General features: G+C 37.5%; 1 protein-coding gene and 1 pseudogene across 2 annotated transcripts; both read right to left on the reverse strand.

The window, feature by feature from the left end:
* Positions 1–564: 564 nt before the first annotated feature.
* PPA2 (inorganic pyrophosphatase 2) lies at positions 565–92,390 on the reverse strand. Of its 2 annotated transcripts, XM_065877617.1 has the most exons (12): positions 92,188–92,371; positions 76,542–76,606; positions 72,605–72,649; positions 68,044–68,097; positions 66,475–66,594; positions 58,962–59,048; positions 51,653–51,779; positions 31,567–31,694; positions 29,843–29,928; positions 21,767–21,836; positions 1,837–1,873; positions 565–772 (listed from the first exon to the last, which is right to left on the reverse strand). In XM_065877617.1, the coding sequence occupies exons 1-12, from the start codon at positions 92,369–92,371 to the stop codon at positions 744–746; spliced, it is 1,032 nt and encodes a 343-aa protein (XP_065733689.1). In that variant the 3' UTR covers positions 565–743. The 2 variants fall into 2 exon arrangements, with proteins under 2 accessions (XP_065733689.1, XP_065733690.1); XM_065877618.1 differs by lacking the exon at positions 72,605–72,649 and having other exon boundaries at positions 92,188–92,390.
* Positions 85,841–87,023, reverse strand: LOC136123683 (26S proteasome regulatory subunit 8 pseudogene; annotated as a pseudogene).
* Positions 92,391–144,179: the final 51,789 nt, after the last annotated feature.

Raw genomic sequence — 144,179 nt, forward strand, 5'->3', positions numbered from 1 at the left:
GGAGTTTAGGACCTACAAAATAAATGGTAGGAAAGAGCCTGAATAAATGTAAACACATTTACACAGGACTATTAAGAGGACAAAGGTTGGCTAAATGAAGTCTCCACCAGCAATGGACTCAAAAAACATAATATGGTACGAAAATGAGAGCAATAATATCTATAAAAATCTTATTAACTTACTAAATTTATCATTTTTATATTAACTCACAGAAATAAAAGTTAATAGGGCTTCCCTGGTGGCACAGTGGTTGAGAGTCCGCCTGCCAGTGCAGGGGACACGGGTTCACGCCCTGGTCCAGGAAGATCTCACATGCCGCGGAGCGGCTGGGCCCGTGAGCCATGGCCGCTGAGCCTGCGCGTCCGGAGCCTGTGCTCCGCAACGGGAGAGGCCACAACAGTGAGAGGCCCACGTACCAAAAAAAAAAAAAAAAAAAAAAGGTAATAAAATCATTGGGTTCCTTTAGGCATGCAAATTGGAACTGGTGAAACTCAATGCTTCTAAATTTTTGCTATGAAATTCAACAACATCTTTTCACATCAATAAATATCCAAAGGAGACTAATTCAAAAATTTAAATGTTTATTTACACTGTGCATATCCCAGAAAGTTTGAAAAAAAAAAAAGTTTCAAAAGGAAGTTAGCAAATTCTCATAGATCTGCTTGTTTCTAGCACTTGGGGGAGATGGAGTCTTGGAGTTTTTAGAGACTGGAATCCTGATGGCAGAACTTCAAATGTTCTCATCACTTGCCAAGGAAGTGCCATACTTGATCTGTGTTTAAAAATGGGGGAAGCAGGGTGTTAGGGAAGGGGTGGAGAGGGAGGGGGGGAGGAAAGGAGGATAAGACAAATTTAATTTAGACCTTTCGGAAAGATTTAGGCAGATAAAAACAATCAGAACTTAGTATGACACATTTCTATATTTAAAGCCACTCACCTTTAAACTCCCATCCTAAGTTCTCTCATTTGGCTAAGGCCTTATATTCTAGAGCCTTCCCACTTTATTTCCTACCTTACTGGGTCACTTTAGTCTTTATTGAATAGTACTGAAGCTAGTGTCCTAGCTACGGCATGAAAGGTCTAGGAAAACCCTGTACTGTAAAATCTGACTGCCTGTCAAATACCCAAAATGGGATAGTATTGCAAAGAAACAATGTGTTAGTTTCCCATATAAGGAATATAGTTTGCTTTCCCACGAAATCATGTCTATACATTTGCTCCTTTCTAAACATCTTACAACTCGATTCATAGTAAATAGTTCTCATTTTTCCTCCAAACTTGCAAGTTGAATATTCTTCTAAAGTTTCATATTAAAACAAAAAGGCAAAAAAGCCTTGCAATATTTTAAAAGGCAAATGATACATGCACATGCTTGTATTTTGAAATTTTTACTACAGAACATTTTTACTTGTTTCTCAAAACAGCTTCAAATAATGGTAATTTAAAAAATGCTATTTTTAATCCTACTATAAATTTTGATTTTAAGATCTTTAGTTAAAATGAGTGATTCATTAAAATGATGATAGATAATTAATAAAGTCTCCTAAATGCAGACATTTGGAGGCTTAAAATTTATCAGAACTAGCTGGAACCTCAGTACTTCACCAACCATCACTGCACAATCAAACTACTTTCTAGCCTAAAAGTAATAAACATGTTCCTTATTTTCTGAAATTAGGAAATAATTGATTTCATCTGAAAATTATAATGACTAAAAAAGTACTTTACTTAGTTTATATAATTTTTAAATTAATCTATTGTATTTTTTGGGGTCTCCACTACTGTAAATGAATAAATTTACATATCTAGCTCCTCAAGAACCAGCATATACCATACCTTCTTCATTACTTCCTTTATTCAGAGAAAATGACACCTGAAAGATAAGAATAGAGTCTCTGTTATAATGAACGTTTAGATGTGGAAACTATATCCAGAATGGTTTTCTTTTAACATGAAATTATAGAACAGAGGGAATACTCCTCTTTGCCTTTTATTGTTATTGCCTGTTCTTTCAGATAAACAAACCACAGACTTAAGAGTCAAATAAGAAAAAAAAACATTCTTGAAAAAATTTTCTGTCATTAACCCATGCGAACTACTGAGAATGTGAAGAGAGGAGAGGGGTTTTCTTTCAGTTTCTTCTTTGGCTGAGGCCTTGAGAACAAAAATCCAAAACACATATTCATAGATACATGCACACACATGTACGTAGGTACACACAGAGAGAGACATTATATAATGTATTTAGCTGTCTTCTAAAGTGTTTAAATTAATTTTTCTCCTTTGATGACTGGGCCAAGATTCCTAGAACAGACATAACCTGTGGAAGACAAGATTGAAAAGTTTTTATGAGATATAAGATTTTTTCCTAATTAAGCATAATACATTTTTAAAGGTTTAAAAAGACATTTAAAGAGAGATCCATTCTCCACAGAGAATGCACAAAGCCCAAGATAACCAGAATAAGCATCTATGTAACCAACACCCAAGTCGAGAAATGGAACATGCCAGGCACTTCCCCAATCATAACCTCTTCTCCCTGAGGTATAACCACCACCCTGATTTTATAACACACTTTTCAGATTTCAAATTTAATAATCAACTTCTAATTCTCTGAATTTGCTCAGCCTTAGTGGGAAAGATCTGCCTCTGATATCTGAGGTCTGGGGCAAATGTACAAATGGAGACCCATATATCATACACCTGAGTAGTTAAAGGTTATAAATCAAGCTAATAAAGTGACTATAAAAACTGTTGCCTCCTACTATCTTGATAAATATACCTTTGCACTGGCTTGGAAGCTCTCGTTTAGCATTCTGGACACCTTAGAGACTGCCTGAACATGGCAGAGTACGGAAAAGAGGCACATGGCCTTCAGCCCACCCCGCTTCTGCTACCCCAGGCTCCATTCTGTGTTGAGGGCCTCACCTGCACAAGGGTAGCTCACACATCTAGGCATCCCCTGCCTCCTAACAGCCACCCACAGGCCCCTGTAGAAGTAATGGTGAGCAGAGTCCACACAGTCACGAATGTACACTTTGGGGGAGATGCCCACGTAGGCCCTGGAAACAGGCTTGCAGCTATCTGGGTAAGGAATTCCAGGGACTTGAGTAACTAAAAGGTGGTCTAGAATGGGGGCTTGGGCTCCTGGTGAATGCACAACTTTGGTCCCTCGGTCTTGCCCTGTGAGGAGGGACGTGATTGGATGAGGGCCAAAGCAGGACCTTCGAAAAGGAAGGACCCAAAGCAGGGCCCTCCTTAGGTCTAAGGACAGTCCTGAAGAACAACTCAGCAGGAAAATATAAATTTCAGCAATATTAAAAGATTCTCTATGATAGTTAATGTGCCAACTTGGAGGTTGGTTTTGGCTGAGATTAACTTTTAAACTGATGAACTCTGGGTAAAGTAGATTGCCCTCCATAATGTGAGTGGGCCCCATTCAATCAGCTGAAGGCCTGAACAGAACAAAAAGACCAGCCTCCCCAGCAGACTGCCTTTGGACTTCATCTGAATCCCTGGCTTTCCTGGGTCTCCAGCCGGCCATCCCCTTCTGCAGATTTTGGAATCACCAAGCCTTAACAATCTCTTCATATGTATCTCCTATTGATTGTTTCTCTGAAAAAAACACTGGCTAATACATTCCCCTGAATCATAAATGGGTTAAAGTTAGTTTTCCTTCTACTCTTTGAGAAAAAGGTTAATCAAATATGCTTTGTTTTATTTTCTATCATACAAAATGATGATATAACAATGTAAATAAAGAAGACCTCTGTACAAATTTTATGCAAAACATCCTTGAGATTTTTCCAAGCACTTCCAAAAAAAAAAAAACCGAAAGAAAATTCTATTCAGCTTCCTAGCACAGAGAAAATGCTTAACCATGGCTGGTTTTGAGGATGGCAGAACTTAAATCATTCTGGGTGTGAAAGTAACACTACAACATAAAAACTGAGATTAGGCCTTTGGGATTTGATGGCTCTGTTTTTCTAAATAGACTATAAAACAGAATAACTTGCTTATTCTTTGAAATTCTTACGCTCTTTAAATTGTGCAGGACGCCTATTACAGAGTTTGTTGGAAAGGTAGCTGTTTAGATTTCCTGCTTAAAATTAGCAGCTGCTTCTTGCTGGAGCTGTCAAACATTTCAGGGGAAGAAAATGTGTGATATATGAAATAGAATAATCGAGCAGCTTCTCATTAACCTAAAAAGCATTACAGAAAAGAAATGGACAAACTACTCTAGCTAAAACATTTATCATTACATTTTATTTTAAAAATAATTCCCAGAATGCTTTATTTCTTTATTCCTAAGATATATTTCTTGGTTGGTAGAATATATTCAGACTGTACAAAGCCTCATATAAAAGAAAACAAACATCACAGGTAAATCTAACAGAGATAAAATAACTATGAAAGTCTGGAAGGTTTTTTTTGTTTTTTACACTTTTCCATATTAACATATGTCAAAAGATACCAACATTTAAATTTGAAAACAACAATGGGTTCATGATACACATCAGCTATTTAACTCATCACCTACTGTCAATGACTTCCTGATTCTTAAACATTACACTTGCTTACAGAAAATGGAAGAACAAAGAAATGCACAGAGCAGCATTTTAAAGTGACCTAATCCCAACCCTCACTCTCAGAAGTCACCATCATTACATTTTCCTTGTAAGAAACAGAAGGATTTTCAGTTACTTACTTCTCCTAATTTCTCAGTAGGGGATGAATGTGGGCACCCTCTACTCATCTAAGATAAATTCTCCAGGAAATTGTATTACTTTATACTCACATTCTAAAAATGCTATCTCCTTTCCTCTCCCACTCCAAAAATACTTCTCATGAATATTCATATCTTTAATTTCTTTCAAACAAATTTAGTGTTCTTATTACCAAAGTATTCCTCTTTTATCAACCAAAGAAGGCTTACTCTTTTCTATCCCTACTCATGTATAAACTGTATTTTAAATGAATATGAACTATTTTTTTTTTTTTTTTGTAGTTGGAAAAGCCAGGAGTATTTTAATTTTTTTTTTAATTTTTTTATTTTTTAAACATCTTTATTGGGGTATAATTGCTTTACAATGGCGTGTTAGTTTCTGCTTTATAACAAAGTGAATCAGCTATACATATACATATGTTCCCATATGTCTTCCCTCTTGCGTCTCCCTTCCTCCTACTCTCCCCATCCCACCCTTCCAGGCTGTCACAAAGCACCGAGCTAATATCCCTGTGCCTTGCGGCTGCTTCCCCCCAGCTATCTTCCTTACTACGTTTGTTAGTGTGTATATGTCCATGACTCTCTCTCGCCCTGTCAAAACTCACCCTTCCCCCTCCCCATATCCTTAAGTCCGTTCTCCAGTAGGTCTGCGTCTTTATTCCTGTCTTACCCCTAGGTTCTTCATGACATTTTTTCCCCTTAAATTCCATATATATGTGTTAGCATACGGTATTTGTCTTTTTCTTTCTGACTTACTTCACTCTGTATGACAGACTCTAGGTCTATCCATCTCATTACAAATAGCTCAATTTCATTTCTTTTTAAGGCTGAGTAATATTCCATTGTGTATATGTGCCACATCTTCTTTATCCATTTGTCCGATGATGGGCGCTTAGGTTGTTTCCATCTCCGGGCTATTGTAAATAGAGCTGCAATGAACATTTTGGTACATGACTCTTTTTGAATTTTGGTTTTCTCAGGGTATATATGCCCAGTAGTGGGATTGCTGGGTCATATGGTAATTCTATTTGTAGCTTTTTAAGGAACCTCCATACTGTTCTCCATATTGGCTGAACCATTTCACATTCCCACCAGCAGTGCAAGAGTGTCCCCTTTTCTCCACACCCTCTCCAGCATTTATTGTTTCTAGATTTTTTGATGATGGCCATTCTGACTGGTGTGAGATGATATCTCATTGTAGTTTTGATTTGCATTTCTCTAATGATTAATGATGTTGAGCATTCTTTCATGTGTTTGTTGGCATTCTGTATATCTTCTTTGGAGAAATGTCTATTTAGGTCTTCTGCCCATTTTTGGATGGGGTTGTTTGTTTTTTTGTTATTGAGCTGCATGAGCTGCTTGTAAATTTTGGAGATTAATCCTTTGTCAGTTGCTTCATTTGCAAATGTTTTCTCCCATTCTGAGGGTTGTCTTTTGGTCTTGGTTATGGTTTCCTTTGCTGTGCAAAAGCTTTGAAGTTTCATTAGGTCCCATTTGTTTATTTTTGTTTTTATTTCCATTACTCTAGGAGGTGGGTCAGAAAGGATCTTGCTGTGATTTATGTCATAGAGTGTTCTTCCTATGTTTTCTTCTAAGAGTTTGATAGTTTCTGGCCTTACATTTAGGTCTTTAATCCATTTTGAGCTTATTTTTGTGTATGGTGTTAGGGAGTGATCTAATCTCATACTTTTACATGTACCTGTCCAGTTTTCCCAGCACCATTTATTGAAGAGGCTGTCCTTTCTCCACTGTACATTCCTGCCTCCTTTATCAAAGATAAGGTGTCCATATGTGCGTGGGTTTATCTCTGGGCTTTCTGTCCTGTTCCACTGATCTATCTTTCTGTTTTTGTGCCAGTACCACACTGTCTTGATTACTGTTGCTTTGTAATATAGTCTGAAGTCAGGGAGCCTGATTCCTCCAGCTCCTTTTTTCGTTCTAAAGATTGCTTTGGCTATTCGGGGTCTTTTGTGTTTCCATACAAATTGCGAAATTTTTTGTTCTAGTTCTGTGAAAAATGCCAGTGGTAGTTTGATAGGGATTGCATTGAATCTGTAGATTGCTTTGGGTAGTAGAGTCATTTTCACAATGTTGATTCTTCCCATCCAAGAACATGGTATATCTCTCCATCTATTTGTATCATCTTTAATTTCTTTCATCAGTGTCTTATAATTTTCTGCATACAGGTCTTTCGTATCCTTAGGTAGGTTTATTCCTAGATATTTTATTCTTTTTGTTGCAATGGTAAATGGGAGTGTTTTCTTGATTTCACTTTCAGATTTTTCATCATTAGTATATAGGAATGCCAGAGATTTCTGTGCATTAATTTTGTATCCTGCTACTTTACCAAATTCATTGATTAGCTCTAGTAGTTTTCTGGTAGCATCTTTAGGATTTTCTATGTATAGTATCATGTCATCTGCAAACAGTGACAGCTTTACTTCTTCTTGTCCAATTTGGATTCCTTTTATTTCCTTTTCTTCTCTGATTGCTGTGGCTAAAACTTCCAAAACTATGTTGAATAAGAGTGGTGAGAGTGGGCAACCTTGTCTTGTTCCTGATCTTAGTGGAAATGCTTTCAGTTTTTCACCATTGAGGATGATGTTTGCTGTGGGCTTGTCATATATGGCCTTTATTATGTTGAGGAAAGTTCCCTCTATGCCTACTTTCTGGAGGGTTTTTATCAGAAATCGGTGTTGAATTTTGTCGAAAGCTTTCTCTGCATCTATTGAGATGATCATATGGTTTTTCTCCTTCAATTTGTTAATATGGTTTATCACATTGATAGATTTGCGTATATTGAAGAATCCTTGCATTCCTGGAATAAACCCCACTTGATCATGGTGTATGATCCTTTTAATGTGCTGTTGGATTCTGTTTGCTAGTATTTTGTTGAGGATTTTTGCATCTATGTTCATCAGTGATATTGGCCTGTAGTTTTCTTTCTTTGTGACATCCTTGTCTGGTTTTGGTATCAAGGTGATGGTGGCCTCGTAGAAGGAATTTGGGAGCGTTCCTCCCTCTGCTATATTTTGGAAGAGTTCGAGAAGGATAGGTGTTAGCTCTTCTCTAAACGTTTGATAGAATTCACCTGTGAAGCCATCTGGTCCTGGGCTTTTGTTTGTTGGAAGGTTTTTAATCACAGTTTCAATTTCAGTGCTTGTGATTGGTCTGTTCATATTTTCTATTTCTTCCTGACTCAGTCTTGGCAGGTTGTGCATTTCTAAGAATTTGTCCATTTCTTCCAGATTGTCCATTTTATTGGCATAGAGTTGCTTGTAGTAATCTCTCATGATTTTTTTTATTTCTGCAGTGTCAGTTGTTACTTCTCCTTTTTCATTTCTAATTCTATTGATTTGAGTCTTCTCCCTTTTTTTCTTGATGAGTCTGGCTAGCGGTTTATCTATTTTGCTTATCTTCTCAAAGAACCAGCTTTTAGTTTTATTGATCTTTGCTATCGTCTCCTTCATTTCTTTTTCATTTATTTCTGATCTGATTTTTATGATTTCTTCCCTTCTGCTAGCTTTGGGGTTTTTTTGTTCTTCTTTCTCTAATTGCTTGAGGTGCAAGGTTACGTTGTTTATTCGAGATGTTTCCTGCTTCTTAAGTTGGGCTTGTATTGCTATAAACTTCCCCCTTAGAACTGCTTTTGCTGCATCCCATAGGTTTTGGGTCGTTGTGTCTCCATTGTCATTTGTTTCTAGGTATTTTTTTATTTCCTCTTTGATTTCTTCAGTGATCACTTCATTATTAAGTAGTGTATTGTTTAGCCTCCATGTGTTTGTATTTTTTACAGATCTTTTCCTGTAATTGATATCTAGTCTCATGGCGTTGTGGTCAGAAAAGATACTTGATACAATTTCAGTTTTCTTAAATTTACCAAGGCTTGATTTGTGACCCAAGATATGATCTATCCTGGAGAATGTTCCATGAGCACTTGAGAAAAATGTGTATTCTGTTGTTTTTGGATGGAGTGTCCTATAAATATCAATTAAGTCCATCTTGTTTAATGTATCATTTAAAGCTTGTGTTTCCTTATTTATTTTCATTTTGGATGATCTGTCCATGGGTGAAAGTGGGGTGTTAAAGTCCCCTACTATGAATGTGTTACTGTCGATCTCCCCTTTTATGGCTGTTAATATTTGCCTTATGTATTGAGGTGCTCCTATGTTGGGTGCATAAATATTTACAATTGTTATATCTTCTTCTTGGATCGATCCCTTGATCATTATGTAGTGTCCTTCTTTGTCCCTTTTAATAGTCCTTATTTTAAAGTCTATTTTGTCTGATATGAGAATTGCTACTCCAGCTTTCTTTTGGTTTCCATTTGCATGGAATATCTTTTTCCATCCCCTTACTTTCAGTCTGTATGTGTCTCTAGGTCTGAAGTGGGTCTCTTGTAGACAGCATATATAAGGGTCTTGTTTTTGTATCCATTCAGCCAATCTGTGTCTTTTGGTGGGAGCATTTAGTCCATTTACATTTAAGGTAATTATCGATATGTATGTTCCTATTTCCATTTTCTATATTGTTTTGGGTTCGCTACTATAGGTCGTTTCCTTCTCTTGTGTTTCGTGTCTAGAGAAGTTCCTTTAGCATTTGTTGTAAAGCTGGTTTGGTGGTGCTGAACTCTCTCAGCTTTTGCTTGTCTGTAAAGGTTTTAATTTCTCCATCAAATGTGAATGAGATCCTTGCTGGGTAGAGTAGTCTTGGTTGCAGGCTTTTCTCCTTCATCACTTTCAGTATGTCCTGCCACTCCCTTCTGGCTTGTAGGGTTTCTGCTGAGAGATCAGCTGTTAACCTTATGGGGATTCCCTTGTGTGTTATTTGTTGTTTTTCCCTTGCTGCTTTTAATATGCTTTCTTTGTATTTAATTTTTGACAGTTTGATTAATATGTGTCTTGGCGTGTTTCTCCTTGTATTTATCCTGTATGGGACTCTCTGTGCTTCCTGGACTTGATTAACTATTTCCTTTCCCATATTAGGGAAGTTTTCAACTATAATCTCTTCAAATATTTTCTCAGTCCCTTTCTTTCTTTCTTCTTCTTCTGGAACCCCTATAATTCGAATGTTGGTGTGTTTCATGTTGTCCCAGAGGTCTCTGAGACTGTCCTCAGTTCTTTTCATTCTTTTTTCTTTATTCTGCTCTGCAGTAGTTATTTCCACTACTTTATCTTCCAGGTCACTTATCCGTTCTTCTGCCTCAGTTATTCTGCTATTGATCCTATCTAGAGTGGTTTTAATTTCATTTATTGCATTGTTCATCGTTGCTTGTTTCATCTTTAGTTCTTGTAGGTCCTTGTTAACTGTTTCTTGCATTTTGTCCATTCTACTTCCAAGATTTCGGATCATCCTTACTATCATTATTCTGAATTCTTTTTCAGGTAGATTGCCTATTTCCTCTTCATTTGTTAGGTCTGGTGGGTTTTTATCTTTATCCTTCATCTGCTGTGTGTTTTTCTGTCTTCTCATTTTGCTTATCTTACTGTGTTTGGGGTCTCCTTTTTGAAGGCTGCACTTTCGTAGTTCCCGTTGTTTTTGATGTCTGTCTCCAGTGGCTAAGGTTGTTTCAGTGGGTTGTGTAGGCTTCCTGGTGGAGGGGACTAGTGCCTGTGTTGTGCTGGATGAGGCTGGATCTTGTCTCTCTAGTGGGCAGGTTCACGTCTGGTGGTGTGTTTTGGGGTGTCTGTGGCCTTATTATGATTTTAGGCAGCCTCTCTGCTAATGGGTGGGCTTGTGTTCCTGTTTTGCTAGTTGTTTGGCATGGGTTGTCCAGCACTGAGGCTTGCTGGTCGTTGAGTGAAGCTGGGTGCTGGTGTTAAGATGGAGGTCTCTGGGAGATTTCCACCGTTTAATATTATGTGGAGCTGGGAGGTCTCTTGTTGACCAGTGTCCTGAAGTTGTCTCTCCTACCTCAGAGGCAGAGCCCTGACTCCTGGCTGGAGCACCAAGAGCCTTTCATCCACACGGCTCAGAATAAAAGGGAGAAAAAGTAGAGAGAATTAGTAGAAGTATGAGTAAAGAAAGAAGGAAAGGAGGAAAGGAAGGAAGGAAGAAAGAAGCAAAGAAGGAAAGAAAGGAGGGAGGGAGGGAGGGAGGGAGGAATGAAGGAAGGAGGGAAAGACGGAAAAAAGACAGAAAGATGATACAGTAAAAATAAAATAAAGTATAATATAGTTATTGAACTAAAAAATATTTAGAAAAAAAAAAAGGGACGGATAGAACCTTAGGACAAATGTTGGAAGCAAAGCTATACAGAGAAAATCTTACACAGAAGCATACACATACACCTTCACAAAAAGAGGTAAAGGGGGAAAAATCATAAATCCTGCTCCCAGAGACCACCTCCTCAATTTGGGGTGATTCGTTGTCTAAAGGAGGGAAGGAAGGAAGGAAAGAAAGAAAGAACGAAGGTAAAGTATAATAAAGTTATTACAATTAAACTTAATTATTAAGAAAAAGAATTTAAAAAAAAAAATCATGGACGGATAGAGCCCTAGGACAAATGGTGGAAGCAAGAGTATACAGACAAGATCTCACACAGAAGCATACACATACACATTCACAAAAAGAGGAAAAGGGAAAAAAAATCATAGATCTCGCTCCTAAATTCCCCCTCTTCAATTTGGGATCATTCCTTGTCTCTTCAGGTATTCCACAGATGCAGGGTATATCAAGTTGATTGTGGAGCTTTAATCCGCTACTTCTGTGGCTGCTGGGAGAGATTTCCCTTTCTCTTCTTTGTTCTCACAGCTCACAGGAGCTCAGCTTTGGATTTGGCCCTGTCTCTGCGTGTAGGTCGCTGGGGGGCGTCTGTTTTTTCGCTCAGACAGGACGGGGTTAAAGGAGCCGCTGATTGGGGCCTCCTGGTCACTCAGGCCGGGGGTTGGGGGATGGGGGAAGGAGGGGCACTGCGTGCGGGGCAGGCCTGCGGCGGCAGAGGCAGCGTGACGTTGCGGCAGAGGCCGGCGTGACGTTGCACCAGCCTGAGGCCCGCCGTGCGTTGTCCCGGGGAAGTTGTCCCTGGATCCCGGGAACCTGGCAGTGGCGGGCTGCACAGGCTCCGCGGAAGAGGGGTGTGGAGAGTGACCTGTGCTCGCACACAGGCCCCTTGGTGGCGGCAGCAGCAGCCTTAGCGTCTCCCGCCCGTCTCTGGGGTCCGCGGTTTTAGCCGCGGCTCGCGCCCGTCTCTGGGGTTTGCGCTTTCAGCCGCGGCTCGCGCCCGTCTCTGGAGATCCTTTAAGCAGCGCTCTTAAACCCCTCTCCTCGCGCACCAGGAAACAAAGAGGGAAGAAAAAGTCTCTTGCCTCTTCGGCCGGTGCAGGCTTTTCCCCGAACTCCCTCCCGGCTAGTCGTGGTGCACTAACCCCTTCAGGCTATGTTCAAGCCGCCAACCCCAGTCCTCTCCCTGAGCTCCGTCCAAAACCAAAACCCGAGCCTCAGCTCGCAGCCCCGCCCGCCCCGGCGGGTGAGCAGACAAGCCTCTCGGGTTGGTGAGTGCTGGTCGGCACCGATCGTCTGTGCAGGAATCTCCCCGCTTTGCCCTCCGCACCCGTCGCTGTGCACTACTCCGCGGTCCCGAATCTCCCCCCTCCGTCTCCCGCAGTCTCCGCCCGCGGAGGGGCTTCCTAGTGTGTGGAAACTTTTCCTCCTTCACAGCTCCCTCCCACTGGTGCAGGTGCCGTCCTTATTCTTTTGTCTCTGTTTTTTCTTTTGCCCTACCCAGGTATGTGGGGAGTTTCTTGCCTTTTGGGAGGTCTGAGGTCTTCTGCCAGCCTTCAGTAGGAGTTCTGTAGGAGTTGTTCCACGTGTGGATGTATTTCTGGTGTATCCGTGGGGAGGAAGGCGATCTCCGCGTCTTACTCTTCCGCCATCTTCAAGGTCCCCCCGAATATGAACTATTAAACAACTGTTTTGTACTCCTTCAGATAACCCCACCAGGTCCCTATAAGCATTTTCACCTGCAGGTTACATTTGTTCAAATTAATTAACAAACATGACACACTCAACCAACATAAAAGCTTGCTTTACTACATGATATGAAGACTGATGTTCTTTTACTTTATTATAAGGATTCAAAATTAAAGAGAAAAAAGTTCCTGATTTTTCATTCAGGTGCAGTAGGGTTTTAGTTGAATTAAATTACCTTGGGTATTCTCTCCCTACATTATGTTTCCATGGTTCATAACGCAGTTACTCTATATTCATTTTTCTTCTTCTTCCAGTTTTACTGAGAATAATTGACATACAGCACTGTGTAAGTTTAGGGTGTACAACATAATGATTTAACTTACATCATGAAATGATGACCTCAATATGTTTAGTGAACAGCCATCATCTCATATAGATACAAAATTAAAGAAACAGAAAACACATTTTTCCTCGTGATGAGCACTCAGGCTTTACTCTCTTAACAACTCTCACATGTAACATACAGTGGCATGAATGCTATTTAGCCTACTCTACCGCTTATCTCTAGTAGTTACTTATCTTATGACTGGGAGTTTGCACCTTTTGACTGCCTTCATTCGATTCTTCCTCCCCCCACCCACCGCTCTGGTAACAGCAAATCTGATCTCTTTTTCTGAGTGTGTTTGTTTGTTGCAGTATAAATGACCTACCACACTAGGTTAGTTCCTGGTGCACAATATAGTGATTCGGTATTTCTATGCATTACAAAATAATCTTACCATCTGTCACCATACAAAGATTTTACAGTATTATTGACTACATTCCCCTTGCTGTACACTTCATCCCCATGATTCATCTATTTTGTAACGAAGTTTGTACCTCAATCTCCCTCATCTATATTCATTTTATTTTCACATTTCTTTTCTGATTTCTGCTTTATAAATCAACAAAACGTGACCAATTCTTAGTTATCCATTAACAAAATGTAAGAGTTTTTTTGTTTTTTTTTTAACATATTTTGTTTATTTATTTGGCTGCACCGGGTCTTCATTGTGGCACGCGGGATCTAGTTCCCCGACCAGGGATTGAACCCCAGCCCCCTGCTCTGGGAGTGCGAAGTCTTAACCACTGGACCACCAGGGAAGTCCCTGTAAGAGTATTTTAGGTTTATGTTAGTTTAATCTACTTCCTCTTCCTTTCAAGAATGTATACAATTGGCTAGTAGCTGAAAAAAATAATTTTACTTTCATCTCCTTTGTTCATCTTTGAGTGGTAATGCAGTGAAGCTTTTAGGAGGAAAGAAACGGAAAGGAAGAGGGAGATATACTAGAATCAGATCCTGATTTACCAAGAAAATACATCATTTAAATTTTTTAATAGTAAACTGCCACAAAGATGTTCATTTTCAGAGTCACAAATAAAACAAATCTGTATGGCATAAATATTGTAGCATGACCTCATTAGAAAAATCACATCCACAGAAAGGTTCCACTCTAAAGGGAAACACAGTCCTCTTTGATGGAGATGTAAAGTGAGTGCCCACAGAGGGAAGGGTCTCTTTCCTAGGCAGTCCAAGAGGTCCAAGCAACCCTGGTAATAAGACGGCATCCCAGACAGAGTGATTTCAGAACTTAGTTTTGAGTCGGCTTGATTTAAAAAACCAGAAGCCAAGGATTGTCATCTTGTTCTGAGATGTGCAAGGAAACTATTCTTGATGTCATCAATAGCTTTAAGCAGAGATGAAGTACATGCCCAAAGGAAACGATCTGAGAAGCATGCTGTTAAAAGTCCTATCCAACAACTATAATGAGCTGTAACATTATTCTTCTGGTCATTACTTTTCATATTTGAAACTATTTAAAAATATTCATTAGTTGGTAGTTTCCCATTAGAGCACAGAACCCCAAAGTTGCTGCTTTATTGATTATCTTTGTTGTGGGCCTCTAAAAAAATGTTAATATGGCTTTGGTGTGAATTTTTTTAAGTGCTATTGCTTTTAAGCGATAACAATGCCTCAGACTCACATCAGACACTTTTGATGATGGATTCACCTAAAGTCCTTCGCCTGGTTATGTAAACTCCAACATGCGTTTATGAGATTGCTGGTAAAGTTTAGGGATGAAAGAGGTGGCCACGGTATATACTGATGTTAACTGCCCCCGTACGGAATAACCAACTGTTCAGGTGCTATTTGTTGAAAACTTATTACTTGGAAAATCAGTTGTCCACATATATGTAGGTCTATTTCTGGATTTGTTTTAACTGATCGTTCTCTAGTTTTATACCATTACTAAACTATTTTGATTACTGTAGCTGTATAAAACGTCTGTAAAGAACAAAGCTGGTATTCTAACTTTGTTTTTTACACAGTTGTTGAGTCTAATCTAGGTCCTTAGTATTCACATACATGAGTTTGTTAATTTCCACAAAAAAGTGTATTACAATCTGATTGATACTGCATTAAATCTATAGATCAATTTGAGAACTGACATCATAACAATATTGAGTCTTCCAACCCACGAACATGATACATCTTCCCATTTATTTAGTTCTCTGATATCTATGGGCAATGTTTTACAGTTTTCAGGGTACAGGTTCTTCACTTTTTTTTTTCCAGATTTATTCCTAAGTGTTTCATATTTTTGAAGCAATTATAAATAATGTATTTATTTTTCATTAATTTTTGTTCCTAATATATAAAAATACAATTGCTAATTGTATATTGAGCTTATATCTTGCAACCTTGCTAAAATCACTTATTCTAGTATCTTTAGATTTTATGGAATATTTAATATAGACATTCATGCCATCTTCCTTTATAACCTGGATGCCTTTTCCTTCTTTTTAATGCCTTCCTGCACGGCTAGAAGCTTCACTACAATGCTTAATAAAAGCAGTGGGGTCCGAGGTCTAGAGTTGTAGAGTTGTATTTACAGAAAGGTTTTTAAGTGCAAATTTAAGTTGCTTATGCCTATTTCTTCTTCAGTGAGTTTTGGTAGTTTATGTATTTCAAGGAATCTGCCCATTTCATCCAGCTTGTGAAATTAACTGGTATACAGTTTTTTCACAATATTTCTCTATTGTTCTCCTAATAGCTCCTAAATCAGTAGTGATGCCACTTGTCTCATTCCTGACATTAAAGATTTGTCTTCTCTCTTTTCTTTCCTGAACATTCTGGCTAAAGGGTTTATCAGTTTTGCTGGTCTCAAAGAGTCAATTTTTGGTTTCATTAATTTTCTGTGTTGTTTTTCTGGGCATACAAATTCTCTTAATTATGAAATATCAATACTTCAAACACACAGAAAATGAAGAGACCATTATAACACATATCTACTCTCTAGATTTTTTTAGAGTTAACATTGTTATTTCAGAAAAGTTACAAGTGAAGTCTCTTTTTCTCCCAACTCATCAAAAATAAAGACCTTATTTATTTTTATTCCCTCTCAGAAATAACTTCTCCTAACCACTATGCTGAAACTGGTGTTTATTGTTCTTATTTATGTTTCTAAAATGCGAGCAATGTATCTGTTTGTATTCATTAAAAATATATGGTGCTGCTTTGGGTGTTTTAAAATTTACTTCAACAATGCATACTATATCCTGCTGCAAATGCTTTTTTCACCCAATACTGCACTTTCAGGTTTTATCCATGTAGAGTCATATAGTTCTAATTCACATATTTTACCTGTGGTATCGTATTCCACTGTACAAATATACTACAGTTTATTTACCCAGTTTTCTATTGACAGACATTTGTCCAGTTTCCAACTTTCCCATGTCTGATCATAAAAACGTATGTATTAGTGTCTCTGTAGGATGTACGTCTAGAAAGGTAACTTCAGAGTAGTGGGTTATAAGCATCTTCAACTATACTAGAAATCACGTAATTGCTCTTCAAGGTAGCTGTACTAATTTACACTCCTATAAAGCATATCAACAAGTACGAATGGTCTCCCTTCTCCACTTGCTTAAAAACACTTGTAAACGTTTGCCTATCTGATAACTATGAAATTGCACTATGTCTTAATTTGATTTCATTGATCACTGGGGAAATACAGCAGATTTTCACATATTTACTGGTAATTTAAATATTCTCTCTTGTGAGTTGCCCATTCATACTTTTGCCCATTTTTTTTCCTACTGGTTATTTTTTTCTTGTTGATTTGAATAAGTTGTTAATCCTTTTGTCACTTATATGCAAGTACCTTCTCCCAATCAATGGCTTATCTTTTGACTTATTTTGTGGTATCTTTAATTGTTTACAGCTTGAAAAAAAACTTTAAATTTGTCAGTCTTTTCTAGGTTATTCCTGGCCCTTTAATATTCCATATACATTTTAGGATTATCTTACCAAGTTCAGTGAAAACCCTATTGAAATTCTGATTAAAAACAGATTGACTTCATTAATTAATATGGGATAAATTGTCATTTTCATAATAAGTATTCCTTTTAACTGTTGATAAGTCTATTTGGGTTTTCTGTTTATTCTTGATTTGACATTGTAATTTATATTTTTTAAAAATTGTCAATTCATCTGTGTTTAGAAAGGTATTGCCAAAAGCAATTTAGAATGTTCCTTTCTTTCTTTCTTTTTTTTTTGGCCACACCGCGTGGCACATGGGATCTTAGTTCCTGAAAAGGGATCGAACCCATGCCCCCTGTCTCCCCTGTAGTGGAAGCATGGAGTCTACCAGGGAAGTCCTGAGTATTCCTTTCTGACTACTTACATATCTCCTGTGTCTGTAATAATGTCTTAATTTTAATTTTTGATATTTTTATTTATGGCTTCTCTATTTCACTGTCTTTCCTGTAATAAGCTTGTCTATATTATTAGCCTTAAAAGAAGAAAACCCAGCTTTTATTTAAATTGATCCTTTTCATCATCTCCTTGTTTTCCATTTCATTAAATATTTGCTCTACTCTTTATAATTTTCTCTCTTATAATGCAAAAAGATAGAAAAAAACAGAGTGCTTGTTGAGTTGAATGTTCAGCCTCTCAATTTTCTTTCTTCATTTCTGCTGTACAGTTAATTTCTCTGAAAAATTATTTTTGCTGCATCATGCAAGTTTTGACATAGAGTGATTTAGTTGTCATTCAATTTAAAATATTTTATAATTTTTCATAATTCATTTTTTTGCGGCATGACTTGAGATGTATTTTTAGTTTCCAAACAACACAGATTTGGGGTTTTTTTCTTTTAATATTTTTACAGCTGATTAGCAACCTTGTTATACTGTTGACAAAGAAAGTGGTCTGCATTACCTCAACTCTTTGGTATTTTTTTTCCAACTCTTTGTGGCCTAACATATACTTAATTTTTGGAAGTGTCCACATGTACTAGAAAAAACAATCTATTCTCTAATTATATATATTGATAAAGCTTGTAAATTTTGCTCCCATCTTCTCAATATATTTTCCAAATAACACTTTATATACAGTAAAGGATCCTAAAACTAGCATCTTAAATCCCAGAATCAACTGTCATTAAATATCAACTGATATTAGATCTGAAAGGAAAACTACATGTGTGCACACACGCACACTCATGTGTGCACACACACACACAAACATACATTCCTTGTTCCCTATAAAGGCTCTGAACCTTGTTCCCTGAAATAAATCTCCAACTTCTGGTCATACAGTCTTCAAAAACTGGGAAAGAGTCCTACCTTTTGGGCTATAAAAAAGACACACTATCCAAAAAAATGTAATTGGGTGGTCCTGTGGTTGAACTACCACTGAGAGTTACTCCTGTTGCTGGTGGCCACACACTGTAGCCCAGAGTAACCAACTGCCTCTGTGGATCCCTAGTGTGTTCATATCTAAGTAGCAAACCTTGTTTTTGACACAGCCATGCCTTTCATGGTTGTATATAATTCAAACATCTGTATTTATAAACAAAATCCAATAACCTTTCTGACCATTTCAGTTCTCCTTATCCTCCTCAGATCAGCTATCCTTCTTAAGATCTCTAACCTACGTCTGATAAATTACTTCTGTAGATATTTTCTCTTTTGTTTCTAAAATGCATCCAAATAATAGTCATCAGGGTGTTGGCTTTTATTTTATTTTTCTTGGTTATGGTGACACTATTTTTCCTAATTTAATTGATCTGTACATATTGTTGGGTGACCACTTAATGATTTTGGGGGGAGGCCTCAATGCTACTACACTTAATTGTATTTTGATCAATATATGTTCACCAGTATATGCTTCCTGCAACAGTTCTCCTAATCCCTCAAGAGTTTAGTCCATTTCTTTTCTTTGTATACTTTAAACGTATATGTTCACCAAAACCGATTACTTGATCCTAAAATCTCACCTAATTAACGATCATTCTGAATATTCTGTGAATATACATCTAGAAAGTGAAAACTTGTATTACTATCTGGCCCTGTTTTAAGCATAACTTCGGGCTCATTTATTTATCTATTTTTTTATTTTTTAAAGATTTTTTTGATGTGGACCATTTTTAAAGTCTTTATTGAATTTGATACAATATTGCTTCTGTTTTATTTACTTTTTTGGTTTTTTTGGCCACGAGGCATGTGGGATCTTAGCTCCCCGATCAGGGATCGAACCCACACCCACTGCACTGGAAGGCAAAGTCTTAACCACTGGACCACCAGGGAAGTCCCCAGACTCATTTACCATCTACACATCTGTCTTAAGATAATATTACCTAAGTTGATTAACTTGTTAGAATGAGTTCACTTATTCTAAGTCCACTAATAAACCTTGGGGTTATAATTTGTTTCCATACAGGCCCAGGATTGATGTGGTCTGAATATGATCAAGTTTGATAGATGACTTTAATGTCTTAAGTTATTCTGAGCAAGCAAAGGACAAACAAAAGCTGACAGTACTTTGAAGTCAGTGCAACATTCAATATATAGCAAAATAGAGAGATCTGGGAATATGTACCTAAGTAATGCTGATTCAAACATCTCAATGTGGTTGTGAAGAGATAAAATGCCAAGTCAAAATGCTCTGATTACAAAGAATTTCATCATTACAAGTTGATAAAATTTGCAGGAGAAATTGTTACCTAATCTGAGCTTCTGAATCACCAATGAGGCTGCTAATAGAGCAATTCTTTGATTTACAAATTTTTAATGGTGAAATCCCATATACAGTAAATTCCACTAGAGCTGATGACGAGGGACTGCTTTCTCCGCATTTTGATTTTCTACCATAGTTTCCTCAGTGAAAAATCAGTATAGCACCTTCTTCATTATTATGAAACACAACAAAGCTACCAAACCATGTAATTAAAGCTGGATGTTAATGCTTCTGAATTCTAATCTTGTTTCCCAAATCAAACTATCCAGATCATATCCATGTTCTCCAATTATTATTTTTTTCCAAGAGGACTTTTCCTACTAATATGCTAGGAAAAAACTTTTTAAAAAAGATGTAATATTGAAACTTTATTCTTACAGCTAATTTTAAGACAAGTATCTATTATATCTATCATTTATAAAACCCAAACTAAAATGAATGAAACAGTCTTAATCTGAGATTAGTGGGAGACTACGTGAATAAAGTTTTTAATTTGTTTTCCTTAATTTTTTTCTTAAAGAATTAATAATAAATATTGATGAGAACTAAGTTCAGAATGTAATGACACAGATATAAAACTGAAAACTTGAAGAAAATACACCGATATTGTAGCCTGCACTACTGTCATGGCTCCCCTGCATCTTCCCTTGCTTCCCCAGCCCGTTCTCACCAACGCAGCCAGAATGATCTTGTTAAAAAATCTAAGTCAGATCATATCACTCCCTCAATGGTTCTTTCTTATTCAGAATAAGAAATGAAATTCTTAAAATAGTCTCTAAGGGTATTTTACAGTGTCTTTCATAATAATTTGCCTCCATTTTCACCCCCAGATCCATGCATTTCTGATCTCATCTCCTCCTTTCTCCCTTAGACTCTTTCTACTCCACCAGCCACTGTGGCTCCTCGGTTATTTCTTGAACATGTCAGGTACCCACTTGCCTCATGGCCTTTGGGCTGCAGCATGGAATTCTCTTCCTTCACATAGTCACTTGGCTCAGTCCCTTACCTTCTACAAATCTTGACTCAGGTCCGTTCTCCCCTCAGTGGGGCTGTTCCCTACTACTTTTCAATCACTACAACTCCCATCCCACTCCTGACACTTTATCCCCTCTTCCCTCATTCATTTTTCATCATAGCATTTATCGCATTCACAAACACTATATATTTCACTTGTGTATTTATTATCCATCACCCCAACTAGAATGTTAGCTATACGAGGAAAGAGGTTTTTGTGTCTTTTAATACTGCATCCCCAGCACCTAGATTCTAACCACACGTAGCAGGCAATAATTAAATAACTGATTAATTAATGGAAAAAAAATTCAAAGCAGCCATTGTAAGCAAACATTTTTGTTGTTCCTTAAGATCTAAATTCACTAGTTTCTATCCGATAATTAAGAGAAAAAATACCCCAAACCCCTCAATTTATAAATGGGATTTCTAGCCTAAGATCACTCCTGAACACACTTTACACAGCAACATTACTTGATTATCTGAATTTGAATTTCCTTATTTAGTGGTTTCCAAATCAAGCATTACTTTGCTAATAAATTCAGTTGCCTCCAGGCAGTATTATCACTAAGACATGTAAAAATCCAAGGGTATCTTCTTAGTTAAGAGAAGGAAAGCTTGTGAGGTAACCAAACTAAATGGGAAAAAAAAAAAAAAAAAGGAAAAGAGATGTATTTATTTCATTTTTTTTGAGCCGAAATGCACCTGTGCCAGCAGCCAGTCACAATTTAGACACTGGATTGTGGATAACTCATGGGAACAGGTCAGTACAGAGGAGGGCAAATGCATTCACACAACAATAAACTGGTGAAAAATAGTATCATATGAAATCAAGTTAAGTGGTTAATGTACTTTAGAAAACAGAAATACAACTAAAAGGTTTTAAGGTTTTTAATCTAAATTCCCTGCATGAAAAAATAATTTTAATGTTATTTTAAAATTTTATGCTCCCCAAAAGTCTTGATACATTTCACTGCTAGATTTTTCAGAATTTCTGCTAGACTTCCCCATGACATTTATAAGAATAAAGGATGCCTTGGACATTTGTTCCTTACCGATTCAACTAATGATCTTGCTTCCTCTTGAGAGCAATGGAAAGGGCTATCACATACCTGCACATTTGTGCTGGAGAGGAAAAGAGAATATTATTATTAAACAGGATAAAAAAGGAGCAATTACCAAAAAGAAAACCAGCTCTCAAGTGCTTTACATTTGAGTGTATGATCCCAGCCAATAGTTGTTGAGTCTTTGGATCTCAGTGGATAATAACATACACACACACACACACTCTCTCTCTGTCTCTCACTCACTCACTCAAAAGGAGACAAGAGACCTTCTAATGCAGAATGCTAGAGCACTGCAGAAATGTGATTAAGATACCCTGAAAAAGGACCTGGATGAATATAAATTAGGACAACTGGGGTCTTGTACATTCTTTCAGGCAAAGTTATAAATATAAAGTGCTCCATAGCATTGCACCCTCCAGAATTAAAAAAAAAAAATCAAATGATAGTATACAAATTTAAATAATCTCCTGGTACATAAAAGGCTATTCCACTACTCTTCACCTTTACTGAAGAAAAAGGAAAAAACAAATTTGACCCATAGGACGACGACCACGAGGAAGAATTTTCCTCTAAGTGAGGTGATAAACACTGTAATTGGCTGCTGACAGATGCTGTAGAATCTCTTTCTCAGACAGGTATGGAACACTAAGCTAACAGTGGTGAGAGGAAACCACAGGAACATGAAAGCTCAGTTTTTGTACAAGTAAGGAAGTTTAGCAAGGCATAGACAGCAGCTCCTCCCATGACCAGTAAAGGCTCTATAAAGTCCAAAGTCTTCCCACACAGTGGGGACTAGCATGCTATCTCCACAAACATGCTGCCCACCACCTATTTCTTACCTCCTAGATGAAAGCAAATGCATCATTCCCCTCAAATGTATTAAGTCTGATTTTTGAAAATTTCATCAAAGAAATCAGATTAAAATGGATATAGAAAAAGGTAGTAGAGAAGGGCATTAAAGCCAAATTAATTTTTCAGAATTGAAGAAATAATTGATTAGCAGATCCCTAAAGGAGATAATTAATAGATGAAACACACACATGCACACACACACCCACACACACGCATGTGTGCTCTCCAAGTGGATCTAAGGGATGTACATTATCAAATTTATTTTGGCAATGGCTTTGTGAAATATGCTGGGATATATATGATAAAAAGATCTGTAGTTATTTATTTATCTTTTCAGCTACATCTGCCCATAATCAGACACTGGGTACATAGCAATTATGAAAGTGGTCATTTTGCTCTCTATCCAGACTCAAAATGTGGAATTTGTTTTCATTCTTGGCATAAGTGATGATGTTTGATGAAAGGTGGCATTATCATCTTTAAGACTAAACTATGTTATACTCTCTTCTTCATAACCCACGTTTAAGTAAGCTAAAAACTGAAAACGGTAAGGCTTTATAAGTTAGATGTTTCTCTAAAGAAAGTCAAAACTAAATTTAAAAGGAACAAGGCAAAAAACCAGATACTGAAAAATCTTAAGTGCTACTCTTCTGAAGAAAACATGGTGTATAGTACTAAATATGCTATACACCAGTGGTCCCCAACCTTGCTTGGCACCAGGGACCAGTTTTGTGGAAGACAATCTTTCCATGGACTGGAGTTGGGGGGTGGGGGTGGATGGTTTGGGGATGATTCAAGCGCATTACATTTATTGTGCACTTTATTTCTATTATTATTACTTTGTAATACATAATGAAATAATTATACAACTCACCATCATGCTGACAGGAGGCGGAGCTCAGACAGTAATGCGAGCGATGGGGAGCGGCTGTGAATACAGATGCAGCTTCGCTCACTCGCCCACCGCTCACCTCCTGCTGTGCGGCCCAGTTCCTAACTGGCCACGGACAGGTACTGGTCCGTGGCCTGGGGGTTGGGGGCCCCTGCTACACACAATGTTTTTAACATTAAAACTACACCAAAGTGAAACATTCCTTGGGAATTCTAGGAAAATGGTAATGAGAGAACAGGGAGTCCTGTAAATAGGGTTGTCAGATAAAACATAGAACACCCAGTTAAATTTGAACTTCAGATAAACAGCAAATTATTTTTTAGTATAAGTATGTCCCAAGCAAACTATTTTTTTAGTATAAGTACGTGCCACGAGACATTTACATTAAAATCTGAAATTTAGATTTAAGGCGGTGTTCTCTATTTTTACCTGTTAAATCTAATAAACTATCTCTAAAGTAATCCTCTATTTCCACAACAAAGCAAAACCATCAACAGAAATATTAGAAAAGAAAGAAAATATTAAAGCCAGCACTGTAAATTTCAAAAACTGAGTAACTTTTAAAATATTCTGTGAATTTAAAAAAACTGAGTAACTTTTAAAATATCCCCAATAAAATATCTTGACAAGTAACCAGCTAGAATCTAGGAAGCCAACAAGCTCTACCAGTTTTCACCTTGGACCAATTATTAGTATGGCTGTTTCAAGAATTAAATGAAAGGTATATACAAATGGACTTAGGAGATTCTTGAATGATATATAAAATATAAAAGAGGAGAGATTACAAAACCCCTTGTTACTATTTCTCCAATAGCCCCCCCTTTTCTTTATAGCATTTTATTTCTACAAACAGTGCCATCCTCCTAATATTCTTTTAGTTAATAAAGAATGCAGTCTGGGTTGCAATATACTTTCCTCAGGATTTAAGGAAGTGATTTTTACTTTGAATGTTTGAAGGTGTAATAAAAGGCATGTTATCAAGAAACATTTTAATTTTATCTGAATTGTCCCTTATACAAAAATAGTTAACACTGACTCATATTATTTATTGATTCAAAAAATTATTCTTATGCCATGTGTTAGGGACATTTCTAGATGCTGGGGATACAATGTTGAACCATGGAGCCCCCATGAACATTGTAATATTTAGGGTTCTTTCTAGCTTTCAAACTATGACTATAGCATACAAAAGGAGAAGCAGTATAACCACTTAAAGATGATGGTGCCTACTATAAATGAGATTAAAAATACTGACTGGGAAGAATGTGCTGCTTTCCTTTTTATAATAAGATATGAAATATTTTGTTCTAAATTTATAAACATTGTGTACCCTACACACAATCTTGATGATCAAAATAAGCAGATACAACATTAGAACAAAAGATCAACAATACCAAAATTTCTATGCACAACAAACCAAATTTCATTTACAAATAATAAAGATATATTAATAGCTATATAAAGGGCAAAATAAGTGATTAAATAAAAAGAAACAGGGGCTTCCCTGGTGGCGCAGTGGCTGAGAGTCCACCTGCCGATGCAGGGGACACGGGTTTGTGCCCCGGTCCGGGAAGATCCCACATGCCGCGGAGCGGCTGGGCCCGTGAGCCATGGCCTCTGAGCCTGTGCGTCCGGAGGCTGTGCTCCGCAACGGGAGAGGCCACAACAGTGAGAGGCCCGCGTACAGCAAAAAAAAAAAAAAAAAAAAAAAGAAACAGAAATAGAAAATTACCTGCAAATAATAAACATATACCTAAAAGATGAAATTTACAGGGCCAGCAATATGAAATTTTAGTAAAGAGAAGATTATTTTCTTCAAGACAATTTCAAATCAGACAAAGGCCCACACTCATGAGAATCCTCAAAGACAGTGCTCAGGATTCAGATTGCTCAAGGCTTTTCATTCTAAAGCGAAGTACTCAAGAAAAAAGGAGAGAGAAAATTTAAAGAGATAAGAATGATGATTTGGGTCCATAACCTCCAGAGTTTGTCAAAGAAAACTGACTTTGAAGTAAATCTATACAAAGCTAAAAGAACTGGAGCTATCCATATATGGATCAGATACACCTTCCTCTAGAAAGGTAAAAGAAACAACTTCAAGACATAAACAATTTGGAAGAATATATATATACGAAAAAATATATATATATTTGAAATAAACCATGAAGAAAGGGTGAGAGGAGTTGAAGAGTAAACCCAAATGGCAAAAAGTATTTCTCCTACAAAGAATTTAAAGTTGTTTTTGGTAAAAACAGAAACAACAAAATTATCCCTGCTAAAAAAAATACGTAGCTTCCAGAGTAAACATTAAGCAGTGGGGAAAAGGAATAAAAATAACAATGACAAAACTTACTGTGATAAAGAGGATTATCAATTAAATAATTTAATAAATGCAGGGCTCCTGGAAACAGTAGAGTCACTACTGGATTTAAAAAACAACATCTAGGGACTTGCCAGGTGGCACAGTAGGGGATAAGAATCCGCCTGCCAATGAAGGGGACATGGGTTCGAGCCCTGGTCCAGGAAGATCCCACGTACCGCAGAGCAACTAAGCCTGTGCACCACAACTACCGAGCCCGTGTGCCACAACTACTGAAACCTGTGCGCCTAGAGCCCGTGCTCCGCAACAAGAGAAGCCACTGCAATGAAAAGCCCGCGCACTGCAACAAAGAGTAGCCCCCACTCGTCACAACTAGAGAAAGCCCGCGCGCGGCAACAAAGACCCAAGGCAGTCAAAAAATAAATAAATAAATTTATTTAAAAAGAAACATCTATTTGTTGGCTTTAAAATATTATTCAGCAATTACTCCAACAAGTATTTATTGAGTGACTACTACATGTCAAGGATAAGGAATATAAAGATGAATACAACATCTTTATTCATCTACTTTTTTTTTTTTTTTTTTTTTGCGGTACACTGGCCTCTCACTGTTCTGGCCTCTCCCGTTGCGAGCACAGGCTCTGGACGCGCAGGCTCAGCGGCCATGGCTCACGGGCCCAGCCACTCCGTGGCATGTGGGATCTTCCCGGACCGGGGCACGAACCCGTGTCCCCTGCATCGGCAGGCGGACTCTCAACCACTGCACCATCAGGGAAGCCCTATTCGTCTACTTTTGAGGAACTTATACTCTAGAGGAGAAGACAAACTCATAAAACAAGCAGTTAATTAATAAATGCAGTGATAGGACTACACAGGGGGGCAAGGAATAGAGTGTAATGGCACCTTAGCAAGCACAAGGCTAGGATGAGGGAAAGTTTCCTAGAGAAAGCAAAGTCAAAACCAAGTCTTAAAAGATAAGTAAGTCAGCCATTTCAAGAAGTGAAAAGAAAATCATGGCAAAGGGAAACAAAATGAGTATGGCCCAGAGGTCAATAAGAAAACATGGTGTTTGTGAGGAGTGACAAGTGGTTCTAAGTTGTTGGAACACGAAAAAAGAGGCAAGAAGTGACAGAAAATGAGGCTGGACGGGTAGCAAGTGCCAAATCCTGGAAGGCCCTGTTTGTTCTTCTAAGAGAAGTTTGGATTTAATGGTTCTAAGCAGAGAAGCTCATCAGAAGCCAGGGAGCTTTTAAAACATACAGATGCTTAGACCCTACTCCTCAGAGATCCTAATTCGCCAGGTTTAAAGAAAAGGACAACACATTTGAATTTTCTAATGGTTTCCCTGGGTAATTGTGCTGTACTATACGTTGTTTGAGGGAACTGCTGTGATAATGTCTTCAGTTCAGACCTAAACTGATTTGCGTGGGGAGAACAGGTTAAGAAGGAAGGGGGGATGGTTTGGTAATCAATAACAGAGTACACTGTAAGGAACTGAGAGAGAGAAGCAATTCATTAGGTAAAGACAAAGGAAAGAAAAATTTTATTAATATAAATATATTTTAAAACTTAAGTAGTGACAAAAACTAAAGAAAATATGGACAAAAATGAGTTAAAATCCTTAATATTTTGACTTGAAATTATCTAGATGTGTAAAATTTATAACCAGAAACTTATATTCTAAAAATTTTCAAGCTAAAAACATTAATTTCGTTGTATTCTTTGAAAACACAGAGGAAGAGTAAAGCTGTTGAGAGAGTAGGTTTGAAGTCTGGCTTAAATCCATCACACAGTGAGACCTTCGATAGGTCACAATCTCTACGTGGCCTCAATTCCCTCATATGTAAAATGGATATAATAATGATACACATCTTATAGGGTTCTGGTGAATATTAATTAGATAATACATATAAAACTCTTAGAACCTGAAAACTACTAGAGTTCAATAGATGTCAATTCTTATTGCTCATGTCATCCTTATCATTACCTAGGAGGCTACAGCAAAATGACTCCACAGAGCATAGAAATAAAGCTACCTTCACAGTAAAGGTAATTAGAATCAGCACAGAAGGAATGCTATCAAGCTATAGAAAATCTAACCAGAGACGCTCTCTAGCTGTGCAGGTCAGGAAACCTGCGAACCATACAAGTCCCGTTAAAGACGGCAAAAGCTTTTCTGAAAGTATCATTAGGAAGGAGAGGAAAGCAAACAGCAAGCAAATACCTCTTTGGACAGCCAGAGGCCCCTCTTTTTAGAGAAGCCCATCACATTAATATCTGACTTAGAATATCTGACCATAAAGAAGAATTCAGTCTATTAGTTACGAGGATAGTGAGGGCTAGATGACATTTCATTACACCCAGTTTTCTTGTTAGTAAGTTGTACTATTTATGTTAGAAACAATTACCTAAATTTTAAGACTATGCTGAAAAAAAAGAGTATTCTATCAATACATAAAAGGTAAGAAAAATGGGAGGAGAAGATGGAGTCCACAGTGTTACTCTAGACTCAGGAGAAACAGAATCGGAAGCTATAATGCCCAAGCATTTCCAAGATGAGCCTCTGATGACGGATAAAATATTCCTTGAGACTGCCTAATTCTTTACTCCATATTACTTTATTCTAATGATTTCTTTAATGTCTCTCTTGATGCCCAGACTTTATGCCCCAGAAGGACAGGGACTCTATTTATTGTATTCACGGCAGCAACCCTCCCATCAGCACAGTACTTGGCAGTAGACCCTCAATCAGTATTTGCTGAAGAGTAAATGGCTTCCCACTTTCTCCTGATTCAAAGAGGACAATGAAGATGGGTAGGACTCTGCTCTCCAGAAAGACTGTGTACTTTTGCTTCCTGGTTAGGCTTACCAAGAGTCAGTTGTTTTTGTTTCCAAACTTTTTTTATGTCAGAGGTCTTTGGTATTACAATTTCATAATTAAAGCTGTAATTACGCCCATCGATGAAGGGAGTATGGAAAGAGAACTGTCTCTATGAACACCAAGTAGGCTCTAAAACCACTCAGGCTGTACACACTATCGAGGCTCTAAAAAGCCTCCATAAAGGTGAATCACTATAAAAACTTGGTATCAAATTAGGTGTGGTAAGACAACTGTAAAAGGTTAGAGAGGGCTTCCCTGGTGGCGCAGTGGTTGAGAGTCCGCCTGCCGATGCAGGGGACGCGGGTTCGTGCCCCGGTCCGGGAGGATCCCACATGCCGCGGAGCGGCTGGGCCCGTGAGCCATGGCTGCTGGGCCTGCGTGGCCGGAGCCTGTGCTCCGTGGCGGGAGAGGCCACAGCAGCGAGAGGCCCGTGTACCACAAAAAAAAAAAAAAAAAAAAGGTTAGAGAAAAAGAACCCTAAAAATTTATAAGGGTTTTTAAGTGTAAGGAGTTTAAAGATTACAGGATTTGATCTTTACTTTCTATTATATATTACGTTAGGCTATATATAATCTATATGTAATCTATACAGAAAAGGTCTTAGCCCTATATCCACAGATTGATAAATGAATGTACATTTAAATGTTTTAAAGTAAAATAAAACGCTTGAGTTATATATGTTACTATTGTTTGATTCCCCTTAATCAGTTAGCTGGTGACCCAGATCACGTTGGATAAGAAGGCTTTTAACTGTTCTTACCAAGAAATGATGTGGTACTTATTACATAAATTAATCATATGTCTGCATGCTGAAAAGTCGCTGAAAAGCCACCTTTGCATATATTCACAGTGCATTATAATGAAATGCCTCTTTACTTGACAGTATACCGCACTAAATTATAAATTCCTTGGGAAAAGGGGTCATGTCAATTCCTAATTTCATAGTGCCCAGCACTTGGTAATGCCTTTCAAATAGGTGCTCTGTAAACATTTTTTAAATGAAAAAACATTTCAATTCTCTTAAAAAAAAAAAATCAGATCTGAGCAGTATCATATGGCTCTTTAGTACCAGTTAGTAATAAAATAAAATAACTCTACATAGAAAAGACAAGTCCTTACCAATTTATAGCCCCTCCAGCACACTTCTCCATAAGCAATGCTTTCCAACATTCATGAGTAGATTTAATAACTTCAAGAGCAAAAGCCTAGTTAAAAACCAAAAACAGACACAGAAATCACATCATTATACTAACATGGAACTAGTCATAGTATGACAGTTAATTATTAAGAACATGAGCTCTGTAGTCAGGCAAACCTGAGTATAAATTCTCACACCCTTATTTACCAGCTGTGTGACTTTATGCAGATTACTTCATCTCATTGTATTAATTTATTCATCTATAATATGCAACGTAATGAAGATCATCTAAATCAAGGGTTGGCAAACTTGGGCCTGTGGGCCAAATCCAGCTCACCATGTGTTTTTGTAAATAAAGTTTTTATTGAGCACAGTCATGCCCATTCATCTGTGCATGGCCTCTGACTGCGTTAGTGCTACAATGGAAGAGTTGAGTAGTTGTGACAGAGACCATATGGCCTACAAAGTCTGTAATATTTACTTTCTGGTCCTTTACACAAAAAAGTTTGCCAACCCCTGATTTAAATCATAGAGTTGTTGAAAGAATAAATAAGATGTTGAATGTAAAGTGGTTAGCCTACTATCAATATCTTGCTTGTAAATAAGCATATACCTATTAATTTCACCTCATCAAAGATGTAAGTAGTCCAATTGCATAGCCGTTTTAGATTATCCACTGTCTGAAGGTAGTAAACCCCAACGTCTTCTAATTTTTTTTCTTAGTATGAATTCATATAGTTTCTAAAAATGCAAAATCAACAATAGATATAGATCTAGTGATACCATCTAAGGAAAACTTGCTTTATTTTTCCAAAGCAGAAAATTCTTTATATTTTTCCCCCCAAATGTTCCTAATTTTCCTTGTGAGAGATTACAGTCTAAAATAAGTTTTATATTTATATTTAAAAATCCTAGACAAAGCCCTCAAGATCTTAAGTGTTCTTTTAATGAACCTTTAAAAAATACTGGGTCCAGCAATAAACTCTTGTATAACAAAATACTTATTATAATTTTGAAGTTTTCACGACCATGGCTTACTTTACCTGCAAAACATACTTTTATTTATGAGTACCACTTACAGGTTGGTTTATAATGTGAAGTTTATATAGTGGCAGTAAGTTTAAAAGACACAGTCCATGTTTTTGACTTTAACTCTTTGGTCTGTTTCCTCCGTATGTGTCATATTAGAGCCACTTTCTGGTAACTTTGTGGTTTTCTAATAGAAAAATCCTCTGACAGTAAAAATCCTCTGACAGTAAGATAATTCAAGCGCTGTCTTAATCGTTAAGCAGCTTTACTCAGCCGTGGTAGGATGAACACTTAGGAGGGAAGCCCCTTTGGATCTGCATTAATGGTAAGTAACTTTCCCTTCTCTGGAGTAAGTAAATGGAAGGCTTTTCTTCATATACAATTTGCAGACTTAGACTGATCATGGAAATCCTTCATTTTCTGAGACGAAGGATTTATTGACAGATAAACAGATGCATATAGGTATTTATCAGCCTTACTGCTTTACTTAGAGAGATCTCCTAAAACTTTTTTAAAAATAAAAATGATAAAATAATGTCCTTAAATATGAAAGTCAGTAAAAAGCAATTTTGCTATCATACTATATACAAATGTTCACATATGAAATCCCCCAAAGTGAAAGAAATATTGTACAGGTATCACAGGCACATTTTAAAATAAAGATTATGAACTTCACCTTGTTCTTGAATTCTCCATTAAAAGCAAACTGGTTTTCTGGTTTTCCCTCTGGTATCTTATAAAATCTAAACCAATTAAGCGTAGCTTCTAAGTAACCAGGTTTGTACTTCTTAACATCTTCAATATCTGTAAGTGAAGAAACAAAAATACTTTTTGTTAAAAATCAAAATCTACTCCTATTAGTGGTAGAGCACTGGCCTGAGGGAGTCAGTCCAACCCTGCTGCTCACTAGCTGCATACTCATCAGCGGGTATCGTATCACCTCCGGACTTGCCTTTTCTTCCCCATGTAAAGTGTTACTCCTTCATTCCACAAACATTTCTTGAGCACCTTCAGATACCATGTAAGGAGTAGGGGATAAGTCAATGAAGACAACAAAGTTCTTTTCCTCAAGGAGCTCAAAGGTTTAATTAAAAAAACAAACATACAAAGCAACAGGCAGATAGACAACAAATTGTATTAAAGTGAGAAGATTAAGTGAGATATACTTAAGGACTGATGTCATTCTGAGGACAATGGGGGGCTTCGAGTAGGGAGAGTTACAACATCAGGATCCGTGTTTTATACGTACTAAGCCAAAGGATGCTGACAGTAGAATGGAGAGGGCAGCACCCAGAAGAGAACATACTACAGGTGGATGAGAAGGGTTTCATGCACTCCTAGACCAAATATTTAGTAAGTTTCTCATTATGTATCCGACACTGTTGTAAGCAGTGAAATAGAACAGGAATCAGAAACAAGTCCCTGCTCACATGCTTACATAGTAGGAAGAGACAGACAACAAATAAAGACACAAATACACAATTTAAGCGGTGAAAAGTCTGATGAAGAAAAATAAATCAGAGTAAGGAAGACAGAGAATGTGGTCAGGGCAATTTTAAACAGTGTTAACTGGATGGTTCAGAGTTTTTCATTTCAAATTAGTAATGATTTATAGGATTTACTTTTAAGTTCTATTACCATGTAAACACCTTAACCATTACATTTTGAAGACATTCATTTAAATATAATTGGAAATACTACTGTATTAGTAATAGGCCCCTCCCCCAAAAGAGGTCCCCAACGAATGTATCATTTCCAAAAATATCATTTCCAAAAGTATGAGAAATAACTAGATAAAACTAGAAGTCTTTACTCTCCACTAGACTGTGGCTTAAGGGAAATTTAGCATAGTCCTTTATTCACAGTATATTATGGCAAATGACAAACAGACTTAGCACCACTTGGAGCATTAGAAAGCTATAACTAAAACCAGGAGATGACACCAAGCATAGGGATAATTTAAAGATCACTTGGTTTCAGACATGCTCATGCAAGCCTTGTGGGAATCCTCACTCACTAGGCATGACAGGAAAAGGTAAGAACTTTGCAGGCATGGGTTGAACAGACAGGAATTATCCTTTTCCTTTTTATCCTTGCCTTGTGCCTGTTAGGTAAAGGTTTAGCAAGAGTGACAGGTGTCTCCAAAGGCCAGGTGTTTCACATAAGTGAAATAAGTGTGGTAAGGCAGAGACCATAGAAATGGCAGAGACTATGGCAAATAAAAGACTGGGTATGCGGCCTAAAGGCACGCAAATCTAAAATTTTAAAATATGTCAATGGGCCACACATCTATCTAAAGTAATTCTGGAGCAAACTGCAGAAATGTTACAACTAACTAAGGGAAAAAAGAATCACTTGAAACTGAACACAGGTTAAGTAAGTGATGGAAGATGTTTAAAACAGTGAATTCTAAAGATTAAGATCACATCTTTTTAATATTATACACTGTATCCTCGGTACAGAGTTCTTTGTTATGCCCCAAATGGAACATTCAATAAAGATTTCAGCTAATTAAATTCTGATTATTTTTCCTCTTTACCTTACAAAAAGAGCTTCCTTCTAAAGTGAGCTTTCTATTGACCATCTTCCGACATCCTATCTCATTTTTACAAAAATAAATCTCTGAAATTAACTGAGTTCCTCCAATTCACTGTTTTCTTACTCAGAGGAAAAAAATATCTCTTAGTCCACTGAAGGTGAGCAACCAGAAATGCACTTTAATCAATGTCCAAAATAAATAATTTTCTATTACTTAAATCTGATTTATGACATCATTATATTTGCCCAGTCTACCATTTCCTGTTCCACTGCATAAACCTTTTTTTTTTTTTTTTTTGATAATTGCTTTTTAACACACTGATTTCAAATAAGAAAGGAAAAACGAAGTTATCCAGTATCTACCTCAGCTGGCAAGGTTTTCCCTTCAGAAGTTATGAAGGGAACCTGTTAAGAAAAGACATCAATAATAAAAAACCTGAACATTTAATAATGCCAATAAGAAGTGTAACTCTACAAATATAAGCTAAACTTTTCCATTCTCAATTAATTAAACCCTGGGGAATAAACAGCTGCACTTTCACAAAAAAATAAAACATTTTAAATACGCAATTTAAATATTTTTAAAACCTCAACAGCAAATGCCTCAAGCCAAAACCTTATATGCAATACCAACAGTCAGTTCAATGAATTACCAAAAATATGAAAAATTCCACCTGAAGTCTATAAACTGACTTACACAGTTCATAAAAGATTTTTATATAAATAACCTCATTTCTTCCTCATAAAACTCCTGAGAGTTGTGAGGAGTAAGTAAATTCACATTAAACTTAAGAAAACTACAGCTAAGGAAAGGTAAAAGGGACTTCCCTGGTGGCACAGTGGTTAAGAATCCGCCTACCAATGCAGGTGACATGGGTTCAAGCCCTGGTCCAGGAAGATCCCACAAGCCACGGAGCAACTAAGCCGGTGAGTCACAACTACTGACCTGCGCTCTAGAGCCTGTGAGCCACAACTATTGAGCCTGCGTGCCACAATTGAAGCCCGCGCGCCTAGAGCTCACGCTTCACAACAAGAGAAGCCACTGCAATGAGAAGCCCGCACACCACAACGAAGAGTAGCCCCTGCTCGCCGCAACTTGAGAAAGCCCGTGCGCAGCAACAAAGACCCAATGCAGCCAAAAATTAATTAATTAATTAATTTTTAAAAAAAGAAAATGTAAAAGATTTGTCAAAATGTTGCCAACTCATTCATGGTAGAACTAGTATTATATAAATACAAGTCCTCTAATTCCATGAATTCTGACTTTTCTTCTATATTGCACATAAATAATTTGCCACAGGTTTATTTATATTAGTTTTTATGTGTAGATGTATTTTTATTTTGAGTTTATTGTGGGAAAATATACGTAACATAAAATTTACCATTTTTAAGTGTTTGATTCAAGGGCATTAAGTACCTCCACAATGTTGCACAACCATCATTATTATCTAACTCCAGAATTTTTTCATTAGATATATTTTTTATAATATATGTTATTTTAAGAAAAGCAGCGATTCTCTAGTAGTCATTTATTTCCACTCTTGGAATTAATTTTATTGAAAGTTTCTACTAGAGATAATTATATAATTTATTTTCAAGATGAACTAATCCAACAATAAAAGAATAATCTAGAAGAGCTCTTTTATATAATCAAGCTAAGCTTATTTCAGTTTCAGTTTTTAACTACAATTAAACTCTCTTAATCGAGATCTACTTGATCAATTAGCCAGACGATTAACAAAGACTCTCCACTTCTGTAAATATTCTGCCTGATGTCCACAGTGGTCTGTCTGCTGAGTCTGACAGACAGCTCTAGAATGAAGCCCACACTTGGCTCCCACCAGTTAAGTTTTAGCCTTAGCAAGCAGGTATGTTTATTCCCAAAACATTCATGCCAACTGCATCTGTTGTTATAATTATGAGATTTAATAAAAATTATATAAGGCAGTGACTTTATCAGTACAAAAAAAATGAGATTTTGTTTCTATGAAAGTAACTTGAATGTTTTTAAAAGAATTCAATAAAAGAGACTGCTAAAAATATCTGCTGTCGGGGCTTCCCTGGTTGCGCAGTGGTTAAGAGTCCGCCTGCCGATGCAGGGGACACGGGTTCGTGCCCCGGTCAGGGAAGATCCCACATGCCATGGAGCGGCTGGGCCCGTGAGCCATGGCCGCTGAGCCTGCGCGTCCGGAGCCTGTGCTCCGCAACGGGAGAGGCCAGAACAGTGAGAGGCCCGCGTACCGCAAAAAAAAAAAAAAAAAAATCTTCTGTCAAAGTAGGCCTGGGTCAGTTAAAGATGAGATAAAGATGTAAACATTTACAATTAAACATGTCGATTGATCTGCAAATGAGGTGGGGAAGAGGATTTTAGATATGAGAGATCAGGGACAGCCTCTGACAAAAAGTATTTTAGTAAATTCTTAGATGAAGTGTGGGAGCAGCTCATTCACATAGGCAGAAGAGGAGTTCTGGGAGGAAGACTGTGCCAATCAATACTCTGAGGTACGAGTGTGCATCAAACGTTTAAGGAAGACAAGAAAACCCTGCGTTTAGAGCAGGGTGAAGTAAGAGTATTAGGAGATGAGATTATAGAAGCAGTCACATAGGAGTCTAAGGGCCAGACTAGGGACTTGGCTTTGCGATGAGAAGCCACTACAGGATTCTGGGCAGAGTATGTGTTGCATGAAGAATTCTAGCTGCCGTGTAGGGAAAAGACCGTGGAGAGGAAGAAGTGGAAGCAGGAAATCCAATATGAGGCGAAATGTGATGAGGGCTTTGATTATTGTAGTTGTATGGAGGTGGTGACAAATGGTCAGTTTTGGATATTATTAGAAAGCAGAACTGAGAAGAATTACCAGTTAAAGAAAAAATTAAAAACAACAAAACCCAGTAAAGATCAGACTTACGTAAAATTTAAAGTATCAAAGAGCTAAAAAGGACTAGTCTGTAACATTAAGTAGCAGTTTAAATTATAATACAACTAAATGCAGTCACCTAAATATATATTACCTATTTTTTTAGTTTCATAAAAGGTGTCATAACTTCTGACAAACAGTGTACAGCCATGATTTACTTTATAAAAGAGCTGTTTCCAAATTTGAAAGTTTAATTAACAAAGACTATATATAGTCTCCTTAAGGGAATTTTTATATTAAAACTAAAAATACATGATTTATAAATAACCATAGTTCTATATAAAACCACTGGAAATTTTGTAAATTTCTTTATTAAATGCTAGGTAAAAAGCAAAACAGAAAATAATGATGTAATATAACAAAATTTAAAGTTCAATTTGGCTTTTCAAAATCCAGAGTTCTCCATTTTAATTTAGTTTGTCTTAACTAATTTTGATTTAGAAATTTATAAAAGCAGAGAAATTAAGCTAAAATATCTTAGTCAAAACCTACCACTTTATCTCTGTAGATGTGAGAGGATCATAACACTTTTCACTTTTTAAAAGCAATCTTTATGACTTATCTTTTTCTTTCGAGATACTGTATACCTTTCAACATGTAATCAAGTTTCTTTTCAGTATAAACCAATTCACTTGTTTCTAAAACGTAACTGAATATCACAAACTGTAATCTATTAAGAAAAAAAAAGGTTTGATAATTGACTTTCTTTCTAATATTTACTATAAAAAAATACATTCTCTTATGCCAGGAGTAGCTTCTAATCACAGGTGTTTGTCAAGACTTCCATTTTACCCAGATTTCAGACTTAAACACACTTTAATACTCTATTTTTGCCAAATAAGCAAACAGTAATGATGTAAATGAGGTAAAAAATTCAGTTGATAAGGCTCATTTTATACATACAGCCCATGAACAATATGAGAGAGAAAGAGAGAGAGAGAGAGAGAGAGAGAGACAAATCTAACCTATGTCATATTTTTACTCTGGAGACTTATCAAAGACACAATGAACTTTAAAAGTAATTATTTACCAAAAACAAAAAAAAGTAAGAAATTTTAATCATGAGAAAATCTTAACACATTCTATAATAAATACCTTTAAGATATTTATTGATATTATTATATTATGTAATATTAATAATATATATTAATATTCTAATTAATTAATATTAAATATTTTAAATAATTTAAATTACTCTCTTGCCTACCCAGAAAGAACCATGCCAAGTCCCCCCAACTTTTGATATAATTAAATATTGGATATTAAAAACAAACAATAAAGGAAAAACACACTCTTACTTACTAATAAATAACTTCTTGGTACAAAAGAAAATCAAAAGAAATCAATCCTGAGAGGACCCCTACAAACAAGGATTTTAAAGTAGTTATTATGAATATGTTCAAGGACGTTCAGGAAAATATGGTCACAATGCATGAACATGTGGAGATCTCAGTTGAGGAATAAAAACTATGAAACTATCAAAAACAACAACAAAAAACAAATGAGGGAGTATCTGAAATGAAAAATCATGAATTTAATAGCAGAACTTGGATATGGCAGAAATAAATCAGGTAAGTAGAAGTCAGATTAATAGAAATCATGGAGTCTAAAGAACAGTAAGGAAGAAAGACTGAAAAGACATGAGAGTTTCAGTGACCTGTGAGACAATTAAGAGTGGTCTAAATACAGCATACACAAAAATTAACTCGAAATGGATTAAATACTTGAATATAACATCTGAAATTTTAAACTTCCTAGAGGAAAACATAGGCTGTAACCTCACTGACATCAGCCTTAATGATGTTTTTGTGGATTTAACTCCAAAGGCAAGGGAAACAAAAGCAAAAATAAATAAATGGGACTACATCAAACTAAAAAGCTTTTTTGTTCAGCAAAGGAAACCATCATCAAAATGAAAAGGCAACCTAATGAATGGAAGAAGATATTTGCTAGTCATATATCTGATAATGGGCTAATATCCAAAATATATCAAGAACTCATAAAACTCAACAACAAACCCAATTCAAAACTGGACAGAGGATCTGAATAGACATTTTCCCAAAGAAGACATACAGATGGTCAACAGGCACATGAAAACATGTTCAACATCACTAATTATCAGGGAAATGCAAATCAAAGCCACAATGAGATATCACCTCACACCTGTTAGAATGGCTATTCTCAAAAAGACAAGAAATAACAAATGTTGGAGAGAATGTAGAGAAAAGGGAGCCCTTGTGCACTGTTGGTAGGACTGTAATTTGGTGTAGGCACTATGGAAAACAGTATGGAGATTTCTGAAAAAATTAAGAATAGAAAAGCCATATGATCTAGCTAATCCACTTATGGGTATTTACCCAAAAAATATGAAAACACTAATTTGAAGAGACATATACACCCCTACGTTCACTGCAGCATTATTTACAATAGCCAAGATATGGAAACAACTCAAGTGTCCATCAACAGATGAATGGATAAAGAAGATGTCTTATATAAACATAAACATAATACTACTTGGAAATAAAAATGAATGAAATCCTGCCATTTGCAACAACATGGATGGACCTCAAAGGTATTATGCTAAGTAAATAAGTCAGAGGGAGAAAGACAAATACTGTATAATTTCACTGACATGTGGAATCTAAACAAAACAAAACAAACAAATAAAACAAAAACAAACTCATAGATACAGAGATTAGGTTAACGGTTACCAGAGGGGAAGGGGTTGAGGGGTGACTGAAGTGGGTGAAGAGGGTCAATGGTTTGGTGGTGGATGGCAACTGGACTTGTCATGGTGATCACTTTGTAGTGAATACAGATGTCAAATTATAATGATGTACACCTGAAATTTATATAATAATAATTTTTAAAGTGGTCTAAAATATGTTATGAGTCTCAGAATGAAGGTAGAAAATATGGCCTGAAAACAATGTGAAAATATAACAGTAAATAATTTCCCAAATGTGGCAAAAACATGAACTTACAGATCTGCAAAGTTCAGGATATCCTAAGGAGGACAAATAAATATAAAGGAAAGACCACCTTAGCATATCACAGAAAAATTGCTGAAATCCAAAAATGAGGAGAAAACCTTTAAAACAGTCTAATAAAAACAATATATTATACACTAAGTTAACAACACACTGTTGACTTATCAAAAACAATGCAGGCCAAAAGAAAATGGAAAATCTTTACAAAAAAACCCTGTAACTCAAAATTCTACATCCAGTGAAAGTATACTTCCAAAACAAAGGCAAGAAAAGACAGATCAATGAAAATGGAGAGAATTCATCGCCAAAAGAACTGCACTACAAAAAATGCTAAAGTTGAAGGGAAATAACACCAGATGGAAACTACAGATTTTCAGGAAGTAATAAAATATATGGGTAAAAAAATGGCAAAACATGGGTTAAATATAATAGAATACATATGTGTGTCTGTGTTTTTCCTCTTAATTTTTTTAAAAGGCATTTTATTGTTTAAGACAATATGAAACCAAAGCACAATGGATGGAGGTTCTGGGACCAACTGGATCTCTCATACAACTTGCTGGCAGAAATGCAAAATGGTATATAAAGTCACTTTAGTAAAGTTTGACAGTTTCTTACAATGTTAAGAATATAATTACCCACTGACCTATAACCCTATTCTCAGGTATTTCCTCAAGAGAAATGAAAACATAGGTTCACACAAAGACCTATATCTTTGAATGTTCATAGCAGCTTTATTTGTATTAGCCCCAAACTCAAAACCCAAATTTCTGTCAACAGGTGGATGGATAAACTGCAGTGTATCTACACAATGGAAACTATTCAGCGACAAAATAGAACAAACTACACTGATCACACACAATATGTATGAATCCCTACAGCACTGCAAATACCAAAAAATACTTGTCCTTAGCAATGTACAGGTAACTCCAAAGAAACATAACTACAATTGTTAAAAATGCCAAAAATTTAAGTACAAATGTTTTCTCACTTTAAAATAAGTGAAAATGGACTATTTTGAAGGTATTTTCAAACTGTGCTCAAAACATTCAGTTTTTATCAATATATATATGCATACATTCATTTATTCATCAATTAAAAAAAAATTACCAAGCACCTATAACATGCCAGACACTAAACAAAGCTTTTGTAGTGGAAAAATTAAATACCTAGAAACAAACCGAACATAAAATGTAAGACCTTCATTAGTAAATCTACATCAATTTTCTAAAAGATAAACAAGAAAACCTGAATAACTAGAGAAATATATAAACATATCACGCTCATTACTACAAAATTTAATATTTTAAAGAGAGCAGAAATCCCTGACAATTAATTCCAAAAATTTGCCCAGAAGAATATATGCATTAGAAAAAAACCAAACAACTTGGAAAATGTAGAACAAAAGGAGGATTTGCCTTCTATATGTTTTATTAAGAGGCTGTTGTAATTAAAATAATGTGGCACTAGCACAGAAATAGATCACTGACACCAAAGGGAATCCAGAAGCAGACTATCTGTATAAATAAGAATGCAATATACAATAAAGGAGACATTTCAAAAAAGGGGGAAGAGAAAAGATTTTTCTGTTAAGAGGTGATGAAAAAATTATTTATATGGAAAAAATAAATTCCACATGGATTAAAGATCCAAGTGTAAAAAAATTAAAACATAAAAGAATAAAAAAAAATAAGGAAAAACAACTTTGTGACTATGGGGTAAGAAATCCTTACATAAGAATCAAAATGCTAAAGTCACATATAAAAATGATTGACAAAATGCAATACGTCAGAATTTAAAATGCCTGTAAGACAAAAGGCAACACAGCTTCTCTGAAGATAGGGAGAAAATATTTGCAACCTAAATAATAAAGAATATCCAAAATATCTAAGCAACTCCCAAATATCAAAAGAATATGTCAACTCAATAGAAAAATGGAGGGCACCATGCATAGGCAATTCACAGAAGGGAAGATACAACTAGCCAATAAATATATGAAAAAGATGCTCCATCCAAGCATTAAGCAGAAAAATGTAAAATTAAAACAAAATACCATTTTCATCTATTAGATTGGCAAAAAAAAAAACCTTTTAAAGGCTCAGTAATAGTATGTCATTGAAGCTTCAAAACCTGTAAATTAGGCATTATTTATTTCCTTTATGTAAATTAGGAAACTGGGACTCCATGAGGTTAAGTAATTGGCTCAAGATCTTAAAGGGAATAGAGTAACCTCAATATAGAGTTGACCCTTGAACAACATGGGTTTGAACTGTGCAGGTCCACTTATACATGGGTTCGTTTCAATGTGTGTACCACAGTACTAGTGATCCATGGATGGCTGAATCTGAGGATGCCTGCACTGCAGATACGGAGGGCCAACTGTAAAGTTACATGTGGATTTCTGACTGTGCCAGGTTGGTGCCCCCAACCACCGCGTTGTTCAAGGGTCACCTGCGCTACCTTTAAATATGGGGTGGCAGGGGTATGTGTGGGGAGAAGAACATCATCAAATTTGATTAGGTGATTACATCTCCTAACTGAACATATATCAAAATTGTTATCAATTATTCTAGTTCCAAGACTGGATTATCCAACCAGCAAAGAAGAATAGATTAACAGAATGGTTCTCAACTTGGAGGAACCCATCAGGGTCACCCAGGGATATTTATCAAACTATATATACAGTCACATCATTAACTTCCTATCCACATCCCCATATAGAGAACCACCTGTACTTCCATGAAAATGATCCAGAGGGGGAAAAAAAAATGAAAATGCTGTTTTCACTGGCATTATCTCCACCAGACCACAACAGGAAGTAAGGAAAGCATATAATCAGCTGAGGATTTTTGTTTTTATTTTTAGATAAAAAACAGTAACACAAATGTAGTGCCATATCTCCTTGCCCATATTATTTAAAAGAAAAAAAAAGATACTAGAAAATGTGCTCATGTTTGAAATTCTGTCCAAAGAGAGTAAAAACAAAGTAAAAAAGGAGTTTCCAATTCTAAGGGATGCCACCAAAGGAAGTGACATAAATGCACAAAGCTCTCGTTCCAATGCTGTAGATGCTGCTCTCACAGAGCTAAATGTGTGCAAGACCGGCCTCCAAACAAAGTCTGTGGGAAGTGAGAACATACGTTTTTAATGACATTTTATAAACATTCACAAGAAGTAACAGTTCTGTTCCATAATATTTACTGTATCATCACAAATAGAGGTTCCAGCTCAGAGAAATGTTTTAATAGCTACACTTACATGGGATCCCTAAAAGGTTCTCATGTTTCCCACGCTGTTCTGCATATCTATGCTTAATAGCACACAGACTAATGAATAGTATCCTTCATTTTAGTTGCCTTTTCTTTCTCTATTCTCCTTTTCCACAAATTCTACTCTTATCAACATCTATACTAAAAATATATGTTAACATCATGAAAAATGGAAATATACTTCAAAATAAGTTAAAACCAAACAAAGATAGAAGCCTATTTGTATTGTATCAGAAAAACTTCTTGGAAAAGACTTGGTAGATTTCTTTCCCAAAATATAAATATTTTTTACCATTTCACAAGAAATTTTACATGACCAGTAAAATGAAAACCATCCAGGTGCCTTGTAACACAGAAATCCAAATGGTTTTCTAATCTAATTTTAACTAGAACCACATAACCAAGTAGCTAAAAGCTAAGGCTTTGGGTCAGCCAGACTTTCACTGAAGTTTCAGCTCCACCACTTAACAGCTTCCCTAAAGTACCTAAAAATGTGCCAATGTCCCCAAGAAATCTATCTCATGATCTTTAACTTAAACTGCGTTTCATTCAGCACTAACTCTGAAGATAATTTAGGTCTTTCTATTTTAGAAGAAGACAGGCTTTAGCCTGTCTAAATAATGGATTGAAATATTCCTAAAACAACCAAAAGTTAGAGAAGAAAAGCTCTAGGGGTCACTTACTGATTAGAAGATCAATCCCACAACTTTAGAAATGAAGAAAGCTTCAAGAGGTTATGTGAGGGACTTCCCTGGTGGCGCAGTGGTTAAGAATCCGCCTGCCAGTGCAGGGGACACAGGTTCAACCCCTGGTCCGGGAAGATCCCACATGCCGCGGAGCAATTAAGCCCGTGAGCCACAACTACTAAGCCTGCACTCTACAGCCTGCGAGCCACAACTACTGAGCCCACGAGCCACAACTACTGAAGCCCGCACGCCCTAGAGCCTGTGCTCTGCAACAAGAGAAGCCACCCCAATGAGAAGCCCGTGCGCAGCAACTAGAGACAGCCCGCGTTGCAGTAACAAAGACCCAACTCAGCCGAAAATAAATAAATAAATAATAAAAAAATAAATACATTTGTAAAAAAAAAAAAGAAAAAGCTTATTCGTGTATTGGGAACATGTGCTGGAGGGAAAAAGGAAATTAAAAAAAAAAAAAAGGAGATTACATGACTTTCCCAAGGTCAGATAACTAATACATACAAGAGAGGATTTTAGAATTTAGGCCTCCCCTACTCTTCACATCGTAGGAATATGACTGAAGCCTGAAAAAACACTGGAAGAGGTCAAGGTTCAAAAAAGAGGCAAATGGGGCTTCCCTGGTGGCGCGGTGATTGAAAGCTTGCCTGCCAATGCAGGGGACACGGGTTCGAGCCCTGGTCCGGGAGGATCCCACATGATGCGGAGCAACTGGGCCCGTGAGCCACAATTACTGAGCCTGCGCGTCTGGAGCCTGTGCTCCGCAACAACAGAGGCTGCGATAGTGAGAGGCCCACGCACTGTGATGAAGAGTGGCCCGCGCTTGCCACAACTAGAGAAAGCCCACGCACAGAAACGAAGACCCAACACAGCCATAAATAAATAAATTAATTTTTTTAAATAAAGAGGCAAATGATTCCCAGTAATTTAATTCTATTCTTAATTATAGTACATTTTACTTGATTTGTCCCCGTTCCTCAACTGCCTCCTCCCACATCCCATCCCTACCCACCCATGCCTATTAAGCCATACCTATTAATGAAATCAAAGGAATGAAGATCAAAAGAGCCATCTTTTACTGGGACTTCTAATCATAATTATCCCACTGATACCTCAACTATTGAAGAGCAAGTGGTCAGCGCTCCCAGAAAGCAAGATAGTCCAAGGCCACAAATACTTTTCCGAGCATCAATGCGATGCAGTGGCTCCCACAGCCTTTAGGGAAGTCACTGACCAATGCCCACCCCCAACCACCAGTGCCCTCAGGTTCCCAATCTGAAACAAAAAAGGGAACACTAGCACATCTTGCTTGAACTTAGGTAAACATTCAACAGATATTCCAAAAGAAGCACTCAGCATAGTTCCTCGACATACAGTAATTGTTCCAGAAATTTTACAGCTTTTAGGACGACAATGGTGACATGCCGGCCCCTTTCTGTGCCAAAGAATACACGCAAAGGAAAGCAAAGAGAACACCATTCTTTCCGGTTACAAAGGTTAATGTGAATATTTTCTCTTAAGATTAATATGCTGTGCCCTATTTTTTCCCTAAATGATAAGGTTAACTTGTGTTTTAGGAAGTAAGGAAATTAAATACCTTATTAATTTGGCTTATTTTTAAAATAATAATTGCAGGGGCACTAGAATTGTTTATTTAGCACATGAAAATGTAAGTCAAATAGATTTGGTTTCCATGTGTTTGTTCCTGCCTTGAAAGAAAATAAAAGAAACTACATAGTTTTATTTGACTTTCAAATTTCTTTAAATGTAAGTTGAAATTCTACAAATATGAAATACATATAAATTCTGATAATTTCAGGACAAGTGCAATGCTGGCCTTTGAAAAAGTCCCAACTGCCTCATTTAAAATAATTCCCTTATTACTCATGTAATTTATTCATCCCAGAATGTATCTACATCAATATAATTGTTCTAATTTTCAATTTTTGAAAACTTTAACATCACTGCACAGGCAATATTTATTACAGGACATCAGACAATAGTTTTCATTTATTTAATACCAATCAAAAGAAATCTTTATTGCTCTGCAAGTTGACATAGCTTCTAGGCTTAAATTACCTCATGATATTACTTCTCCTGACATAAGGGCCTTAGGCATCATTGGTGGTCCTGAAGAGGCTCAAACATCTGTTTGGTGAGTATCTGAAGCTCGATATTATAGAAGGTGGTTAGTTTAACCAAGAGAGAAATTACATATGCCCTAGCATTTCCATCTTCTTAAAAAGCTCTGAACTTGGTTATTTCAGAACCAAGCACTATTATCCCTAACAGCCAAGGCATTCTCTAGGAACAATTTAGGTGCCCTGGGAGTCTTATTAACTCTTTCAGGTCATTAAGGTACCATTAAGAGCATTAGGGGCTGGAACCTAATTACAGTACATTAAATGGTCTTAGTGCTCACCAAGTGATAATGAGCCAGCCAAAGTGACCAATTTTCTATCAGGGTGTATGAGGAATTTGTTTTCAAATGCTGTTTAGAAATTTTTTAGATTTTCAAAGTTGCTACTCAACTTTCAGAAGGCAAAACTTGAATATTTAAATAACAATGTTAAAATTACAGAAATATAGCCAGCAACCACAGTTTCCTTCCAACTGAAATGTATTCTCTGATGCAATGGCTAGTTTTAGTTCAGTCAAGTCAAAGTTTAAAAAACTATAAACATTAAAATAGGATATTACAGTCTACCAAAGTCTGTACATGTTCATTAGGATCAAAGAAGTTATTTCCTAACAAATAAAACAACCACAGGGCTTCCCTGGTGGCACAGTGGTTAAGAGTCCAACCGCCAATGCAGGGGACACTGGTTCGAGCCCTGGTGCAGGAAGATCCCACATGCCGCGGAGCAACTAAGCCCGTGCACCACAACTAGTGAGCCTGCGCTCTAGAGCCCGCGAGCCACAACTACTGAGCCCGTGTACCCTACAGCCCGCGTACCACAACTGCTGAGCCCGCGTGCCTAGAGCCTGTGCTCTGCAACAAGAGAAGCCACCGCAATGAGAAGCTCGCTCACAGCAAGGAAGAGTAGCCCCCGCTCACCGCAACTAGAGAAAGCCTGCACACAGCAACAAAGACCCAACACAACCAAAAATAAATAAATAAATTTTAAAATATTGGTATCACACTTCAAGCATGATACATCTAGAACTACATGTATAAAAATTAAAGAGTAATAAAAATTGCTTAAAAAAACCCCACAACCCCAGAACTTCCTTACAGAAATACAAATGTGTCTGAATACACCAAAAAATATATAGATAGATAGATAAAACATACTGTCTATAAATTAAAACACACTTTTTTGTTTTCAGAAAAGAAGAAACAGGTACTGACCATGTCAAAGACAGCTCCTTTTTCTTAAGGTAGTAGAAATTAATAGGAGGGACTTATTTTTTAAATGTCTAAATAACAATTATATATAGGAAATAATAAAAAAATTTCTCTATAAATTTCTGTATTACACACATCCTCAGAAAACTACAGAATTTTAAAGAATGTCCAGATAGTTACCCTTCCCTACATGTTTTTAATTCTTCTTCCCATTGAATAAAAATGTCAAGTATAGATGACAAATGTTTAAACTGTTAAAAAATCACTCCGTTGTGATAGAAATTTCAACTGATATACAGTCATTTATATTTAAAGTTACTGCATCCGATATTTTAAAGTTATTTAAGGAGAAGTTGACCACCAAAACAAACCATTTCTGACATGTATGGACTCTGACACGTATGAAATCAATCTCCCATGCATTTTCTGTAAAAATTTTTGGAAAATGTACACCAGCCAACAATGAAAAAGGAAAGTAAAGTAGAGGGCATCAAAGAATCTAAGAAAGAATAGAACTAATAACCCAGAAAGGCAATGAACTAATAACCCAGAAAGGCAACGAAAAGAAACCCCATGATAATAGCTATGCAGCAGGCTCAAGGGTACAGCCCGTCTAAAACCAGTCATTCGATAAACAGTATGATAAATGAAGTGAATGACAGTCACATAAATACTGTAAATGTTATTTATTAGTTTTCAACTTTCAGATTCAAGAGACAAAACATGAAAAACAGTTATGGTTAAAGAACAGAACCTATGCATTACAAATGTTTACACTGTAGAACTCCTAGTGTAGCTGAGGGAAGCTGGGTTGTAAGGGGCAGAGAAGGAAAGAAGTACAGAAACCTGAATGCCCTGGTTTTACACTGGGCAGCCACGAGTTACCGTTCAAAATTAATGAAGCAATAAATACAGCTCAAAGTGTAATACCTAGAGTTATTAAGATAACAGAAGAAGAAATATGATAACAAAATTGAGAGATGTATAAGATGGTAAATTCCTAATCTTTGAAAGCAGCAACTTAAGTTAACAGGGAAAAGAAAGAGAGATGTGAGCACACTGATTACAGAACAGAAGCAACCACTTGAGAACTAAAAACATATGGGGAAGAAGATATGAGAAGTAAGTCTAGGGGGGTGGGGATGAAAAAGTAGGAAGGAGAACATTACTTTTCATTTTATATACGCTTTTTTTTTTTTTTTTCATTTTATATACGCTTTTTATACTTCTGAGTTTTTATTTCCAAATATATGACTATTTTTTATAATTAAAAAAAATGCCATCCAAAGTCTTCTGTTTGTGATTTCAGAAGGTACACGTGGGAGGGACACAATAAAATGTTTAAAAGTTGCTTGGTTTCAGATTAAATACTGTTGATTAATTTTTAAAGATTTATAGTAGATAGAGAATAGCACCAAACTTTTCATAGAAACTAATTTTGTAAAAATTCCTTCACAAATTTAGGAAGCTTTCAACCCCTGTGATTAGTGAGCATCTTTCAGTTCTCATCCCCTCCAATTCCCCCCTTTACAGGTGCTAATGAAAACACAAACAACACACCAGGCTAAGTAGTGAAGAAAAAAAGTAAGGTTAGGAATGATTTCTGTCCATTAATATTTGCTTGAGCAGCAGGACAACAGAAACTCTGTCTTTTGTCTGAAATCGTTGCAGAGGAGAGCTGGATGATGTTAGAGAGATATGGTAAATATAAACCAAATTTCAGTTTCAATGAAAAATAAAAGCTGCTACATAGGGTTACCTAGTATTCCATGATTTAGGATTAAAAAAAAAATTTATACTGCAGACTCTTCACCCTTTCAATTTGCGCCTACATCTATTCTTTTTCTTGGGTCTCTATCGAATAAAAGAGGAGAGAAGAAACGTGGAATATGTGGAGTATGTACAGTAACGTGGAGGTAAAAGAAATGAGAAGTCACAAAAGAAAACACTTATAACTCTTAAAACTACAGAACTTATCTTACAAAATCTAGATATATAAGAGTACTTAAGTATTGGAACTACTCAGTGTAAATAATATGCAAATATCCTTAAATAATCCATTTTCCCCTGTATACCTTATTCATTCTGGAAATAAACACAAAGCACAATGTCAGCTACCATTTCAGAGCAAAATATGTCAATAGTTACTCATCTAGTCTTTTAAGATTTAAAAAAGTTATTATAAAGAAGCACTGCTGTATTTCTTAAGATGAAGATAATGTATGTGTTCCCTTTTAGTGTAATGGAAAAAAAAGTACTTTTTGCCTTTCAAAACAATAATTTTAATTATTCTAGTCTGATAATTTCATCTCAACCAAAATAAGCTTCAATATTTCTGCATGTCACGGTTTCAGTATTTCTGCATGTCTCTCTGTATAAGCATACACAGCAAGAATTTAGAAGAGGATGCCCAAAGTGCAAGCCGTCTCCATTTGGGGTATAAACAGAAAAAAAGTGAAAATACAGTTATATTTTTTCATTCTAACCCTTGGGAAACTGTAGCAGTAAGGTACTTTATACTGTGTAATCTGGTTTCAATGCTGCTAGCTACAAATACTGTAAATTACACAAATATGAATTGTGCAGAATAGCATGGTAGATGGGACAATGGACTTTCTCATCAGACTGAAATGAGTTCAAATCATGGTTCCACTATTTACTAAATGTGCAAACTTAGACAAGTTATTTATTTATTTATTTTAAAATTTATTTATTTTTGGCTGCGTTGGGTCTTCGTTGCTGCACAGGCTTTCTCTGGTTGCAGTGAGCGGGGGCTACTCTTCTTCGCAGTGCGCGGGCTTCTCATGGTGGTGGCTTCTCTTCTTGCGGAGCACAGGCTCTGGGCGCGCGGGCTTCAGTAGTCGTGGCTCGTGGGCTCTAGAGCGCAGGCTCAGTTAGTTGTGGCGCACGGGCTTAGCTGCTCCGCGGCACAAGGGATCTTCCCGGACCAGGGATTGAACCCGTGTCCCCTGCACTGGCAGGTGGATTCTTAACCACTGTGCCACCAGGGAAGTCCCTAGGCAATTTATTTAAATCCTTTGAGATTCTTCTAAATTAAGACTAATAATATGTACTAGGACAGGCACCAGTGTTTGACATATGTTAGGGAATTTGAGGTGTTAAATCACATCTCCAACAGTACTGAGCTAAAGACTAGTTTCCTTAGACTCTCAGCCTCTCCAGTTTAAAGGGACATCCCTCAGTAGAGTTTCGTGACTTTAGTGTGCCACGTCACAAATGAATTAGTTGAACAGTTTGCTTTTGCTGGCTGTTGCATCATTATATTATCAGTTCTCATCTGAGGAGCAGCTTATGTATTAAAAATCTTTTAAATTGGGTATTGATTTACTCTTGTTACATATGTATACATATATACATGCATACATATATATGTGAGAAATACAATAATAAAGAAATCCAGTGCAAAATAATGAAATAGATAAGAAAAACATATGGTTTATGGGCTTGAGTCTCATATTTTAATTGTAGTTGTCATGTTTTAGTTTTGACCTTGAGGTTATATGTACTTCACCCGATCAGACCCCTCCCTTTCTCAATTACAAGCAAGAATGGCATAAAATCTCTCTTGTTGTTCCATGCGCAAGAAGTTTTTTGTTTTTTTTAAGAAAACACTTCCTTTATTAGATGCAGCTATGCTTACATGTTGGTGCATTTCAAAAAGCAATGTTGATCAGTGGCAATGCTTACGTTAAATTGAGCATGCACAATTATAATGGCAAAAAATCCCTAAGAACAGCTTTTACACATCCCTCTTGCTAGTGCAGCTCTGTGTAAAACCAGAAAGTCTGCAAAGTGTGCTTTCTGCATCAGGAGTTTCCCTCTCTGTACTTCTCCCTCCTGCTCCATGGTGAAGAAAAGGTTTTAAATGCACATAAATTAAGACAGTTTAAAATGTAAGTGTTAATGAGTTTCAGTCAACTGAGAAATGGTATATTTTCAAATTGAGATAAGAATTGAGGTCTAGAAAAGACCAGGATCCCAAATAAGGATGAAACTGAAAGGAAAAAGGTTAGAAAACTAGGGGAAAAAAATTGGTAAGAGAATAATAATAGTGGCCATACACCCAACACTTCATATGACAGCCAGATGCTTTAAGTAAATCATCTCTTATACTGCCAACAAGCTCACAAGTAGGAATAATTACCTACATTATTAGATGAGCAAACTGAAATTCAGAAAGGTTAAATGATCTATCCAAAGTCACTCAAGTAGAAAGTAGCACAGCCAGAACGCAAACTGAAGTCTGTCCGACACCAAAGAAAGTTAACTCTTTATCATACCAAACTTCTGGAACTTAAATTTCTGGGACATCAAAATTTTGTTAGAGGGCCGTTATCTTTCCCTTCACCTGTACAAGACAGAACAAAAACTAGGTATAAAACCAGCTTATGGGGCTTCCCTGGTGGTGCAGTGGTTGAGAGTCTGCCTGCCGATGCAGGGGACACGGGTTCGTGCCCCGGTCTGGGAGGATCCCACGTGCCGCGGAGCAGCTGGGCCCGTGAGCCATGGCCACTGAACCTGCACATCCAGAGCCTGTGCTCCGCAACGGGAGAGGCCACAACAGTGAGAGGCCCGCGTAACGCAAAGACAGCTTATGTCTTTGATGAACACTCCCCTTTTTGTTTTTTTATTTTTCCTGTTACTCAAATGAATGAAAGAGAGACTTAAGAAAGAAAAGAATGAAGGGCGGGAGGGAAGGAGGTGAGGGGGAAGGGAACCCATAGATTGTACTTTCTTAATCTGAAGTATCGTCTGTCTGTCTGCACTCCTTTTCGTTCTCTTGCTCCTCCCAGCAGTACGACATAACTCAGACACAATCATATTGAATTGCCCTTTATAGTCCATGGAGAGAGAATTAGAAAACAAAACGTGTAAGTTTAACTCCCAAAATATACACTGTGTTCTACATGAGCCTCTTTTAAATTCTAAGAATTCCAATGACACACTGATTTACTTCTGTTTCTGTAAAGTTACAGACTTACCATGAAACTTCGAGGCTTCAGGATCATTCACATTGATAGCAATTAATTTCCAATCTGTTTCACCCTGATCAATAAGAGCCAAAATTCCAAGGATCTTCACATGAACAACATCTCCACGAGAAAGAACCTTTAAAGAGAAAAGAAATTCAGCATTTGCCAGGCTTTGGAGAAATTTACTCATATATCATAAAAATCTATATGAAAGATTAAAAGCACTATAGACTGAAACTTAATAATTAAAATTATTGTAAACACAGTCCTAAAGCCTTTTATGATATCCTTCTTACAAAAGATGTCTTGATCCCTTTCTGGAAAATGAAATTATTTATAGATCTTAAAATTTAATGTACTAGGCCTAGAAAACTCATACTAATAAGCAGAAAATAAAGTCATGTATATCATGTGATAATATAAATCTGGCTTCTGCTGCTTGGGGGTAAAAAGACATGAGAATCCTTTGAAACTTGGGGGTAAAAAGACATGAGAATCCTTTGAAACTGCTTTATAGTACCTTTTTTGCAAATAATATTTATCAGTTACTAGTGAAAAGTAAATTTTTATCATATCTGAATACAGCCTTAAGATAATGAATGACAATGAAAGAATTATTAAAATGTTAAAGACAGAGACAAAGCAGGTTTCATAAAATGCTTTAAAAAGATTTTAAGTGAAACCAAGAAACAGCACGATGTTGAAGCAGATGTTCCTTGTACTAAAGAAAGTTATTTCAGTGGTTCCCTCAAGTTGCCAATGCCAAGCTTATATGCGTGCATTCTTTCTATAGCCTTTTATTTTTAAAGGTTTAGTCGGCTATAGAATTTCACTGTAAGCTGAAATCTGAACACATGCTTCAGAATAATTCCTTCATGATTCAAAATTCAGCTTTACATCTGGAAATCAAGGTATGCAAAGGAAAGTCACTGTTGTGTCTTGAAATTATTTGAGAGAAAAGAACAGATCTTAAACCATAAAGTCAAATAAATCCTTTCAGAACATTTGCAAAATGAATCTGAAATCTTAATATAAATCTGCATGAAAGTGCAATTAGTTTATCCAACAGATTAATGTGACTGTATAAACTAAACTGAAATACCACTTTTAGGAGAATATGCACAATTATATTAGCCAGACTCTCACATGTCTGGGCTCTATTTAGTGCCCAGCACCATATTAGACACTATGTATACAGAAAGAAAGCATCCCATTTCTTAAAGGTTTACAATCTTGTTGGGGAGACTTACACACCTCATGCCAGGAGGTCCTTTATAAAACAAAAATGTTCAAAGTTATCACATAATCATCAATGAAAGGTGGTTCCATTGGTTAACTCAGTGATGAACTGCATCCCTGCTTCTCAGCCAGAGGCAATTTTGCCCTCTAGAGGACATGTGGCAATGCTGGGGACATTTTGGGTTGTCACAACTGGGGGGGGGGTATTATTAGCATATTAGCGGGGAAGAGGCCAGGGATGCTGCACAGGACAGTCTCCTATTACAGTATCATCCACCCAAAATGTCAATAGTGCCAAAGCTGAGGAGCCTGCAGCAGACTTTGGTGACAGGGGTGTCTATCAGAATTACTGGGAATCATATATAGTTTTTAAAGGCACCTTCTAAATTGTTTTATTTTTATTCACAAGAATTAACTTACTTTGAAATTTCATACAACATAAGAGCAGATTTGAGACTTTTATGGTTAAAAGGGCAAGCAGGAAGCATGTCTGGGAATTACCAAGTTTCATCAGAATGATAAATGCCCTCTGATCTCATAAGCAACAGAAAGGGATTAGACAAACCACTGCCTTGCAATAACACTTTAAAAACTGGAAAGGAAATTCTCTCAATCAAACCAAAAACTCAGGATAAGATGCTTAAAAACAAATGGTAAAATTCTTCTGAATACCCCACAATTCAATTCAGTCTAAAGCAATTCAACAAATTTTGCAGAACACATAATGTTAGATACCAAATGAATAACACTTCTCAAAGAACTTAACTTAAAAATTTCTGTATCTGTGATTCTAAGTCTATTAACAACTTCCAGGACTCTGCTCCTTTTCCTTTGCTCATTTACATATGTGGTGTTAAAAGAGGCTTTCTTCTATGATGTTCCTTATAGATGATTTAAGGACTAGCCAGGCATAGCCCGAAGCAAGATAAAGGAGCTGTAGTCCCAACAAAGGCCTATTGTTTAGATGGCAATTAAGTACTTACTTCATGTTTACTAAATATTTTTTCGGGCCTCATTAACTAAAAGAATAAATTGCTTTGGATATAAGATAAATCCTATTGCCTCAGTTCCATTATAAAACCCTCAGTCTACCCTGCGAGGAAATTAATGTACACAGAAGATTCTGTTACTAATTCCTTGGGAATCATACAGTTGACCATGTTTCAAAAATGAGTCGACACTATGAAACAAGAATGTAGGTATGCCTCAAAGATTTCAGGCAGAATCAGACTAGGGTTATTACAGACTTTTCTAGCTATTATAAAAATACTTCAAAAGACAGGATTTTTAAGTCACAAATATATGGGGTCAAATTCTTCCTCCACCATTCCTAGAGGTGACTGAGGGCAACTACTTCACACAATATTTTAGGACTTGGTTTCTCCACAGTAAAATGGAGATCACATGACTTACTCCTTGATGTAAAGATAAAGAGCAAAGGAAACAACAGATGCATGAACTAGAACACAAGAGGTCTTCCACAGATATTAGTATTTTTTCTCTCTGGGCTCTACCTGTACTTATCTGCTCACACTTGTCAACTGCTAACTCCTGGGAACCTGGAATGGGCAGAATGTAATAGTGGTCTACAACAAAACTTCTGTGCTGATTTAGAATTTGAAGAATGAGGGGTAAAACTTCAACCGGACCCAATCAATATAAAACTATGGAAAGTAAAACTGCGTAAAGCCTGTTATCCTGTGTATTAGGTTTTTACTGTAGTGTAACAAGTTATTATAAATCAAAAGGCTTAAAATAGTGTATATTATCTCACAGTTTCCATGGGTCAGGAGTTTAGGCACAACACAGCTAGATCCTCTGCTCATGGCCTGACAAGGCCAAAATCAAGGTGTTGGCCAGGCTAGGCTCTGATCTGAAGGTTCTAAGAAAGAACCCATTTAAATGCAATTCTTTGCAATTGTAGGACTGAGGTTCCCCCTAAATTTGCTGGCTGTCAACCAGGGACTGCTCTCTGCATACAAAAGTATGCTTTCAAGATTAATGATGTATACCTTGTTACAAATCACTTACATTTAAAACCTTTAATTTTATTCCACATATTTAGTGACTTTGATACGTTTATTTAAAAGCCTGTATATCAAGTTTTCTTAGATTTCCTTGTTTTGTCAATAATGACTTAGTGTTACTAAGTCAAATCAGTTTATCAGGTTCCGAGATTTTCATGATTTCCAGTTACCAGTCTCATTAATTACGTGCTCACTGACAAATTTTTACATCAGTGAAAATAAGATACTTTCATTTAATCTTTTTGCTTACGTTTAATATCTGGCACAAGGATTTAAATTAACTTAATAATCTGCACTTAATATAAACTGAGTGGCCCCAAGGATTATACCTTCAGAGTAAGAGTTTTCTAAGGAACCTTCCTACATTGTTGGTGGGAATGTTCGTTGATGCAGCTACTACAGAAAACAGTACACAGGTTCCTCAAAAAGCTAAAAATAGAGTTGCCATATGATCCAGCAATCCCACTCCTGGGCATATACCCAGACGAAACTGTAATTTCCAAAAGATACATGCACCCTTATGTTCATGGCAGCACTATTTACAATAGCCAAGACATGGAAGCAACCAAAATGTCTACTGACAGATGAATGGATAAAGAAGATGTGGCACATATATACAATGCAATATTACTCAGCCATAAAAAAAGAACAAAATAATGCCATTTGCAACAACATGGATGGACTTAGAGATTAACATACTAAATGAAGTAAGTCAGAAAGAGAAAGACAAATACCATATGATCTGTTATATGTGGGATCTAAAATATGACACAAACGAACTTACCTACGAAACAGAAACAGACTCACAGACACAGAGAACATACTTGTGGTTGCCAAGGAGTAGGGGTGGTAGGGAGGGATGGATAGGGATTTGGGGATTAGCAGATGTAAGCTATTATATATAGAATGGATAAACAACAAGGTCCTACTGCATAGCATTGGGAACTATATTCAATATATGTGATAAACCATAATGGAAAAGAATATGAAAAAGAATGTATATATATGTATAGCTGAATCACTTTGCTGTACAGCAGAAATTAACACAAAATATTGTAAATCAACTATACTTCAATAAAATAAAAAGAATTAGGGTTTTCTACTATATAACCTTTCCATCGATGCAATGTTATTTAATTTAGTGACTCTTCTTATCATAAAATAAGACACAGGAAACTGACCCAATGTATATAGCATAGCATCTGGAACAAAGGAGGTACTCATTGAAATATTTATATTCTTCCTTCTAATCTATTCATTTTATACACACTTCACTACCCCCTCTGGAGAAAAAAGGCCAAAAACTAAATTTGTAAACGATAGCTTAAATTTGAAATAAAGCGAACAATCTGGCCATATTTCTGCTGGAGAGATAAAGGAATTATAGAGTAACACAAGCATGAACTCTAGCCCCTATTTGTCCTTATCTGGGTGTAAACTAGAAATCTAAGTTGGATGGGAAGCTCCCCTGCAGGAAAGGAGTAAGAGACAGAGGGAAGGAAAAGAATCCGGGGGAGGGGTGGGGGAAGGGCGGGGTGGTGGAAGAGAATAAAAGTACAAGGAAGAAAAAAAGAAGGAAGTAGAAGAATAGGAGGAGAAAAAGCAAAAAGAGAAGGAATAGAAAGTTAAAGAAGAGGATGAAGAGGAGGAAAGGAGGAGGAATAAGAAAGGAGAATGAGGAAGAAGACGAGAAAGAAAAGAGAAGAGTAACAGAAGAACACAGTAAATAAACAAAGTGACAAAGAATCAGAGGACACTATTCACTGAATAACATTCTGGAAGCCTAAAAGTGCTAATATGAGTTTCCAGAGAAAACCGATTTAACCTCAGCTAGAAGAATATGACTCAAGTAATTATTGCATTTGGAACGTCTTACATTAAGCATACGCCCTGTGCCAGGCACTGAGTTACACACTGTAACGGTGAGTCCCATCCTCACAGAGCTCACTGCCATCTCGGAGGAGACAATTAGACCAAAAACACAGCACTATTGGTACTGAGGAAGCACAGATCAGAGAGCAAGTATGTTAGTGTACAGAGGGCAAAGGGAGACTTCTGAGAGGAAGTGATATTACAGCTGAGATCCGAAGGATGAGCAGGGGGAGGTAAGGTGAAAAGAAGGGGAAAGTCAAATAAAGTGAAGGAAGAGAATATTCCATTCTACATAAAGGGAACAGCTTGTGTGAAGGCCTGTACATGAGTGACGGCAGATACATTATAGGAATTGGAAGTTCGGTACAGCTGCAGACGAACAGTGGCAGGAGAGGAAGTCAGAAAAGGAGGGGACAGGGACTCAAAAAGAGTAGAGCTGGAAAAGAATCTGGAATCGGGAGGGAAAATAAGACTCGGCAAGGAAACTGGTCAGTAGTAGGAATAATTCAAGTGCAATATAATTGAGGACTAGACAAAGCTGGCTGCAGTGATAATGGAAAGAAAGAGATTTAAAGGCCATTTAGAACAATAGAATCAGTATTTCATGACTAACAGGATAAAGAGAAGCAAAGGACGATCAAGGATGTCCTGTCAGTTTCTGGCTCAAGAACCTGGAGGTCAGGAGGGAAGGAGGAGAGACGTCCTTCATGTGGACAGGAGGAAACAATGAATTCAGTTTCGGACACAATGAGTTTGAGGCGCCTGGGAGACACTCAAGTGTAGGTGTAGTAGTTGAGAACGTAGGTCTGAGCTGGACATTAATTTGAGAGCAAAACCATGAATGCTTGGGACTGGATCACCAAGGGAGTCGCGACACGAAGTGAAGAAGAGGTGAACCAGGGCACAACCCTCAAGGGAAGCAATACTCAAGGAGCAGGCAGAAGAAAGGAGCTTGCAAAAGAAACCCAGGAGGAATGAGAATTAGAGGATATCCAAGATATTATGATATAATCAAAGCCAAGCAAAGAGACTGTTTGAAGAAGGAAGATGAGGTTAAAGGTATAAAATACTAAGGTAAATTCAAGTTAGACAAAACCTGTGAAACAGGCCAGTTGGATTTGGCTAAAAGAAAGCTACCAGTAACCTTAGTAAGAGCAGTTTCACTGAAATGATGGGGGGACGGAAACAATTTTGAAATAGGTTGAAGATTAAGTGGGAAGGAGGAGATAGAGGTCAGTGTTGACTCTTTTTACAAGTCTTCCTATGAAAAGGAAAAAGAGAGGAGGCATATGGGAGGAAGCCAATAAAGAAAGAGAAATTGTAAATACAGGACAGAGAAGAGCTAAGAAAATAGTGTCACTCAAGAGGCAAGAAGGGACATGATCTAGAGCACAGGGGGAAGCCCTGGTCTCAGAGTAACAGAAGGAAGGGAAGAAGGAGTGTCTGCAGGCACAGGTGTCTGGTACTCTAACGGGGAAAGTTAGGGGGTTCCTACATGCTGGTTTCTATGAGCTCTACAAAATTAAAGACAACATGTTCTGCTGGGAGTGAGAACAAAGTACAAGGAGTTTAATGTCTGCAGAGAACAATAAGTATTGGCAATAAGTGCAGTAGAAAATAGGAGAAAGGAAGAATGTGAGCAAAGACACACAGTATTCTATGGGTAGCAGTAACCTATGAAAGCTCAGGTTTTGTTTGTCCCCAGTGGGACCCTGCACCCTGGAAACAGGCACACAAAAAAAAGAGTACCAGCTGGCTTTCATCAGTGTTGAACTTCCTGTCTGGATAATGGGCAAGGACGATGAAGACAGGACTCAGCAAACTTATTCTGTAGAAGGTCAGATAGCAAATATTCAGACATCGCAGACTGTACGGTCTCTGCTACACTCCTCAACTGCTGCTGTGGTGCAAAAGCAGCCGTAGACCATATGTAAATGAACGGCTGGAGCTGTGTCATTTATAAAAACAGGTGGCGAGCTGCATTTGACCGGCCACCAGCTGTAGTTTACCAACCCCTAGTTTAAGAGAAGGAAGTAAAGATACAAAAAGAACTGATATCAGAGGGATGAATAGGCTAGAACTTTGAAGAGTTGAAGAATCGGTGCCTTCCAAAGAGAACTGAAGTTTTACGGCATGCATAAAGTTGAACATATGTTAGAATAACAGTCTATGCAACAAACCTTTGAGCCTATTTCACAAACATCAATAGGATCATTATCTCCACAGCAGTCTGTGCTCTTATCTTTTCGACGGGGATCTTCCCAAGTCTAAAAAACAGAAGGGCGGGGGTGGAATATGGGTTAATACTCTCTACAACGTACCTTAATCTTTCCACATGTCCATGAAGTTTTACAGATAGCCATAATCTGAGGGGAAAATTCTTAGAAATTAAACAGGCTCAATGCCAACATGCCAGTACATCCCTAAGCATCATAATAATTAAAACAGATTCATACTATTTCCTCCCTTCTGTCTTTCATTTGTCTGTATAATCACATCTGAAAGTGGGTGGTATTTACAAATACACTCTTCCTCCAAGTTTAGTCAGTGTCTAAAATCATGCTCACTTTTATTTAGAGCTTCAGTTCAGATGTTCCCGTTGTCTGTGCCCTTGTTTCCACTAACTGTCTGGACTGCTGCTTCCACTACTCACTGCTTCCTTTGACATGGAACAGCATTGGGTCTGGCTTTCCAGGTTTGAAAATAAACTTCCTATACTCTAAGTAACTTCTACTAGAACAAACCCAGTTTTCCCTTCATAAACCAAAGAACAAGTATCTACGAAAGAAAAACCCATTTTTGTCCCACTTCATTCCATTTTAAACATCCTCGACCTTTGTCATCAAATCTCGAAAATTTGACAAAACCATGAAAAGGTGTCAACTCTTTAGTTTACTGAAAAGATTATACCCTGTTGGCTATAAACTATATACATTGAGTATTTTTATAAATGAACAGCATAACGGAAATTTGTTATCAAGCTTCAATATCCCTTAGGCACTATCCTTCCCCAAAAGCTCCATAATTAGCTGATTCTAAATGAAACTGTAGAAGTTCCCTGAAATTATTTCTCTCAGATTTATAAGATGTGCAGAGACTGTGTCATCTCAAGAATGTTACCTAGAATTTCAGATTATCCAAGATTGGCTCCTCTAATTTTATATAGATAATTTAAAATGAACCCTATTTACAGCTAAACCCTAGATAAACTCTAGTATTTCCCTTCTGATCATAATTATAGCATATTCAGGAATAAACTGACCCATCCTTACCAGAAAGCAAAATCAGTAAACCACGACTAACATTTCACTACCCCCAATACTAGCACTACTAATAAAATATAAGGATAATAAAAATAACTGTTAACCTTACATATTGGTTATAGGTGAGAGATACCTTCCCAGTGATATACACACACATATACATACATGTATCCCATGAAGAATGTACCACGATTAACCCCATTGTACAGATAAGTAAACTGCAGCACAGAATTTAAACTTGCCAAGCTCAGATTCTAAATGGTGGCAATGAGATTAGAACACATGCTATTAAAAATTATGTTATGATGCCCAGATTTTGATAACAAATATTTGGTAATTGAATGGCAATTACTTTCAGATACAACCTTATTCATGTTTCTCTTCTTTTAAGTTCTCTTACTCTCAGAATCTCCTAAGTATATTTTCCTACGGTTGACCTTACTGCTTCTTGTTTTCTATTACCAGGCATCCATTCACTGAGTTAATATTTATTGATTACCTACCCTTGACCAGGAGTTAGGAACAGAAACCAACAGGACAGTCAACACCCTGAAGAACACCATGCTGATAAATGGTGTAGCATTTGTCACAAATGCTACAAAATTAATCTTAATGTGCTGGAGAAGCCAAGATGGAAGTGAAGTATAAGTGGAATTAGAAAACCCAGAGGCAGAATCAGAAAATATCTGAGAGGTTCTTCCTTCCTAATGCAGGAATCCTTTCTTGAACCTTCCTTAACCTCACTCCCACTCTCAGAAGGGAACAAATGTGATAAGCTAGAAGTCACTCCGGCCTGAAGGAAGATACCTAGATTCTAGTCCTACTTTAGCCACAAACTACCTTGGCCAAAACATCCAGACCTCAGTTTCCTCACCTATAAAAAGAATGGCTTAAATAAGACAATTGCTAGATACATCCCAGCCCTGAATTCTATGGTTGTTAGTGGTCATTCATAATCTACATAAATACTACCAGAGAACAGGAAGCTCACAAATTCATGAGATAACTTAGTCCATTTTGGTCGGATTTAATATTTACAAAAGTCCTTTCTGGTACTGACACAAAAACTGTCTTCATATAAATGGTATTCCATTTGGTTTTTGTGAGTGTTTCTGTTTGTTGATTGGTTCATTGGTCTACATTCCCTTCAGAAACTCCACTTTCAACATTACTTATCAATTTAGTTCCTTCTCTTGAGAAAATAAGTACATACAGGCAAAATTCTTAAGCTATAACAATGCTGTCAGTTTTAGGGCGAGTGAGTGGTTCATGATTTCCCTCACCAGAAAAAAAGACTATACGAGTTCTTTCTATCTCTACTCCTGCCTTTAACACTCCATACCTTCAGGGCTCAGTTTTTTACTACAAAAAGAGAGTCATACTAAATGACTTCTAACTTAACTTGAAAATACAGTATAATTTCAAACAATCACTAGGAGAGGAAATCTTGACAAATTTAAAACTTTATGCCCTCGAGTGTAGCTTTAAGTATCTAACTAGGCAGAGAAACAACTAGAAAAGCACAGTCAGGCTAGAAAAGAAATACCCAGAAGAGGAAATTCCAAATCTTAATATTTGCTTCACAAAAGTGACAAAAGATTAGATCCAGAATTTAGAAATAACTTCTACAGTTAAATAAGAAAAAGAGCAATGCAATACAAAATGGGTCAAAGACAGGAACAGGTAATTCAAAGAGGAAACGTGAATGACTTACAAATATATGAAAAGATACCCAGTCTGATCAGAGAAATACAAATTAAAACCAAAATGAGATGCGATTTCAAAAACTTAAAAATCTGATAATGCTAAATACTGGTAATGATGTAAGAAACCTGGAACCCTACTACTACTGGTAGGAGTATATATTATTACAACTTCTTTTGTAAACAATTTGTGAATACCTAGTAAAGTAAATAGGTATGTAACTCAGAACTTAGCAATCTGACTCATAGGCATATACTTAGTAGTATATACGTATATATGTTAAGTATATAGAAAAATTTTAGCAGGGACCCACGAAAAGCTTTAAAAAGAGTTGAAAAACCTATCAAGAGGAATACAAATAATGCTAAACTCATATAAAGGATGGCTATAAAGCTATGAAAAAAAATCAGAATACATAGATTATTGATCTAGCCTAAAACAAACCTTACTCACCCTCATGAAGGTTTTGAGATCATTACCTTACAATCTTATAAATATTAACCAATACATCTGTAATCACCATGATCTTGTACTTCAGTCTCTTCAAAAAAATCACTGAATGGTACAGAGCTGGGTATACAGATGCTTCTTGAGAACTACTTCCTGATCAATCAGAATTCCTATCATCAAGTCAAAGGAAGTAAGATCTACTCAACCGCTACCTGAAGTTCACCAGCTTCAATGTGGAGCAAAAGCTATTTACTATTAGCCGCTGATATCAATCAGTGGCAACAGTGTCATCATCGAGATAATACTATTGAACACTCACTACGGGGCTAAACTTGCTTTGATCATCTCATTCAATATCCACAATAACCTTGTGGGGTAGGTGGCAGGATGATACAGATAAACAAATAGGCCTAGAGACATTTAGTCACTGGTCCCAGGTTATAAAGCTAAGAAGCGGTACTAAATGAAACTTGGGGTCACTGAACCAAATTTATAATGAAGTTCAAAGTAATAAATACAATGAGATTACATTAAGACTGAAGAAATCTTGAAGTTAGTGATTCTAGTCCTTTAACATTATTCAGACAGGTCCTCTAAATATTTACATAGAAAGTTATTACACTTGAATAATATGTGGGAGATATGCACAATCAGGGGGAAGACAAAGATGATTCTTGCCCAGTCCAAACTCAAACTCTGAGGACGGCATTATTGCTGTTGCAAGGGAAGTTATTAGGGTTAAACAGTCTAGGCAGATGAAGGTCTGAAATGAGGGCACACAGATGGATTACAAGCTAAATGGAGAGGCTGCTACTTAAACAGTATTCTGCTGCTTAAATGTTCTTCCAAGCGTGGTTGGCTTGGTAACCGCTGTGGACAAACTTCCTGCTGTTACAAGACAAATCGTAAGAGAACAGCAAAATCCAATTACCCACACATGCCTACGAAGCAAATGCAACATACACCGCAAGTATTTACTGATCATTCATCCCCAAGTATTTACTGATCACCTACTTGGTGCCAGACACTAAGCTGGGCAGTTGGAAGACATCAGTGAACAAAACAGACAGAATCCCTGCCCTTATGGAGACTGCATTCTAGCTAAAAGATATTAAAAATAAACATAATAAATAACTAAATTATGTAGCATGTCAGAAGCTGGTAGGTGTAATGGAAAAGGGAAAAAAAAACAAGTATGGAAGGAGGAATGGGAGTACATGGGTTAAAGCTGTAAAGGATGTTCTGGGCAGACACCGTGAAGGAGGTAACTGACCAGCAAACATTTAAGAAGGCAGGACGTGTGACCACTAGGAGAGAGTGTCCCGGGCTGGAGGACACAGTAAGTGTGATGGCCTGAGGCAGGAGTGTGCCTGGAGCGTAGAGCAGTCGTGAGAAGGCCAGTGTGGAGGTGAGAGAGCAGGAAGACAAGCTAGACACGAGACCAAAAACATAAATGGAACCGGGGCCTAGCTTGCATTTTAACAGGCTCACTCTGTCTTAACATCAACCTGAACCAAAGAGATACTGGGTACGGTACCTTGCCCATCAACAACTGGCCTAATTTCAACTTTTTATGAACATGAATCTATGTAGCTATTTTTGTTTGGTGTTTCACCTCTACGCAGTCTATAGTACATTCTTCTGCTGAAGACTCAAACACACATACACACACACGCTACAATGTCAGTTTGGGTGTAAAAAGACAGTAAAGATCTCTGGTTGAAAACAGCAGAGAGAATACAGGTCGATTTCCTCTTCCTCACTTCCATTCCAGCCACACTGGCCTCCTTTCTGTTACTCAGGCACTAGAAGCCTCCTTCTACCTCGGGACCTTTATACTTGTTTCTTGATGAATTCCCCTAGACGGCCCTGGATGGCCCTCACTTCCTCAGGTCTTTACTAAGATAACCACCTTCCCATTTTCTTCAGGTCTCCCCCCAGATAATACCACCTCACTGAGGCCTTCTCCCTGTGTAAACCGCAACAATCCCAACATACCCCAGCCCCATTCCCTGATTTAGTTTTCTCTAACACGCTTACCACTATCTGATGTACTGTACATTTTTACTTTTTTTTTTGTCTGTCTCTCTGCCCAGAATACAAGTCCCAGAAGAATTTTTGTCCCTTTTATCACTGCTTTACCTCTAGTACTTAGAACATGGCCTGGCAAACGTTAGATACTCAAAAAATGTGTATAGAATGAATAAGCAGCTCTGTGAAGGAAGGGCTGGTGTGGAAACGCCAAGGGACACTCGAAACACTGAAGAAGCTGCTGTGGTGGGATGGAAGTGAGGAAAGACAAAGGCTGCAAAACGAGGCTGGAGAAGCAGGGCCACATCATGAAGGGTTGGGGAGCCATGTTAGGAACTTTTTTATTTTATCCTTTTAGCAACAGGAGACCATTAAAAGGTTCTCTTATGGGCAAAACGGTATTTTGGATACTAGGTGGAGTATGAAATTTCGGTAGGCAGTGGTGAAGGCAGGGGGCAGAGCCAGTTGCAGTCGAGCTCTGCTCTAATGTAAGAACCACTGCACCTAACAGACCAATATAACAGCAGCAAGAGCATCTTGCACATTCAAACACATGCAGAGGAGTACAAAAGTTTGTCAGGACTTTAAATAGATAAACTACAAAAGATGAGTTAGTAGCATCTATTATGCCCCACTGTAACCACTGGTTTAGTTGATGATCACCCCACCCCCAAAAGTCTATATAAAGACCATATAATAATAAAAGTACCAACAGTAATAATGGGATCACTATCTATTAGGCGCTATTCTAACATAAACGCGCAATAACTCATTTAACCTCAACAGGACCATGTGCAGTAGGTACTTTATCATCTCTATTTTACATATAAAGAGGGTGCGGTACCGAAAGACAAAGGAACTTGCCCAAGGTCACATTACTAGGAAGTGGCAAGCTGGCTCCAAAATCAACATTCTTAGTCACTGATTATGCTACCTTGACCTTATACGAATCTCTCATTTATCTTTGTTTCCCCAACACCTAATACACAGCCTAGCACATAAATCCTTAATAAATGTTTAATGAAATAAACAAATACATACTTTTTATGGCTCTGTTTTTGTCTTTCTCTAATTCAACGGCTTCTTTGGCCTTCCCCTCATCTGTCTTCTCGTACAGACCTATGCCCCAAGCTTAGCAAAAATATTCTTGCTCTTTCACTGCTAGGTCAAACAGGGTCTCTACTTAGGCACCTGGGGAGTCAGAAAACCTGCCTTCTTGGTTTCAACAGACATCCTCATTCTTAGCACACCATGTTAGAAATGCCTGTTTTAACCAAGAATGTATCTACTTGGGTGGTCTAACTGCATCAAAGACAGCCTGACTCTTCAGAAAACATTTTTCTTTTTTCTTTTCCTGTGAATGTTTATTCTACGTGGGCAGCTGTTTTTCTGAGTTGGATAAAGCAAGACCTCCTTTTCTCAGATAATTTCCAAAAAGCATCTTGGAATTTCATGCAAAATATTAAAATTAATAAATAAAATTTAAATAATCAAAATTAAATATTCAGATAGACAGATGCCCTAATGGCTTTTATAAACATAAAGGCAGATGCTTCTCTATGTCCCCAAACCTAGACTTCTGAATCTGCATATTCTGAGTTTTACTCACTAAATTATCTGGAAGGAGTTACCACTTCCCAGGAGTGAGGAAACATGAGAAGAAAACAAAAAGGGAGAAGAAAGGAAGAAAAGCAAATAGTGTTACTCTCTAATAGGAATGCTGCTTTACCATTACTTAGTCATTGTTTCCACTGCTTCCCACTTAAAAATTATAAATTCATAATAGTATATAATTAAGTTGCTTTATTCAATTCACAATGAGTTCTGAAAGAGGTAACAATTTAAAAGGTTCATCTGTTAAAATTTAAAAAACAAAATTCATGCTGTCATATATGAATGTATATAAAAGCATAACTTGTCATATCCAAAGAAATGACTGCAGATAAAGGAGATAAAACATTTTTCACGACTCTTAATAGCCAAGCCCAGAAAAAGAAAGAACATTCAAAATGCCAAATGTGATTGTTCTATATACCTAACTCTAAGAACTTGAGTACAGACATATATATACTTTGAAAAAAAAATTTACTGATACAACAAAACTCCACATTAAAAAAATTTATATTCACAAATCTTTCATACCGACATGTCCTCAGAACCAATTTAAATTCAAGTATTTCACAGGATTTACAAGGCAATTTTTTCAGAAGACAGAGAAGTTTTACCATTATAACAAAAATGTTACCTGAGGGAGGGCACCGTAATTCCATATATAACCCTTGTGAGGAAAGATATTTGCCACGTAGCGAAGCTTGCCATCCTTTACATCTTGTTTAATGGGATTCAATGGCTCCTCCGTGGCAATCTAAGCAGGTCATGGAAAAAAGAGGGGTGGGGAATAAGAAACGATTAATTCTATATTCAAATAGTATTTTTTAAATCTGCCATTATCAGACTAAGTATTCATAATCCAACTTACTGATCAAAGACACTTTAAAATAAATTAAGCCAGTTCTTGTTTCTAATTTACTGTTCTGTATTAAAAAAAAACTGTCTGGAAAAGAAACATCAGACTATATTTTTAGGCACTCTATTACTTATGAACTCATTATTTCTAACACAAATAAGAAAGCTTATTGAAACGGCAAGAGGATAAGGATTAATCAACTTCCTCTTTGTTACTAACCTCGGACTTTCTACCATCAATCTTATAATAAAGTTAACTTAAAGATTTTCACCAAGTGACTTCATTTCAAAGTTACCTTTCAATCAAACATATCCAAATTGCCATGCAAAAAGAAAAAAAAAAACTATCCTATAAAGTAAATAAGAAATAACTGAAGCCATGTTTGAATGAATAAACACTGCTTAAATTAGGCAGAATCTCACAGAATCTTGATCCTATACCCAAGTGAGGTAGAGAGTAGCCAGAATAATAAAACACTGTATTTAAAGCAAGAACAAAAGAAGAATCTAATATCTTTACTTTTTCCTATTAAAATATTAACAACAACAAAAAAATACACCAGGACTTGGTGAAGTTACTGACAATCCTCCAAATATAAAATCTCAGAAATATATACTGACATAACAATCCTTAAACACTTGAAATAATACTTGCCATCATACCCAAAGTTGTAGGAGAAGGCTTAAATAACTAAACAAACTAAGTACCATAAATTAAATTTCATTCGGAACTATAAGGGATCTTACCTAACTGAAGATGAAATCATAAAATTCTGAAAAGCAAAAGGGAAGTTCTTGATAGGTTCATGTCTCATGGAAAAACTTAAAAAAAAAAAAAAAAAAAAGCTAACCAGGGGAACAGCAGATGCTCTTAGAAAGTGCTCAGAAACCAAGTTGGCCAGCAAAATGCTTTCATTCCTAGTAGACTAAAATAAAATCTAAAGGAAAATTAAGTCCTTAGAAACCAAAATTATCATCAGCCCCAAATAATACGTTTCAGTTGTGTCTATAAACAAAATACATCTCAGAATCTATTTAAGAAAATCTTGAAAATATTTGTCATTTTCAAAGACAGAGGAGTCAAGGAAAATTAAATAAATACGTGTATAACAAACTAGGGAGGCAAAAATGGAAAACATTTTCTTTAAAGTGTAAATTCAGCTTTGAATAATATTTTCCTTTTTGAAATTAGATTCAAAATAAGTTCACAAGAATGTTTTCCATTGCTTTAATTATAAAGAAGTTTGTCAACCATCCCAATTTCAAAATATTATGGCAAACAACTTGAAACCAAGTTTTTATATCATTATTATCATTTCCATTTGATATTAATAGGATATATCCATACCTCCATTTTAGCATTTGTCCACCGAGGTACTTCTACAACCATATTAAACAAATTCTGCAATTTAAAAAAACAACAAAGAAAAGAAATTTAAAAGTTTGCCTTCCTTTATCTTTTCACTTATCTCCTGCATGAGAATGCTTTAGTCTTTTTCCCACAAAAAATGTCAAGCATCTGCATCATATGTCTGCCTATGCCTCAAATTCCTTCTAAAAAATTATCGAAGTTGTTTAAAACACAACAGAATTTAAACCTGATCGTGTCACTTGCCCACTACTGTACAGTGTTAGGAGTTGCTACATTTCTGGAAATACCTTTGCAGGGTAGTGAAAGAACCAGAATGAAGCCAGGAAACTTGTTTCAATTTTTATTTTCCAGCTAAAATAGGAGTGAGAGCTGAATGTGTCACTTTTCCAGTCTACAAAGTAAGTGTGATAACCTCCTTCCTCACCCCACACAAGGTTGTTGTGAAGATGAATTACATATTTTAAATGAAAATACAGACAATTATGAAGTATTTTTAAAATTATAAAACAATATTTAAATCCAAGTTATTATGATATAATATAAAATTAAGGCTATTGGTATAGGTAGTTATAAAGCTTACAAAGAGTTTTAAAGCTTAGCTTGCATATCTAGTGATCTCTGGTTCCCTAAAGTTATAAAAGGACCACTGCTTCTTTTTAGCATTTCTGAACTTTGCAGAGTACTTAAAACAAAGGAGACTCTACATCAGTGATGGGTAAAAATAATTTCCTACAGTAATGGCCTCACAAAGAGAAAGTCTTACAGGTAAAGTTGACTTGTATGCCATTCTGATATCAGTAACCAACAACTTATCAAAGCAATGGTTTAAAACAGTCCTACTCCAAGTGTGGTCATGGACCAGGGCTAATCTGTAATCTGTTACTGGTTCATTTAGAAACATTTATAACAATCTGACAGAGTACTTTTTATGACTGTTGAACCTAATAATAAAAATTTGGCACTTGAATTACACTTTTCTAATAATTCATTTTGATTGTATTTTTTAAAGTATCAGTTCACAACAGATTAGAAATAAACAAAAAAACTGTCCTTCACCACAGATCATTTGAGAAGCAGTGGTTAAATATACTTATTCTCAACTGTGTCACACAGCAAAATCACCTGGAGAGCTGTAACCGAGTAAAAAAAAAGAAAAAGATTTTTAGAGCCCCATCTCCTACATATTTTTTTTTTTTTTTTTTTTGCGGTACGCAGGCCTCTCACTGTTGTGGCCTCTCCCGTTGCAGAGCACAGGCTCCGGACGCGCAGGCTCAGCGGCCATGGCTCACGGGCCCAGCCGCTCCGCGGCATGTGGGATCTTCCCGGACCGGGGCACAAACCCGTGTCCCCTGCATCGGCAGGCGAACTCTCAACCACTGCGCCACCAAGGAAGCCCTCTCCTACATATTTGAATTCAATGGTTCTCAGGTGGAGCCAGGGCACTGCTTATTTTTAAAAGCATTCCAAGCAATTTTCATATGCAGCCAGAGTTGAGAACCTCTGGTTTAAAGCACTGGTAAACAATATCTGGGGCTTTCTTAGTGAAACATGAATGCTATTAATTCAAAGAATGCCATTTATACAATTAAATATAAATCAAGCCACAAAAATAATGATGGTTTTTAAGTTCTTCTAGATAAGACTAAAGTTTACAAGTGACAAAACTGCATACTCATAACGAGATAAGGAACAAAGCTGAGAATGAATTCTCAACAATTGCTCCTTAGAAGTATGTCTCATACCTATCTTAGCAACCTTATACACAGGCCTGCTGTTATGTTTCATTTTCTATGCTCTTTCATGAGGTACCCCAGCACCTGTTTAAATATGTCTGAAGTAGCTGTTAAAAAGAAAAACCTAAGGAAATGACAGATGTTCACATAATTTATTCATCCCTGAAAGTCTGGCTATAAGAGAACAAATGCATGCAGATGAATACTCAGAGGTGACAGAGAAGACAAAGCTAGTGACAATCCTTTTACACAAGGACACCTACCAAAAGCACTCAGAGAGACTTGAATTACACCAAAAGAACAATGGATCAGGTTTGAATTTTAAGCCTGCAAACTACACTCTCCCTCATCACTTGTTTCTGATCACTAGGAGTGTATTTCCAGCCTGTTTTTCTTCTCTCTGCCTAAAATGCATACGACCTGTAATTTTTTAAAGGCAATGTTAGTCTGGTTATCCTAGGATTAGTGTAAATTACAAACCAAAAATGGCCTGCTGCAATTTATTAGAAAATCACAAAGATACAAGGGGACACATTTCAAATTCAGAAAGTTGAATATGGGTCAGGGGCATTTACTTCCTCCTTCAGTTCTTTTCTTTCTATTATTCCCTTCTATTTTTATTGCAGGGGAAAAAAAAAGATGAAAAAGCAGTCAGTAGATTTTATATACTTGGGGAAAAAAATGAGAGGAAATCACCCTTCTATCCTCTTTCTCTTAAAATATCAAATAAACTTTGGATTTGACACTAAAAGCAAAGGTAACAAAAGCAAAAATAAATAAATGGGAATACATTAAACTAAAAATCCTGCACAGCAAAGAAAACCATCAACAAAATGAAAAGGCAACCAATGGAATGGAAGAAAATAAGTCATAAATCTGTTAAGGGGTTAATATACAAAATACATAAAGAAATCATGTAACTCAACAGCAAAAAACCAATCCGATTAAAAAATGGGCACAGGTCTTGAATAGACACTTTTCCAAAGAAGACATACAGATGGCCAGCATCACTAACCATCAGGGAAATGCAAATCAAAACCACTATGAGATAGATGCTCATTGCCTGTTAGAATGACTATCATCAAAAAGACAAGAAATAACAAGTATTGGCAAGGATGTGGAGAAAAGGGAACCCTTGTGCACTGTTGGTGGGAATGTAAATTGGTGCAGCCTCAATGGAAAACAGTATGGAGGTTCCTCAAAAAATTGAAAATAGAACTAACATATAACCCAGAAATCCCACTTTGGGATATATATCCAAAAAAAAAATGAAAACAGGATACTGAGCAGCTATTTACACTCCTGTGCCCATTACAGCATTATTCACAATAGTCAAGACACGGAAACAACCTAAGTGCCTGTCAACAAGTGAATGGACAAAGATGTTGTATACATACAAGGGAATATTATTCAACCATGAGAAGGAAATCTCGCCCTTTGTGACAGGATGGATGAACCTGGAAGGTATTACGTTCACTGAAATAAGCCAGAAGGAGAAAGACAAATACTGCATGGCATCACTTATATGAGGGATCTTAAAAATTTTTTAAAGCCGAATTCATATAAAGAGAGTAGAAAAGTGGTTGCCAGGGCCTAGGGGGTGGGGGAAATAGGAGAGAATTTAAAAAAACAAAATACAAAAAAACCCTCAAATCAGGTAGTCTCTGACACACAAACTATGTAACTAAGAATTAAATGTTAAGTTGGCTGTGTGTACTCAGAATACATTTCTCCCACTGACACAACTATTTCCAGTTTAACATCTGAAGTCTCTAGGAACCTATAAAGACTTGAGCCCCTGAATGTCTATTCACCCAACATCTAGAGCAATGGTTCTCAAACTTCAGGTGTATAGGATGCCCTGGAACACTTGTTAAACATGTAGACTAGCCAGTCCCCAGCAAGCAGAGATTCTCATTTAGTAGATATGGAATGCACCAGGAATCAGAAATTTTAACAAGGGCCCTAAGCAGTTCCAATGCAGATGGCTTAGGACCATTTTGACAAACGCCAGTTTAGGAGAATACAAGATGGGGGGCAGGCAAAGGTGACAGGAATTAAACAGCCCCACAGCTATGTTTGGAAGTGGATTCAAAGGCTGGGGTCATAAGTTTCAGCCAGATGAGAGACTAGATAGCAGTAAGGTTGGAAAGGGAAAAGAAGGCTAAGGAAGTGGCAGGAAAAGCTGCCTGGAAACAGGAAGATAAAAAGGTATCAACAGCAAGAAATGTTCTGATCCTAAGCCAAGAAATATTAAAAGTTTGACAGTCACATACTTGAAAGATTGATTTAGAATGTATTTATTTTAGCATATAGTTGGTATAACTTTTTTTTTTTCTTCTCTACCCACAAAAGAGTTGTTCCTGGATCCTAGAATAGTCAGATTCATAAACAGAAAGTAGAATAGTGGTTAGGGGCTGCATGGAAGCGGGAATGGAGAGCTTTTGCGTAATGGGTACAGAGTTTCAGTCTGGGAAGATGAAAAAGTTCTGGAGATGGATGGTGGTGATGGTTGCACAACATGCTAAAGTACTTAATGTCACTTAAAGTATAGTTAAAAAGTGTACAATAAATAAAATGCTAAGTGTTATGTTATGTATATTTTACCACAAGGGAAAAAAAGTAAAATGGTAATATTGTCCCTAGCTGCCTTAAAGAGTTACTAGAAGCAGAAAAACATCAGAATGCACACAAAAGTTTTGCAAGGGAGAATAATTCAGAATCATTTTACAAATGCAAACTATCATCAAGGTCTTTAAAAGACAATGTAAGTGAGACACACAAATAAAAACCTTTAGATATACCTCATATTCATCATTTCGTGCTCTCTTTGTAGGAATGCCATTTTCCTATAAAAGAAAAGATGGTTATCAGAGAAATTCAATTCAAAAATACAATGAGGTACCACATCACACTGGTCAGAATGGCCATCATCATAAAGCCTACAAATAATAAATGCTAGAGAGAGTGTGGAAAAATGGGAACCCTCCTACACTGTTGGTGGGAATGTAAATTGATACAGCCAATATGGAGGACAGTATGGAGGTGCCTTAAAAAACTAAAAATAGAGCTACCATATGATCCAGCAATCCTATTCCTGGGCATATATACGGAAAAGACAAAAACTCTAATTCGAGAAGATACATGCACCCCAATGTTCATAGCGGCACTATTTACAATAGCCAAGACATGGAAGCAACCTAAATGTTCATCAACAGATGAATGGATAAAGAAGATGTGGTATATACATATAATGGAATGTTACTGAGCCATAAAAAAGAATGAAATAATACCATTTGCAGCAACATGGATGGAACTAGAGATCATGATACTAAGTGAAGACAGACAGAGAGAGACAAATACCATATGGTATCACTTACATGTGGCATCTAAAAAAATGATACAAAAGAACTTACTTACAAAACAGAAGTAGAGTCACAGTGATAGAAAACAAACTTATGGTTACCAAAAGGGAAAGAGCAGGAGGGATAAATTGGGAATTTGGGATTAACAGATACACACTACTATACATAAAATAGATAAACAACAAGGACCTACTCTATAGCACAGGGAACTATATTCAATATCTTGTAATAACCTATAATGGAACAGAATCTGAAAAAGAATATATATATATTGTGTGTTTGCGTGTGTGTATACATATAAAACTGAATCACTTTGCTGTACACCTGAATCACTGTAAATCAACTATACTTCAATTTAAAAAAGAAAGTATTTATGACTGTGATATTTCATGAAAGAATACAGCTGCATCGACTGCAGAGCAATGAAAATATGCCTATTGAATAAACACTCCACTACAGAGGCTTCCAGGAACCTGATTCAACAGAGAATCCACCAAATGCCCGCTTCATTTTTCTCTCAGCATTTGCATCCCCAGTGCATGAGCATGAAAGTGTTTCACAAAACAAATTATCAGAAAAGCTACATCTCTTTCAAGTATATTTTCCTAGTTTTTATAAAACAAGCAAAGGCTCTGTTCAGTCTTTAAGGAAAGACTGGCAGTTTCCAGTGACTATGCTTAAAACAGTCATTTCATTATTGAAATGAAACTTCAGGGAGTGTGACTAACAAGCCACGAAAGTACTCGGCTGCGCCTCCTGCCTGTCATTTCCACCAGGTGTGATTACTGTGCCTCCGTCAAGCACTTTTAAATTAAGAGTGTATGGTGGGTTGAGAAGAAAAGTTATGCCATTCTCAAATGCTCACACATTATATGTAACTTTTACACACCAAAACAACTAGTGGAGGAAACAAAAACTAACAAAAAAACAATTATTCCAAGCCGGCCCGGAAACATTATTCCTGTTCCTAAAATACCACCACCCAAAGTATAAGGTGCAACCATTCTACCCATTAGGACTGGGAACCAGGGAAACCTATTTACATAACCACTGTGTGTACCAGTCTCCAAAAGGCCCAGAATTCACCAGTATAGCCTGTTATACTTCGTCCTGCCCTATCCTCAATTTTTCATAAGCCCAAATCTCATGTTCCCCAAAACCCATCCTCCTTAGGCAGAATATTATGCCCACTGGGATGTTTAAAGCCTACTCTTTGTTCCACCTCCACCCCTACCTACTACATGATTCCTCCAAATATTATTATCATCATTGTTATTGTGATCAGGTATAAAGATTTTGTCACAGTACACCTGAAGCAGCACCCACCAGTCACTCCTACCCTCCTTACCCTATTCTAGTTTTCGAGCACGTAACATTATCGGATTGACTTGTTTATTTTCAGGTTGTTAGTGTCCTCCGGCTGAGTGGGAACTATATTCACTTTATTTACCACTGCAACTCTAGTGCTTGGAATACTGTCAGCCTCCTAATAAGCATGCAATAACTGTTTACTGAATGAGTAAGTCTATGAATAAATAAATAGATGAATGCACGCACTTTTGGCCAAAATCAAAGAGAATTTTTGGGAGACGTGAGATATCTAGGTTGGATAGCTCACTGGCCACAACAAAACACAAAACACATGGACACACACACATACACATACACACATTCACACACACACACAGTACTGTGGAGTTCTTTCTGCCCTCTCATTGGTTTCTTTCTCTCTCCAGATTACATGACTCCTTGTCCTGTAGCTGAATACTCCTCGGAAGTAATGAGCTAGAAGAATTACACAAGAGCAGTTAAGATACAGGCTTTGTAGAAAAGGGTACCCCTGTTGCCGAGCATCCTTTTCCTCGCTCTTTCTGGGAAAATTATTTATAGAAAATTCTACAAACATTATAGGAAATGACTATGGTTTTAAATGTGTTTGTAAATAATAGTTTAGAATAAAATACCTTTCCCTTTGCTTTTTTTTTTTTTTACTATATCAAGTCACCATCACCTATTGTCTTCTTGACCTCAAACCTGCTATCATTTAAAATAAAGCCTGAAGAAATGTTTAAAAAAAAAAAAAAAAGATACAGTCTGTGGAGTTAGAGCACCTAAGTTCAAATCTCACCTCCACAGCAAACTAGATTTGTGACCATGAGCAAGGTACTTAACCTCATTAACAAAATAAGGATGATAATAGTAGCCCGGCACATTTTGAAATAATGCAAGTCAAGCTCTGGGCACAGTGCTTGCCTAAGCACTACAAACACTCAATAAATCTTTGCTATTATTCTCCCCGCTGCCACTGTTATGGACAGTCCAGCCCTGAGAAGGGCTGCAAGGCAGCATAAGTCCTACTCCAGAGTTCCAGAACCTTTGGATGATGCCTGACATTCAGCCCCTGATCAAACCAGCCTTGCATCTGAAGCAGCTTCCCACTTCTTCACTGGCCTCTGCCCTCACACTGATCTCCCCACAGTTCTAGAAAACCCCACCCCGCTAACTAGCCCCATAGAATCTCAACCAGGAACATAGTCCTGGTTACTTACTTAACAGATGAAGTCAGCCAATTATTGTAACTACTCAGATTTCAAGAAAAGAACTTCCAGCGTCATGGTGACTACTAACATCCACTGCCAATTATGCCATCTCGCCAGCTACTCAGGAGAGTCCTCGGAAGGCTCCAATATTCCGAGCCCCTCTTAGTTCCACCTTCAGCAGCAGATCTCCCTCTGACCTGACTTACATCCTTTCCACCCTCACATCTGTCAAGTAATTTTAGGTTCTAAAAGAATAACTATTCAAAGACTACGATCTTCCCAACTTTATCTTTCTAGCATCTGTCTCGTAGAGTAGGTAAAGAGCATGAACTCTGTGGTCAGAAATGCTAGTTCAAAACCTGGTTCTGGCACTTACCAGCTGCGTGACCTTAGACAAGTCAATAACATGCCTTCGGCTCCGGTGTCCTTAGAGATGATAATAGCAACTCGTAAGGATTAAATAAAATGGCATATGTTCACATGGTGGCTAGCGAACAAAATAATTCACAAATGTTATTACTTCTACTACTATTGTTACTACTACTTAAAATAAGCCTCTCGCTAATCTCTTAAATTCTATGCCTTAAATCTTTATTTCTGACCAAATTCTAAGCTTTATCGACTACTAACATCTCTTTCTCCCCAAGTCCTCCTGGAAGAATCCTATTCTTATCCAAATTCTAATTCACGAAGGAGGCTTATAATCCTGTTATGATAACTCTGTTGCCCTTCTCAGCTTCCGACCACATTCTTTCCTTTCAAGATGCTTCCAAAAAGTATTTTATGGTGATACGAGAAGTACATATTTTCATGCCCCAAACAAGTTAAAACAATACCTCTTCAGAGTCCGCCTTCAGAGGAATATCATGAAAGGGGGAAATGTAGTGACCAGCTACATTCTCTGCAAAGGAAAATAAACAAAAACACAGAATTAAAGCAATGGACTATCTTGTTCTTTAGAGCAATTATACTCTTACCCACTTTTAAATTTTAAACAAGTTTTTAATGTTTTTTTTCAAAATTAACTTTAACTCCAAATTTAAAGTTTAATTCAACTTTTAAAACTTGTTCCAATCTGATGACCAAAGAGAAAAACAGGAGTCCCCCCTTATCTTCAGGGGATACATTCCAAGACCCCAATGGATGCCTGAAGCTGTGGATAGTAACCCTACATATGTTTTTTTTTTTCCTATACACACATACCTATGATAAAGTTTAATTTATAAATTAGGCACAGTAAGAGAATATCCGAATTGCCAGCATCACTACTCTTGCGCTTTGGAGCCATTATTAAGGAAAATAAGGATTACCTGAACACAAGCTCTGTGATGCCTGGTCAGTGGGTCTGACAACTGAGATATCTACTAAGGCTGGACAAAGGTATGACTCATGCCCAGGACAGGGACGAGGCAGGACAAAACAGGACAGCACCAGATTTCATCACACTACTCAGAATAGTGTGGCACACAATTTAAAACTTATGAAATATTTACTTCTGGAATTTTCCATTTAATATTTTCAGACCACATATGACCAAGGGTAACTGAAACTGTGAAAAGCAAAACCACAGACAAGTGGGACTGCTGTACACAACAAATCAACCATATTTGGGTTGCTGAAACCATTTACTTATTCCTGTGGCTTAAACATCCAAAGAAAAATATGTCTAAATTAGACTAAAACCCCAAATATGAAAAATCTTACTTTCGAAAAGAGACTGATGAAAATAAGTGAAATGGACTAAAACTGATGTCAATTTTCCCGAGAAACCTAGCAATAGAATTCCTAATTTCCACCTACAATTCACATGAACAAAGGATTAAAGGTCCTACCAAGTTAAAAGAAACGAATCATTTGTTCCACTCAAAGTGATAAGGATGCTAATATTAAGGTAAGCTTAAAACAAAAATTTCAATAACAGAAAATATTTTATCCTCATTGCATACTGAAATGTATATATAAAATACCTTTAAAAGTATATATTATTTAAATAAAATACAATAAGCCAATGCATACTTTTGTTGGAATGCATGTTTCCAAAAGCTGGGCTTAATACAGCCATAAAAAATTTTCACTTTGCAATTTCTTAAGTCAGGGTATGTTCTACTTCTGGCCTGCTACTTCTTTGGTATAATTTTCAAATTCAGACTTTAAAAATATCTTAATAAATAAAATGAGGACTGGCTGACACTCCAGTAGCAATGAGTATACCTAGCACCCAAATCTTGGCTTCTAAATACCATTCTCCAATGAAAAGAACTAGGGCTTCTTGAAGAATGGGCTGATTCTAAGGCTGGGGCAAAGAATATACAAGATGAGCCTGGAATATCCTGCACTACCAGAAACCAACCAAGTGCTCAAAACGAAAGGCTGGAGGTATGTCAAAGGGAAATGGAGCCAACCTGAAAGAGTTCCCAAAGGCCAAAGCTGGAACAAGTTGAGTGACAAAATAAATAATGGGTATGGGCAAACCTTGGAGATACTGTGGGCTTGGTTTCACAATGCATATAAAAGTTATGTTTACATTACACTGTAGTCTTCTAAGTGTGCAACAATATTATATCTTAAGAAACAATATATATACCTTAATTAAAAAATACTTTATTGCTAAAAAATCACCAACCATCATCTGAGCCTTCAGTGAGTCATACTGGTAAAACCAAAGATCATTGATCACATATCACCATAACAAATATTGCAAGAACTATGAAAATGTGACACAGAGACACCGAATGAGCAAATGCCACTGGGAACTGGCACCAACAGACTTGTACAACACAGTGTTGCCACAAAACTATTTGTAAATAACACAATATCTTCGAAGTACAACAAAGTGCAATAAAATAAGGTATGCCTGTATTGAATCATAACCCAAAGTATACAATAAATATACGTGAGTCCACAGTAATACAAATAAATGATTGTATAAATAAATAAATGAGGGGTAAGAGACACATCCTACTTTCAGAAAAATTCTAAACAATATACATAGATGTTCTCCCCTCCAAGAAGTAAAGCTTACCCTGTCCCCCCAATTGTGGACTGGACTTAGTGGCTCACTCCAAAGAATAGAGTATGGAAGGGGAAAAACATTTCAGTGGAGAACGCTTGACAAGCAGTACCCTTAACCAAGTGATCAAGGTTAATATCACCAGTCATGTTCATAGCATGTACCTCCTAATATGCCATGATGAGAAGGGTACTTCACTTCTGTCACACTCTTCCCCCAAACCCAGAACTCCAGTCTCATCGTGAGAAAGACATCAGACACGCCCAAACTGAGGGACATTCTACAAAATACCTAACCAATACTGTTCATAAATTTCAAGGTCATTAGAAAACAAAAAACAAGGAACGACTGAGAAGTTGTCAGATTAGAGGAAACTAAGGAAATATAATGACTAAATGCAATGCGGTACCCTGAACTGGATCATGGGACAGAAAAATGACATTAGTGGAAAAACCAGTGACACCCAAATAAAACGTGGAGTTGAGTTAATAGTATGTACCAATGTTGGTTTCTTAGCTTTGACAAATGTACAGTGGTAATGAAAGATGTTAACGTTAGGGAAAACGTGGTAAGAGATATACTGGAATTCTGTACTACTGTTGCAACCTTGCCAGATCTAAAACTATTCCAAAATAAAGTTTATTTAAATAAACAAACGAAAAACAAGCCATGGCTTCAGTCCAATAAAATTAGAAGTATGTAACTTAATAATGGCCTCCACTCCACCAAAATTTTATTTCCTCTTCTCATGCTGTGTGAGTTTTCCTTAGCACTTATCAATAGACTAAAGTTCTTGAAGATTTTTGTTGTTGTTGTTTGTTGCTGTTTGCTCTGTTATGCTCTCTACTGGATCCCCAGCATCCAGAAAAGTTTCCAGCACTTAATAGGCATTCAGTAAATATTTGCTGAGCAAATACCTCTATTACTATTTCATTTTTCTGTACAAGCTGTTAATGTAATTTTTCTCTTCCCACCCTAGCAACAAGGTAACTCACGAAGGACCCCAGTGCACAAAGTAGGATAAAGATGAGAAAAAACACACAAGTGGCAAAGGGTATAAAACTCACTATGATCTGTAAAGCTCTTTTCCATCAGTTAAAAAGGATGCATCTCGAAAAAAAAAAGTCTTCTCTTTTGCATACCACATCAAATTTCAAATTCTGTGCCTGATTTTAAAGTCTTCTATGAGCAACACAAGAACAGAAAGAACAAAATTATCAGTCTGTTGCTTGATTATTTACTTTTCTATAAATAACAAGGATACTTAAGTGGGTCACATTTACATATTTTTTATTAAAATAAAATGTAGTGGTAGGAAATGAAAATGGTACAGCAACTTTGGAAAAGATTTTGGCAGTTTCTTATAAAGTTAAACATATGACCCAGAAATCCTACTATTAAGTACTTAACCAGGAAAAAATGAAAACTTATGTTTGCACAAAATCTTCTAAGTGTATGTTTATAGTGGCTTTACTCAATAACCACAAAAACTGCAAGTAACCCCAATGTCCAACTGGTAAATGGATAAACAAACTGTTACACCCACACAACGGCACTTTACAGAATAGTATATTAGTCCTAATAAAAAGGAGTGAACTACTGACACACACAAGAAAATGAAAAAATCTAAAATCTAATGTGCTAAGTGAAAGAAGCTAGACTCAAACAATTCCATTTAGATGACATCTGGAAAAGGCAAAACTATAGGGATAAAGACCAGACCAGTGGTTGCCAGAGGATGAGGGTAGAGGGTGGAGTTGACTTGAAAGAGGGGCCACAGGAAATTTTGGGGAGTGATAGACTGTTCTGTATCATGATTGTGATGATATTTAAATGAATCTATATTTCTACTAAAACTCAGAACTGTTCACCAAAAAGAAGAGTGAATTTTATCCTATGTAATTTTTAAAATAAGTATATATGGAGCAAATAAAAAAAAGATGGCAATTAAGAAAAATATAGTATATTAACATATAAATAGAAACACTTATTCCAAATAACAATCAACCATCTGTGATCCTTTTCTCCACTTTAAGTCACAAAGATAAGGTAGAATTTTGAAGAGAAGAAAGATGTAATCCTTTAGCATATTACTTCAGTTGTTACATTTGGAACCTATCATTGTGATGGAAATTAACAATAATCTCAGCTCTAAGAATTCAGGAAGTTGTACAAACCAGGAAAGTTTGTTATTAAAATTAATGAAGTACAGGAAACTTGACAGAATAGCTAGGCTGCCTTTGTAATTAAGGGTAAATGATACCTTTGGCACACTGATTTTGTGTTAAGTTTCCCTAAAGCTCTCGTTAACTGGGGACAAGCCCCAACAAACTTATTAAGATGTTAAGAGGAGCACATGCTACTCAAGTATGAGGAAAAACAGGACTAGACTAGGCTGTGATCACTAAAATCTAAAGATCTGTGAGAAGCGTGCTTAGATATCTCTTTCTTTAAATTGGGATCTAAATATATTGAAACACTAAGGTAATGCCAATATATATGTTAAAATTGTTTTCTAATTGCCATTTTGGAAGGTAAAAAATATATAAATGTAAGTGAATGGTCTGACTCAGATAACCAAACCTACTAGAAGCCATTTGGATCATGAAATAGTTTAAATAAAGACATAATAATAAAGAAAAAAAGAAGAATTTCTGGGAAAATAAAATAGGGCCTTAGATATCTGATAATCGTAATGCCTTGATGAGCAACATACCAATAAATTTGCACAGGAGCAATGAATACAGAGGCCAAGAATCTGCCATGTTATTTGCTGAGCTTGATTAAGTCACTCGATTTCTCTGAAACTTAATTTTCTCAATTTTCTTCAATTAAGCAAGATACAATTTAGTACTATGTAAAAGGCAACGTACTAGATGCCAGAATACAAAAGTGCTAAAATGTGAGCAATGCCCACAGGTAAGACAGGGCGAGTACTACATGTTATCAGGATCAGCATCATCCTGTAAATTTAAAAATAAAGGAGTCCTCTTGGCACAATGAGAGAGCTAACCACTGACCTAGCACACAAAGGAAGGCTGAGAATCCATTAAAAGTTTTCTAGAGTCAGTGATATAAGTATGCTATTAGGCTCCACTTAAAGGGTATTAAGATTCTCTAAAGGTGGATTTAAAGATAGGTACAGGTATTCCCTGCTTTTTGAAAAGTTTGCTCTACGCCACTTCACTTTTACAAAAGACCTACATTAGTACCTGTTTTTGCTAACAGAAAGAAATCCTAAGAGGATTTTCACTTTTACAAAAAAAGGCAAAAATCGAAAACAGCATTCGGTGTGTTTTTCAGCAGCTCTTAGAGAGGCAGCAAGCACCCCTGAGCAGTGAGAGTGGCCAGCCAAGCTCCTTCCCTGGGAACTATATACTCATCATCTCAGCAGCAAGCTGCCATAGCTTTGAACTGTGTCTGTGAGCACCTGTGCTTTCTCTCCATTTATTTTGTGCATTCATTAGCAAGATGTATCCTAAGGTATTGCTTCTTTGCTTTATGCCATTTCGGCTTACGAATGGTTTCATAGGACTGCTCCCTTTCTGGATAGTGGAGAAACCTGTACTACCTATCCTGATCAACTATAAAATGAACAGGGTAATCCATATTATACCTATGAGGCATAGACAGAGAGACACGGTACATGCAGCAAGCACTGTGGTAATCACCTTGTAAAGATACAACTGAAGCACAGATTAGAAAGAGCCCTTTCTTAGAGCCTCAGAGAAAACTAGCAATAAATCTTAAGTTTGAACTTCATTATCTATAGCTCAGACTGGTTGCTTCTTTACATTTGAAACCAAGTCGTTGCCAATTTATTTTTATAAATATCTATTTTGTTGTTGTTTAAACAAAGCAATGCATGTGCATGGTTAAAAAAAGTCCCCACCTCCCTCCAATCCAGCTCCACTCTAGAGCAACCCACCTAGGCCTCCTTAACTTACTTTAGATCTAGATGTTATCTTCATCTCCCTAAATAATATATTTATATGGTTAGTTTTTAATTTACAATTTTAGAATATTGTCTACTGATTTCAGCTCTGAGAGGTAAGTTTAGTTTATTTGACCCCAACCTTTCCCTTTAAATTCTCTATTGGCCAATCTTAATACTTCACAGCTTTATTCCTTGCTCCACCAAACATATACAGTATTTCTTGACTCAGCTAACTGGTTTTTTACCTCTCTTCATCCTTCTCTCTTCTAATTTTATCTTCTGCACTTTTATTTTTTCAAGGCTCATAAAATGTTCTATAATCACACTGAGTTTTCTATGCTTTTCCTGTTAGTATATTTCCTAAGATTAAGAAAAATCTGAATTACTTGTTAAACAGATCGCTGGACCCCCATATCTAATCAGAATCTTAAGGAGAGAAATCTGGATATCTGTATTATTAGCAAGCACCTCCAAATAATTCACATAGTCAGGCAAGTTTAAGAAACACTGTCTGTGTGTTGATTTTTGGCCAGGTAGAATGTCATAAATAAATTTCCTTTCTTGTTCAGCTTCTATGACTTGTGCTTCTAATTTTCTTCCTTCCATTGTCAGTCATAATCATATTTATCAATTATTCAAATGTCTCACAGCTTCCATAAAAACTATGGAATTCTCTGTCTACCCAAGCGGCTCCCTTTGGAAATCTCATTCTTCCTGTTGCAATCTGGATTGGAAGCTTTCTTGGCACCCTTAGACTCTGCTTTGTTGGTTTCCAGCTTAGATCTGTTTTCTGGATCCCATGCATTCACCTTTTTTGGTTTACTTACATGTTTTGCAGAAGCATATCCCTAACTTGTGTTGTGTAAGAAAGGATTCGTGGGAGGTAAATTTCCCAAGTCCTTAAATGTCTGAAACGTCTTGATTCAGTCTTTACCCTAGATTAATGGTTGCCTGGGTAAATTCTAGAAGGAAAATCATTTTCTCAGAACTTCAAAGGCATTACTCCAGTTGCTGAGCTTTCAGCGCTGCTGGGTCAGTCAGATACCAGTTTGATAGTCAGTCCTCTGCAGGTGACCTGTTCTCCCTCCCCACCCCCTACCCCAACCCCAGGGACTTTTAGGTTCTTCTTTATAAAAGCTTCAGTTTTCAGAGATTTCACAAGAAAGTCTCTGGGACTCAGAATACTTGGGTACTTAAATTCTTAGATCTCTTCCACTATTCCTTGGAAAATTCTTCTTCGTTTTGTCTGTTCTTTTTCTTCTGGAACTCATATTAGCCAAATGTTAGGATTCCTAGATTAAATCTCTATATCTCTTCTTTCTTCCTCATTTTTTTGCTGTCTCAGACATTTTGTTTACTTTCTGGTAGATTTATTTACCTTATGTTCTAACTTCTCTGTATCAGCCTTCTAGGACTGCTATACCAAATTAGCACACACTTGGTGGCTTAAAACAACAGAACACCATTCAACCCACTACACCGTCCACTGACTTCTTTGTCTTAACAATCACAATTTTAATTTCCAAGAGTTCTTGTTCTTTGATTGCCTTTTCTTCACAGCCTCCTCTTCCTTCTTAATGGGTGCCATCGCTTCTGAAATCTCAGAGGACACCCATGCGACTTTGAAAAATTCAAGTTCTCTTTCTACTTTCTTTTTTTCCCATTTAGCTTATGAGGTTTTCTTAAAATCATTCATTCAGTAAATATTTACTGAACACATACAGTATCCCAAGCACTGTTTTAGGTACTAGGTATACAAATTCCTTGCTTTTACGGAACTTATACTCTGGTGGGGGAGGCAATGCATAGGAGCAATGAAGATGTTTTCAACTCTAGCAGGTACAGGGCAAGAAAAGAGGGAAAAAGAGAAATATGGAAATGCCAGGGAAGATCTCTCTGATAGGTAACACTTCAGCACAGAGCTGAAAGAAGTGAGGACGTGAGTCAAGCAGACATCTAGACAGGAACACTGCATGCAGAGCAAGCTCAGAGGCAAGAATATGCACGGCGTGTCTGGGAAACGGCCAGGAGGCCAGGATGGCTGGAGCACAGTGATCAAAAGGAAGAGTGGTTAGCAATGAATTCAGAGGGGAAGCCCAGTATCAGGCCACACAGGAACTTGTATACGAGGAGCAGAACCCGGCATGATCAGACGTACATCTTAAAGAATCAAGATGACTTCTGGTGGAAAGCAGACTTCAGGGGACAATGGTGGAGACAAGGTGAAGAATCAGGAGGCTACTGCAATTGGTCAAGTGAAAGACAATGGTGACATGGATATAGTGGCAAGGGTGGGAGTGGAGAGAATTGTCTTCTGCATACATTTCAAAAGCTGGACTGAAGGGAGAAACTAATGAACTAGATATGGGCTAAGAGTAGTGGTGGCCACAACAGTGATTCCTAAGTTACTGCTTATAGGTGAGAAGACAGAAAGAAATAGTTGGGTGGGGGTATGGGATCAGGAGCTCTGTTTTGTATACGTTAACCTTGAGATGCTTCTTAGACGTTTCAGTGGAAATACAGAGTACATTCACTGCATCTGTAAATCTTGAGCTCAAGAAGAGACTAGGGCTAATGTTACACATCTGGGAGGCACAGATGGTATCTCAAGCTACAGGACTGGATGGGATCATCTACAGCAAAAGCAACAACAGAAACTCCAGACCATGGGCCAAAGCCAGCACATGGCCTGTTGTTATTTTTATAAATAACCTTTTGTTGGAACAAAAGCCATACCCATACTTTTACTCTCTGGTTGCTTTTGCCCTGCAACGCAGAGATAAGTAGTTTTAAGAAACCACAGGTTTTGCAAAGCCTAAACTATTTACTATCTGGCCCTTTCCAGAAAGGGCTTGCCAACCCCTGCTCTAGAGAGAGAACAGATAGATAAGTGGGCTAAGAACTGAGTCCTGAGCCGTTTCAAAGGTTAGAGTTCAGATCAGAGGATCCACCAAGGGAGGCTGCTGAAGGAGAAGCCATCAAAAGAAGATAAAAGCACCGTCTCAGAAGGAAAAAGAAAACATTTCAAGGAAGAAAGAGGGCTTCATTGTGAAAATACTGTTGAGAATTCACATGAGATGAGAATTTTAAATTGATCATTAAATTTGCCACATGGAGGTCACCTTTTTTTTTTTCTTTTCCTGTCCTACAGAGCTTTATTTGAGGGATCCACACAAAGGATATCCGCCTCACTTCCATAGCTTCTTGATGGACAGGCTTTGCTCACTCTCCTTCTGCATGACCTTGGCTACTGCCACCTCAAAGTCCTCCTGGGTGACATGGACTCACCGCTCCCATAGTGAGTACAAGCTGGCTTCAGTGCACACACCCTTCACTTCAGCCCCTGACGCTCCTGGCATGAGCTCAGCAATTTTTCTCAGGTTGATCCCCTGGGTCAAGTTCATTTTCCAAGAATGGATCTTCAAAATATCCAGCCAGGCCTCCTCGCTGGGGGTGGGAATTCACGCCGAGCCCAGGATATCAATCCTATTAGTCACCATGATGACCCTGATATTCTTGGTGGCCTCGGAGCCGTCCAGCTGGTTGAGCAGCTCCAGCTTCATGCGCTGGACTTCACTGTCCCCTCTGGAGCCTCTCTCCAGCTGTGAGGAGCCGATGGAGTCAATTTCATCCATGAAGGTGATAGACGGAGCGTGTTCTCGGGCCATAACAAACAGCTCCCTCACCATTCTTGCTCCTTCCACAATGAATTTCTGTACCAGTTCACAGCCAGAGACATGAATGAAGGTATAGTCTGTTTGATGAGTCACAGCCCGGGCCAACAGTGTCTTCCCAGTGCCTGCGGGTCCCTACGGCAGCACTCCCTTGGGCTGCGCAATGCCCGGCATTTCAAAGAGTTCAGGATGCTTAACGGGCAGCTTGATCACTTCTTTGATCTCCTTGATCTGCTTGTCCACCAATCATCTCTTAAGTTGAATCTGGCACCTCTTCCAGCATCATCAGTGACACCAGTGGGTCTACCTTGTTGGGTAGGATCTTGTGCAGAGTGTAGCTGTCATTTCTGAGAGCCACCCAGCAACTGGGTGTCACATCACTGATGTCGATGTTCTTGTCCATGTAGACAACAAAATTGCCCTCAGGACGTACCTTAACCAACACTTCTTCTCATCCATGGTCCCAACTACTTCCCCCACATAGGAGCCCTTTTCCTGCAGCAGCTGTAGCTCTTCCCGCAACAGGCGAACTTTTGCATTAATCTCATTCCTCTCTGCCTGCAGCCTCCAGAGATTTTGGCTCTTTATCTTTCACAATCAGCTGGAGTCCTTCAATCTTGGACAGATAATATTGGCGGAGTCCACTGCCTGCCTTCCCCTCTTCCAGCTCCATCTGTTCTGGTCCATCAAGCGCCATCTTCCCTCTTCCGCGGAGACCGCGGGCATCAGAGCCGCCATGGCACCAGGCCGAGGACACCTTTTGGCAAAGCAGTTTGGCAGACAGAGGATGAAACCCTGGCTGAAAGTGATCCCTGACAATTTGGCTAATATTTAATAAGAGGCTAGAAAAGACTGATGTGCACGCAGCGAGCCTTGTTGAACGGCCAGCTTCCCTCGGAGGTGTGTGGGTAAGAAGCTGGCTGTGACACTGGGGCATTCCCTAAATGTCACAGAGCCCAGAGCTCCGCTGAGCAGCGACACCATCAGGTTGGGCTACTGACCTCCGAACACCTTCAATTTCTGTAGAAGGAACCAGCACATCGCCTAAGCCCCAGGCCTGCATGGTAAACATCTGTGTGCTATTCCATGATAAAACTTAAACTGCTCCCCCTTGTGTCAGGCTCCACATGTCTCTTACTCTCTCCAATCTGACATCAACATGTCCACAAACCCTCTAAGGTTCTGCAAAGCAGTTCAGCTTCTTCCGAAACTACAGCCCCCTCAGCACATAGACTTCGGCTGGGACTGTCTCCGTGCTGCTTCATCAATAACCACATCTCCATCTGCTTTTCTTCCTTTATAAATATCTTGAAATCACCGGCTCTGATGGCTCCTTCTTATTTGTTGTTTCAGGGTTATCCTTTTTTATCCACCTACTATCACTTTAATAGGATATTTATGAGGAGGGAGATAAGACAAACAACTGTAGTCACCCTACCATCTTGTTTCAGTATTTCACTTTGTCAAAAATCAGACTACACACCGACTGGGCATAAGCTAATGAATTCTATCAGGCCCGTCAATATACATTAGACATTGCCAAACAGTGTCAAAACTTTCCCTTTGACTGGACTGAAATGAGATTTTATTCTATCATTTTGTAAGTAATCTATATGTTTTTCTCTTATAACAGCAGGTTGTATCAGGATGAAAGTTTATTACTTGTATTAGCAAGTGAGGAAACTGAATGGACTGCAAAACTTATACCTGATTATATATGTTATACACATCAAATAGTTACATGTATGCTAAGTACCAACATACTATTACGTATCATTACTAAAAGCATTTATAGAGATTCTTATTGGAAGCTGTAGCAATGACAAAAACCAAGTAAATATAACTAACATTTCTATATCCACACAATAACCATTATCATCTACTGTGTCAATTCAAGTTTTATGATATGGGCCAAATTTTAAAAAAAAAGTTACAGGAACTCATATTTAAGACTCAAACACACATTTCATGTAATTCAGTAAATTTTATTAAGTCCAAATGTGTGGTACATTCAATGGCAGATTCCTCCTACTATTCAAATGACATACTTAAAAAACAAAACATATAGTAATTTCAACATAAGCATAGTCTTACTAAAATGATAAATTCATTGTTAAAGAACTGCATGATTCGTTCTCACACTAAATAAAAGCAATCTGAATTACCTGCAGCACTATTTCTCTAAGTGAACCAGTCACCTATCCCATAGTAAGAAAAAAAAATCCGAACTATGAAAAGTGTAGCTTCTCCTCATCCTTTAGGAAAAGTTAAAAAATCTAAAATAATGAATTTTCAAGTTATTAACAAAACAAAAACATGTAGACTACCAAAGAATATTGGCATGCAGTGCTATATGTCTTTGGTCCCATATGAACAAGTCTTACTTCGTTATGATTTCACAACTAATTCAAAAGACTGCAAGTTGGTATCCATGAAAACTGTAAGACTTGGAATTAATAAATCAGGACTTACTCAAAAGTATGCAATTCTATCCATATCCCATTGTTCTCATCCTTCACAAAACGTAACAAGAATTTTGGTCTTAAAGTCAAAAGGGAAAAAGAAATAATTCATATTAAACATTAACCATGTGCCATGTGTGAGACAGTGATAGTCTTTACAAACATGGTCTCATTTAACTGCCACAGCAATTCTATAAAATCATCAGTGCTATCCCCGTTTTACAGATGGAGAAACAGAGCTAAGGGATGTCAAGCGATGCCTAAAATAGTCAAGCCAGGGCTACAACCTAAGTGTTTTGACTATTACTGTAGAACCCAATGCTTCTCAAATAGAATTCCATCAAACTCTAGAGTTACTTAGATGTCAACAAATGTTCTGAGAAACTGGGGCTCTTGGATTCAAAAGTTTGGGACAAGTTACTTTACATAAGAATTTCCAACAACTTTAATATGCACATTGTGACTCCCCAAGGTGATAAAATGAGAAGTGTTTTGCTAATTTATTAAACCATGAAGCTCTTCCTTTAAAGAAAGCCTAGTAACATACCACGGGATGTTTGTGCTCAACCTAGCAGTTTGGAAACGATCAAGTCCAATCTCCTCTTTCCATGGTTTAATAAAATGAGGTACAGAGAGGTTCAATTACTCATGCAACGCCACACAAAACGTTCATTACAGGGCCAGAAGGCCTCATGATTCCCACCAGGATGTTTTTTCCCCTCTGTCACCCTGTCTCACTTCAATACTGTTCCCACAAAGTTCAACACCAATTAAAAGGAAAAGAAAAGTACTGCATCTATCATTTATTCTAATTCTTCTGAATGATGGTAAAGAGAACCATTTACAGAAATGAAATGCCAAAAAGTCTACCTCCCAACTGCACTCGTATTTCAGAGGCTTGGGATACATTTGGAAACGTGGGACATGATTTCCCTGTAATAATGCTAAATAATACTTTTCAGCCAAGTAGGGCTATATTCATGTTCTTCTTTGAAGGGAGTGAACTACACCACACTACTGCACATAGATACTGCCGGAGTATAAAACATACAATTTGTGACCACCTTTATAAAGAGCAAATTGTTCACTGTTACCCCTTACCCCTTAATCCTAAAGGGGCTTCCTTTCACTTTGTCCTACCCCTTCCAGCAGGCAGTAAACAGTCTTGGGCCAAGGATGCCATCTGGCGTTTAGTTCAGGAATTGTTCAACCCAACAATACCTTCCAATGACTATCACACCACCTGGCCCCTCCCCCAAACTACATTCTCCTTTCTTCCAATTTTTGCCCATTTACCTCAGTAAAACCTTTTTTCTTCTTTTCTGTCATTTGTTCCAACTGAGTGAAAAAAATATATATGTATTTTATTTGTGGCATTCCAGTTAAAGAAAATCGTGAGTCTGAAATACACTTGCAGCTAAAGAAACAAACCACAGCGAGAGGCCAATATAGCCTCAAAAATACCTAATAGAGGCCCGGCCCCAATAGATAATGTTAAGACTATCTATTATTCATCCAATGTCTCCAAGGACTATCAGCACTAAGAAGGACCTTTAAGATCACTGGTAGGTCAACTGCTTCATTTTACAGCTAAAGAAACTGAACATGTAAGAAATGAAGCCATCACCTGGCCAATCAGCACACAGTGAGTTACAGCAGAGCGAGAACCAAGGCCTAGGACTCCCCATGCCAAAGTCAGTGCTCAGTGGGTTACACCATATGCTCTAAGATCCTCAAGACTATTTTTTCTCAGCCAACATTCAAATAATTTTATTTGTATTTTTTAGTGTTTTTATACTTTCCTTAATTAATTATATTGATATTACCAATCTCTTGAGGTCAGGGCCCATAACTAAAATTTCCTCAGTGCCACGTCTAACAGTGTCCAGCACATTTTATAAATATTTATTGACTTTTTGGTCAATCATTTATTACTGTATTACTTTCACCATTTTATGAGTTAGACAGCTTTCATCTACTTAAAAACCTAACTGCCATTTTGTAACACTGTTTCTATGGAAAGCTGTTCCTCAAACCATTGCTTTGTAACCTTTTGGAACAATCCGTTCAGAAATTTGGGTCTTCTTGTTAATGGTTCCTTTCTACCTGATCAGTCTTGACCAAATTAGGATGGAAAAGAATATGGAGTCAATTCTGAAGAAAATGGGAATTTTAGTATCAACTGCATTATAAGCACAAAACTATTCAAATTCAGCTTTCTCTTCCATAAAATACTCCTCGACCCTAAGCTCAGATAGCATACGTATAAACATTTTATAAATTACAGGTATCAATAATGATCACAAGTATTATTAACAACAGAATTTATATTCTAGACCTGGTGACTAATCATTTGCATACACTATGCCATGTAAGTCTTACCGCCCTATTTTACAGAAGAGAAGAACTAAGGCTCAGCAAGTTAGGAAACTCGTCCAGCGTCCCAGAGCTAAGAGCTAAAGAATCCAGCATTCGAGCTGAGATCTGAAATTCTCTAGAGCTGGTGTTCCTAATAGGTGGGCGATAAGGCAAGGTCGACTTTACAGAAAAAAAGGTACTACTCCCCTCGGGGCTCTGAAATCAGTGAGGCATGAAAGCAACTCAACCAACCTGGCTATTTCACATCATAGCTAACCTACACAGTGAAATATCGGGATGCAAAGAAAAATGAGAATAATGGAGACCTGGGTGTTTTCCCAGCTTAGTCGGCCAGGTCAGTGCCCCAAGTCGCTTCGCCCTCTGGGTTTGCTCAATTTGCGGAGGAGAATGAGCTACTTTGCAACCAGCGAGTCTCTTGATCGTGGATCGCATTCAAGGTGCAAACTCGTGAGTATAAATTCACGTTGCTGGCAGACCCTTCATCAGAGTCCCTGCCCTGAAAAAGAACCACTGGACCTGTCATCTCCGAAGTCCCGCCTCATGGGCGGCCCTCAGCAGGAGTTTTGTTACATCCACTGGGAGGGGAAGGGGGGGAGGGGAAGGGAGGGTAAGCGGGGGAGGGTAAGGGAGGTCGGCTAACCAGTGGACTCTGCTCCTCGCGTTCGGAGTTAACGCGAACCCGGAACAGTGACGCGGTCTGGGCTAACGGCTGCCGGCCCGGCCAGGTGACCGGGCGCACTCCCACGCGCGCTCCGCCCGCGGCTCGTGGAGGGCGGTTGGCCGCGCCCAGGGTGACCCGGGCGCGGCCCAGCCGGCCGCCCTGCGTCTCCGCGCTCCGGGACTTAGTTCGCCGCCCCCATCTCTGGCAGCTCCCATGGCTCGGCGCTGGCCCCCGCGTGCGGGAAAGTGACCAGAACCGCGCGGCGATCGCGGCGGGCCCGAAAGAGGGAGCGATGGAGGCCGCGCTCCCATCCCGAGCCACCGGCGGGGCGCGCGATGGGACCCCCTCGAGCTACTTACTGAAAAAGAGGCGGTAACCGAGAGAGTGGGGCTGGCCGCGCTCCTCTGTGCGGTAAAAAGCCATGGCGCGGCGCGGCCCGGGCCCTGCGCTCGCTCCCCGCGGCAGGCGGGCGGCGGCAGCGGCAGCCGGGGCGCCCAAGCGCCAGGCCCAGCTGGTGCGCAGCAGTGGTAGCCGCACGCGCATGGCGTAGACCCGGGTCCGGTTTCGCGCGGGTGGTGCCGGGGGACTGGCCCAGTCGCACGCCGGCGCCCCCTACCGCCCGGAGTCGTCGCTCCCGGCCCGGGGCTTGGAACCCGCCCCCGCCAGGCTGGCCCTTGAGACTGCTCTTTGAAATTAGAGCGCCCGGTGAGCTGCCAGTAATACACACGGTACACGCAGCGAGATCGGGGTTCAGAGATAATCAAAACAAGGTCCACCGCCCCTGAGGAGCTCACTGCCACTTATTAATGCATACATGCATTCACTCCTTTACTCATCCAGACAGTATTTACTATCATAATATTGTTTTTATTAGAGTGATTTAATATTGAATGGTTACACTGTCCCAAGCACTGCTCTACATCCTGTCCAATGTAAGAGAAAAGCATGCACGCACGTAAAAACATCACTTTGAGACATAATGATCAGGCCTCCTTGTGAGGACTTGACCTTGACGTGACTTATAGAGCCAAAAAACGGTAACTTCCTCAAATGCCTTCTCCTCCATGAAGCCTTTTTCTGTTTAACCCAAGTAGAGGTGATTTATCCTTCCTTTTTCTTACATTTTCATTCCTACAATGGCACTGGGTACTGTGCTTATATGTTTGTGAGCTTATCTTATTCCCCATTTCACCCTGACCGGCCCACTGGATTGTCTACGTGCCAAGCACTTGAGATTTAGCATTTTTGAAGAATGGAACATCCATCATGTCTTGCATAGATAATTGCTCCTTTGTGTTGAGTTAAATTGTTCCTGGAACTCCTTCTCTACCAGATCTTTCTCATGAGCATATGAAATCCTACTTATTGGCTTTTCCGAAACACTTCTGAAAACATCTTCGACAGGCACTATCTCCACTTTTTCATATTCTTCCCTCATCTCAGTCCAAACGGCTTCCTCCACCTTCAGAGGGTTATCAATGACCTCCTTGTCAAATATGAAGGTCAATTCTCGTAACAAATCAGAATGAGAGAATCCAGAAGAGAGCATTAAAGAAGACACTTTTTAATTAGAAATTAAAACTTTTAAGGAAAATCAAATCTTTCAGTTGTTTCATCTGTAAAAGTTCAAGCAAGAAGAATAGTAATTTTATGCTGTACACCTGAAACAATACCTCAATACATGTTTTAATTAAAAATAGATTGAAAAATAAAAAGAGAAGAGTAGCAATTTTACAAGAAATGGCAAAAAAGTTCACTTATGATCTTTGCAAAAACTAAGTGAAAGAGTTTTAATTAAAAGAGAAGCCATTTTGAAAATAATAAACTACGGTAATAAAAATTAACTAATAACTGAAATGTTAATAAGCACAATGAATACACAAATTCATGAAAAATATAATTCTAACTTAAAATTCTGGCTCTTGCAAGAGAAGACAAACATCTTTATGTAAATTATGTCAATTAATTTATAGTAATTAAGTCACAGTTACAAGAGCCGATCCAATTCAAACTAGTTAACCTCTCTCTGTTCCATGGCTACAAACAACATCCTCTGGTTATTAATGTTAACAGGATAGACAAGATTTTTAACAATTGGTGGAAACAAGCTTTTACTCACAAAAATCTGAAAGCAGAAATCTTACCAAGATGACTCTATAGTCATCATGTAACTTTATATAGAGAGGATAGTACTTACATCTACCTAGGCAGTGGTCAGGATTTTGATCAACACCAATGTCTGGAGGTAAGTGATACAGGGCTTTCCTATATGAGGGAGCCACCTTATTTCTATCCTGTTGCTCTGATGTATTCGATCTCCATTGCTGAGGTAACCTTCACAGTTCAAAGTGACTGCTACAGCTCCAAGCATGGCATCTTCAATCTACCTAGCAAGAAAGAAGAAATAAAAGAAGGCTGTATCCTTCTCTTAACAACACATCCCAGAAATTGCATACACCACATATACTTGCATCCCATTGAGCAGCACTTAGTTGACTGTCCATAACTAGCTATAAACTAGCAGTCTTTTTTTCAGGGTGGTCATAAGCCCAGATGAAAATTAGGAGCCATACTACTACAGAAAAAATGGAAACTGAATATTGGAGAATAACCAGCAGTCTGCCATAAATGTCATTTGCTTTTCCTATATCCAACTTCCCTGGAAATGTCGGTGAAAAGTTTACATATTTCTACTCCAGTTGTGAACAAGGTTCACATTCTTGGGCACCTGAGTTCTTTCAGCATCTCCAATTATTTCATGACAGTTAAAATTAGGAGACTGGTCTACCCAAGTTCCCAAAAAGATCTCTAGGAGATATCATCACTAGTTAGTTAGACTCCCTACTTAGATCGTAGATCCTAAGATGTTTTTGTCAACAGTAGTGGCTTTGTAATGTGTCAGCCTGATTAGGCTACAAACTATAAGGCAGACTCTCCCATAAAAAAGAGGGAAATTTCTTTTGTGCATATACCATGATGGTTGTATCATTTTATTGTTTCCTGACGTAGAAAAAAAGCTTAATTGTTCTTTTAACCTTTGAAATTCAGATGTTTCAACAAGACAAAATCCTATTAAGATAAAGTTGTGGGCCAATTTCTAATGATCTATATATTCTTAGAATGAGACCAAACATTCCAGGTGTCTGATTCTTAGACATATTATTGCTCCATAGCATTAAACACAATGACTTTCTTTTTTAAAAAAAAAAAAAAAATGAGGTATAGTTGATGTACAATATTATATAATTTTCAGTTGTACAACATAGTGATTCACAATCTTTAAAGGATATAGTCCATTTGTAGTTATTATGAACTATTGGCTATATTCCCTGTGTTGTACAATACATCCTTGTAGCTTATTTATTTTATACATAGTAGTTTGCACCGCCTAATCCCCTACCCCTATCATGCCCTTCCCGCCTTCCCCCTTCCCGCTGGTAATGACAAATTTGTTTTCTAGATCTGTGAGTTTCTTTTTTGCTACATTCACTAGTTTGTTGTATATTTTAGACTCCACGTATAAGTGATATCATACAGTATTTGTCTTTCTCTGTCTGACTTATTTCACTTAGCGTAATGCCCTCCAAGTCCATCCATGTTGTTGCAAATGGCAAAATGTCATTCTTTTTTATGGCTGAGTAGTGTTAAACGATGGCTTTCTTTAGAAAATGATGAAGAGAAGACTTTTCCCCAGAGAATTCTTCCTCAAATTAACACCATAAAGTTTCCTAATACTTGTAGTTACCCATTGGGAGAATCCAGCATATAGCTCTAAGGGCCCTCTTGCCAATGGCTTTCCTTAACTCTGGCAACAGATTTATTCATAACTGCCAACAAGTTATGTGCATCCTGATTTGAGAAAACCGACAAACATATTAAGCATTTTTAGAATATGAAATGTTTACTCAAAATGAAATATTGACACTTGTTATTTTGTAAATTACATTTTAGAGTGTTACCTAGTTTATCTTGCATTCAGAAAAGTAAGTAAGGAATTTTATTAAATAAGTTTTCACTTACTGTTAATCATTTAAATCCTCATCTTTCATTCCCTACAATTTACTGAAATATTTAAGACTCAGAATTAAGAGTGTGTTATAGCAATAAGAAGAAACAATAGGTAAACCAGGTTAAAGTTCTTTAAAGATTTTCAGTATGCGTTTCTGAAGGTAATATTTATTACATAATATTTAATTATTTCTAATTTAGCCCAATGATGGGCTGACATCCCCTGCTATGGTCAGGCAGCAAGTCTCCATTCTAGGAGTTTACAAGTTGGAGAGTAAAGACAAATACACACAAAACCATTAAATAACATTTCCGGAGTTTATATTGATAAAACACGCCAGAGGTTCTTGAAAAGAGAATTGATTCTATAAACTGATGGTTTAGGAAAACGTTTAGAATAGCATGCAGGAGGAACCAGAATAGGAAGTAAAAGACAAGGTGTGTCTAGATATTGACAATGACGCAAATATCAGGTGATGAGGACCCAGACGTTCGTCCTGGCAGTGGATATAGAAAGGAATGTTGGATTCGAAAAAATTTACAAAATTTGATGCCTGATTGGAAGTAATGGAATAATGAGAGAAGAGTCACAAAAAAATCACTCAATTTTCTCTACAGAAGAACAACAACAGCAACAAAAGAAAACAACATGTGATGTTATTCTCAGATAAAAGGAAAGAAAAGTGGGAGATTAACTTGGAGATAAAGTGATAAATTTGCCTTGGGACATGTTGAGTTTGAAACAGTGCAGACAGCTCTTATTGAAGATGGAATTCTTTTCACTGGTTGGATTCTCTGAAGAGCAGACTTTGAGATCAAGTGTGGTATGTACAGTGCTTACTAGGTTGCACCCTTGGGACTGGTACCTGGAAGTGAAGGCAAGAAAGTGATACTGGGTAGAGGGAGAAGTTGAGCTGTGATGCAGGCCCAGCAACAAGTTCAGCTGACCCTGCAGGACACCCTAGAGCATAAAAGGCCAGTTAGATTCGCCCAGTGTAGGGTCAAAATCATCGGCCTTTATAACCCCAAGGATTGGATGGGCTTCCCTGGAGAGGGGCATGACTTGGACAAAGCAGCTAAGGCTGTTCCTGGAGAGGCTGACAGCCAAAGCAAATAGCCCTTCATTAAAGGGGGCACATCCCAGTAACTCCCACAATTACACAACTGTGGTGGAGATGAGAGTTGGAGCTAAAGCAAAGTTAGTTAATTAGTGAATCCAGTTCTGTTTCTGCTTCTAACATTGGTAAACGTAACACAAAATCTACCATGGTTGTAGTTGTCATTTTCTGAAATGCTGGATTATCCTAGCAGGAAATAAAAGAATTTTAGAATTGTGGAGTAGTCATTCATGTGTTGACTTTTATAAAAGCACATATGTCTCTAAAATGAATGATTATCCTCACCTACAACGTAATAAATAAGCAAATTTAAAAACTGCTAATTACCGTTGCCCATGCTTGCTAGCCAATAGCTAGCTTCGGGGGCTGGGCCATGAAATACAGCAGTAGTCAATAAAAGGAATGAGAATTTTAAAACAATTCTGAACATTTCCTAACTTATCTGTTTAGAGACACATAGACTGTGATATTTCACTGGTTTTTGAATACTTTATCTAAAGGGGTAACTTTAAAAATATTTTTATGTTACCAAATGTTTAAATTTTTGTCATATTAGTGACAAATAAATGTTCACAAATATTTCTAAATATTATCTAGAGTTCATGTTCATCCACTATTTGTCAGCCACACTTTTTCCTTCTAAATACATGTCAAAGTTCTGTACCATTTCTCACTTAAATACTATTATTCTATTGAGAAATCTTAAGTAGACTGGTAGAAAATCTTTGCAAAACACACATCTAATAAAGGACTGGTATCCTATTCAACCCTCCCCCATCCCTAAACCAAGGCAACCACTCATCTTTTTACTCTCTTCATAGTTTTATCTTTTCCTGAATTCATATAGTTGGAATATACAGTATGTAGCCTTTCAGATTGACTTCTTTCACTTAGTAATATGCAATTAAGGTTCCTCCATGTCTTTTCATGCCTTGATGGCTCTTTTCCATTTGAGCACTGCGTAATAGTCCATTTATTTGTTCATTCACCTACTAAAGGACATCCTGGTTGCTCCTCAGTTTTGGAAATTTTGAATAAAGTTGCTATAAACATCCATGAGCAGGTTTTTGTGTGGACATGTTTTTCATTCATTTGGTAAGTACCAAGAAGCATGATTGCTGAATCATATGGTAAGAGTAGTTTAGTCTTATAAGAAACCACCAAACTGTCTTCCAAAGTGGCTTTAGCATTTTTCCACTCCCATCAGCAATTCATGAGAGTTCCTGTTGCTTTCCATTCTTGAAGAATTTGTTGCTGTCCGTGCTTTGAATTTTAGCCATTCTAATAGGTGTGCAGTGGTATCTCATTGTTGTTTTCATTTGCAATACCCTAATGACACATGAACTTTGAACGTCTTTTCATATGCTTATTTGCCATCTGTATATCTTTGGTCAGGCATCTGTTCAGATCTTTTCCACATTTTTTAATGAGATTGCTTATTTTCTTATTGTTGAGGTTTTAGAGTTCTTTGCATATTTTAGATACCAGTCATATATTAGATGTGTGTTTTGCAAAGATTTTCTGCCAGTCTGCTTAAGATTTCAACTTAACTTCCCTTTTAGTATTATCTTAGTCGGTTTTTAGAGTTGAATATATTACATTTTTTTTCTTTCAAGTACAAATAACTTCTTACTTTAAATACATCATAATGATAGGTCATGTAACATTTTTACAGCATTTTTGAATAAAATTGTTTAGGTAGTAAAGAGGGGGCCTTAAGTTAGTCAAAACTTACCCTAAAATATTTTCTTATGCAAGAAGAAAAAAATTAAGATTAGAATAAAGTTCAGCTGGGAGAACCAGAAAACAAAAACCGAAACAAGTATACTAGTGGCTTAAATAAAATAGATGCTTATTTCTCTCTCATGTAAAGATCCAAAGGTATGTATACTAGATAAGTATGGCAGCTCTGCTCCACAAAGTTTCTGTGTTGTCATGGTGATAACCTTGTTTCTCAATAGAATAATAGTATTTAAGTGAGAAATGGTACAGAACTTTGACATGTATTTAGAAGGAAAAAGTGTGGCTGACAAATAGTGGATGAACATGAACTCTAGATAATATTTAGAAATATTTGTGAACATTTATTTGTCACTAATATGACAAAAATTTAAACATTTGGTAACATAAAAATATTTTTAAAGTTACCCCTTTAGATAAAGTATTCAAAAACCAGTGAAATGTCACAGTCTATGTGTCTCTAAACAGATAAGTTAGGAAATGTTCAGAATTGTTTTAAAATTCTCATTCCTTTTATTGACTACTGCTGTATTTCATGGCCCAGCCCCCGAAGCTAGCTATTGGCTAGCAAGCATGGGCAACGGTAATTAGCAGTTTTTAAATTTGCTTATTTATTACGTTGTAGGTGAGGATAATCATTCATTTTAGAGACATATGTGCTTTTATAAAAGTCAACACATGAATGACTACTCCACAATTCTAAAATTCTTTTATTTCCTGCTAGGATAATCCAGCATTTCAGAAAATGACAACTACAACCATGGTAGATTTTGTGTTACGTTTACCAATGTTAGAAGCAGAAACAGAACTGGATTCACTAATTAACTAACTTTGCTTTAGCTCCAACTCTCATCTCCACCACAGTTGTGTAATTGTGGGAGTTACTGGGATGTGCCCCCTTTAATGAAGGGCTATTTGCTTTGGCTGTCAGCCTCTCCAGGAACAGCCTTAGCTGCTTTGTCCAAGTCATGCCCCTCTCCAGGGAAGCCCATCCAATCCTTGGGGTTATAAAGGCCGATGATTTTGACCCTACACTGGGCGAATCTAACTGGCCTTTTATGCTCTAGGGTGTCCTGCAGGGTCAGCTGAACTTGTTGCTGGGCCTGCATCACAGCTCAACTTCTCCCTCTACCCAGTATCACTTTCTTGCCTTCACTTCCAGGTACCAGTCCCAAGGGTGCAACCTAGTAAGCACTGTACATACCACACTTGATCTCAAAGTCTGCTCTTCAGAGAATCCAACCAGTGAAAAGAATTCCATCTTCAATAAGAGCTGTCTGCACTGTTTCAAACTCAACATGTCCCAAGGCAAATTTATCACTTTATCTCCAAGTTAATCTCCCACTTTTCTTTCCTTTTATCTGAGAATAACATCACATGTTGTTTTCTTTTGTTGCTGTTGTTGTTCTTCTGTAGAGAAAATTGAGTGATTTTTTTGTGACTCTTCTCTCATTATTCCATTACTTCCAATCAGGCATCAAATTTTGTAAATTTTTTCGAATCCAACATTCCTTTCTATATCCACTGCCAGGACGAACGTCTGGGTCCTCATCACCTGATATTTGCGTCATTGTCAATATCTAGACACACCTTGTCTTTTACTTCCTATTCTGGTTCCTCCTGCATGCTATTCTAAACGTTTTCCTAAACCATCAGTTTATAGAATCAATTCTCTTTTCAAGAACCTCTGGCGTGTTTTATCAATATAAACTCCGGAAATGTTATTTAATGGTTTTGTGTGTATTTGTCTTTACTCTCCAACTTGTAAACTCCTAGAATGGAGACTTGCTGCCTGACCATAGCAGGGGATGTCAGCCCATCATTGGGCTAAATTAGAAATAATTAAATATTATGTAATAAATATTACCTTCAGAAACGCATACTGAAAATCTTTAAAGAACTTTAACCTGGTTTACCTATTGTTTCTTCTTATTGCTATAACACACTCTTAATTCTGAGTCTTAAATATTTCAGTAAATTGTAGGGAATGAAAGATGAGGATTTAAATGATTAACAGTAAGTGAAAACTTATTTAATAAAATTCCTTACTTACTTTTCTGAATGCAAGATAAACTAGGTAACACTCTAAAATGTAATTTACAAAATAACAAGTGTCAATATTTCATTTTGAGTAAACATTTCATATTCTAAAAATGCTTAATATGTTTGTCGGTTTTCTCAAATCAGGATGCACATAACTTGTTGGCAGTTATGAATAAATCTGTTGCCAGAGTTAAGGAAAGCCATTGGCAAGAGGGCCCTTAGAGCTATATGCTGGATTCTCCCAATGGGTAACTACAAGTATTAGGAAACTTTATGGTGTTAATTTGAGGAAGAATTCTCTGGGGAAAAGTCTTCTCTTCATCATTTTCTAAAGAAAGCCATCGTTTAACACTACTCAGCCATAAAAAAGAATGACATTTTGCCATTTGCAACAACATGGATGGACTTGGAGGGCATTACGCTAAGTGAAATAAGTCAGACAGAGAAAGACAAATACTGTATGATATCACTTATACGTGGAGTCTAAAATATACAACAAACTAGTGAATGTAGCAAAAAAGAAACTCACAGATCTAGAAAACAAATTTGTCATTACCAGCGGGAAGGGGGAAGGCGGGAAGGGCATGATAGGGGTAGGGGATTAGGCGGTGCAAACTACTATGTATAAAATAAATAAGCTACAAGGATGTATTGTACAACACAGGGAATATAGCCAATAGTTCATAATAACTACAAATGGACTATATCCTTTAAAGATTGTGAATCACTATGTTGTACAACTGAAAATTATATAATATTGTACATCAACTATACCTCATTTTTTTTTTTTTTTTAAAAAAGAAAGTCATTGTGTTTAATGCTATGGAGCAATAATATGTCTAAGAATCAGACACCTGGAATGTTTGGTCTCATTCTAAGAATATATAGATCATTAGAAATTGGCCCACAACTTTATCTTAATAGGATTTTGTCTTGTTGAAACATCTGAATTTCAAAGGTTAAAAGAACAATTAAGCTTTTTTTCTACGTCAGGAAACAATAAAATGATACAACCATCATGGTATATGCACAAAAGAAATTTCCCTCTTTTTTATGGGAGAGTCTGCCTTATAGTTTGTAGCCTAATCAGGCTGACACATTACAAAGCCACTACTGTTGACAAAAACATCTTAGGATCTACGATCTAAGTAGGGAGTCTAACTAACTAGTGATGATATCTCCTAGAGATCTTTTTGGGAACTTGGGTAGACCAGTCTCCTAATTTTAACTGTCATGAAATAATTGGAGATGCTGAAAGAACTCAGGTGCCCAAGAATGTGAACCTTGTTCACAACTGGAGTAGAAATATGTAAACTTTTCACCGACATTTCCAGGGAAGTTGGATATAGGAAAAGCAAATGACATTTATGGCAGACTGCTGGTTATTCTCCAATATTCAGTTTCCATTTTTTCTGTAGTAGTATGGCTCCTAATTTTCATCTGGGCTTATGACCACCCTGAAAAAAAGACTGCTAGTTTATAGCTAGTTATGGACAGTCAACTAAGTGCTGCTCAATGGGATGCAAGTATATGTGGTGTATGCAATTTCTGGGATGTGTTGTTAAGAGAAGGATACAGCCTTCTTTTATTTCTTCTTTCTTGCTAGGTAGATTGAAGATGCCATGCTTGGAGCTGTAGCAGTCACTTTGAACTGTGAAGGTTACCTCAGCAATGGAGATCGAATACATCAGAGCAACAGGATAGAAATAAGGTGGCTCCCTCATATAGGAAAGCCCTGTATCACTTACCTCCAGACATTGGTGTTGATCAAAATCCTGACCACTGCCTAGGTAGATGTAAGTACTATCCTCTCTATATAAAGTTACATGATGACTATAGAGTCATCTTGGTAAGATTTCTGCTTTCAGATTTTTGTGAGTAAAAGCTTGTTTCCACCAATTGTTAAAAATCTTGTCTATCCTGTTAACATTAATAACCAGAGGATGTTGTTTGTAGCCATGGAACAGAGAGAGGTTAACTAGTTTGAATTGGATCGGCTCTTGTAACTGTGACTTAATTACTATAAATTAATTGACATAATTTACATAAAGATGTTTGTCTTCTCTTGCAAGAGCCAGAATTTTAAGTTAGAATTATATTTTTCATGAATTTGTGTATTCATTGTGCTTATTAACATTTCAGTTATTAGTTAATTTTTATTACCGTAGTTTATTATTTTCAAAATGGCTTCTCTTTTAATTAAAACTCTTTCACTTAGTTTTTGCAAAGATCATAAGTGAACTTTTTTGCCATTTCTTGTAAAATTGCTACTCTTCTCTTTTTATTTTTCAATCTATTTTTAATTAAAACATGTATTGAGGTATTGTTTCAGGTGTACAGCATAAAATTACTATTCTTCTTGCTTGAACTTTTACAGATGAAACAACTGAAATATTTGATTTTCTTTAAAAGTTTTAATTTCTAATTAAAAAGTGTCTTCTTTAATGCTCTCTTCTGGATTCTCTCATTCTGATTTGTTACGAGAATTGACCTTCATATTTGACAAGGAGGTCATTGATAACCCTCTGAAGGTGGAGGAAGCCGTTTGGACTGAGATGAGGGAAGAACATGAAAAAGTGGAGATAGTGCCTGTAGACCTCTAAATATTAGGACATAGCTCTGGGTATGTTGAATAAAGAGAGTATCCTATATATTTGTTTGAAGTGAAAAAGAGATTTCCATCTTGTGTGACACATCTAACCACCTGACCGAGAGCAAAACGTGGGTCTCTGAACCTCAGTTTTGGTGGTTTAGACCTCAGGATGCCTAAACGCAAATAGTAAGTTTTATTTTCTAAAGTGACGCTGTTTCACAGTTCTTTTCCTAACTCTACACTCTCAGAAGAGCCCCTGAGAACAAATCAATTTGTTGTAAAGCAATTGTTAAGCAGCTACTTGGAGGAAGGCACTGGGGCTGTCAACACCACAACTGTTTGCACAATCATAATCAGGGCCACTTTAGGAGGAAGCCGGTGCCAGGGCTGCAGAGAGCAGATCAGAGGGCCCATGTGTTCCCGTAGGGCCCTTCCTAAAGCCCAGAAGCCTTTAAAACAAAAACTCAAATGCCAGAACTCCTTGTTCTACAGTAAAGAGACAAAAAGACAAATATGATCATAACTTCCTTGCAGAGTCTGTGTCCATTTGGAAGGAGGGACCAGGAAACTTAGTCACTGGCTTTTATTGTCTAATATTTGTTCTGTTTGGTGGAGCATGTTAAGGTGAAACATTTAGAGAGAATTGTGAAAAGATCTGAAGCCAGCTTGGCTGGAAAAGCTGAAGGATAGACATCTGGGGAGACAGAGGGACTTTGTGAAAAGAGGAGAGAGTCTTAAAATGGATTTTAAAGAAGTTTTGCCATATGTGGTGAAGTGTAACTCTTTCCTGAGACGTCCTTTGAAGGTTACAGGGACGTCTATATTACTCATTAACACTTTCAGAGTTAAGTCAGTATTTTAAGGAAGATGAAATATACTGAGACTGGCTTCCATGCAGTTCAGATACATGAGAGTTACGTATATATTTAAACAGGCACACTTATACTGTATCATAGAATGCAGATATGCGTTCAATTTTAAGGATAAAACATGAATCTTCAGAGAAACTTCAAGATTCAAGGAGTAAACTTTGGGTCACATGTTCTCAAAGGGGCAGTACTGCCCCCAAGGAGACATTTTTGAAACTGTCAGGGTGTTTTCTGATGTCACAAAGATTGAGGAGCATTACTGCCATTTAGTGTATAGGGCCCAGGGGTACTGATCATCCTACAGCACTTAGATAGGCCTACCCAAGAAAGTATTGTCCTATGTCCTTCACTGCTCTCAAATCTCCCATCAGACATTCAAGTAGGTGCAAAATCTGCAAATCTGTTTTTTTTTTTCCAAAATTATCTCCGTCTAAAAACTAAGGTCATTTTGTATATAACACAAAGTGTTTTTTGCATTGTTTTAATATGTTTGTGATATTCGAATCTCTAATACTGTATCAGTCTGCACATATAACTCCTAATTCACAGTGAGTCTATATGTGGATGCAAACATAGGACTACTTAGTAAGTCTCAAGTACTGGTACCTGAGTATTTGCATATTGAAATATGCATAATTTTATTACAAACTACTTTTCTTTTATGTCTTTTATATGATAAGCATTACATTGATTTTTTGAAAATTATCAGTGTAATAAGTTTTATTATCTATCAATTTCATTTCAAGAAAGTAAAGATGCTGTTACAAAATATTTCTTATTAAAAGGGAAGTTAAGTTTATCCATTCACCCATCGATAGACATTTAGATTATTTCCATCTCTTGGCTATTACAGATAACACTGCTGCAAACATTCCTATGTAAGTTTCTGTGTAGGCATGTTTTCATTTCTCCTGGATCATATGGCAATTCTATATTTAACTTTTTGAGGAACCACCAAGCTGTTTTCCATAACAATTGCACCGTTTTACATTCCCACCGGCAATGTACAGGGATTCCTATTTTTCTACATCCTTGTCATAATTATTTCCTGTTTTTTAAAAAAAATTATTAGAGCCATCCTAGTGGATGTGTAGTGGTATCTCATTGTGGGTTTTATCTGTATTTCTTTAATGACCATGAAGTTGAACATCTTTTCCTGTGGGTTGTGTTTTTTTTGGCCATTTGTAGATCTCTGGAAAAATGTCTATTCAAGTCCATTACCCATTGTTTGAATAAGTTATTTGTCTTTTTGTTGTTGAGTTGGATAAACAAGTTGTGGTATATACATACAAATGGATATTATTCAGCCATAAAGAGGAATGAAGTTCTGAAATATTCTACGAGTTGGACATCAAAAGCATTGATGCTAAGTGAAAGATATCAGACACAAAAGGTCTTGTGTTGTATGATTCCTTTTATATGATATATCCAGAATAGGCAAATCCTTAGAGATAGAAAAAAATTAGTGGTTGTCAGGAGATTGGGGGAGGGAGGAATGGGGAGTGATTACTCAAAGGGTAAGTGGTGTACTTCTGTAGTGATGAAAATATTTCGAAACGAAAGAGATGATGGTTGCACAATATTTTGTCTGCATGAGATACCACTGAACTGTACACTTTAAAATGGTTACATGTATATTGTGTCAATTTTACCTCAATTTTTAAAAAAGGGAAAAGTTAGGTCTAATAAGTTTGAAAATAAATGCTTTAGAGGTGCCTGACCATTTTTGTTCAATGGACCCCACTAGCCACCTATGAGGCCTATGAAACTCTTCTCAAAATTATGTTTGTAAACGCATAAAATACATAGCTAAAAAGGAAACCAATTACACTGAAATGTATTTACAAAACTATTTTAGAAAAAACATCGTGATCGAATAAGATACATGCTTCTTTACAGAAGCATTAAGTGAAATAGATCTAATAACTACCCTAATTTTGAAGTAGTGACGGATATAAATGATATTTAGAGATACCTGCAATATCTGAAAAATAATATAACAATTATATACCATTTTTATTGGAAGCAAAAATCATATATAATACTAACACTACTATAGGGTTTGTTGCCTACATTCATAAATGCTAAATTTTAATGAAAGTAAGTGAAAATAAAGACATAATCTTTTTTAAAAAATCCAAGTTCACTGACCCCCTAAATTCTACCTCAGAATTGCTGGTGGTAAACATCTAGTAAAGGGAAGGGGCATATATTCTCTCCCTTTTGCCCTTAGGAGTAATTTGGTAGAAGTGGTTAAGAAGAGCTGGATAGAAGAATAGAGGACAAAGAAAAAAATGTATGTTGTTATATTGGATTCCTCTTTAAAACTGTCATGACTGAAGAGCAGATGAGACATCTGTCTGTCCTCATTTTTTTTTAACATTTTTCTTTCCTATTTTACAAAAGATATTGATCCAAGTTTTGATGAAACAAATGGCCCAAGAAGCAGACTTACCCAGCAAGTAGAGACATAATTGGTTGAAAGATGAGAAATTAGTTTTATTCCCCTTTGTCTGAAAAAAAAAAGTTGCTGTTGTTAACATGTAGAAATTCTTTTCTGAATGATCATATATATGTGAAAATAAGTCCATGTCCTGAGGCCCATACACCTCTTAAAAATAGAGTAGAAGACAATCAAGTTGTTTTTAACCAAGTCCCAGTGATGTGCAGAATACATGGGTATTAAACTTTCAGTCTTTCTGGCTATTTACTAAATTGGATGTAATAAAATGTATCCATCATACAAGAAGCACATGTGATTTAACTATGCATTGTTAAATGGCATGAAGAAATAGAAAGTTTTGCTTGATTATTATTACTGCTTCTAGGCTAAAATAATCACGAGAAATTTCAGTTCCAAATGACACATTATAAATCCCTTGTAATATTATAAATCTAGTAATCATAGTAATACTCTAATGCAATTCAAGGGTGAGCTACTAAATTAGTAATAATAGGTCCTGAACAAAATCTAATGAGACAACCCATTTTCTCTGTCCTCTTTCTAGATTTTCCCTTTAGGCCTTGAGCAGTGGGAATTAATTTTGTTTTTAAATGACTTAACCATAGAACTTCTTTATTTTTTCCTCTTTTATGCTATTCTAATTATATGGAATAACGGTTTTCTGATTGGATTCAGAAGAACCCTGGGTTCCAAAGGCAATTCCTTGAAATAAATTTAAAGTTACCTATTGCAAGAAAATATGGACAGGATTAATTTACATCAAACCTCATGCTCACACCACAAAAGAATTCATGGCCTAATAAAAGAATGCAGAATAGTTTCATGATTTCAGCTGATGATTCTTGTATTAGAAACTCAGTAGCTGTGGATTTTTCCTTGTTTGAAAATAATGTCTTTAGAAGGAGAACTCGTCCTTTCTCTCCCTCCTTCATTCATTAACTAATATTTACTAAAGATGTACCATGTGTCAGGAACTATGATAGTAACTGGATGAAGAATGGAAAAACTAGGAAAACCATTGCCCTTATGGTGTTTAGAGTCTGGTGAAGAATTCAGGCGTAAACAAATAATCACATAAGCCTATTAATAGGATTAAAAGCTGAGATAAGTGCTATGAAGGAAAATATAGGAAGCTATGACAGAAAATAATAGGGAAACGATTTAGGTTGAAGATCAGGGAAGGACTTGGTAAGGATGTGACATTTTAGTTGGTACCTAAAGGGTAAGTAGGAGAGAGCCAAGGGTAAAGTGACGTAGGGAAGAGAATGTGCAAAGGTCCTGAGGCAACATTTTTCTGAAAAACATTTTCTGAGAAAACATTTGCCACAATATATGAAATATATATTTTTGGCAAGATAGATTCTCCAGGAAGTAGAATCTGAGACATACTATTTATTAGGAAGTGCCCTTCAGATCAATCCCTGTGAAGGCAGGGGAAGGATTCAGGACTGGGCCAAGGGAAAAGTCCAGTTGCAACACAGACCCAAACAGCTCTGGTTGACCACACAGGGAGATCTAGAGGTAAACTGGTCTGTCAGGATTGTCTCCTAATGGGCCAGAATGGCTGGACCTTTATAACCTTCCGTCCATCACGTCAGTCTTTGGATGTAAGCTACTATGGTGAGAGTGTGACTTTGAGCTAGGTGGCTTTGCAGCTGACGCCATCCCTGAAGGACATGACAGCTGAAGGCTCTCTGCCAATAGTACTTTCTGCAGCTGAGGCAACAAACCCCTCCTTGAAGGGGTGGTCTGGGTGGGGCGGACATCTCCACATCCATCACAATATTCAATGTTATAACAAGCTTTTACAAATCAATAAAAGACAACCCAATAACCAATAGAGTAGAAGACAAAAGTAGGCAATTCACAGAAAAATCACAAGTTATCAACAAATGTATAAAAACATGCTCAGCCATTGTTAGCAACAAGGAAAATGCAAACTAGAATGAGAAGCCTTTTTGTTTGGGTGTGCATTGCATTGTCAAGAGTTTAATGATGATAATACCCATAGTAGATGAAGGTGTGGTTAGCTACACTGCTGCTTACCCCGGGATTACTGAACAATGGTCCCTCCCAACGTGATACACCTTCCTCAGTGAAGGAGCATCCCTGTTAGATAGATAGTGTATCAGAGTTTGCAGTAACCAAGGTGAATTTCCACACTAGGTTGGGGCAGGGGGAAGAGGAAAATTAAACTGTTAAATGGACTGATTCATTTAACTGTCTCTACAGCCCACAGGAAAAGCAAGCAGAAAATTTTATAGGGGTTCATCATAAAAATATCTCAATTTCTAGCCTTCTATCCTGAGGTTCAGCTATTTTGGGGTGAGAAGTTATAATTTTGTTTGTTTGTCCAAGAAATAACTTACCTGTGTTTATGTATATGTTAATAAATGCAGAGAAAGATCTGGAAAGACATCTCTGAAGCTTATTTCTGAGTAGCAGTAGTAGTAGTCGTTTTTGTTACAATAGCATGTATTATTTTAGTCTTTTTAAAAGGCTTTAGATGATCTTGCAGCAAAAGTAATGTCTCCCACTATAGTAAGCATTTTCTGAGCCCTCCAATAGCTAACAATTTTCATAGCTTCATCCAACCCCTATGTGGACAGTATCTCTCTCTTTCTCTCTCTTTTTTTTTTAATAAGCCTAAGACATTAAGAATCACCATCACTCTGACTCCCTCCCCTTCCAAAAAAAAAAAAAAAATTAGGCAGAAAGAAACCAAGGGAGGAAGATAGGACAAAAAACAGCCCACACTGGATGGATCACAGTGGGTAACAGAGGAGAGTAGTAAACAGATCATGAAGAGCCTTATGGGTCATTTTAAAGATTTTGGGATTTATCTTAAATACAGTGGGAACCCAATGAGGTGCTTTAAGCAGGGGATGCCGTGATTCAATTTGTTTTATAGCTATCACCTTGGTTGGAGTGTGGCAAATCAACTAGAGGGGTGCAAGTATAGCATCTAGGGGTCTGATTAGGAGGCCAACGGAAGAATCCAAGCAAGAAACAATGGGAACAGTGGGAATGGCAGCAAAAATGGTGGAAAACACAAGGCTCTCCTGTGGTCCTTTCCTCTAGGAAAGGTAGAGAAGCTGAAATAGGAAAAGATTTCCAGAGTGGAGGAGAAAGAACAAATCCAGCACACAGGAAGACAGGAGAGTCTGAGAGAAAGAAGGACAAAGATGACTGGACATGGAGGGGAAGAAAGGAACTAAGAACTGTGTAGCTGAGGAAGAATGAGGCAAAATGTAACATGGGAAAAACAGTTAGGAAAATGAGTGGGGCTATAATTTGGAGGCCATAACACAGTAGTGATCTATATCTTTGAGCACCAATTAATAAAAAATTAAAATGATTGTGTACTTTTTTAAAAAACTAAATGTTATATCTCTTTAACTTTTAATTAGGAAAACCAATATCTGCTGCTATGTTTAAGCAGGTTTCAGTTATTTTCCTGTTATTGAAACAGTATCACTTTTGTTACAAAATATCAAAGTTACGTAACATCTGCTCAGTGGTGCTTGGTGTGACGCAGCACATTTGAACAGACTTTGAGGTTGAGGAAGATACTTCTGAAGCTAGTTTATTGTATCTTTCTTGACTTGCCTTCTAAGCTACTTCAAAAAATTTTTCTTCTCATAGAGACAATATTGTATTCTTTAAGATAAGGGACTTTTCCATTGCAAACAAGATAAATACTAATACCTCTAACACAAAGAAGAATGACTTCATTAAATTAAAAGACAATCAGAGTTATAAATTTTGTGGAATAAATTACTCTCTGCAGCCCCATCTGTGTCTCACATTAGAAGCCCCTCAAGGAGAGATCTACTTGAGTTTAGCATCTGTACTCTCTAAGGACCTGGAACAAGGCAGCAGCAATTATACATCCCATTCATGCTACGGAAACCAGCATCATTTATCAGAGCCATTCGTGGGTCCTGTGTTCCCCAGCCTTTCTCAAATAAGACCAATCAGGGCTTATAACTTTCTTTCAGGCTAATGTCAAAAATATCCTCCTTGTCTTCCGAACCAGCCAGTGGCTCAGTCAAAAATGGCCTGTGGGCTGTCTGAACTGTTTAGGACTGAGTTTGGCCTCATCTGAAAGAGGGCAAAGGGGAGTGGGTAACTGAACTTAAGTGGAGGTCTTTCCCATAAAGTCAGGAAGACTATAAGCCACCAAAAAATCTCTGATAGCTGTTCACTACCTTTCAGGTTTGAGAAGAAATGAGCATGCAATGTTCTTTGGTGATCTTTTTAGGACCGTACGCAATCAGCTAGACTGTTAATCAGTGCATGATCCTAGTATATATACTTTTAAAAGCTTTCATCTAATTTTATTATGTATGCTTATAAAATATATCTATACTATTATAAAATATATATAACATATAGAATAATATTTATTATACATAATTTTATTTTAAAATCTTTTTCTTTTACATTTTCTCTCTCTTGGAACATTTTTTTTAAACTTTACTCTAAGTGAAAATAATATCAAAATTACCTAAATAGTCTGCTCAGACTTTTCTTGGCTGACTTTGATGGCACAGTGCTATCCACTTTAATCATGGATAAATAAGGTTTCCCTAGAGAAAGCCAACTACTACCATATGTCTTTAAGAAAAAAACTGCTGGTAACTGATTAGTCCTATTTGCTGAAATAATTTTCCTTCTTATTAATTATTTTTGCTTTAGTGACTGAGAAACAATTTGCTTTTTGTAAGTAAAAAAAAAAAAACCTTCAGAAGTAACACTTAAAAATAACTTCCCATTCATTATCACCAAGATTACAAAAAGAAAAAAACACATATAAGTAAGAATATCAAGGTAATTTAAACTTAAGAAGATGAATATAGAGGTGACTGAACTAAGGTGCTTTTTATGTAACTTTTGGAAATCTACAGCTGGTCCTTACCTGCAGATACAATTATTTCACTTAATTCCTATTGGCTTTTTTTTTTAAACTGATCACCAGTAAAATTCAAATTTCCCCATCTTAGAAAGGAAGCTTGAGTCTTTCCTCAGACACTGGACAAGAGTGATGATGATAAACTTTTAATCCTATTTTTATTTTTTAAATTATTATTATTTTATTATTATTATTATTATTTGCGGTACGTGGGCCTCTCACTGTTGTGGCCTCTCCCGTTGTGGAGCACAGGCTCCGGACGCGCAGGCTCAGCGGCCATGGCTCAAGGGCCCAGCCACTCAGCGGCTTGTGGGATCCTCCCAGACCGGGGCACGAACCCATGTGCCCTGCGTCAGCAGGCGGACTCTCAACCACTGCTCCACCAAGGAAGCCCTAATCCTATTTTTAAACAAACATTCAAATGAACATTTTCCCTTATTTGCAGCCATCATATGGTTATTTCAATTCCCCTGCCTTTGCTTAAAACACTTACAGTAATCTTTTCTTAGAAAAGTCATTCAGACCAGGTTACCAGCTACTTTGAAAATATCAGTCTTATCATACCATGATGGTATCTCATTTTAGACCCCAAAATGCTATTACTCAGTGAAATCATAAGTCCTTTCCCTGCTTCAAATGACTCTTTTCAAAAGCCAAATTATTCAGAGGACAAAAATTTGTCATTATTGAGAATATTCCAAAGAGAATGTCATAGGCACTGAAGAAAAAAGACAAGAATACCCATAGACAGTTGTCCTTTCAAATTTTCAAAACAAACATCTTCAAGTCTCTCTTCTCATTTATTCTTTATGACTTTCTTTATGTATTATTAATCCCAAATAGGGGAAGAAACTGAATGCTGAAGAAGTCATTCATTCATTCATTTGATAAATATTATGTGATGTTTACTATTGGCCAACACTGGAAGATCAGAGTATATGTCTAAAGTTACATGGCTAATAAGTGCCAAACCAGAACTACAGCACAAGTCCAATTTTCTGCTATATCATAATGCTTGTGGTAGATGATATATTCCAAGATATAAAAATCACCAACAATATCTGTTACCTCACATGCTCTAGAAGCTTGCTACTGCCCTGTCAAGAAGTGAAGTTAAAATAGAGAATTATCCTTCCTTTGAATCCAGACTAGCTATGATGCACTTGTAGCTAATAGAATACAGTAGCAGAAGTAAAGTTACATTGCCTTCCAAGGCTATGAGCTAGAATATCTGCTCTTAAAGTCTTGCTTTTAAAGTAAGCAATCCATGTGCCCTGAGGTCACCATGCAGTAAGGAACTCAAACTAAGTCTTATAGTAAGACTACATGGTCAGGCCATGAGAGCAAGATACCCAGCCAGCCACCATCAGCTTCAACACTCCCTCTGTTCCAACCCTAGCCATCATCTGACTGCAACTGAATGAGAAACATTTTCTCAGTTCCTAATCCAGAGTAATAATTAACCAGAACACTATCATTTGGAAAATCCAAAACAGTTGTGATAACTGTCTGCATGGTAGATTGCATGAACTGCTCCAAATTCTTTATCCCTCCCTGTATCCGTGCCTTCTCTCACATGTTTTTGTGGTTCTCCAGACAGAGTATATCTGCCTACCAGCAGAAGCGTGGAAAATTGATTATTGTTGTTTTAAACCATAGAGTTTTGGGGTGATTTGTTTTGCAGGAGTGGTTAATTGATATACCAACCTTTTTTTGGAAAATATATATCCTCTCAAGACAAGAAAAAAGAAAAATATGTACTATTATGTATAAGGTCTAATTTTTTTTTGAAAAATCAGCCTTCTTATCTTACAGCCATAATTCACTAATCCTGTGTTTTAGAAAGTGTGTCTGGAGTTACCTGGGGTGTGACTCCTGTCTGCTGTTCAAAGCTGCTTAACCTGGGCAAGATTTAAACCTCTCTAAACTTAGTTTCCTCATCTATAAAAAGGGAATAATAGGACCTACCACATAGGATTATGGAGAGAATTAAATGAGATAATCCACAGTGTTAGTTCCATGCTTTTGTTACAAGTAACAGGACTACAACTCAAACTAATCTAAGCAAGAATGGAAATTAGTTGACAAGATATCTCATATAGTAGAAGGAAATATTGAACAACTGAGCCACAAGGACACAGCTGGTCCTTGAAAACAATTGAAGCTCATGTCTTTGAATAACTCGAGGACTCTTGCTCTTTACCCAAATTTTCCGCCCATTTTTCTTGACATATCAGTTTTCTTCTTCCTTACCAGCTTCTCTGGAAAACAGAAACATGGCTGCTAATTGCTCCCGAGTTTGAGATTTTGTGCTCCCCACTGCCATATTCTCTCTGCTCCTAAATTCAGAATTCTCAGTGATGGGCTCTAATTGGATGTTCTTGAGTCAGGTGACTTACCTTGAACAAACCAACTGTGGCCAAGGGGCATGGTCTGTAAGACGGCAGCTCTTGTACATACTATATGGCAGTATGTACAAGAGAAAAGTAGATTCCATTAGAAAGAGGCACTAGACCCAGAAAAGGTGGGAGTAGTGGTAAAAGAATTCCTTCAATGGCTACTTTACATGCAAATCATTTGGCACAGTGGCTAGTTTATGGTAAAAGCAGAACATATATTAGCATCTTTTGAATGATTCAACGTTGTCAATAATCATCACTGAGTACATTGTCTAATATCCATATGCCTAATTTATAACCCATGATTGCAAAGCAGCCTAATATTAGTTTCTACTGACATTCACCTTCCGCTCAAGTGTTATAGAGCACATTAATAGACCTTTCATGATAATGTATGATTTGAACAAGTCAGTGAAACCTTGGGATTTTTCTTTTTTTCTGAGGCACTGTTGGCTAAAATTCCCTTTACAGGCTTTTATGTATCAACTTGACTAGGGCTAAGGGATGACCAGATAGCTGGTAAAACATTATTTGTCCATGTGTCTGTGAAGGCACTTTGGGAAGAGATTAACATTTGAATCAGTAGACTGGGTAAAGAGGATGGTCTCACCGGTACAGGTAGGCATCAACAAATCTGCTGAAGACCTGAATAGAACAAAAAGGCAGAGGAACGGTAAATACGCTTTCTCTGTTTGAGCTGGAACTTTATCTTCTCCTGCCTTTGGATGGGCCTTCCGATTCTGACTGGGGCTTAAGCCATCAGCATCAGAATTCTCAGGTCTTTGGGTTGAGACTGGAACCACACCACCAGCTTGCAGATGGCAGATCGCGAGACCTCTTAGCCTCCATAATCATATGAGCCAGTCCCTCATAAAAAAATCTATATATATATATCTGTATCCTATTGGTTCTGTTTCTCTGGAGAACCCTGACTAATACAGACCTGACGTACCTTTTATCACAGAAACAAATGAAATTAGCAAATAGTGTCTTGTGTCTATTCTACTTAAATAAATCACACTAAGCTCTCTGTACACATGACTTAGAAGGTAAATTATACATATTGCAATAAAACAGATCATATACTAGAAGATGTATCTTTCTACATAACATACTCAGAAAAAAATTAAAGGAAGAAACTTGCCCTTTTTCCAACTTAAAAAATTGTGGGGAAAATTCCCAAGTGATAAACTTCTAGACTCCAAACAGTAGCAAGTAAACAAAAGGTCCTCAAATTATCAGATTTCACTCCTATCCCCTGTTAGAAAAACAGATGTTATAAATAACAAGCAGTTTTTAAATATCACCTTCCCCTGAGGAAATCTTGGTCACCTTGTCTAGTTCTCTCCAAGAGGTGGGTGAAGAGAAGATAATGTAATATTCAGAACTTTGGTGACCCAGGACCCAACTTTTCTGCCCTTCTCCTTTCACTATGAGTTGGATAGGACTTTTCTCTGAGAGACAATTTGGGGATAGTCTGAAACTCAGGTTTTGTAGGGATTATATCTTCAGCTGTTCATTTAGAACCTTGAAAGATTTTTCTGCCCTTCCTTCCTATTAGAATTACGTCAGCATGGAACGGTAAGTTTCTTCCAGTCAGAGAAACTTATAGAGGATCTTCAGGAAATAGATGGAGTAGACACTAATTGGGGTGATTATCTGGTTCACAATGATCTTCCCAGTCGTCGATTATCTGGTTCACAATGATCTTCCCAGTCGTCAGTGTCTGATGCTCCTTTTCTCTGGGGGACTGATTCTTCTGTCCCCCCTCTCACTCTAGCATATGGTCCAATGCAAGTTATGTGATCTTGTCTCCAGGGTTACAAGAAGCCAAACATGGGCTCATGACTCAAGCAGGCCAGTCAGAGTCCTTCCCTGACATTGTTAAAACTGGAGCAGTGGGCTTCCCTGGTGGCGCACTGGTTGGGAGTCCGCCTGCCGATGCAGGGCACACAGGTTCGTGCCCCTGTCCGGGAAGATCCCACGTGCCGTGGAGCGGCTGGGCCCGTGAGCCATGGCCGCTGAGCCTGCGCGTCCAGAGCCTGTGCTCCACAGCGGGAGAGGCCAGAACAGTGAGAGGCCCGCGTACCGTCAAAAAAAAAAAAAAAAAAAAAACTGGAGCAGTAAGTAATAAATATGCGAGTCCAGGGTCATACCCCACCACTCCACAATATGAAGAAACATGTCTGCAAACATGAGCAGCAGAAACAGCGAGAGGCACAGAGGCAGTCTTAATGGTATCTGAGCCCTTTGTTCCAGTTATTGAAATTCCTAGAGCTCCTCTAATCCCTGACTTTCCAAGAGGTGGTTGTTCATCTTATATTGGCTTTGGGAGCTTCATCAGTACCCTGCCAACACATCCTCTTTATTACTCTAGCTTTAGTTACATTTCTGTCACTTGCAATCGAGTCCTGACTTCCTAGAAAGGAAGTGGCTGTCATTGAGTCAAACAAGCAGTGTCAAGGTTGAGTGTTCAGAACCCCACATTTTTTCCCGTCACACCTATTAGCCTTAGTGAAGTCAGGGACCGCACTCACATATCTGACCACCTGCACTGTCTAATCTAACATGAATCCTAAGGTCCTCTGTCTATAATCAGCAACTTGTTTCAGAAGAGGAGAATGATTTGCCTTCTGAGGTTTTCCCCTTAATAATGTTGAAGTCATTCTTCATTTCAGCCCTTTCACCACTTCATTGTTTAGGGACTTTAATTTCTTGGAAGAATTCTCAAGATGATGTGCACTCTTCCAAAAGTTTTTGTTCACTGTGATCTGAATTTTTGTGTCTCCCCTAAATTCATATGTTGAAATCCTAATGCCTGATGTGATGATATTAGGAAGTGGGGGCTTTGGGAGGTGATTAGGTCATGCGTGTGGAGTCCTCATGAATGGGATTAACGCCCTAATAAAAAAAGACTCCAGAGAGCTCCCTATCCCCTCCCACCATGTGAGGACACAGTGAGAAGGCACTGGCTATGAACCAGGAAGAGGGCTGTCACCAGAACCCAACTCTGCTGCTCCTTGATCTTGGACTTCCAGCCTCCAGAGCTGTGAGAGATAAATATCTGTTGTTTATAAGCCACTCAGTCTGTGGTATTTTGCTACAGCAGCTTAAACGCACCAAGACACCAACCATCACCTAAAACAAAACTAATAGATATGCATTTTTCTCCTCAGAGATCTGAGCAATCTTTTGACTTTTGTTTCTCAGCCAGGAATGTCTGTGGGAAGAAAATAAATGTTTATATTCTCTTTCCAGAGCCCCAAGCCTGTCTGAGGAGCCTACTGACCAAGGATAAAGGAAATTATTTGTCCCCAGTCTCTGCAACTCTGCTTGTGGGGATGTGGACTTATTTTGTAGAAGTGGGTAGAGGATGAGGGAGGTGGAGAGAGGTAGGGATAGAATTACATCTGTATCAAATGTAGTTCCACAAATATGAACTGGTCGGTGCCTTCCAACAGCTCTGCTTTGATTTTGCAGTCTGAAAGCCAGGAATGTTATCTCCCTCATTGATTTCTGCTAATCAGGAGACTTCTAGAGGCAGGGAGGGGTAGCCACCAATATTTATAAAAATTAGATCTCTTCATTCTGACTACTTAGGGCTGAGTAAGTAGCCATAGTTCACAAGTGATTAATACTGTTGCTCCAAATGAGACTGATTTTTCCAAACAATGTTCCGTAAAACCTTGTCTCGTGTTTCCCTGCAGGAGTCTCTCAACTTTTTGCACATTTATAATGTTATTCTCTCTTTTCTGTTGATGTGAGATCAAAAACTTGACATGCAACTTTCAGCATCTCCCCATGTTACTGAAACCAGTCCCTTTGCTGTAAGGCTTGCTATCCCCAGAGGAGACATTTAGGCACCAGATTCTTGGTGCTTCAAACAGTCTGACACATAGCAGACTCAACAAAAATTTAGCGATGAATGAATTTAATATTTTAAGACCATATATGATTTTTAATGCCAGAAAGAAGCCCAAAGGAGAGAAATCAGGGGTGTCTACGGCTTGTTTTAGTGTCAATGGGGGTCAGTCCTTTGTGAGTCACAGACCCATTTCAGAATCTGATGAAAGCTATAGACCCTTTCCCCCACCAAGTGCACAATATATATAAATTTGCTTAAAACTTTAGATTGTTCACTGACCTAAGTGTCTGTGGTCTTTGCATTAAGAATTTCTGTTAAAGTAGAATATTAAATATTAGAAAAAAATATTCATAATCACTGGGGAACGACTTTGGGGCTAATTTGTGCTCAGACATCATCAATTCTTTCTAGCTTATTGTTATGATTTAACTGAACTAAGTACTCTTTAAACAGTCATTTCAAAAAGGAAGAGTCTTCTGTATTGGGCAGTGAGCAAAAAAAGAAAACAGAAAGGTTATGATTCCTCCTCCCTATGGACTTCCACTCCCGGTCCCAATTTAGAAGATTCTCAGCATATCCATACCCTCAAGCCAGATATGATCATCAAGATATGTGATGTTAATGACCTTCTGATAACAAAACTTTACCATCTGAATCTGAACATTTATATGGACTGTGCCCTTTATTATTATTATTATTATTGTGGTATGCGGGCCTCTCACTGCTGTGGCCTCTCCCGTTGTGGAGCACAGGCTCCGTACGCACAGGCTCAGCGGCCATGGCTCAAGGGCCCAGCCACTCAACGGCATGTGGGATCCTCCCAGACCGGGGCACGAACCCGTGCCCCCTGCATCGGCAGGCAGACTCTCAACCACCGCGCCACCAGGGAAGCCCTGCCCTTTATTATTTTAAGAGTAGGATGAGATGAAGAGAATGAAATATTTCACGGGGAAAAATCCCTGATATACCTGCTGATATCTGTTTTATGTTCCTTCATTTATATTAAAGTTCAATAACCCTAATCTATACTTAAATAAAAAGTCTTCTTTAGTATTATGCTTTGGTATATCTCTGTCTCCCAAGAACTAGGAAGAAAACAAGATGATCTAGAATTATGGCCACAAACCTTTAAAACTAAAAGGTATAGGTCATCTAACCTGACACTTTGTTTCACAAATGAAAAAACTGAGACACAGAGAGGTCAAAGTAACCTTTCCAAGATCTCTATAACCTTTCCAAGTTCTCCATAACAAATTCTTTACTCTCTTCCTGTAGAAAAGTTATTCATCCACATAACATGACCAGGTGTCATTGTAATTCCTCTCAGTAGAGTAGGTGGAAGTATATTCTTCCATCACATTGATGTTGAGCTTGGCTATGTGACTTGCCAATAAAATATTAGCTTAAACTTTAAATGTGTTTGCCTGATTTGGTTTATCCTCTTGCACTTCTGCCATTGCATCGTTAGAAATAGGCAGCCACTGGACCCAGATAATGACAACATGTGGAGCACAGCTGGAGTCTAGAGTCCAGGCAAGCCCAGCCAAACATCATCATGTCCAAGATCAGATGAATAGCAGCCCACATGACAACTCATAAGCAAGAAAAGTCTTTGCTGTTTTAAGCCACTGAGATATTGAGGGCTATCTGTTATACAGTACTATCACAGTGAAAAATCAGATTAATACAGTCTCATAAAAGATCAGCAAAGGTAGAATATTCAAATATTTTTTTGAAATTGAATTGGCTGCAATTTGATTCATATGCATATAATAGAAAAACTCAAATAACAATGGCTTAATCAAAAGTGAATTTTACTTTCTTCAGTAAATGCAGTCTAGAGTCAGGCAATTCACACTAATCGTTTAGTGATTCTCTGCGGTCATTAGGCTCTTTCCTGTGCATGACTCTACCATCCTCAGGATATGACCCTTGTCTTAATGGTCTAAAATTGCTAGGAGAGCTTCTGCAACAAAGACAGGAAGAAGACTGGGGAATAAAAGGAAGAATGGCACATGCTCTCTCTTTTAAAGAGACTTCCTAGAATTTCCACAGAATCTCTGCTGAGATTTTATAGGCCAGAACTAAGTCAAATTAACATACCTAGATGCAAAGGAGACTGAAATACAGTCTTTTAGCTAAATAACAAGGTACAAGCAAAAATTACAGGGTTCTATTGCCAAAAAGAAGGGGAGAATAGATACTTTGAGGCAACTCCTGTCATAATGGACAAATATCTGTTGCCCTATAGGAAGTGCCCAGTAAATGTTATATGGATGATTGACTGACTGAAAATATTAATTTTCATGATCTAAATTACCAAAAGGGAAAATTTGATTATGCAATTCATTTAAAATTTGTTTTCTTATAAAATGATTCTTTACTATGCATTATAAAGTTTTGCAATTTCATTCAGTAAAAAGTACTGGGCACTGAAGTGTGTAAAGCACTGTGCTTAGATCTGCTGAAATCCAGACAAGAAGAAGACACAGTCCCAAGCTGCATGGAAGTTCAACTTTAGAGGAAGCTATTGAGACAGAACCATTGGGCTAACAAGCTATATGGGACGCTTTTCCTATAAACTAACAGCTTTCTATCTCAGGATTCTGGCCTCTTGGCTTTTCTTTCTGAGGACTTTCTCCAATGTTACCGAAGCTTAGTCAGCCCATCAGTAGGATAACCCAGAACTTCCTGGAATTTAATTCTTTGTGTTTACAAAGGGGTTGTTCTATGCATTGTAGGATTATTTTTAACTGAAGAGATTGAGTTACTCAAAAGCCTTCAATTTATAATAGATAAATTGAATAGATATTCAAAAGTTAAAAATTAATTGAAGTGCAGGCTCATGAAAAGATGCTCAACATCACTAATTATTAGAGAAATGCAAATCAAAACCACGATGAGATATCACCTCCCATGAGTCAGAATGGCCATCATAAAAAGTCTACAAATAACAAATGTTGACGAGGATATAGAAAAAAGGAACCCTTGTATATAGTTGGTGGGAATGTAAACTGTTGCAGCCACTATGGAAAACAGTATGGAGATTCCTCAAAAAACTAAAACTACCATATTATCTAGAAATTCCATTCCTGGCTATATATCTGGAAAAAAAATTGAAAACACTAATGCAAAAAGATACATGAACCCCAATGTTCATAGCAGCATAGTTTACAACAGCCAAGACATAGAAGCAACACAAGTGTCCATAAACAGATTTGTGGATAAAGAAGATGTGCTACACACACACACACACACACACACACACACACACACACACACACACGTAATGCAATATTACTCAGCCATTAAAAAGAATGAAATTCTGTCATTTGCAAGAGCGTGGATGGACCTAGAGAGTATTTTGCTTAGTGAAATAAGTCAGACAGAAAAAGACAAATACTGTATGTTATCACTTATATGTGGAATCTAAAAGTAAAACAAATGAATGCATATAACAAAACAGAAACAGACTCACAAATATAGAAAACAATCTAGTGGATACAAGTGGGGAGAGAGAAGGAAGGGAGGGTCAAGATAGGGGTAGGAGACTAAGAGATACAAACGACTATGTATAAAATAGATAAGCAACAAGGATATACTTATACTGTATAGCATAGGGAAATATAGCCATTATTTTATAACTTTAAATGGTATATAATCTATAAAAATATTGAATCACTATGCTATATACCCAAAACTAATATAATATTGTAAATCAACTATACTTCTATAAAAAATTTAAAAAACAAAAAATTAAAAACTTAATTGAAGTGTATAATAAAAGTCACAACAAAAATTATGAATATACAGAGCTGTTTTTAATTTTATTGATTTAAATAAACAGAGAGTATTAATATATGGATGTTTATCTATTTCCTCTGAATATGGGACCATAATGTAATAACCCAGACCAGATTTGCCAGCCCACAATAAATAACTAGAAAACTGGATAAAATATAAGAAAAAGTGTTTTCAGACATGGGATAACAGGAACAGTAGAACTATTATCTCTGATATAAAAGAGAAACAAATGAGATGAGCCCTACAATTACCTGGCTTTTTGCCTGAAGACGTTCCACTTTGTTGTACTGATGGGGGATCGCAAGCAAAGCAGAAATCTCACTGAGCTGAGGAAACTTTCTTAACCTGATAAAGGGCATCAATTAAGATTCAACACTTTCCCTTGAAGATCAGGAACATGACAAGAATGTCTCCACTTTCTCTACTCCTTTTCTTTCTTTCTTTTAAAAAAAAAATTTATTTATTTATTTGGCTGCACCAGGTCTTAGTTGTGGCTCATGGGATCTTTAGTTGCGGCATGCGGGATCTAGTTCTCTGACCAGGGATTGACCCCTGGGGCCCCCTGCATTGGGAGCACAGAGTCTTAATCACTGGACCACCAGGGAAGTCCCTTTCTACTCCTTTTCAACATTTACTGGAGATCCTAGCCAGTGCATTAAGCAAGACCACAGAGATTGCAAAGAAAGAAATAAAAACTCTATTTATTAGAAAACTGATCATATACATAATCTTAAAGAATCTAAAAAAAAATTACTTGCTAATGAGTGACTTTAGCAAGGTCCCCAAATCAGAGCTAACATGAAAAAAATCAATTACATTTCTATATATTGACAACAAACAATTGGAAATATAAATCATAAAACATTTCTGTTACAATAGTATCAAAAACCATGAAATTTTTAGGGAATAAATATAACAAAATATGTGCTTGCATATATGTTTACTGAAAACCACAGAACATTGCAGAGACAAATTTTAAAAGACCTGAATAAATGGAGGAATATATGATGTTCATTTGTTGGAAGATCCAACACTGTTAAAATGGCAATTCTCGGGCTTCCCTGGTGGCGCAGCGGTTGGGAGCCCGCCTGCCGATGCGGGGGACGCGGGTTCGTGCCCCGGTCTGGGAGGATCCCACATGCCGCGGAGCGGCTGGGTGCGTGGGCCATGGCCGCTGGGCCTGCGCGTCCGGAGCCTGTGCTCCACAGCGGGAGAGGCCCCAGCAGTGAGAGGCCCGCGTACCGCAAAAAAAAAAAAAAAAAAAAAAATGGCAATTCTCCCAGTATCTAGATTAATTTATAGATTAAACTAATCCAAATCAAATCCCAACATGTTGTTTTGGCAGTAACTGACACACTGAATATAAAATCTGTATGGAAATGCAAAGGACCTAGAATAATAGAGTAACTTTGTAAAAGAACAAAGCTAGAGGACTAAGATTTATTATAAAAAAAGTTAACCAAGGGTGAGCTATTGGTGAAAGAATAGACACACAGATCAATGGAACAGAATGGAAAGTTCAGAAATAGACCCACATATATATGACAATTTGGTTTTCAACAAAGGTAAGGTAATTGAATGGGGAAAGGACAGTCTTTTAAAAAATGGTGCCCCAACAGTTGGATATACATATGAAAAAAAAAGAGCCTGGACCCTTACTTCATACCAAACGTCAAAATTAGACTTAAACATACACTTAAACTTAAAGTCTGACAACTTTAAGTATTGGAGAGGATGTGAGTTAAATTCTCATACATTGCTGCAGGAAATGTAAAATGGTACAATCACTTTAGCAAAGAGTTTGACACTTTTTACATGGTCCATAAAAGGTATTGTATCAATAACAGGGAGAACTAATCAACCCTCATAGCCACATGTAATATCAAGTAGAAAATGGTTCTAATAGTAACGAGCACATTATAACAAAGTAGGAGTGTTCAAAAGTATTTGAATTAGCAAAATGTCTTAAAGAGAAATGTATGTTCCTGTTCTTGCATCTCTTAAGAGATGAAACTGTTATGTGGTTCTACAAATGATAATAAGATACTAGTTAAGGAATAAAAAATGTTGTAATAATGCTAACAGACCAGGTCAATATATTATGATGACAAGACATAGATGAAATTACTAACTTTCAAAATACATCATTTATTAAAAGACAAATGGTTGCAAAACTTAACCATAAAAGGAAATAGCCTGATAGCAATTATCTTGATTTTTAATCTGCTTGAGAGAAACAGCTAAATTCTATAGCCAAAATCTCCATCCAATAATCAACTGATTGATAACCTAGATACTGTGACCATGGCTAGTTAGGAAAAGTCTTTTTTCTTTTTTTAATCAGGAAAGATTTATCACCCCTGGAAACACTATTTAAACATAGTATTACTAAAACCTTAGGCAGATATCAAATTAAGTAGAGTAAAAACATTATACAACAACACTAGGAATATTGAAGATGTTAACCAACCTTATAATGTTACTATTTTAGAATACATGTAAAGGTATATGTTATAATAAATTGTATAATTCTTGTATTTATACATATTCTATTTTCTGTTTAAGATGTTCAGTCATGCTTAATATGGAATTGATGTTTATCTTTTTAAAGTAAATTTAGTTAACCAAATTTACCATCAATATGAATATACGAGTCTAGTAAGTAAAATTATGAATTTAGTAAGCTGAAAATCAAATGAAGTAAAAATACTTTGGGTTGTTCCTCTCCATAGACAAAACTCCTGGGCATCAAAAGACATATAATCAACCACAAATTTATAGACAGCTAATCAATACATAAAGCTCAAGGTTAAACACCTAGCTCCTAGCACAGAGCCTGACATGGCTAGTTAGGAAACGTCTTAAAAAATTTTGAGGGCTTCCCTGGTAGCGCAGTGGTTGAGAGTCCGCCTGCCGATGCAGGGGACACGGGTTCGCGCCCCGGTCCAGGAAGATCCCACATGCCGCGGAGCGCCTGGGCCCGTGAGCCATGGCCGCTGAGCCTGTGCGTCTGGAGCCTGTGCTCCACAACAGGAGAGGCCACAACAGTGAGAGGCCCCGTGTACTGCAAAAAAAAAAAAAAAAATTTTGAATCTGGTAAATATTGGTTAAATAAATAACACAAGGTAAACTGTGGAGAGGGAATTGAATTACAAACAGAATTCTAGGTTTACAAGCCATGACGTGTTTCGTAAATGTATATTTTCTAATGGCTCCACAGAGCATGATGGATAGCAAAGGGAAGACAAACTAGAATGTTAATGTTTTTAAACTCTTTTATATTGGAGTATAGCCGATTATCAATGTTGAGATAGTTTCAGGTGCACAGCAAAATGACTCAGCCATGCATATATATGTATCTATTCTCCCCCAAACCCCCCTCCCATCCAGGGTGCCACATAACATTGAGCAGAGCTCCCTGTGCTATATGGTAGATCCTCGCTGGTTATCCATCTTAAATATAGCAGTGGGTACATGTCAATCCCAAACTCCCTAACTATCCCTTCCCCCCCACCCTAGAATGCTAATTATTTTTTTACAAATGAAGCACAATGTGACTAACTTATATTTAGCAAATTACAAGTTAATGGTGATAAAAATTAAGAGACAGTGGGTTTCCTTGGGAAGAACAGATATAAGATTCCCAATACCAAATCTCGCACTTGCTGGACTAAATCAGAATATATGTTTATCACTTCATTCAAAAAGATGGTCACCATGATGGTGTTAACATATATATTTCAATGAAAAATTCAGTTTACATTTTTCACATAGTTCTAAATTTGTTTCTTAGTTTGGAAATCAAGAACAACTGCATAAATTACAATGTATTTAAAGGTGGGAATTGTTTTCTATATAATGACATTCAGAGCAACGTTCTGTTAGTGACTAACTCAGCCATGAGGGCTTTGGAAAGAAAAATGTGTTGCAAATATCTGCAAGTATATTGTACATAAAATGCACACAGCTTTCAGAGGTACAGTTTCATATCTCAAGGAATATAAACTCTCAGAGAGAGAAGAAATATAGTTCTTCTGTACTTTCTACAGACTAATAAAAAAACATAAGATCCTGGAACATGTTGTGTGTTAATTAAAGTTTGAGAGACAAAATTAAGTTATTACTTTTCCTAAGATTCAGCTCATCAAGGAAGCTTATGTCCCACAGGTTTAGACCTTTAACACATCAACAGTTGTTCATGTTTATCAGTAACACTGAACTTTGCTCCTTTTGAGTGGCATGATTTGCAAAAAGTATGTGTGTGATGATCATAATTCAACAGTTTTAATTTTGTGACCACTTTATTTTCAGGAGGTTATTTAGGTCAATGGAAATTCTGCCATTGTATCCTTTGGTATGGCTCCAGAATCATTTAACATTACCAAAATTGTAGAAATGGAAATTGCCAATATTCTTTTATTTTCTAGTCACTTCTCTTCAGACTTAAGTCCATTTCTTTTTTCTTGGTTATACTCTATAAAAGGCGTCAACAAGAAGATTTTAGAGAGTTGTATATTCAGATAAATAATATTTTATTAGATCAAAGGGCTTAAGTAAAATATTGTCAAATAAAGTGGATGTTAATCAGGGCCATTCCAACATTAATATCTTGTACATCTTTCACAGTATCCATCACTACTTCGCCTTCCCCTCAACACATTTTCTGGCCCTTGTTACCTATTCAATTTTTTGGATTATTTAACCAGAATTGAGGCTTGTAATTACCTATACAATACCATTTTCTACTTCTTTCTTAATGACAAAACTCCAAATTTATTCAAAGCTGCAACATGCCCAGCTAGAAAAATCATTTTCCGGTCTTACTTGTAGGTAGGCAGAGCCACGTGATGAAGTTTGGCCAAAGATATAGAAACAAAAGCGTTGAAGGAGACTTCCTGTAAGACTTCTTGAAGTTGTTGGGAAGTAGACCCCTTTTTTTCTCCTTCCTGATGCCTGTAGGATGTAGAGTGGGAGTGATGGGCAGTGTTCCCACAGCCATGTAGTACCCAATGTTAGTGTGGTGAAGAATTATACAATCTAAGATACAGCATGACCACAAAAGTACCACACTAGCCCTGGATGTCATTTAAAGAAAAAGTAAAATACCAAGTTTTAAATACCATGATTGGAGTTTTTTCTGTGACACACAGATACAGTTTTAGTGGCAAATGAATGGCAGGCTTGAATAGGGTTACTAAGGACAGTTTGGTGAAGAGACTTTTTACAAGGGTGTGAGCAGGGTTAAGGAACATTATAACACATTTACCAACTGCAAAGAAACCTGTTTGGTCTCTAGGCCTAAGGAGTCAAGGAAGAGAGACAGAGACAGATGAATGGTAATATATACACAACAGAATATTACTCAGCCATAAAGAAGAATGAAATAATGCCATTTGCAGCAGCATGGATGGACCTAGAGATTATCATACTGAGTGAAGTAAGTCAGACAGAGAAAGACAAATATCATATGTGGAATCTTAAAAAATGACACATATGAACTTATTTACAAAACAGAAATAGACTCACAGACTTAGAAAACAACCTTATGGTTACCAAAGGGGAAAGGTGTTGGGGGGAGGGATAAATTAGGAGTTTGGGATTAAAATATACACATCACCATATATAAAATAGATGACCAACAAGGTCCTACTGTATAGCACAGGGAATGATACTCAATATCTTGTAATAACCTATAATGCAAAAGAATCTGAAAAAGAACAGTATATTTGTACATATGTATGTATAACTGAATCACTTTTCTGTACACCTGAAACTAACACAACATTGTAAATCAACTATATTTCAATAAAAAATTTTTTAAAAAGGAAGAGAGCAGTTTTTGGACCCCAGGTTGCTGTAGAATAGGGCCTCCTGACAGGAGCTGTGTCTTCAAGCAGACACGCATGGCAGGCAGTGAGTGACTCAGGATAACAGTCACTCTGGCCTCACACTACACCTGCTCTCTTTTCTCCTGCTGTGCTTCCTATTGGACAAATTAATCATAAATTAGAGGGTAAAGGTAACCTATATAAATAGTCTGTAACAGGCTCCAGGGGCACAATGCAGGTTGAAGAAGGATAGAGAGTGAACCTGGAAGGGCAAATAGAAGCTGTCCATCACAACGGCTTCATTACTTTCCTGCTTTCAACTCCATTCCCTTACCTGCCCCCCCCAATCCATCCCACATTCCACTGACATCTTAAAGTGGAGATTAATATTATAATTTCCCTCCTTTGCTTAAAATTCTGCAGCATATCCCAGTTGCCTAGCAAGTCAAGTCCAAACTCCTAAACTAAGCATGCAAGGCTATCACCATCTTGCTCCATCCCGCTTTCTCAAAACTATCTCTGCAATTTCCTATGTGTATCATATGTTGCAACCAAACCACAATGATCACGATTCCAAATAATGGCCCATGCTTTCCCATGGCTTTTCTGGCTTAAGAAACAGGATACTCTTCTTTCTTTCTCCTCTGTGAAAACCTCATCCATATATTAAAGCATAGCCTAAAAGCATGTACCCTATGGATCCTTCCTGAACCTTTGGGCAGTGTCTACCTCCTTATTGTGAATGTTAGCTCTTTGTTTCTACCCCCCATATGGGCTGCCAATTACCGACTCCTACTTCACCCTCCACGTGTTCTCAGTTCTTTCTCAGTAAATGGCCCACCAGTTGTCTAAGACAATACTTTGGAATCATCTTTGATTCCTTTTTTTCCCTCCCATTCCCCATATTCAATCCTCCAGCAAATCCTACTGCTTGTATCAACATATATGCATAATTCAACCCCTTGTCACTACCTACCCTGATCCAGCCACCACCCAGTTCTTGCTGTATTGTTATAATAGTCTCCTTTTCATCAGTCCTTACCTACCACTACTCCTCTATCAGGAGAACAGCAAGAGTCATCCTTTCTCTTTGAACAAGAGAAGAGAAATCACTCCTCTGTTCAACATCCTCCACTGGCTTCTCAGCTCACACAGAATAAAAGCCAAAGTTCTCACAATGCCCTGCAAAGCCCTACATGATACAATCCCCACCACCCCCATACACACATACACACACTACCTCTTACTTCATTAGCTCTTTTTCTTCATAATTCCTGTCTCACTTACTTCATTCCAGTGATGTTTGTCCATTGCTATTGCTAGAATCCTCAAGCCTATGTCCTCATGTCCTTTGCACTTGCTCTGACTTAAATGTTATCATCCTCCCCACCCCGCCCCCATCCACATGGCTTATTCTCTGAATTCTTGAAGTTTTCTGTTCAATTATCACCTTTCCAGTGAAGCCACCCCTGATTACTCTATGGAAAATAGAAACCCCTCCCCTCACTGCCAGCATTTCCTACTCTTTACCACAGCTCTTATTCACAGCCCACTGAGTGGTTGGAAAGATAAGAATGGGGGGATGAATTCAGGAAGAAGTGCAGAGAGGCCTGTCTTTGGGGTGGTGATGTCAGGTCAGTGAGATGAGAAGCATTGTAGGGCTCCCTGATCTAAAGTTCCCGATGGAACGCCAGTGAAGTTTTTTGTTTTGTTTCGTTTTTTTCTCCTCTCTCTTCTGGAGTCAGTAGAGGTTAATGGGTGGGTATAACAGTGGCCTGATAAGCAATCACAGGGCTTTGTTCAAAATTGCAAGTTAATTTGTGGTCTCTTCAAAGCAAATTCACAATGCATTGTTTAATTGCATTAGAACAACACAATGGGAGAAAGCAGATTGGTCAAATTTATCTCTAATATTAAGCTTTTAATATTTTATAGAAAACCTCTTTACTCATAATTTAGCCAAGAAGAGTGTCATGGCCCACGGCAGAGGAGATGCAGGGTAGTTTTCTCAGCAACTCTTTCAAAAGCCTCAGCAAAACAAAAATAAGTGTTGGCATAAAGAAATAATATTCCAATAAAAATACTATTTGAAATAATCAAATTTGAGGGTAAAAGAAAATTTCATTACTTCCTCTCCTACTCACTATTCTACCCATGGATTTTCTAAATATGGTATTGTGGGAGGGAAAAGAAATAAAGACAGAAACTGTTATTTTGCTTGTATGGTTTTTGCCATTTGGTCCACCAAAAAGTTGATGATTTCACTCACTGGGTGCTTTTGTGAGTTTTTAAGAGACCTTCTGTTGGGGTCAACTCACTTTCCCAGGAAGTCATCTTGGGAGGGTCCTTTTCAAGATAGCCCAAGTGATCCACACTTGGTCTTTGTGATATTTGCATACATCCCTGCCCTACCAAATTGTGCCATCATAGCTGTGCCGTTTTTCTTCAGCCATCACAGGTCCCTTCAACCAACCTCCCCTTTAGACATTTGTTGGAACTGAATAGCACATTGGTCCCTGAGTCTTTGGCTATCGGTAAGGGGGAAGAGCCACTGTCCTGTCCCCCAGGCAGAGGGGAGGAGAAATGTCGTAGCACTCTGAAAATAAATAAAGACCACCTTAATGAGAACTGAGGCTATTTGTTCAGAGCCTTTTGTAATAAGGAAGTCATCACCAGCCCTTGCATTTAGCAGAGAATCAAAGGCAGGCAGGGGAGTAGGAAAGCTCCAGAGCATAGAAAGAGGAATGCCTTCAGGTTTGCTCTGATTGGAGATTGTTCAGAGGAGCTCTAACTAGAAGCGGAGCAACTTATGTGATGGGTTTGAGGAGCATATTTGGCTTTTTTTTTTTTTTTTTTTCTGGCTGGTTCTGAGTTGGAAGTAAGGTCAAAAATTAGGAAGCTGGCAGTAACGGATAAAGTCCTAACTGTTTTGGCTGATTGCTACAGAGGTTGTGGTTTGGCTTTCCCGGCTGGCTGCTGCAGAGGATGTGGGTGAGAGTTCTTTTGACATATATGATCTAGTCACTGTTCAGTTGTATATTCATTCTCTCATGATTCTCTCACTAAGGAAATTCTACTCACCCATTTTTATTAATTTTCAAGCCTCTCCTTAAAGTATCTTCAATGTAGGCTAAGGATGAATTTACCTGATTAATTTTTAGGCTGTCTCTTTCTAGTCACCTCTTTTTATAATTTGTGGATAATAAAACATTTTGTTCTCAAGTTTAGAGCCTCACCTAAAGCTGAGAAAATAGCAACTATCCTACTTTGACATCCTATTATATAGGTCTCAGTATAGAGGACTCATTTGAGAAGTTTGGCAGCAAAAAGAGGAAGAGAAAATGGATAGCACTTAGAATGCATTATCAGACAAACAAGAGTCCCTTTTATCTTCTTTCCCTTCTCTTCTTTTTCTTCTCCTCCTTTTCTTTTCCAAAACATAAACTCTCACAATAAAGTCCAAGCTCCTCAGCATGGTTAGACCCTTCAGCCTCAAGACTTGGTCCAGCCTTGCCCCTCTGGTCTCATTTCCTACCACTCCCAAACACTATCTTGTCTTTCCACTATGAGAAGTGAAAACGAGCAAGACCCTGAGGGGTTTTCCCAGGGACAGACACCTCTCACTGGTGTCCCTTGCCTCTTGTTTGTAAAAAGTTTTCAGCATCCTAGGCCTTCCCTGAGTTCCAAAGAGCAAATTTAATCAGAGAAGTGAGAAAACGGAGAAACAAAGGAAAATAGTCAAGCAAGAAAAAATAATAATAGTTTAGCCATAAAACAAAGTCAAGGACCTTTCGTTTCCCCTCAAGGGCTATAGAGAATATCCTGAACCCTAACCTTGAGTTGTTTTGCAGATACTAAAACCCCTGCCAGGTGGAAGAAATTAACTGCATGCTAAAAACCAGCACACAGACCCCAGACCAGTTGGAACCAGAAGGTTGTTGATGTTGACTCCTGAGCTACCACTGGGTTACCTCACCGTCAACCAATATGAATAATGTGCATGGGTTGATCAGTCACCCTACAACCCTCTCCCTCACCTTGCCTTTAAAAACCCTTCTCTGAAAGCCATCCAGGAGTTTGGATCCTTTGAGCATGAGCTGCCCATTCTCCTTCCTTGGCCTCACATTTGTTGCCTTGCAATTAATGCTATACTTTCCTTCACTGCAATCTGGTATCAGTAGATTGGCTTTGCTGTGCATTGGGCAAGAGGACCCAAGTTTGCTTAGTTAACAAAAGCTGCTATGAAAACCAGCATGATAGAGAAGACAGGGAGAGAGTATGATGTATCCAGATTAGGGAAGTGTCTCAGAAATCTAGAGGGTCTGTTAAAAATAAGAGCTGGCTTAATTCATAACAGCAGCAATTGCTGCAACAATTTCCATTTTTTAAATTTCTATTCAGTAAAATAATAAAATTGGTGACTCTTTGCTCAGCCTAACCTCTTATGAGAACAAAGAGTGGAAATTACTAACTTTAGTAAATTATTGTATGTACAGTATGTAAACGTAGTATTTCTCTTGGAATTCCAAAGAATAATTTCAGGAATTATCAGTCTTGGTGTTTTGGGCTCTGACTTTGAAATGAAATGAAAGATTCTGACCTTTCTATTACTGAAAATTGCTGTATAGTTGTGATTTGTTTCTTGACTGTGGGTGTTTACTGTAAGATATAAGTATTATATGGTTACAATCTAAGTACCAACTTGAGCAATACATCACAATGTATCCCCACATTTTTTCCTACTTTTGAACAGTCTCAGGCAATCTAACTGTAATACCCACAGATTTTAGTTTAACAAAGATTTTCTTATTATTTACTATTACAGGGATACCTCATTTTATTATGTTTCACCTTACTGCTCTTTGTAGATACTGTGTTCTCTACAAATCGAAGGTTTGTGGCAACACTGCATCACAAGTCTATCAGCACCATTTTTCCAACAGCATGTGCTTACTTCATGTCTCTTTGTCATATTTTGGTAATTTTTGCAATATTTCCAACTTTTTCATTATTATTTTGGTGATTTGTGATCAGTGATCTTTGATGTTACTATTATAATTGTTTTGGGGCTCATCATCACTGCTCATTGACAATGTACTTGGTCACGCAAAAACTCTGATGGAGATGTACAATGAGATTAAGGTTGTTTTCATGCCTGCTAACACAACATCCATTCTGCAGCCCATGAATCAAGGAGTAATTTCAACTTTTAAGTCTTATTATTTAGGAAATACATTTCATAAGGCTGTAGCTGACATAGATAGCAACTCCTCTGATGGATCTGGACAACGTAAATTAAAAACCTTTTGGAAAGGATTCGCTGTTCTAGATGCCGTTAAGAACATTCATGATTCATGGGAAGAGGTCAGAATATCAATACTAACAGGAGTTTGGAAGAAGTTGATGCTAACCTTCATGGATGACTTTGAGGGGTTCAAGACTTCCAGGGAGGAAGGAACTGCAGATGTGGTGGAAACTCAAGAGAAATAGAAGTGGAGCCTGTAAATGTGACTGGATTGCTACAATCTCATGATAAAACTTGAACGGATGAGGAGTTGCTTCTTATGCATGAGCAAAAAAATGTGGCTTCTTCAGATGGAATCTACTCCTGGTGAAGATGCTGTGAAGATTGTTGAAATGATAAGAAAGGATTTAGAACACTACGTAAACTTAGTTGATAAATCAGCACCAGGGGTTTCAGAGGATTGACTACAATATTGAAAGAAATTCTACTGTGTGTAAAATGCTATCAAACAGCATTGCATGCTACAGAGAAATCACTCGTGAGAGGAAGTCAATCAATGCTGCAACCTTCATCATTGTCTTATTTTAAGAAATTTCCACAGACACCCTCCCTTTAGGAACCACCACCCTGATCAGTCAGCAGCCATCAACATCAATAAAAGACTCTCCCCCGGCAAAAAGATGATGACTTGTTGAAGGTTCAGATGATAGTTATCATGTTTCAGCAATAAAGTATTTTTAAATTAAGGTATGTACATTGTTTATTTAGACATAATGCTATTTCACATTTAATATACTACAACATAGTGTAAACATAACTTTAATATACATTAGGAGACCGAAAAATTCATGTGACTCTCTTTATTATGATATTTGGTTTATAGAGGTCTGGAACCGAACTCGCAATACGTTCATATGCCTGTATTTAGAAAGAGAATATTCTATTGTTTCACTAGTTCGTTCATCATTTCTGAAACGCTACCTTAGGATGAAAATAACCCATTAATTCAGTCAATCAAACAATATTTACTAAACACCAAATATACACAGGTACCATTATGGGCATGAAATATTAAAGTGTGTAAAACAGAGTCTATGTCTTCAATGGGACTTTAATCTCTTGGGATTTCAAGAAGTGTTGGCACTAAGAAGAAGATAAAATGTGGAAACGGCATTCAGAGTGAGTGAAGGTGTTGCTTTAACTAAGATAGTCACTTCTTTGTCGTTACATTTGATTGTTACTTGAATGATGAGTAGGAGGAAGATATGTGGAAAAGGAAAAGCTGATGTCAAAATCCTGAGATGGAAAGGAGCTGACTGTCTAAGAGTCAGAAAATCCAACGTGGTTCAGAGTAAGGAACGAAGGGGAGAGTGGAAAGCAGGCGAATGAGTGCATGGGCACTGCAAGGACAGTGGATTTTTTCTGGTTATAAAGAGAAGGCCTTGGGTGATTTTAAACTGAGGTATGGCAGGGTATGAATCACACTTTAGAAAGTCCACTTTGGCTTCTGTGTGCAGGATGGACTGTTAAGGAGGCAAGAGTTCTCAGCAGCATCTGATGTCCCTACTTAAAGATTTGTTCTGTTAGAAGACCAATTTAGAGGCTGTTGCCATAGTTGGGGTAAAAAATGATAGTTGAGCAATATTAATGGCAGGATACGTTTTGGACATAGAACTTGTAGATCCTACCAATGAATTAGATGAATTAGAAGAAATCAAGGATGGCTCTTAAGTTTGAAGCCTCAGCAACTGGACAGAGAGTGATACCATAACTGAGGCTGGGAAAATCTGTGGGGAAGTGAATTAGGAGGGCAGGCAGAGAAAGTGAAAGCTCTATTTTGTCCAGTCCAATTTAAGATGCCTGTAAGACTTCAAAAAGATATATCAAGAAGGCAGCTGGCTGCTGACCCACAGGCATTTCTGTTCTCCTAGCCCTTGGCACCCGGATTCTCAGTCAATAGCCAGGGCCCAACATGCTTCAATACACCCTGCCCCAGCACACCCATCTCACATCTACTCCATAACCCCTCTCTTGCTTCTGTGCCAAGCCCAATGTTTGTGTTGCTTGCACACCTCAAGGGCCCTTCTCTCATTTCTGGGAGGATCACTCCAGTCCCTACACACCCTGGCACACCCATTCAGTTACCACCCAGGCAGCTGAACTCCAGGCCATAACAGGCCACATGCAACAGTGCCTTTGTCTGTATTCTGCTCCCAGTCTGCCAGGCCCAGGAGGAAATAAATGCACCCTAGTTGCTGCTGTCTCTGGAAAAAAAAAAAAAAAAAAGAAGGCAGCTGGATATGTGCAGCGAGAAATGTCAGTTGAGTTGTTCAGTGCTATGCATTTCAATCTCATTCCTGCCACTCAGAACATAGGTATCTTTGGTTGACTTAGTTAACTTTCTGAGCTTCTATTACTTCATTTAAAATTGGCATAATGGAGGGAGACCTTCAAGATGGTGGAGGACTAAGACGTGGAGATCACCTTTCTCCCCCCAAATACATCAGAAATAAATCTACATGTGGAACAACTCCTACAGAACACCTACTGAATGCTGGCAGAAGACCTCAGACTTCCCAAAAGGTTCTTGGTGATCCAGCCGGGTGTCAGGCCTGTGCCTCTGAAGTGGGAGAGCTGAGTTCAGGACACTGGTCAACCAGAGACTTCCCAGCTCAATGAAATATCAAATGGCAAAAGCTCTCCCAGAGATCTCCATCTCAATGCTAAGACCCAGCTCGACTCAACAACCAGCAAGATACAGTGCTGGACACCCTAAGCCAGACAACTAGCAAGACGGGAACACAACGCCACCCATTAGCAGAGAGGCTGCCTAAAATCATAATAAGCTCACAGACATCCCAAAACACACCACCAGACGTGGTCCTGCCCACCAGAAAGACAAGCTCCAGCCTCATCCACCGGAACACAGGCACTAGTCCTCTCCACCAGGAAACCTACACAATCCACTGACCAACCTTAGCCACTGGGGACAGACACCAAAAACAACAGGAACTATGAAGCAGCAGCCTTCACAAAGGAGACCCCAAACACAGTGAGTTAAGCAAAATGAGAGGACAGAGAAACACACAGCAGATGAAGGAGCAAGGTAAAAACCCACCAACAAAACAAATGAAGAGGGAAGAGGCAGGCTACCTGAAAAAGAATTCAAAGTAATGTTGGTGAAGATGATCCAGGAAATAAAATGGAGAAAATATAGGAAACGTTTAACAAGGACCTAAAAGAACTAAAGAGCTAATAAACAATGATGAACAACACAATAAATGAAATTAAAAATTCTCTAGAAGGAATCAATAGCAGAATAACTGAGGCGGAAGAACGGAGAACTAACCTGGAAGATAAAATAGTGGAAATAACTACTGCAGAGCAGAATAAAGAAAAAATAATGAAAAGAACTGAGGACAGTCTCAGAGACCTCTGGGACAATATTAAACATGCCAACATTCAAATTATAAGGGTCCCAATAGAAGAAGAAAAAAAGAAAGGGATTGAGAAAATATTTGAAGAGATTATAGTTGAAAACTTCCCTAATACGGAAAAGGAAATAGTCAATCAAATCTAGGAAGCATAGAGAGTCTCATACAGGAAAAATCCAAGGAGAAACATGCCAAAACACATATTAAACTATCAAAAATTAAATTAAAAGAAAAAATATTAAAAGCAGCAAGGGAAAAACAACAAATAACATACAAGGGAATATCCATAAGGTTAACATCTGATCTTTTAGCAGAAACTGTGCAAGCCACAGGGGAGTGGCAAGGCATATTTAAAGTGATAAAAGGGAAAAACCTACAACCAAGATTACTTTACCCAGCAAGGATCTCATTCAGATTTAACGGAGAAACTAAAACCTTTACAGACAAGCAAAAGCTAACAGAATTCAGCACCACCAAACCAGCTTTGCAACAAATGATAAAGGAAATTTTCTAGGCAGGAAACACAGAAGAAGGAAAAGATAAAATAACAAGCTCAAAACAATTTTAAAAATGGTAATAGGAACGTAAATATCGATAATTACCTTAAATGTAGATGGATTAAATGCTTCCACCAAAAGACATAGACTGGCTGAATGGATACAAAAACAAGACCCGTATATATGCTATCTACAAGAGAACCACATGGACCTAGGGACACACACAGACTGAAAGTGAGGGGGTGGAAAAAGATATTCCATGCAAATGGAAATCAAAAGAAAGCTGGAGTAGCAATTCTCGTATCAGACAAAATAAACTTTAAAATGAAGACTATTACAAGAGACAAACTAGGACACTACATAATGATCAAGGGATCAATCCAAGAAGATATAACAATTGTAAATATTTATGCACGCAACATAGGAGCACCTCAATACATAAGGGAAATGCTAACAGCCATAAAAGGGGAAATAGAGAGTAACACAATCATAGTTGGGGACTTCAACGCCTCACTCTCACCAATAGACAGATCATCCAAAATAAAAATAAATAAGGAAACACAAGCTTTAAGCGATACATTAAACAAGAAGGACTTAATTGATATTTATAGGATATTCCATCCAAAAACAACAGAATACACTTTCTTCTCAAGTGCTCATGGAACATTCTCCAGTACAGATCATATCTTGCGTCACAAATCAAGTCTTGGTAAATTTAAGAAAACTGAAATTGTATCAAGTATCTTTTCTGACCACAATGCTATAAGACTAGATATCAATTACAGGAAAATATCTGTAAAAAATACAAACAAATGGAGGCTAAACAATACACTATTTAATAACCAAGACATCACTGAATAAATCAAAGAGGAAATCAGAAAATACCTAGAAACAAATGACAATGAGTACACAATGACCCAAAACCTATGTGATGCTACAAAAGCAGTTCTAAGAGAGAAGTTTATAACAATACAATCCTACCTCAAGAAACAAGAAACGTCTCAAATAAACAACCTAACCTTACACCTAAAGCAATCAGAGAAAGAAGAACCAAAAAACCCCAAAGTTAGCAGAAGAAAAGAAATAAAGATCAAATAAGAAATAAATGAAAACAAAACGAAGGAAATGATAGCAAAAATCAATGAAACTAAAAGCTGGTTCTTTGAGAAGATAAACAAAATTGATAAACCATTAGCCAGACTCATCAAGGAAAAAGGGGGGAGGACTCAAATCAATAGAATTAGAAATGAAAAAGGAGAAGTAACAATTGACACTGCAGAAATACAAAGGATCATGAGAGATTACTACAAGCAACTCTATGCCAATAAAAATGGCAACCTGGAAGAGATGGACAAATTCTTAGAAAAGCACAACCTTCTGAGACTGAACCAGGAAGAAATAGAAAATATAAACAGACCAATCACAAGCACTGAAACTGAGACTGTGATTAAAAATCTTCCAACAAACAAAAGCCCAGGACTAGATGGCTTCACAGGTGACTTCTATCAAACGTTTAGAGAAGAGCTAACACCTATCTTTCTCGAACTCTTCCAAAGTATAGCAGAGGGAGGAACACTCCCAAATTCCTTCTACGAGGCCACCATCACCTTGATACCAAAACCAGACAAGGATGTCACAAAGAAAGAAAACTACAGGCCAATATCACTGATGAACATAGATGCAAAAATCCTCAACAAAATACTAGCAAACAGAATCCAACAGCACATTAAAAGGATCATACACCATGATCAAGTGGGGTTTATTCCAGGAATGCAAGGGTTCTTCAATATACGCAAATCTATCAATGTGATAAACCATATTAACAAATTGAAGGAGAAAAACCATATGATCATCTCAATAGATGCAGAGAAAGCTTTCGACAAAATTCAACACCCATTTATGATAAAAACCCTCCAGAAAGTAGGCATAGAGGGAACTTTCCTCAACATAATAAAGGCCATATATGACAAGCCCACAGCAAACATCATCCTCAATGGTGAAAAACTGAAAGCATTTCCACTAAGATCAGGAACAAGACAAGGTTGCCCACTCTCACCACTCTTATTCAACATAGTTTTGGAAGTTTTAGCCACAGCAATCAGAGAAGAAAAGGAAATAAAAGGAATCCAAATCGGAAAAGAAGTAGTAAAGCTGTCACTGTTTGCAGATGGCATGATACTATACATAGAGAATCCTAAAGATGCTACCAGAAAACTACTAGAGCTAATCAATGAATTTGGTAAAGTAGCAGGATACAAAATTAATGCACAGAAATCTCTGGCATTCCTATATACTAATGATGAAAAATCTGAAAGTGAAATCAAGAAAACACTCCCATTTACCATTGCAACAAAAAGAATAAAATATCTAGGAATAAACCTACCTAAGGAGACGAAAGACCTGTATGCAGAAAATTATAAGACACTGATGAAAGAAATTAAAGATGATACAAATAGATGGAGAGATATACCATGTTCTTGGATGGGAAGAATCAACATTGTGAAAATGACTCTACTACCCAAAGCAATCTACAGATTCAATGCAATCCTTATCAAACTACCACTGGCATTTTTCACAGAACTAGAACAAAAAATTTCGCAATTTGTATGGAAACACAAAAGACCCCGAATAGCCAAAGCAATCTTGAGAATGAAAAAAGGAGCTGGAGGAATCAGGCTCCCTGACTTCAGACTATACTACAAAGCAACAGTAATCAAGACAGTATGGTACTGGCACAAAAACAGAAAGATAGATCAGTGGAACAGGACAGAAAGCCCAGAGATAAACCCACGCACATATGGACACCTTATCTTTGATAACGGAGGCAGGAATGTACAGTGGAGAAATGACAGCCTCTTCAATAAATGGTGCTGGGAAAACTGGACAGGTACATGTAAAAGTATGAGATTAGATCACTCCCTAACACCATACACAAAAATAAGCTCAAAATGGATTAAAGACCTAAATGTAAGGCCAGAAACTATCAAACTCTGAGAGGAAAACATAGGAAGAACACTCTATGACATAAATCACAGTAAGATCCTTTCTGACCCACCTCCTAGAGTAATGGAAATAAAAACAAAAATAAACAAATGGGACCTAATGAAACTTCAAAGCTTTTGCACAGCAAAGGAAACCATAATCAAGACCAAAAGACAACCCTCAGAATGGGAGAAAACATTTGCAAATGAAGCAACTGACAAAGGATTAATCTCCAAAATTTACAAGCAGCTCATGCAGCTCAATAACAAAAAAACAAACAACCCCATCCAAAAATGGGCAGAAGACCTAAACAGACATTTTTCCAAAGAAGATATACAGAATGCCAACAAACACATGAAAGAATGCTCAACATCATTAATCATTAGAGAAATGCAAATCAAAACTACAATGAGATATCATCTCACACCAGTCAGAATGGCCATCATCAAAAAATCTAGAAACAATAAATGCTGGAGAGGGTGTGGAGGAAAGGGGACACTCTTGCACTGCTGGTGGGAATGTGAATTGGTTCAGCCACTATGGAGAACAGTATGGAGGTTCCTTAAAAAATTACAAATAGAATTACCATATGACCCAGCAATCCCACTACTGGGCATATACCCTGAGAAAACCAAAATTCAAAAAGAGTCATGTACCAAAATGTTCATTGCAGCTCTATTTACAATAGCCCGGAGATGGAAACAACCTAAGCGCCCATCATCGGATGAATGGATAAGGAAGATGTGGCACATATACACAATGGAATATTACTCAGCCTTAAAAAGAAATGAAATTGAGCTATTTGTAATGAGATGGATAGACCTAGAGTCTGTCATACAGAGTGAAGTAAGTCAGAAAGAAAAAGACAAATACCGTATGCTAACACATATATATGGAATTTAAGGGGAAAAAATGTCATGAAGAACCTAGGCGTAAGACAGGAATAAAGACGCAGACCTACTGGAGAACGGACTTGAGGATATGGGGAGGGGGAAGGGTGAGTTTTGACAGGGCGAGAGAGAGTCATGGACATATACACACTAACAAACGTAGTAAGGTAGATAGCTAGGGGGAAGCAGCCGCAAGGCACAGGGATATTACCTCGGGGCTTTGTGACAGCCTGGAGGGGTGGGATGGGGAGAGTGGGAGGGAGGGAGACGCAAGAGGGAAGACATATGGGAACATATGTATATGTATAGCTGATTCACTTTGTTATAAAGCAGAAACTAACACACCATTGTAAAGCAATTATACCCCAATAAAGATGTTTAAAAAAAAAAAAATCTTCCAACAAACAAAAGCCCAGGACTAGATGGCTTCACAGGTAAATTCTATCAAACAATTAGAGAAGAGCTAACACCTATCCTTTTTAAACTCTTCCAAAATACAAGAAAAGGAGGAACACTCCCAAACTCATTTTACGAGGCCACCATCACACTGACACCAAAACCAGACAAAGATGTCACAAAGAAAGAAAACTACAAGCCAATATCACTGATGAACATAGATGCAAAAATCCTCAACAAAACACTAAAAAACAAAATGCAACAGCACATTAAAAGGATCATATACCATGATCAAGTGGGGTTTATTCCAGGAATGCAAGGATTCTTCAATACACGCAAAGCAATCAATGTGATACACCATATTAAAAAATTGAACGAGAAAAATCATATGATCATCTCAGTAGATGCAGAAACAGCTTTCAACAAAATTCAACACCTTTTTATGATAAAAACTCTCCAGAAAGTAGGCGTAGAGGGAAGTAAACTCAACATAATAAAGCCCATATATGACAAACCCACAGCCAACATAATTCTCAAAGGTGAAAAACTGAAATCATTTCCTATAAGATCAGGAACAAGACAAGGTTGTCCATTCTCATCACTATTATTCAACATAGGTTTGGAAGTTTTAGCCACGGCAATCAGAGAAGAAAAGGAAATAAAAGGAATACAAACTGGAAGAGAAGAAGTAAAGCTGTCACTGTTTGCAGATGACATGATACTATACATAGAGAATCCTAAAGATGCTACCAGAAAACTACGAGAGCTAATCAATGAATTTGGTAAAGTAGCAGGATACAAAATTAATGCACAGAAATCTCTTGCATTCCTATACACTAATGATGAAAAATCTGAAAGAGAATTTAAGGAAACACTCCCATTTACCACTGCAACAAAAGAATAAAATACCTAGGAATAAACCTACCTAAAGAGACAAAATATCTGTATGCAGAAAACTATAAGACACTGATGAAAGAAATTAAAGATGATACAAACAGACTGAGAGATATATCATGTTCTTGGATTGGAAGAATCAACATTGTGCAAATGACTATTCTACCCAAAGCAATCTACAGATTCAATACAATTCCTATCAAACTAGCAATGGCATTTTTCACAGAACTAGAACGAAAAATTTCACAATTTGTATGGAAACACAAAAGATCCCGAATAGCCAAAGCAATATTGAGAAAGAGAAACAGCTGGAGGAATCAGTCTCCCAGACTTGAGACTATACTACAAAGTTACAGTAATCAAGACAGTATGGTACTGGTACAAAAACAGAAATATAGATTGATGGAACAGGACAGAAAGCCCAGAGATAAACCCACGCACATATGGTTACCTTATTTTTGATAAAGGAGTCAAGAACATACAATGGAGAAAAGACAGCCTCTTCAATAAGTTGTGCTGGGAAAACTGGACAACTACATGTAAAGAATGAAATTAGAACACTCCCTAACACCATACACAAAAATAAACTCAAAATGGATTAAAGACCTAAATGTAAGGCCAGACACTATAAAACTTTTAGAGGAAAATATAGGCAGAACATTATGACATAAATCACAGCAAGACCTTTTTTTGACCCACCTCCTAGGGAAATGGAAATAAAAACAAAAATAAACAAATGGGACCTAATGAAACTTAAAAGCTTTTGCACAGCAAAGGAAACCATAAACAAGATGAAAAGACAACCCTCAGAATGGGAGAAAATATTTGCAAATGAAGCAACTGACATAGGATTAATCTCCAAAATTTACAAGCAGCTCATGCAGCTCGATATCAAAAAAGCAAACAACCCAATCCAAAAATGGGCAGAAGACCTTAATAGACATTTCTCCAAAGAAGATATAGAGATTGCCAACAAACACATGAAAGGATGCTCAACATCACTAATCATTAGAGAAATGCAAATCAAAACTACAATGAGGTATCACCTCACACCAGTCAGAATGGCCATCATCAAATAATCTACAAACAGTAAATGCTGGATAGGGTGTGGAGAAAAGGGAACCCTCTTGCACAGTTGGTGGGAATGTAAATTAATACAGCCACTATAGAAAACAGAATGGAGGTTCCTTAAAAAACTAAAAATAGAACTATCATATGACCCAGCAATCCCACTACTGGTCATATGCTCTGAGAAAACCATCACTCAAAATCAGTCATGTACCACAAGTTCATTGCAGCACTATTTACAATAGCCAGGACATGGAAGCAACCTAAGTGTCCATTGACAGATGAATGGATAAAGAAGGTGTGGCAATATATACAATGGGATATTACTCAGCCATAAAAAGAAACAAAATTGAGTTACTTGTAGTGAGGTGGTTGGACCTAGAGTCTGTCATACAGAGTGAAGTCAGAAAGAGAAAAACAAATACTGTATGCTAACACATATATATGGAATCTAAAAAAAAAAATGATTCTGAAGGACCTAGGGGCAGGACAGGAATAAAGATACAGACGTAGAGAATGGGCTTGAGGACATGGGGAGGTGGAAGGGTAAGCTGCGACGACGTTAGAGAGTGACATGGACTTATATACACTACCAAATGTAAAATAGATAGCTAGTGCAAAGCAGCCACATAGCACAGGGAGATTAGCTCGATGCTCTGTGACCACCTAGAGGGGTGGGATAAGGAAGGTGGGAGGGAGACGCAAGAGGGAGGAGATATGGGGATATATGTATATGTATAGCTGATTCACTCTGTTATAAAGCAGAAACTGACACACATTGTAAAGCAGTTATACTCCAATAAAGATGTTAAGTTAAATAAATAAATAAATAAAATTGGCATAATGATAATAAATAAAGTAATATTTAATCCCAAATCTTCTGAATCCTAATCCAAAACTCTTTTCACTCCACGATTCCCTTATTCTCCAGCTACTCATTTTCTGCCATTGTTTGGACATTCTTAGATCGTGTAACAGTTGGCAAATGTTGTCACTTTGTTTAATTTTTTTCCAATCAATCTCAAAGCCTCCATATGCCTATTAACTTCTCTAATTCCTAGTTGTCCAGGGATTCCACAGATTCATGTAGTCCACACCTCAAGCCACTCATGCTGTTTCTTCTTATCAGCTCAGGATGTAACCATTTGAGGACATGTCCTGTCAATTTGTCATATACTGCAAGAATGCCTTTCTTGGGTCAGTTCAATAGCCAGGTCCCATAGGGTCAACTCTGGACACCAATTTTATCACTTTTTAGTTTATATCCAGGCTCAGGTATTTTTCCTCAAGGTCCAGTGC

The sequence above is a fragment of the Phocoena phocoena genome, chromosome 5, assembly GCF_963924675.1.
Source record: "Phocoena phocoena chromosome 5, mPhoPho1.1, whole genome shotgun sequence".
In the NCBI taxonomy this organism is placed as follows: domain Eukaryota; kingdom Metazoa; phylum Chordata; class Mammalia; order Artiodactyla; family Phocoenidae; genus Phocoena; species Phocoena phocoena.

Excerpts from the sequence above, each read along its gene's own strand:
- PPA2 (XM_065877617.1), bottom strand. The coding sequence starts at position 92,371 with ATGCGCGTGCGGCTACCACTGCTGCGCACCAGCTGGGCCTGGCGCTTG. Across the intron at positions 76,607-92,187 it reads CGGTTACCGCCTCTTTTTCA|AGAATGTAGCTGGTCACTAC; the intron begins GTAAGTAGCTCG and ends TTTCCTTTGCAG. Across the intron at positions 21,837-29,842 it reads GCTGGAGGGGCTATAAATTG|CACAAATGTGCAGGTATGTG; the intron begins GTAAGGACTTGT and ends TTTCCTCTCCAG.